This window comes from Palaemon carinicauda, chromosome 5 (assembly GCF_036898095.1).
Source record: "Palaemon carinicauda isolate YSFRI2023 chromosome 5, ASM3689809v2, whole genome shotgun sequence".
NCBI classification, from domain to species: Eukaryota; Metazoa; Arthropoda; class Malacostraca; order Decapoda; family Palaemonidae; genus Palaemon; species Palaemon carinicauda.
The window spans coordinates 81199909-81344087 of record NC_090729.1 but is presented as its reverse complement, the minus strand read 5'-3'; the positions used below and the strand labels follow the sequence as shown (position 1 = coordinate 81344087).

General features: G+C 44.3%; 1 protein-coding gene across 1 annotated transcript; it reads left to right on the top strand.

Moving 5' to 3' along the window:
- The first annotated feature begins 35010 nt into the window (after positions 1-35010).
- On the top strand, positions 35011-142727 carry LOC137640484 (hypoxia up-regulated protein 1-like). Its single transcript, XM_068373021.1, has 3 exons — positions 35011-35198; positions 118815-118942; positions 142442-142727. Exons 2-3 carry the CDS (start codon positions 118823-118825, stop codon positions 142709-142711), a joined length of 390 nt encoding a protein of 129 aa, XP_068229122.1. The 5' UTR covers positions 35011-35198; positions 118815-118822; the 3' UTR covers positions 142712-142727.
- The last annotated feature ends 1452 nt before the right edge of the window (positions 142728-144179 follow it).

The window sequence follows — 144179 nt, the reverse complement described above, 5'->3', positions numbered from 1 at the left end:
TATATACTCACTCATGCCTTGATAATATTCCTACTCGAATATTAACCTTTGTCCTGCCTCCGAGACCAGATTGATCTCTCCTCCAGGGAGAGTAGCAAATGTTATTTACTTACCTATGCTTGATAATATTCCTACCCGAACATTAACCTTTGTCTTGTCTCCGAGTCCAGCACAAACTCTCCGCAGGGTGAGTAGCTCTTCAATGATTACTTCGAGATGTTCCTATCGTCCACCAGGACTTCTCTGCCAGGGGGCCAGGAAGCTAGTTCTTCATAGAATCTCTGGTAAGGACATGTTCTATACCTCTATTCGAAGCCCTTGGCACTTGCATTAAAAAGGGGAAAAATTCCACGATACATTAATTCTTTGGTACACTTCCATCAGGACGTCATGGCTTGAGCCCAAAAAACAGATTTTGAGCGAAGCGAAAAATCTATTTTTGGGTGAGATAGCCATGACGTCCTGATGGACCCTCCCGTCTATTCTAGTTCAGCCTTTCAGGCCCCGCCCTGACCTTCTGTATCATGGAGATTAGCAGAAGCTGGGCTCAGGATGAGGACGGATGTGATGTCATTTAGCAATGGCGCCCGTTTGTTTACGTCTCGAGTACCAAAAGCAGCCACGGATGAGTGTAACTGTGGAACGGCTCCCCAGTTACTCAACCACCTTTCCATATCGAAGTGTTAACTCTATATGGGGTGCAGATAGCTATGTGGCGTGTTAATACATGCGTCCCCTGTTGATATACGATATCCTAGAGGGAAACCTTTAGGGTACTCGCACCAGAAGTTAGAATTCTGTGATAACCTTTAGTTTAATTCTCTGGGAATATCCACTGTAGTTAAATATACCCAAGGAAGCTACTGAAGGAACCTTCCATCAGGACGTCATGGCTTGAGCCCAAAAATATTGGTATTTCATTATAAGGTCACTCACTTCGTTTAGCGACAATAAAAAGATAAAGAAAAAATGGACCATGGAATGGCTGTTCTTTTTTATTAGACAGTGCCAGTTGTTAGTGTTAAAAGGAAGCTCCTAAAGATCGGAAGCGGAAGAAATAGTTGAAAGTTTTTTTAAGAAAATGTAAAATGAAAGGGGAAGTAAGGAGAAGTGGCGTAATGAATATAAATGAGAGTCAGGAAGACACAAACTATTAAAGATTGTTTTTTTGACAGAGGTAGTATAAAGTTATTTATTTGCATACATGGTATATTTTTAGAAGTAAATGTGATGGGTAATAGAAGAAACGTGTTGCTGATTTGGTCAGTGTTTTTCAACCATTTGATAATAATGACCCTCTTATATGAGCAATGGGAACAGGGATGTTTCCTTGCCTCCAAGTACTGGTCCTAAACCACCAGCAAGCAATAGGCAAGCATATATACAGACATACAAGAAATGTAAATATTAGCATGCCAGTGAGAGCCTGGATGATTGTAATTTTTTAAATAGTTAGAACATGATTGTTAAAAGAAGGACATATAAAAGGCTAATTATGTTTCACAACTGAGTGAAAATCTCAAAGGCTTCTGCCCCTCTTTTTACACCTGCCTTCGCTAATTTACTAGAAACTCAGTGAAATAATGAAGACGGGCTATAGCCTTACAAATTAAATTTAAAATTTACTCCTTCCTTGTCATTCAACATTTTCTCCCCTAAATAAAAAAAAAAAACTGAATTCATTCGGGTAAGAACAAATTGAATTTTAAACTAAATTAAGCAAGTAGATTCAATTCAAAATCTACAAAGAAAATTCACCTAGGGACACTGGGGACATAAGGATCAATCAGCACTATACCCCTAGCAGACAATCACAGTTGAATATTGACTACTCTTAAATGATAATAGGAAATTTTCTTTAACACTTTTTCTAAAGATTCCTCTCTTATTCAAGTTGGATTTTACTTTAACAGAATAAGTGATATCGAACAATACATTATTGTTTCCCATTTTATCAGTTTTGTTCGTTTCGCTACCTGATGCACTGAACTGGGCAACATAGTAACTTGCCCTTATTGAATATCAATCTCGCGTTAAGCATTGACATGAGTTAAAGGAACACTACTACCAACACAAAAGCCTCAAATCTTAGTCTGAGGAATTATCAATGCACTCTAGGATTGGAACTAAAAGTTATATGGGTTACAAAAACCCTGCATTGTTCCTTTCCTTCTGACAAGAAAGATGGGTGATGTTTAAGTGAATTGGTTGATGCTGTGCATCTTGAATTTTTCGTACTTTGGGAAAGGAATAGTGACAAAACAGCAAAATACTACCTTACCAAATAAGCAACATTTAGAAGTTTTTTTTTTTTATTTTTACATGAATCGATAAACAAATAAGAACCTGTGTTTGTATGTAAGCCATGTGGCAGACAACCAAAAGAATCCCATGATTTATCGTCTAGTTCTATGACCTACGCAAAGAAAGTATGAGCTACACTTGTTGTACGGGGTTGGCTTGTTCAGGAGTCCTATGGACATACTGAATCAGATGATTCTATTGTAGGGGTGGGTAAGAATGCACTGGAATTACAGTAATCACAATGAATTCTGTGTTTAATCTAAGACCAGACTAGGTCCTAGTGATTATTGCTATCACTAGCTAAAGCACATAACTATATAAAGATCACTGATATGATCCAGTTTTAAGAACCATGATAAAGCTATGGTGAAGATAACCCTTTTGTTGCTCAGGATAGACTAAACGCTACTGCATCTATCACCTCTATAGCTTCTTACAAATCTCAGAGTCCTCCTTCTTTCTTTATTAATAACTATGTGATCTATTTGATTTTTGAAATTGCCACATGGTGAAGTCTAGGTACATTTGTGAATGTCTTGTGCTGAAAAAGAGTGACTCTGATAACAAGATCGTTTGTTGAACAAAAACTTATAAAACGTGCTTCCTTTTCATTGGTAATTTCGCCAAGAACCTCAAAACCCATCACATTTTCTATACCTAGATTATTCCTTCCAACATTAGCATTAAGATCACCCATCACATCTCTCTCTGGGATCTCATCTATTACACACTGCAGTTCTTCATAGTATTCGTCTTTCCTTTCTTCAGGGGAATCATTTGTTGGTGTAAAGCAAACTATAATACAGTGATACCTCTGGATACGAAAGTTTCTGCTTACGAAAAATTCAGGATGCGAAAAGTAATTCGAAGATTTTTATGCCCCAGTATACGAATAAAATTTCAGGATACGAAAACCTTACGAGATCCCAACTCTTCGCTGAGAGTAATTTTTAAAGCGTGCGCCGCCAGACTTTGAACTTGGGTAGACTCACTTACAGCCTCCCACTCACCCATTGGTTATCTCCCTACTCAGACGCTAGCTGACGCCATAAGATCCTGCTTTTCTATTGGTCGGCAACTATCCCAGCTTGCTCACGCACGGGCGTTCATCTCTCTCTCTCTCTTTTCGTTCCGACCGCGGTATCGTTAACAGACATTGTGTGCTTTCGCTTGTTTGACGTAGTGTTAATATACAGTACATTCGTACGCCACGTGTTATCGTTATTAAACATTCGTTACTGTGCACTGTACTGTATTAGTGTTTACTATACATAGTACTGTATATAACGTACGTAGTGTATTATATTACGTATTACTGTAGCCATGGGTCCCAAGAATGTTGCCGAAGGAAAGAAGAAGAGGACGATGCTCTCGATGGAGACGAAACTTGAAATCGTAAAAAAGTACGAGTCTGGCATGCGTTTAAGTGCGATCGCCAAGGAGTATGGCCGGAATCCATCTACGATAGGCACCATCCTGAAGCAGAAGGCGGCCATCAAAGCAGCGACACCTTCTAAGGGCGTCACTATTTTCTCCAACAAGAGAACCCACGTGCATGACGAGATGGAGAGGCTGCTTCTTGTGTGGATCAAGGACAAAGAGATCTCAGGAGACACCATCACTGAGACTACAATTTGCCAGAAGGCCTCCGCCATTTTCGGTGATCTCGTGCGTTCTCAGGCCGAAGAAGGGGCAGGAGAAGGAACATCCCAGCAGGAACCCCCAGAGTTCAAGGCTTCTCGTGGGTGGTTCGAGAAATTCAAGAAAAGGACTGGCATTCATTCAGTGGTACGGCATGGGGAGGCAGCCAGCTCGGACACGAAGGCCGCCGAAGCCTTTGTTAAAATGTTCGACGAGTTGACTCTGCAGGAAGGCTACAGTTCGCAGCAAGTTTTCAATTGCGACGAAACTGGACTTTTTTGGAAGAAAATGCCTCGTCGGACGTTCATCACGGCGGAGGAGAAGAGGCTACCCGGACATAAGCCTATGAAGGACAGGCTTACCCTTGCTTTTTGTGCAAACGCCAGTGGGGACTGCAAGATAAAGCCCCTGCTGGTGTACCATTCAGAAAATCCCCGATCCTTCAAGCCCACAAAGTCATCAAGGAGAACCTTCCCGTGATGTGGAGGGCGAATGCTAAAGCCTGGGTAACGAGGCAACTTTTCATTGATTGGGTGAATGTTTGCTTCGGTCCGACTGTCCGAAAATATATGGAAGAAAAGCGCCTCCCTATGAAATGTCTGCTGGTGTTGGACAATGCTCCAGCTCACCCTCCTGGCCTCGAGGAATATCTTCTGGCCAAGTATTCCTTCATAAAGGTCCTATATCTACCGCCTAACACCACCCCTCTCCTCCAGCCCATGGACCAGCAAGTTATTTCAAATTTTAAAAAATTGTACACGAAGCATCTCTTCCAGAGATGTTTCCAAGTCACAGAGAGTACAAACCTCACTCTGCATGAATTTTGGAAAGATCACTTTAACATTGTGATATGCCTCAAACTCATCGATCTCGCTTGGCAGGATGTTTTGAGGCGTACCCTGAACTCATCTTGGAGGAAGCTGTGGCCTGATGCTGTCTCTGCACGAGACTTAGAGGGGTTCGGGAAGCCTGGAGGCGAAGCCGAGATCGTTGACGATCCTGAACCAATTCAGCAGTCTGAGGTGGCTGACATCGTACATCTTGGTACGTCCATGGGGCTGGAAGTTAGCGCGGAGGATATAGGTGAACTTATCGAGGAGCACCACGAGGAGCACCACGAGGAGTTGACGACGGACGAACTGAAGGAGTTGGAGACGATGCAAGTGAGTGATGTTCAAGAGCAGTTCTCTAGCGGTGATGAGGAGGATGTTACACCTTTGAAAACGGCAGACATCAAGGAAATTCTCGCATGTTTCCATAAAATGGCAGACTACGTCGAAAAAGAACATCCAAAAAAAGTTTATACCAACCGTGCGCTTCAACACTGCAATGACGTTTGCCTAAAGCATTTTAGAAATGTGTTGAAAAGTAGGCAGAAACAAGCTTCAATGGATAGTTTCTTATTAAAGAGGCCAGCGGTATTAGTAGGCCAAGACGAAGGTGAAAGTGAAGAAAAGAAACAGAAAAGAGGAAGGGATGAAGAATTAGAAGGTGAAAGTGAAGAAAAGAAACAGAAAAAAGAAAGTGATGAAGAAGTAGAAGAGATTTAGAAAATATGAAAAACGTAAAGTTATAAAAAAGCAAAAAAAAAATTCAATTTTAAGTTTTATGTTACCCTTAAGTGTTAAAGTAATTTTTTCTTTCATTTTATAGTTTTCCATACGTAATGTTAAGTGTTAATTATTTCTGCCATTTTTTTATTTCGTAAAGTTTAAGTGTTAATGTGTTAAGTGTGTAAATTACTGTACGTAGTCTGTCACTTGTTACGTTTTCTGCCTTATGCCATCCTCCTCTGCCGTGACTTCGCTATCGGACATCGTCTCAATCAAAAGGTAAGTTTCAACTTTTTTGTTACACTAATTAACTGTAACCTTTTTTTCAGAGTATCAATCCTTAATTTAGGTGTACGTACAGGTAACAATACACCTTCATTCACTGATCCAAATGCTTTACATACAGTACCGTGACTTTTATACAGTAGTAAAGAAAACAGACCGTTTTCTTAGGGCTTGGTGGGGATAACTAGGCTATAACTACATTTTTGAATAATCTCATAGTGGTTTCTGGAATGGATTAGGCTGTTTTTAACGGTTGGGTTAATTATTGAATGATAGAAATGGCTGCATTGTATGTTTATTACTACAGTTTAGCGTGTTTATGGAAGAAAAGGTGTCTTCTCGTAAGGCTTGGAACGGATTAGGCTATTTACATGTAAAACGCGACTCAGGATACGAAAAAATCAGGATACGAAACCGTATCCTGAACGGATTACTTTCGTATCCTGAGGCATCACTGTACTCATATTGCACTGCTTTGATTTAAACTTTGCAAGTAACAATCTACTATACTCAATTTTTTTTAATGAAGCGCATTTCCACTGAGTCGCAGCGGTGCCCTTTTAGCTCGGAAAAGTTTCCTGCCATCTGATTGGTTAGAATTGTCTTGTCCAACCAATCAGCAATCAGGACACTTTTCCGAGCTTAAAGGGCATCCCTGCGAGTCGGTGCAAATCTACCTCGCTAAAAAGAATTGACTATAGTTACAGTTCTCCTTTCCGTTAATGCCTTTTCTGCTCTTGGTGTCATCATTATTCATATCCCTTCTCTTCCAACTCTATTCTTTCTGAGTAGATATATATATTGCCTTGGTCTAAGTTTCTTTACCAATACCCTTACAATATGTTTCAGTTAGGGCCAAGATATCCAAACTATATTTCATAAATTCATTTTACACTTGCTCTAACATCCCAATCTGATTCATGGTTCTGACATACCAATTACCAATTTTCAATTTTTCTTTAGCATTTATAAACCGGAAGATTCTTAGCACTACGCTGGGACTGGGGGTCATTCTGTCATTTTCTCTTTCCATAGACTGAAAAATCCATAAAGGATTCATTGGCTAACTAAATTCATCAAAGGATAGCAAGTTCTTTGTGATGCATAGTGCCTATCTAACTAAGGCAAGTGACCCCTGCCGGTCCATACTGATTCCAGTAAGATCATCCAATAGGCCTCGAGGTTAGAAGCCGAAGAGACATCTTGTATATCCTCTTAAACGCAATCCGTCACCCTGCTGCCAGTGACTTCTTCGACATTGAAGGGGGCATTTCCTCCACACCCAAAGTTCTCGCTACTCCACCAGGCTGCTCATCCGCTTATACTTGTGTAACCGTTGCCAGAAATGCGTTGCTAAAGATATACCGCCTAGCACGGTAGAGATATGAATAATATTTACACTCGGGAATTCAAATGGAAGAGAAGTAGCAAGCTGGGATATATCCCAGATATAAGGGAGTAAGTTGGTCTTCTTGTTACATGGTAAGATGAAGACTGTAGATAACGGCAATTGCAATGCAAAACAAAAAACAACGGTCGTGTTAGTCATTTGCCATAAGGCCCGGCTCCTTATTGTCTATTGAGTAATTACTCTCTTATTTGACGTAATTGTAATTAATGCTTCTTATCGAAAATGCAGACAAGGTTGCAGACCATAATGATGAAAAAAGACCTCTACATTGGTTTCCGAAAGATCGATACCTTACAATGGCATCAAAGTTGGAGTAGTTCGGTAGGTTGAAACTACAGGTTGGCGGACGTGACAAGGGAGTAGGTCTAGTTATCTTCAAAGTGGCAGCGATTGCGTGTCCATATGAGCGGGATATCCATTGAGTCTGGGCTGAGACCGCTATCTGATGATGAGATTCACTGTAGGGTTTGTTGATTGTCTAGACTCATCTGGATATGGTTTCCAAGTTCTTAGGATTACTATGCTTAACAGTTTCATCTTAGTGCTACAAAGGCATATCTGACTCTCACAAAACACTTGATGTGAGACATAAAGAAACGGAGACCTTTGATCAATTTCATATTAGTCTAAAACTCAAAGGAACGTTTTATGACAGGCCTTATCACACCCACATCTACTATTGAGCCCGATCCTAGAAGCCAAATTAATAGATAACATCTTAAGCAATTTTCTTGGAGGAAAGTAATTAATTTTCAGATTTTCTATTACCTAAGTAAAGTGACTATCTATAAAATAAGGAGGGGCATAGAATGGATGAGACTTGATAACCAGAGAATTGGGAATTTTACAGTAAATGGGATGAAGTTTAGCTTTAGAGATATGAAGAACAGAAGAAGACCACTGTCTCAAATATCTCAGATATAGGAAATTTACAGTATCCTATATTCTTTGACGTAATACATTACTGTTTTCATTTCTTATGTCACCATCCTAACGTCAGTTATTTATCAAGTATATTCAACAACAAAAAATTAAGTTTGTTAGACTTTTTCGTAAAGTCCAACAGCAACTAACATTTTTATCAATTTTTACAGTGGTAAGTTGACCCTCTTTTAATGATAAACCATTAAATGATAAAGCACTGTTAATTAATACTCTCTCTCTCTCTCTCTCTCTCTCTCTCTCTCTCTCTCTCTCTCTCTCTCTCTCTCTCTCTCTCTCTCTCTCTCACGAAATGTCTAGTCCATATATATATATATATATATATATATATATATATATATATATATATATATATATATATATATATATATATATATATATATATAGCCTACTATACTATACTATACTATACTATAGAATACTACTTGTCAGTCACAAAAGTACACGTGACAAATATTTAATTGTAAAATGTACAGAAAACAGGAAAGTGAAAGACCAGGTACCAAGCGCTATCGTGTACAGTATTACGTCCACTTGTTCAGGGTACAAAGTGAAATAGATAATAATATAGAAAAAAAGAAACCTACCTAACAAAACTGAAATGAAAGCCACAAAACAAGCAAAACCTCATTAATAAGTGTAATGATTAGTAGTTGAAAATAAATAAAGAACTGTCGTTATATAATAAAATGCTAGTTATGTAACACTCATTGAACTAAATATTTACATTGCAATTCCTTATAATTTCATGAAAAAGATACGTGTCTAGTTTAAAAAGACCAGAGCTTAGATTTAAAATTTAGTTCACTAAACTATGTGATAAAAGCAGATTCAACGATATTTCTTTTATAAGGGTTTTTACAAAATCCAGTCTCCGACGAGTTCTCCTAGCCAATACTGTGGTTAAAATTATTCATGTGAACAAGCAGAGCACATTTTATGAATGATTTGGCATCTTAATGGTATTTTGACTTGGAAGCGTCACCTATCACAATTATTTGAGAGAAAAATTTATAATACTAGAGTAACTAGTGAACAATCACCATGAAAAGATATAATGATTCCGTATGTTCCTGCAGTTTCTTCTCCACGTAATGTAAAAGGTTTAGAAGAGGCAAATAACCCTATTGAGAACTCGAGTATCATTTGTAATCCCAATGTAGAAGTAGTAGGATCAGAGAACAGTAATTGTGATACTGGTGCCCTTGTAAGGAAATCTACCAGAATAAGTAAGAAACCTATGAGACTTATTAAACAAGTTAATTCTTTTTTTTTTGTGTGTGTGTGTGTGTGTGTGTGTGTGTGTGAAGTCTAATGTATTGAGAAACACTATACTCTAATTCTTCTGTGATGATCTGATTCTGCGGTGTTAAACCTTCTGGGAGCTGTTGTTACTCTGTCTGACTGTCTCCCGCCATCCACAAACTGTGACTCTAGCAGCAGCATGAAGCTGTATACTTATAATTGAGATACCAAAATAAAGCAAGTGAATTACCAACCTATCTTCTTGGATCCCAAGTATTGATAAACGAGGACGTTTCAGTTGCTATAGCCAGTAAAGATATAAAATAATCAAATAGCTATAGGGTCATATAAAAGAATTAGGGTTCTTTAGGCAGATGAGATATAAATGGGAAAAATCTATTTTAGGGTGAGATAGCCATGACGTCCTGATGGAAGGTTCCTTCAGTAGCTTCCTAGGGTATATTTAACTACAGTGGATATTCCCAGAGAATTAAACTAAAGGTTATCACAGAATTCTAACTTCTGGTGCGAGTACCCTAAAGGTTTCCCTCTAGGATATCGTATATCAACAGGGGACGCATGTATTAACACGCCACATAGCTATCTGCACCCCATATAGAGTTAACACTTCGATATAGAAAGGTGGCTGAGTAACTAAGGAGCCGTTCCAAAGTTACTCTCATCCGTGGCTACTTTTGGTACTCGAGACGTAAACAAACGGGCGCCATTGCTAAATGACGTCACGTCCGTCCTCATCCTTTCGCCTGTAGCTTCTACGCTAAGTCGGATTTTTCCCAAGTGACACTTTTATCTGCTTACATCGCCGTAATGTCGCAGCCTTCACCCTCGCCTTCCTCTGGAAAGTTGAGTACCAGGTCCTAGTATTGTTTAAATAAGCTCTGGCCGTAAAGTAACTTCTAATTTTCTTAAAATATCGTGCTTTGTGGCGGAGCTGTGCCGATACCGGACGCGCCATGACGGAGTTTATTGAAGATTTCGCTGGACAAATCTATCTGAAAGGCGTAGAGTAGTGGTCTAGTCAAGGCCGATTTGCAGGTGGAAATCGTATTGGCTGCTAAGCCTTGTCCATGAAGGTGAATAAAGAATAACATGCAAAAATCTATGGAGATTTCCGTAGGGTTTTTTGCCTTGACGAAGGATACCCACTTCTTCCAGGATGATTCATATTGGTAGACTTTGTTTTGTATTCCTCTAGGAAATCTAAACTTTTCTTCGAGATCCCAAACCTTTTCTTCACGACTAGGGAGAGAAAATCATGAGATGAAGGTCTTTGACTTTCTTTGATGAAGCGAAGACAGTCGACTTCTGCACCTGTTGGGAGAGAACTGGGCCCGGCAGGGGGATCAGCTTGGGCTGTAGCTCCAGGACTAGGGGAAACCAGTTGCTCCGAGGCCACTTGGGAGCCACTAGGGCTGCTGTCCCTTTGAAGGTTCTCAGTTTGGAGAGGACTTTCAGCAGAAGGTTGGGTGGAGGGAACAGGTAAATCTTGGACCATCTGTTCCAGTCCAGGGACATGGCGTCCACTGCTTCTGCTTTGGGGTCCTCGTAAGGGGCCACATATCGAGGAAGTTGCTTGTTGTCGCTCGTCGCGAAGAGATCGATCTGTAGTTCTGGGACTTGATGAGACATGAATGAAGGAGAATGATCTTGCGTCTAGAGACCATTCCGACTCTATGGGGCTTGTCCTTGATAGAGCATCCGCCGTCACATTGCGGAATCCTTGCAGGTGAACTGCAGATAAGTGCCACTTCTTCCTGTCCGCCAGGCGGAAGATGGGTAATAGCACCTGGTTTATGTGGGGCGATCTCGAGCCCTGACGATTGAGACATCTGACTACTACCAAGCTGTCCAAAGTCAGACGGATGTGTATCGAGGGACGCGGGGATAATTTCTTCAGGGTGAGAAGAACCGCCATGGCCTCCAAGATGTTGATGTGAAACGTCTTGAATAGGGGAGACCATGTTCCTTAAACCTGTCGTTGATGGGAGTGACCCCCCAACCCTCCAGAGAGGCGTCCGTGTGGATGTTGATCGATGGAGGTGGAGGATGAAGAGGGATGGATCTTTTCAAGTTCCTAGCTTCTGACCACGGTCTTAGAAGTGAGCGAAGCCTGTTCGGTAGGGGTCTCTTGAGATCTCTTCGAGCGATGGATGCATTTCGTCTCCAGACTCCTGAGGCATCCTTTAGCTGTGCTCGTAGCACTGGGTTTGTCACTGAGGCAAACTGTAGGGCGCCGAGTACTTGCTCCTGCTGTCATCTTGAAATCCGTTTGGATTTGAGAATTCTTTTGACAGACCTGGCTATTTCTTTCCTTTTCTTCAGCAGGATAGAAAGGCGGTGTGACTGAAGATTCCAATGGATTCCTAACCATTTGAACTTCTGAGCTGGAGCGAGGCGAGACTTCTTGATGTTTATCTTGAAACCCAGATGTTCCAGGAACTGGGTCACTTTGCTGCAAGCTCTCAAACATTCTTCAGGCGATGTCGACCAGACCAGCCAGTCGTCGAGGTAGGCCATCACTTGGACGCCCTGAAAGCGTAGCTGTTGGACGATTGTGTCTGCTAGCTTGGTGAAGATTCTCGGAGCCACGTTGAGCCCGAAGGGCATGGCTCTGAAGGCGTAGCTTCTTCGTTGGAGCCGGAATCCTAGGTAGGAGAAAGCGTGGTGGTTCATTGGGATGTGCTAGTAGGCATCCGCCAGGTCTATTGAGACCGTGTAGGCCTTGTGAGGCAGTAGGGCTCTTATTTGTTGAAGAGTCAGCATCTTGAATTTGTTGTTCGCGATGAACTTGTTGAGGGGGTACAAGTCGAGAATGACTCTGAGCTTGTCTGAGTCCTTCTTGGGAACACAAAACAGTCTTCCCTGGAACCTGGTGGACTTTACCCTCTTGATCACCTTCTTGTTTAAGAGTTCTAGGACATATTCTGACAAGACAGGGGTTGATGTCATGAAGAATTGGTTGAAGGTTGGAAGTGGTTGTGTCGCTAGCTCCCTTTCCTCCTCTGCCCCTGGAGGGACGGCGGGAGGAGTCTCTGCCGGAGCCTCTACCTCTGGGACGAAAGGTAGTGGATTGTCGTTCATAGGCAGGGGTGAAGACCGGTGATTGTGACACCACCGGCTGGGGGACCAACTGAAAGGTCTGTTGTGGCTGTGCAACCACTAGGGGAGTAGCGGGTGCCGGAAATTGGCATTTTGGTTGACGCTGCTGGGGCCTTCGTTTTGAAGATTTCCTCTTAGGCTGAGGGCCTTCGTCCTGAGAGGACTTTCTTTTGCAGGACATGCCCCACTTATTGAGAAGGTTCCGATTCTCAGAGGCGGCTTTGTCCACAATCTCTTTCACCAGAGCTGTCGGGAAGAGATGTTTGCCCCAGATGTTGGTGGAGATTAGTTTCCGGGGTTCATGTTTTACTGCCGCGTTGGCAAACACGAATTCTCTGCAGGCTCTTCGGGCCTTGATGAAGCTATATAAGTCCTTCATCTCGGTTACTAGGTGGGTCTTCGTGAGAACCATATACAAGTCTGGGACCCTAACGTCTCCAGCCATGACTTCCAGCTGAATTTGATGGGACAGGGAGGCAGCTACCCTCTCCTTGGTCTCCTGCTCCCGACGAAGAAGGTGGTAGTTCAGCTTTGGAAGATCTTCGTTAAACTGACCACCAGCCGCGTCAGGTTCCAGTTTCCCGACCCTGAAGGTAAACTGGATATCTTTCCAGAATCTGTCGTCGGGGGGAAGGCCAAGGGAGAGAGGCCTACACTCCTCCAGGGTAGGGCAGGGCTTTCCTTCCTCCACCGCCTTCATGACCGCATGAAAGGCCTTTTCCACAAAGGGAAAGTTCGCAGTAGAGGGAGCAAGAAAGGACGGGTGTTTCTTGCTCAACGCCGGAATCTTAGAGTTGGTAAAACCTCGGCTCTTAAGACATTCTGCCAGCATGGCCTGGGCTTTCGAGTGATCGAACACGATCACTTCTTTGGGTTCGGTTTCCTCCTTGGAGGCCGGTTCGGACCTGAGCCGGACGTAACAGTCCGGGTAAGCCTCAAAGCTGGGGAAGAATTCCACTTCTTCCAAGAGGATGGACCCAAGCTTGTCGTTAATGAAAATCTTGCCAGTTGTAATTGGCATATGCTCGGCGTACCTCCAGGGGTTAGACTCCGAGCAGGGGGGAAGGTCCTTAACCGAGATCTTCTTCGGTTGCTTCCAACCCATAAGATGACTTTTGAGCTCCTCTTGGTTCTTACGGAGCTTTTCGTCCATCAGTGCCACCAATACCCGGATGGCATCTTCGGTGGCGGGCAGCAGGGGTTGCGAGGCGGTGGAGGTAGAGGGGACTGGCTCCTCGACCACAACAGGGGTTACCGGAGGTGTTTGGGTGACCTCGCCCTCCGAATCAGGGAACTCCACCTGATCCTCTTCTTCCTCCAGATCCTCACCCATGAGGGTCCTCTCGGTGTTGTCGGACACTTCCGACATCTTCTCGACCTCGTCCAGATGACACTTTTGGAGTGTAGCCAAATGTCGGGTTCAACCACTAGTTGAACGCAGGGAATCTGATCCTGGGGAATCACAGAATTCGATAGTGCTTTTGGGAAAAGCAGGGCCCTCATCTTCTCATTGGGGAGATGAGGCCCGGTGGCGTTCTTTTGGAAACCGCGCACCCACTTGTGCAGTTTCTCTCGAGCGTTGTCCCTGGCCTCCGCGGACGTAGGGTTATCGAACGCCTCATCAAGAAAGCCTTTGCAGGTTGAACAGGGCTGCGGATCCCAGTACTTGAGATTACCCTTTTTTGCTGCACAGGGGGTGTGGGTCCGGCACGCCTTATGCCCGTAGAAGTCCGGGCGGCGAACTCCGCAGAAGGAGCTCTCACACTTCACGTTCTCTTCCTGTAAAAGAAAGAGACCATGAGTACATGGAAGACATAGTTATGGCTTACATTACTCTTAAGATTAAGATTGACTTATCTGTAAGATTGGTTATATGTGAGCTCAGGATATTTGAGTTAGAAAGGAAGTAGTAAGACACATACCTGTGAGTCCCGTCCAGCCGGTTACCATGACCTTTTCTGCAGTCAATTCCTTAGGACCTGAAGGTTCTAAAGGAGGGAAGAGCATCCTTATGGATGAGCCAAGCATAGGCTTCCTTATTAAGGAATTGTCTACAGAATGGAGAGGATCTAAAATCATTCAGAACCTAGGGAGAGAGAGGGGGGAAAATAGGATAAACCCCCTTTTATTTGGGTAGGTCCCGGCAAGAGACTGCACTGAGAAGCACAGAGTATGCTGGAAATATTGTACTGTACAACCGTACACCATAGCCACTGTTTTTAAGGTATAAAATACCAAAGAAAGAGCGGTCAGGCTATCCGACTGCATCAGATCGACTGCTGGCGCGGGGCCGGCAGCTGGGGGGGAAGGGGTGCTTGTCCATAAAAGCCGCTGGGGCGGCGCCGGCAGACCGGCGGAAAGCCGGAGGCCGGTCCGGCAGGGTGAATCCATCTGAGGCCATACACTGAGCAGCAGAGATAGGAGACACAGAGGAAGGCGATCGCCAGCACAGCGGCGGGTCACCGGCAGAACAGCGGCCTCCAGCAGCCGGCATGCTGTCGGCGCTGGTGAACTTTAGCTGGCTGCATAAGATGGAGGGGAGGGTTACCTGAGATGTCGGCGGTAGCGTCGGCAAGGGGCGGTGGCCCCCAGCAGCCGGCAGGCTGTCGCCCTAGGTAATCCTTAGATAGTAACATCCTATGAAGAAGGAAGGTCACCTGAGGTGTCGGCGGCTAGCGCCGGCAAGCGGAGGTAGCAGTGGACCGGCACCATGATAGGAGAGAGAAAGGTAAGGAGGGAAGTAAGGAAGGGTAATGCCCGATACCCGACCGACTTCCCCCCGGAAGGAGTGCTCTCATGATAGGAGGGGATACGCCTATCATCCGGCTGCAGGGAGCCGGCAGACGGCTGGATGCCTGTGGTAATCCAAGGGAGGATCAGAGGACACTCAAAGAGGGGATCTTCTGCCGGCACCACCCCATAGTTCGACTATGAGGGGGAAGTGTAGCAGAGCGGCCAACCAAGCAGAAGAGCACAGCCGAACCTACAACTCTCCCCAGGGGAAGAGTTGTACGACAGCGGACAGGAGTGTGAAGGCAAGCCAACACAAAGGGATAGAGGGGGGAGGGGGTTAGGGGTCTTTTGAGGGAGCAGAAGGGGACACAACCCTAATACTCCCAAGGGGTGGGGGGAATCTGTTAGGTGCTAGACTGCCCAGGCAAGAGAAAAATGCTCGTCAACCTAGGGGAGGTTAGCTCAGATCAGGTACAGCACTGGTGTACTGTCCTAAACTATAATAAAACAGAATCCCCCAAGGCCTAACCTAAACCAGGAGAACCTTCTCCTAGATTAGGGAGGGCTGGGAAAGACACATCACTAGGCTAAAGGGAGGAAGGGACGTGTCCCAACCAAGTGCAGTCTAGGGGGAAAGGCAGAGCCCTTCCACCTTCAGTCTCAGTCGATACCTTAAGGGAAAGGCGTTCCCCTAAGGTGGACTGGGATGAACGATAGGTACTCTGGGGTTTTGTCCGAGGTCCCTCCATATACTATGGTAGGGAAAAGGGAAGAACGATCTAGCCTAACCTACCCGAAAAACTATTCCGGGTAAGGGGGCTAAAATATAGTAGGTAACAAGGGCCCCAATGTTGGGTTAGGGGAGTGTGACATGGATGGACCAGGCACGGTCCCTTGTATGGTCCCTAGAAAGCGAAAGTACATGTGCAACACTGAATCTTGTATGTTTAACCCTGGATAGGTACGCTCCTTGGACACCCCTTTAAGGGTATACTCGGACGCGAACGACCCCGACGCCAAAAAAAATTCTTGAAAAATCAGTTTTTGCAGTAACCTCCTTTTTTCTTTTGCCAAAAAAAACTTCAATGAATGCTTAAAACAACTGTAAAGATAAATACTACTCATCTGCAGAAAAACTATTTATTATAAATATTTTAAAAAATTAAGTAGAAAAAAAAAGACCTGACATAAAAATTCATAAAAAAAAAGTTTATACATATATACACAAATCCTTTTAGGAATTGATTCTTGAATGTTTAGGACACATCTTGATGTATTTTGGATGAAGTCAGACCCATGGAGGTGAAGATCTGAAATGAGAAAAAAAGGGTAACTTTTTTTGGCCAAAAATATTTGTCCAAATTTCATGAATTTTTTCGGGTACCCAAATGAAATAGGAAGTGGCTAATTTTTTTAGGGAATAAACATATGTTATCCTAAAATAGAAATATGTAAAAAAATCTTCATTATTTTGTAAATTACATTTATATCAGGGGCCATATCTAAAGGTAATTTTTTGAGTACTTAGAAATTTCGTAAAAAAATACATATATTTAATATATAATATGATATTTATGCAGGTAAAAATATACCAAAATATCACAAATTCTATAGGGAACAAGAATATATATAGATAGGGCAACTTACGCTTCGGATATGTCCACAAAATGGCCGCCAACCACACTGACTCAGACTCCCTAATCTGCCACTTGAAATGTAGGAAGGGTATGTCAATTTCAAGGTGTTATTTACTAATCTAATTATTATTGGATATGCATAAAAATTGTATGGTGGGTTGCTGGATAATTGTCGATTATTTTACGACTATAAAATTAAAATTCTGACCCAAAAAAATTTTTTTGAAGGGAAATAAAATCGAAAAAAAAAATGTAAAATATAATATTTTAGCTAAAAAAATTTGATGATATTCAATCAAAAAAGAAGTAAAAAAAATTTTCCGACAAATAAACATCTAGAGGAATCATTACTCTGTGATAGTTCCTTAGTACGTAGTAATTTTGAAAGAATTGGGAAAAAACGAAAAAATGGCAATCACCGGAAAATCGAACACATACCTATATATACGCCATATCTGGCTAAAAAAAAGATAGGCATGGGTAGCCAGATCATCTAGAAACACTTTCCAACACTATAAAAATATAAGTTTTGCGACACTACTTGCCAATTCCTTACGGTAACATGACTAAGCAAAAAAATGCAAAACAAATAAAAAGGGGCACTCGCGGAAAAATGGCTAACATTCTAATATACGGCATTTCAGAAAAAAAAAATTTCAGCCACGTACTAGGCAAACCATCAAGGCACATTTTCCGACAAATAAACATCTAAATGAATCATTACTCTGTGATAGTTCCTTAGTACGTAGTAATTTTGAAAGAAATGGGAAAAAACGAAAAAATGGCAATCACAGGAAAATCGAACACATACCTATATATACGCCATATCTGGCTAAAAAAAAAAGATAGGCATGGGTAGCCAGATCATCTAGAAACACTTTCCAACACTATAAAATTATAAGTTTTGCGACACTACTTGCCAATTCCTTACGGTAACATGACTAAGCAAAAAAATGCAAAACAAATAAAAAGGGGCACTCGTGGAAAAATGGCCATTCTAATATACGACATTTCAGAAAAAAAATTTCAGCCACGTGCTAGGCAAACCATCAAGGCACATTTTCCGACAAATAAACATATAAATGAATCATTACTCTGTGATAGTTCCTTAGTACGTAGTAATTTTGAAAGAAATGGGAAAAAACGAAAAAATGGCAATCACAGGAAAATCGAACACATACTTATATATACGCCATATCTGGCTAAAAAAAAAATAGGCATGGGTAGCCAGATCATCTAGAAACACTTTCCAACACTATGAAAATATAAGTTTTGCGACACTACTTTCCAATTCCTTACGGTAACATGACTAAGCAAAAAAATGCAAAACAAATAAAAAGGGGCACTCGCGGAAAAATGCCCAACATTCTAATATACGGCATCTCAGATAAAAAAGACATGCACGTGTTAGCCCAACCATCAAGGCACACTTTCTAACACATAAACATGAAAAAAAAATCAATAATATACGGCAATTCCTTACTACGTAGTAAATTTTTACAAATATTGAAAAAAAAAACAGAAATTGGCAACCGCAGTTAAATACCCAATATACCAATAACTACGTCGTATCTGACAAAAACAAAATCACGCATGGGTAGCCAGATCATCTAGACACACTTTCCAACACTAAAAAAGAAAAAGTTTTACGACACTATTTGGCAATATCTTACGGAAAAATGACTTGGCAAAAAAATGAAAAAAAATGAAAAAGGGGCACTCGCGGTAAAATGCCCGACATTCTAATATACGGCATCTCAGATAAAAAAAAAGACATGCACGTGTTAGCCCAACCATCAAGGCACACTTTCTAACACATAAACATGAAAAAAAAATGAATAATATACGGCAATTCCTTACTACGTAGTAATTTTTACAAATATTGAAAAAAAAACAGAAATTGGTAACCGCAGTTAAATACCCAATATACCAATAACTACGTCGTATCTGACAAAAACAAAGTCACGCATGGGTAGCCAGATCATCTAGACACACTTTCCAACACTAAACAAGCAAAAGTTTTACGACACTATTTGGCAATATCTTACGGAAAAATGACTTGACAAAAAAACGAAAAAAAATGAAAAAGGGGCACTCGTGGTAAAATGGTCCTCGTGGTGATGAACGACATTTTAACTAAAAAAAAATTCATGCACATGGTAGCCAAACAATCCACCAAGACTTTCCACAACTGATAACCTATACAAGTTGCACCATTCTACGACAATTTCATAATACGTAATAACTTTGATAATTATGCAAATTACCTTAGAAGGGTAAACTCGGTCGCGCTCGACCCCGACACGTCTCAGAAATCGGGGAAGGAGTACAGCTACAGCAATGCACATCTGGACACTACTAGAGCGTGTAGGGGAGACACCTCCTGCAGGTCGATCACCAACAAATTCAGTCACGGGGGTGAGTCACGTGAGAAAAACCTGTTTTTTTTTTACGCTCGGGGTCGCGAACGACCCATCGTACCTATCCAGGGTTAAAATGCCTATATCTTTATTTACATTAACACTAGGAACACTTATTATATCATGCAGAAGGAAACATGAACACTGGGCTTCGGCCTAGGGTAGGCTAGTAGGCTAGCATGGGGTCGCCTAACTAAGAACACCAAAGAATACCATCGGCATAATATAACTAATTCCTAGCAATGAAGACTAAATAACTAATGATATTAATTAGTTATAAGACCGGGAAGGCTGTTCTGGCTAACTAAATAAAGCATGCGAGGCGAACACCGGCGTCATAAAATGGCGCCTCCGGTCAAGGCACAGCTCTGCCACAAAACACAAGATTTAAGGGTAAAAAATTGATACTTTATGGCCAGAGCTTATTTAAACAATACAAGAACCTGGTACTCAACTTTCCAGAAGAAGGCGAGGCCGAAGATTGCGACATGACGAAGGATGCAAGGGATAAAGCGAGATCACTGGGAAAAACCAACCATTGTAGAAAGCTACAGATGGAGGAACGAGGACGGACATGACGTCACACAGTATGGCGGACAGCTATGGCCGCCGTTTGTTTATGTTGCGAGTACCGTAACAGTAATGAAGGAGGATAACTTTGGAGCGGCTCCTCAGTTATCTCGCCACCTTTCCCCCTCGAAGCGTAAACGCTATGTGGGGTGCAGATAGCCATGTGGCATGTTAATGCATGTGTCCCCTGTTGATATACGATATCCTAGAGGGAAACCTTTAGGGTACTCGCGCCAGAAGTTAGAATTCTGTGAAACCTTTAGTTTAATTCTCTGGGAATATCTACCGTAGTCATATATACCCTAAGGAAGCTACTGAAGGAACCTTCCATCAGGACGACATGGCCATCTCCCCCAAAAATAGATTTTTCGCTTCGCTCAAAATCCGTTGTTTTCGCCAATTGCTTTTCCCAGTGTGGCTGCAGTCTGCCAGGCTTTTGGTGAGTTGGTGTCCATTTGAAGGTCGTCCCTCAGCTGTGTTGTCTCCCTACATTCTAGTAGATAGTGCAGGAGGGTCTGTTGTAGTATGATGTCACAATGTTCACAGGATCTTTGGTTGTTATCCAAAATCTTCCAGTTTGCCTTGTATCCCAACCTGAGCCTGTGTATGCATGCAGGGGGGCAAGCTCTAGCTCCATGGTCCATTTGTACCATGTGGCAGAGGGAGAGCCATTCCCTATCCACTTGTGTAGCTCCTTAATTAGATTGTCTTTGAGCTGTGGCTTTATTTTATTTCTAACTTGTTGCAGTGCAGGATGTATGTGTACCTGTACAATTTCTATATGCCTGGTGCTTTTGGCTAGTTCATCAGCCTTCTCGTTCCCTGGTATCCCACTGTGACTGGGAATCCAGTTGCGAGTTACAGGTCTGCCTCTTTCATAGTGCCGAAATAGTAGTGCTTTGATATCAGCTAGCAGGGCCTTGTTTTCTTTATTCTTTTCCTGTTTCAAGGCTTGCATTGAGGATCTTGAATCAGTATGTATGACTATTGGTCCTTCCTCAATTTTAATGGAGTATTGTAGTGCTTGCTTTATTGCAACAAGCTCTGTCTGCATGATAGAGGCATTATTGGATGTCCTCCAGCAAGCCGTGAGATTACTGGAAAATACTGCAGCTCCCGTTGTCTGGGTTCCAGGGTCTACAGTACTGTCAGTGTAATAGGTCTGCGCCCCTGCTGTTCCTCAAACCAGATTACTGCCTGGGCTGTATTCCTAAGTTCCTCCATTGTGCAGTCTTCCTTTGCCCTAGGAAGCTTAGTGTACCTGAAGGTTGCCACCCCTCTCTTCCACGGTGGGATGTGTTGTGCGCCCTGTTCTGAGTCTGGGCTTAGTAGCATAATTTCCTCAGCTAAGCCCAGGCTTTTTATGTTCTTGCCATGGTGCTTGCCATAGGAGCTTGGAGTTTGGACCTCAGGGTGCTTTGATAGTTCCTCTTGCACTCTCTTTTTTGCTATAGAGTCTCTGTCTGAAAGGAACATCTTTGCAATTGTGGAGGCATTTCCCTGTGCAATCCTGTCTTCTAGTGATGGCAGACCAGTTTCCATCCTCATGTTGAACAATCTTGTCCATATAAGGGCTCCTCACTTTAGCAAACTGGAGGAACTGGCATTTCTCAGCAGTTCACCTCAAAGGGGTTCACAATGTGACAATGGACGCCCTGTCGAGATTCAAGCCTCTGGAAACAGAATGGTCTCTGGAAACAATATCATTCGGTTTCATACTAGAGCAAATCCCAGAACTACAAATTGATCTCTTTATGAGGAGCTTCAACAAGATGCTTCCCGGTATATAACACCAAACTTGGATCCGGAAGCGATAGGGACGGATGCGACTGTCTCTGGATTAGAACCAGAAACCTCACATCTACCTATTTCCACCATTCAACCTCCTAATGGGAATTCCTGAACAAACTGCGGACTTTCAATGGAACAGTGGCTCTAATGACTCCCAAGTGGCCCTAGAGCAATTGGTATCATCTTGTTCTGGAACTCAAACCTCTCCAGGTCCCTCTACCATCTCCAGTGCTGTCCCAGGATGTTCAACAGAAGACTGTCTTCGCTTCTTCTTGAATAATGAAAACCCTTCAGCTCATGATTTTCTCGCCCTCGCGGCTCAAAGAAAGTTTGGAGTTGCAAAGGAAAGAATTGACTTCATAATAAAAGTATAGCTATAGGCTAATATATATAAAAGAATAATGGTGCTATAGGCAGATGTGATACAAAAGAATTATCTAGCTATAGGGTAATAGATATAAAAGAATAATATTGCTATAGGCAGATTAGATACAAAAAAATTATATAGCCATAAGGTAATTTATATAAAAGAATTATATTACTATAGGCAAAGGATATATAAAGAAAATATATGGCTATAGTCTAATAGATATAAAATAATTATGTTGGTATGGGCCGATGATATATGAAAGAATTACATAGCTCTAGTGTAATAGATATTAAAGAAATAAGCTATAACCCTAGTCGGAAAAGCAAGATGCTATAAGCACAAGGGCTCCAACAGGGAAAAATAGCCCAGTGAGGAAAGGAAATAACGAAATAAATAAATAATGAGAACAAATTAACAATAAATCACTCTAAAAACAGTAACAACGTAAAAGACAGATATGCCATATATAAACTATAAAAAGACTTATGTCAGCCTGTTCAACATAAAAACATTTGCTGCAACTTTGAACTTTTGAAGTTCTACTGATTCAACAGCCCAGATTAGGAAGATCATTCCACAACTTGGTCACAGCTGGAATAAAACTTCTAGAATACTGTGTAGTATTGACCCTCATGATGGAGGAGGCTTGGCTATTAGAATTAACTGCCTATTACGAACAGGATGGAATTGTCCAGGAAGACCTGAATGTAAAGGATGGTCAGAATTATGAAAATTCTTATGCAACATGCATAATGAACTAATTAAACGACGGTGCCAAAGATTAATATCTAGATCAGGAATAAGAAATTTAATAGACCGTAAGTTTCTGTCCAACAAATTAAGATGAGAATCAGCAGCCGAAGACCAGACAGGAGAACAATATTCAAAACAAGGTAGAATGAAAGAATTAAAACACTTCTTTAGAATAGATTGGTCACCGAAAATCTTGAAAGACTTTCTCAATAAGCCATTTTTTTGGGTAATTGAAGAAGATACAGATCTAATGTGTTTCTCAAAAGTAAATTTGCTGCCGAGAATCACACCTAAAATTTTAAGTCATACAAAGTTAAAGAAACATTATCAATACTGAGATCCAGATGTTGCGGAGCCACTGTCCTTGACCTACTTACAATCATACTTTGAGTTTTGTTAGGATCTAACTTCGTACCCCACAATTTGCACCATGCACTAATTTTAGCTAGATCTCTATTAAGGGATTCAGCAACTCGAGATCTACATTCAGGGATGGAACTGATGCAAAGAGAGTAGCATCATTTGCATATGCAACAAGCTTGTTTTCTAGGCCAAACCACATATCATGTGCATATAGTATGAAAAGTAATGGGTCAAGAACACTACCATGTGGAACACCGGATATCACATTCCTATACTCACTATGGTGCCCATCAACAACAACTTTTTTAGATCTATTACTTAAAAAAATCAATAACAACGCTAAGAAACGACCCACCAACTCCCAACTGTTTGAGTTTGCAAACAAGGACCTCATGATTAACACGGTCAAAGGCAGCACTAAAATCAAGGCCAATCATATAATAGATATAAAAGAATTAGGTTGCTATAGGCAGATGATAGATAGAAGAATTATATGGCTATATGCTAATAGATATAAATGAATAATGCTGCTATAGGCATATGATTTATATAAGTATTATATGTCTATAGGCTAATAGATATAAAATAATAATATTGCTATAATCAAATGAGATATAAAATAATTACGTAACTATATGGTAATAGATGTAAAAGAATTATGTTGTTATAGGTGTGGAGAATTTTTTAATGGTTGCGTTCTGAGTGGGAACTTAGTCCGGGAAAGTCTCCTTATAACAGTTACACAAAGTTCAACAGGGGAGGATAGGAGCACTTACTCTCGGGGCACAAACACCCTGCTAATACTTTACTGTCACAATTCACAAACCAACACTCTACATACAAAAGGGGGAAATTTTACTGTCCAGAGGCCTAAGCACTCCACACGATTTGAAATAATTTATGGCCTACTCTAGCTTTGTCAGGTCTATAGTCATTTCATTCTCAGGCTCTGTTCCGGCTCCGTCCCAGCTACCCCAATGAAATGCTGGACAGTTATTTTACGTTAATGTAATTAAGACAAAATCTAAAAATGGGAGCAGTGATGTAAAGTAGTTTAAAAGTTTAAAGATAAGGATCTTTACCTTCGAAGCAAATATATTAATGCAAAGTTCCTCGCTGTTACCACCTATAGACTTACTTAGGTTTTCTCTTTAAATATTGGGTACTTTGTCCCGTGAACAACTATTCATTTCACACATTAAAATAAATGAGGGAGCAAAAATACTAAGGAGGTTTGATTAACCTAATATTGATTTATTCACAAATTTACATTGAAACAAAACGGACATCTTAACAACACAAAAATGGAATAAAAAGAGATGCAATTCAAATAATGAAAATGATGGGTTAGACACGTGGTCTGCAACAATCAAAATCAAAATGGGGTCTGGCACGTGGCCCACGTGACCCAGAGACTATGCTAGTCTCAAACCAAAATGATAACGAAAAAATATTTACACACAATCCCACCGCACACAGTCCGAATAGTGTAATTAGCCAGGTACCCTATCAAGTTAAAATTAGTCTAAGCTAATAAAAAATGGGGGAAAACTAAATGGCCATTGATGTAGTACCTGCACTCCTTTGAAGTTTAGTCCTATGCCCGTGATAGCTGTTGACCTGGTTGTTGCACTAATTGGCACGCTGCACTCTTGCCTGGCTCACCCCAAGAATTCTCACTGTGGCTGCAACTAGGTACACCAGGGACCTCTTCTCAATCTCTCCGACCGGCAGCAACAGGACTCGTTGGTGAGACACGTTTTGGAAGAGAGAGTGGGGTGAGCCAGAATTGGCCGGGTTCAATGACCAGGCAGGTCAGCAGGCCAGGGCAGCTCCTCGTAGAATGCGGCCGACACTACGGTCGAAGAGATCACCTGGCTTCACCTTTCCAGACAGGTGAAGAGCTTGATGCGCATGGTAATCCATTGGGGGTGCCATATCGGGACTTAAGGACAGGGCAATATATTGTTGCAGGGAGTGCAGAGGAGGCAGGATTTTGTACTAAATACTTAGAGAAATCTTGCTGCTCTAAGGGAGGTTATATATACAATAATCCTACCTATTCTGGCTTGCTAAAAATTAATATTTAAAATGATTAATTAGCAATGGACTGGTACGATGGGCATACATCTTAAAATTAACAAACCTTAATTGGTATTGAGAAATATAAGATGCATTAATTCAGCAGTATTGGAATTTATATAAAAATGTAGTTTAGGAATTTTAATCTCAACCCATGTAGTTTAAGGAAAGAACCAACATACGCCGTGGTTACACTAAGGCCCTCTAACGTGCGTATCTACGCTGTGACGTCACGAGCATGGCGTGCGCCACTGTCAACAAGTTTAGGTTAGTCCTCCCTATATTTCGTTAAAGAAAACTAGATGTAGGAGAGAATTTTTAAGGGGTAGCTATAGTATTAGTAGAAGAGCTAAAAATACGATTAAAAGAAGAAGAGTGAAGAAAATTCTTCACACCCTGGGGATAAAGGGGAGGAAAAAGGGAGAGGGGTTAGTTCCGGCAAATGTGATTCAACTACTTGTTAGTATGAGCGAGATAAGGTTACTGGCTGAATGATGAGTGAAGTTGTTCTTCACATCATCGTCCAGCCAGTAACCTTATCTCGCTCATACTAACAAGTAGTTGAATCACATTTGCCGGAACTAACCCCTCTCCCTTTTTCCTCCCCTTTATCCCCAGGGTGTGAAGAATTTTCTTCACTCTTCTTCTTTTAATCGTATTTTTAGCTCTTCTACTAATACTATAGCTACCCCTTAAAAATTCTCTCCTACATCTAGTTTTCTTTAACGAAATATAGGGAGGACTAACCTAAACTTGTTGACAGTGGCGCACGCCATGCTCGTGACGTCACAGCGTAGATACGCACGTTAGAGGGCCTTAGTGTAACCACGGCGTATGTTGGTTCTTTCCTTAAACTACATGGGTTGAGATTAAAATTCCTAAACTACATTTTTATATAAATTCCAATACTGCTGAATTAATGCATCTTATATTTCTCAATACCAATTAAGGTTTGTTAATTTTAAGATGTATGCCCATCGTACCAGTCCATTGCTAATTAATCATTTTAAATATTAATTTTTAGCAAGCCAGAATAGGTAGGATTATTGTATATATAACCTCCCTTAGAGCAGCAAGATTTCTCTAAGTATTTAGTACAAAATCCTGCCTCCTCTGCACTCCCTGCAACAATATATTGCCCTGTCCTTAAGTCCCGATATGGCACCCCCAATGGATTACCATGCGCATCAAGCTCTTCACCTGTCTGGAAAGGTGAAGCCAGGTGATCTCTTCGACCGTAGTGTCGGCCGCATTCTACGAGGAGCTGCCCTGGCCTGCTGACCTGCCTGGTCATTGAACCCGGCCAATTCTGGCTCACCCCACTCTCTCTTCCAAAACGTGTCTCACCAACGAGTCCTGTTGCTGCCGGTCGGAGAGATTGAGAAGAGGTCCCTGGTGTACCTAGTTGCAGCCACAGTGAGAATTCTTGGGGTGAGCCAGGCAAGAGTGCAGCGTGCCAATTAGTGCAACAACCAGGTCAACAGCTATCACGGGCATAGGACTAAACTTCAAAGGAGTGCAGGTACTACATCAATGGCCATTTAGTTTTCCCCCATTTTTTATTAGCTTAGACTAATTTTAACTTGATAGGGTACCTGGCTAATTACACTATTCGGACTGTGTGCGGTGGGATTGTGTGTAAATATTTTTTCGTTATCATTTTGGTTTGAGACTAGCATAGTCTCTGGGTCACGTGGGCCACGTGCCAGACCCCATTTTGATTTTGATTGTTGCAGACCACGTGTCTAACCCATCATTTTCATTATTTGAATTGCATCTCTTTTTATTCCATTTTTGTGTTGTTAAGATGTCCGTTTTGTTTCAATGTAAATTTGTGAATAAATCAATATTAGGTTAATCAAACCTCCTTAGTATTTTTGCTCCCTCATTTATTTTAATGTGTGAAATGAATAGTTGTTCACGGGACAAAGTACCCAATATTTAAAGAGAAAACCTAAGTAAGTCTATAGGTGGTAACAGCGAGGAACTTTGCATTAATATATTTGCTTCGAAGGTAAAGATCCTTATCTTTAAACTTTTAAACTACTTTACATCACTGCTCCCATTTTTAGATTTTGTCTTAATTACATTAACGTAAAATAACTGTCCAGCATTTCATTGGGGTAGCTGGGACGGAGCCGGAACAGAGCCTGAGAATGAAATGACTATAGACCTGACAAAGCTAGAGTAGGCCATAAATTATTTCAAATCGTGTGGAGTGCTTAGGCCTCTGGACAGTAAAATTTCCCCCTTTTGTATGTAGAGTGTTGGTTTGTGAATTGTGACAGTAAAGTATTAGCAGGGTGTTTGTGCCCCGAGAGTAAGTGCTCCTATCCTCCCCTGTTGAACTTTGTGTAACTGTTATAAGGAGACTTTCCCGGACTAAGTTCCCACTCAGAACGCAACCATTAAAAAATTCTCCACACGAGACAAGTGACGGTCATGATGGGAGAAAAAGTTAAATGGACAAAAAACATATAAATCATGAAATTACTTTAAAAATTCAAAGTGACCGGGTCCAACAAAGCAGACGATGCCCAGGTCACGTGACGTTAAAGACTGCTAAAATGAATTATTTATGCGAGTGGCGATAATGAATAATTAAGTTACTTTAAAGTGAAACATATTAGAAAGCACATGGGCTTATGAATGCAAAGATTCAAGTTAAATGTTAAAATAACAGGTCGAGGCTGACACTGTTGTGACGATTTCACAATTACGGGTGCACTAAGGCGACCACTGAACTAATCAAAATGTAGATTGGCGCACAAGGCAGCGACTTTAAAGGGCACTCTCGTGGAGGCTAAACAAATATAAAATTTCCCTCACGTGGAGGTAAAACAAAAATATCCTCGCTAAAGGACAAAAACAATATTTCCTCGCTAAAGGAAATTAAATTAACTACACGCAGTAATTTACTTACGGTAGCAAACAATTACGAACCCTTAGTTTGGGCTGTAAACAAGATCCGCCATCTCGGAACAAACACGTGGAATGAAACGGACTTGGTGTTATTAAGTTTCTACGTTATTTTTAAGAACACTTAAAATTATGCTGCGCCAATTCGCTCTTTAGGACAAGGACACGTGCTAGGTATACGGGAACGTTAGTTAGAAAGGTTAAGGTTGGTTAGGGAAGGTAAACGACACAAAGGAAGGTAGACCAAGGTACAAAATGTTACAAATTAGATGCTTAGCTAGCAAAATTAGTTGACAGGACGAGTACACCGGCGCTCTAGCTGAGCAGTAAACACGGGCGTCTGAACAACAAAAAAAAACCTTAGTTCAAGTAGCTTAGAACTTTCTGGTTTAAGAGGATTCCGCCACACGTGGGTGAACGGATCAGAGATAAAGTGAAGTTCCTACGACAAATTCTAGTCTTTCTGTAGAGAACATTCAAGCAACAAAATAACCTGGTTACGTAGCTCTTTCCTTAAACACGTGGTCGATACACAAAGATCATGATGATTACAAATTTCTCTTCCCAATTAAAGTCTGGGCATTACATATTCGACAAACTGGCTGTGTGCGTGTGGGTAAGTGATATAGCGAGTTACTATATGCTTAATCAAGCTGATTAATTACGTTAATGCTTCACAAGTCAAAGGTAAAAGATCCGGTTCGAAGGACCACTCGTGTGGAGAATTTTTTAATGGTTGCGTTCTGAGTGGGAACTTAGTCCGGGAAAGTCTCCTTATAACAGTTACACAAAGTTCAACAGGGGAGGATAGGAGCACTTACTCTCGGGGCACAAACACCCTGCTAATACTTTACTGTCACAATTCACAAACCAACACTCTACATACAAAAGGGGGAAATTTTACTGTCCAGAGGCCTAAGCACTCCACACGATTTGAAATAATTTATGGCCTACTCTAGCTTTGTCAGGTCTATAGTCATTTCATTCTCAGGCTCTGTTCCGGCTCCGTCCCAGCTACCCCAATGAAATGCTGGACAGTTATTTTACGTTAATGTAATTAAGACAAAATCTAAAAATGGGAGCAGTGATGTAAAGTAGTTTAAAAGTTTAAAGATAAGGATCTTTACCTTCGAAGCAAATATATTAATGCAAAGTTCCTCGCTGTTACCACCTATAGACTTACTTAGGTTTTCTCTTTAAATATTGGGTACTTTGTCCCGTGAACAACTATTCATTTCACACATTAAAATAAATGAGGGAGCAAAAATACTAAGGAGGTTTGATTAACCTAATATTGATTTATTCACAAATTTACATTGAAACAAAACGGACATCTTAACAACACAAAAATGGAATAAAAAGAGATGCAATTCAAATAATGAAAATGATGGGTTAGACACGTGGTCTGCAACAATCAAAATCAAAATGGGGTCTGGCACGTGGCCCACGTGACCCAGAGACTATGCTAGTCTCAAACCAAAATGATAACGAAAAAATATTTACACACAATCCCACCGCACACAGTCCGAATAGTGTAATTAGCCAGGTACCCTATCAAGTTAAAATTAGTCTAAGCTAATAAAAAATGGGGGAAAACTAAATGGCCATTGATGTAGTACCTGCACTCCTTTGAAGTTTAGTCCTATGCCCGTGATAGCTGTTGACCTGGTTGTTGCACTAATTGGCACGCTGCACTCTTGCCTGGCTCACCCCAAGAATTCTCACTGTGGCTGCAACTAGGTACACCAGGGACCTCTTCTCAATCTCTCCGACCGGCAGCAACAGGACTCGTTGGTGAGACACGTTTTGGAAGAGAGAGTGGGGTGAGCCAGAATTGGCCGGGTTCAATGACCAGGCAGGTCAGCAGGCCAGGGCAGCTCCTCGTAGAATGCGGCCGACACTACGGTCGAAGAGATCACCTGGCTTCACCTTTCCAGACAGGTGAAGAGCTTGATGCGCATGGTAATCCATTGGGGGTGCCATATCGGGACTTAAGGACAGGGCAATATATTGTTGCAGGGAGTGCAGAGGAGGCAGGATTTTGTACTAAATACTTAGAGAAATCTTGCTGCTCTAAGGGAGGTTATATATACAATAATCCTACCTATTCTGGCTTGCTAAAAATTAATATTTAAAATGATTAATTAGCAATGGACTGGTACGATGGGCATACATCTTAAAATTAACAAACCTTAATTGGTATTGAGAAATATAAGATGCATTAATTCAGCAGTATTGGAATTTATATAAAAATGTAGTTTAGGAATTTTAATCTCAACCCATGTAGTTTAAGGAAAGAACCAACATACGCCGTGGTTACACTAAGGCCCTCTAACGTGCGTATCTACGCTGTGACGTCACGAGCATGGCGTGCGCCACTGTCAACAAGTTTAGGTTAGTCCTCCCTATATTTCGTTAAAGAAAACTAGATGTAGGAGAGAATTTTTAAGGGGTAGCTATAGTATTAGTAGAAGAGCTAAAAATACGATTAAAAGAAGAAGAGTGAAGAAAATTCTTCACAATAGGCAGATGAGATATAAAAGAATTATATAGCTATTAGCTAAAAGATATGAAAGAATTTTGTTGCTATAAGAATATGAGATATAAAGGAATTATATGGCGATAGGCTTATAGATATAAAAAATTTATATTACTAGAGGCAGATGAGATATAAAAGAATCATATAGCTATAGGCTAATAGATATAAAGGAATAACGTTCCTATAGGCAGATGAGATATAAAAGAACTACATGGTTATAGACTAATAGATATAAAAGAATAATGTTACCATGGGCAGATGAGGTGTAAAATAATTATATAGCTATAGGGTAATAGAACATCAGAAAAAGCAAGAGTCAGATTAGGAGGCTCGTGAAAAACTATGATTATTTATAATGTTAAGGAAAGTGAGCATGCCTCAGTGGAGGACCTAATTCAAGATGATGTTGTGTTTTTCAAACAGCTTTGCAATGGAGGCCTTGATTTAGAAGACATTGAGTTCAAGAAAGTTTTGAGAACTGGGGCTAAAACTATTAAAGATGGCACAGCAAGAAACAAACCACACCACTGAACATTGTTTTCAATCTTTTGGAAGAAAAGGAGGATTTCATGAGCTTGCTGTCTAAACTTAAAGATGTCGAGGAAAGGTTCAAACAGATAAGTGTGACAAACTATTGCTCTCTAGATGAGAGACAGAAAATCCAGGCCAAGGAAGCAGCAGAAATGACATCCAATAATGAATAGAAAAAAAAAAAAACTGGGTGTACAAGGTCCGAGTCCCCCATGGAATCTGCAGATAAAGAAATACAAAGCAATCAGCAAGGGGTATAAATAATCAGCTAAGTGAAAGTGTACAGTAACAATATAAAGTAAGCACATTACAATTGAAAAGCAGCATGCACAAACAGGGCAAATGCAAACACGAATAATAACAACAGCTCCAGATCGGGATCAACACAAGACACTATTCATATATACTACACTAATGAGGACTCTCTTTGCAACAAAATTGATGAACTAAGAATCATCGCCAGTACTACATGCCCACATGCCATAGCCATAAGTGAAGTGAAGCCAAAAACTTAACAGTACAGTGTTGAAAAAATAGAACTGAATTTCCACGGATATTGTCTGTTTGAAAATTTAAATCACACAGATGCCAGCCGTGGAGTATGCATCTATGTCCAAGAATAACTGAATCCTGCTGAATACACTCTACAAAATTACATTCCTGGAAACTTTGAGAAAGTGCTGTGGGTGCAGATTGAAACAGAGTCGAAGGGGAAAATGATAATTGGCAACATCTACCGAAGCCCTAACAGTACTCAGTGGAATAGTAACAGCCTGAATGAGTTATTCTGCAAGCTTGGAGATACTGTATAAGACTTACCAATTTGATTATTTTCGGTGATTTTAATTTTCCTGAAATTGGTTGGGCTAACAAAATATGTTTTGAAAATGAGAACCATGGGGCCTATAAGTTTATGGAAGCTGTGAAGGATTCCTTTCTTTATCAGCACTGCCCGCAGCCTACAAGATTCCAAATGTGCTGGATCTGGTGTTCACAAATGAGCAGGACATTGCCAATGAAGTTCGAATTGGCCTTCCTCTGGGGAAAAGTAATCACTGCTCACTCATGATTGAAATTGTTGCCAAAGCAAGCCAGCAAAAGGAAACCAGGCCGAGATCCAACTATTACAGAGCAGTTTATGACAGCATCAGATAAGCGCTGGTCTCTGATTGGAAGGAGCTTCATGAAGGTGATACGATTGAGGAGTGTTGGTCTTCTTTCTCAGAAAAGCTGACTGAAGTACGAAATCGCTACGTACGACGTAAGAGTGGGGTACCACATAGACGGAAACTGATCTGGATGAACAACTTGCACCGAAGAAAATAAAAACTAAGCCAAGATTCTCAGAAAACAAACAGGTAAAAAATACCTTGAGTATACAAAGGCAAGAAATCAGGCAAAGCGGGCATCACAAAAAGAAAAATGATTATTTGAAAACCAGATAACCAGAGAGGTGAAAATAAACTCCAAACCGTTCTGGGCATATGTGAACTCTCAACTGAAAACAAAGTCTGTTATACCAGATCTGGACAAAGATGGTCTCCGAACTCAGTCTGAGGAAGAGAAGGTAGAAACCTTGAACCTACAGTTTAAGAAGGTATTCATCAAGGAAGATACCTCACATATCCCAACACCTAAAATCCGTCTTTTTGATAGAGTACTACGGGACATCAAGGTGGATCCTAAATATGTATTAGAGAAGCTGAAATCACTGAAAACCAACAAAGCATCAGAACCAGCTGAGATACAACCCAAACTGTTGTCTGAAGCAAAGAATCAGTTAGCAGTGCCATTAGCAACCATTTTCGATAAATCACTCAGTGAAGGCCAGCTCCCAGCTGAATGGAAAAGAGCTCACGTATCTCCTATTTCAAGAAAGGCAGCAGACACCTACCACTAAACTATCGACCTGTCAGATTAACATCTGTAGTATGTAAAATCCTAGAGTCAATTTTCGGGACAAAATCATGTACCATATGGACAGAAACAATTTATTCACTAAAGATCGACATGGGTTCATGAGTAGCAGGTTCACTACCACTCAGCTACTAGAATAACTTGTAGAATGGACAACACTCCGTGAAGAAAAGGAGGAAGTTGGTGTGCTTTACTGTGACTTTCAGAAAGCTTTTGACTCAATTCCCCATTAACGGTTACTCGCAAGAGTCAAGAGCTATGGCATCAAAGGCAATGTATCATTCCTACTTGGTAGACAACAAAAAGTAGTGCTAAATGAGTCTAAGTCTTCTTGTGTAGACGCAACCAGCGGTATACCACAGGGCTCAGTCCTTGGGCCGCTCCTATTTGTGATCTTCAGAAATGACATCACAGAAGCTGTTACTTGCGGCATTAAAATTTATGCAGATAACACAAAGATTTATAGCAAGATTGACTCGGATACAGACCACCTTCAGTTCCAGCAAAACATAGACAATCTACTACAGTGGTTGCAGCAGTGGCAGTTCTTGTGTCACCCAGAAAAATGCCCCATACATCTCTGTAAGGGACAGGCACAAGAGCAGGAATATACAATGGGCACAACTCCTTTAGCAACCACTGATGTCGAAAAAGATCTAGGAGTACATATTGATTCTGGTTTGTGTTTCTAGACTCACAGCCTCAAAACTGCAGCTGCAGATAAAGTTAGTCGGCGTATGTCATCAGTCTTCCACGTATATGGACTGCAACATGTTCCAGTTTCTCTATAAGGGGTTGATTCACCCAAAGCTGGAATATGGTACTTCAGTGTGGTCCCCACGGTATATGGGGACATTGATACCATAGAAGCTGTGCAAAGGAGCGCGACAAAATTAGTTCCGGTTCAGCAGGACCTGTCCTATGAGGAGCGACTGAAGAAGCTGGAGCTTCCAATGCTGGTATTCCATAGACTAAAAGGAGATGCCATCAAAGTTTACAAGTATCTACATTGTAAGTACAAAGTGGACTGTGAGAAGTTGCTTCCCTTGAAAAAGGGCAGCAGAACCAGAGGACACTCCCTGTGTTCAGAGAAGCAACGACAGATGAAGAGTGCAGCAGGGTCAGTTCGATCACACTTCTCCCAGCGCGTGGTGAAGGCTTGGAACCAGTTACCGGAAGAAGTCATATCTGCATTCAAAGCCAGACTAGACAGACATTGGATAAGCCACCCACTCCCCTTTGACTACAAGGCCAGAGATGGTGTGTATTGAGTGACTGTAATCTCGGGTATATGGGCCTGTCGGCCTTTCTACCATATATTGTATTGTATTCTTATTCTGCGAGTGTTTTGATGGTCATGATCTAACAGTAGGCTAAGCGAACATATGTATTGTGAAATGTTAAATGCTCCCGAATGAACACCATAAAACAACCGTGGAGGTCCCGTAGAGAGTAAGGTTCCCCTGCTTTACAGGACCAGATTAAGCAGCCCTTAAAATAAAGCATATATTCATTCTTATGTATTTTGCACATCTCACTGCATAGCTGGTTTTTATTGTCAAATCCACCTTATCAACGAAGGACTTAGGAAACAAGAAAGTCTTCAGTTTCTTCTTGAACGAAGTATCTCTCATCATTTCACGAATTTGAATAGTTTTATTACCAACGGATTAATATTTGCATAGCCACAGTTTATGAATTCACAATTTCATTTCAGTTTTTAGTTTTCCGCTCTATAATACCTTTTTTCTATTTTCAATCACAACTTTCCTCTTACGAAGTTACGAGTACGTCCACGTTCTGCTATTCACTTCCATTAACCAAGTTTGAACTTATAGTCTCTAAAGGTAAACGAAGAAGAAGAAGCAGCGAGGAAATCCCTGGAAAATGTTGTGTGGCATAATAGCCGACCAATAGCGTCTCGCCACACCAAAATAACGTTTCAGTTGACGGATAACTCGCACACTGTCAAATTATTGTGGAACGTGGTCGACATCCTAACAGCCATTGCTTAAGGTCTTTAGGTGCCATTATTGCAAAGGATTAATCTCTTTTAAGCTATTATTGAAAAGGTATGTGTAATTGAAGATTTAATGGGGATAATTACTGGTAACGTTAGCCCACCAATAGTTTAAAGTGATTAAATACCGGTATTGTAGTATATAAACCCAGCACTGTACCGGTATGGATTTTAGCCCTTAAATAGACATATTTTTTTTTTCTTTTACATAGAGGCAGTAGCTTAAAGATGGTTTATGTACTCATCATAGTGGGGTTCAAAGCGCAAGAGAAAGTGTCGCATACTGGAAATACAATATAAATTTTCTTGTATAACTACGATGAGGAATCGCAAGAAAAAAAAAAAACATCTGCTAATGAATGAGCCAAAATATGGTAAAGCCCAACATATACACAATACTCGGCTCACTAAAAATACTTTTCGCATCAATTATCAATTATTACATTGGTGTATTTGTCCTATGACAGACCAGCTTAACTCCATTATTTTCAACCCTGTCGTAGTCTTGCAGAGAATAAAAACAGTAAAATTATAGAATAAAACCGGAAATATGTCTCTTAGAGAGAAAAAAAAAACTTCCTATAGTAAACAATGTGCTTTTAACAAATTTGGCCGTCATTTCCACTGCAAATAAGCCGTTCGCCCGTTGTGGTTCCCATTTTCCCGATGGAAACTGGTGGAAACCCGAGTCTTTGGGTGTGCAAAAACAGAAAAAAGTGGTTAATTAACACTTGGAGATTTTTTATAAGCCACAGAACCTAACAAACCCATCTAACCTAACCTAACCTAGTATTTCCTAGGTCACAGACCTAACCGGAGGCAAGCCCCCCCCCTCCCCCTCCCCCTCCCCCTCCCTGGATATCCTTTTGTAGGTTACAAACTAAAAGTAAATCACAAATAATTTCATATCTTATAATTGACACCTATGTCCTATTTTTTTTTTTTTTGCAATCTTTACAGTCGAGTTACAGTAGAAAATTTTGTTAGGTCTAAAGTACAGTAGAAAATGTGGTGGTTTATCCTAAGAGGTAACTTGTAATCACATTTGGGATACTTTAAACATTGAGGGATAACACAATGAGCTTTTAAAAAATTATTCACTACACTTCGAGTACCATAATACTGACCGTGGAACTTGGCTATAGCATCCTTATAACCATGATGACAGCCATTACACCTCATGTTGGGGCTCAATAACACTCAACTATAACTTGAAGTAACTACAAAGGAACTGGGGAGTCTTCCTAGGAAATCGTGGTATGTTGCAGAACTGCTTACATTACACTCAAGCATACAAATATGGTAAACGTTGTCATATGGTAGGGGGAAGGAAGGAAGAGGATCTACATACAAACGAACGAATAGGAGTAATTCCATTGGCAGAAAGAAAGTGGAAGGATGGCTAATGCTAAGGTTTGTGAAAGGGATTGAAGAGGTGAGAAATGATTTGTTAAAAAAATTACCGGAAGAAATGAAAGTAACAGATTGATGAAAGAGACTAGAAAATGTAGGAAAGTTATGGATGTAAATGATGGAACCTTTAAGAGAATAGGAAGGGAAGAGCTCAAGGCCAAGATTAGAGAAGTAGATAGTAAAGAGTGGAAGGATGACAATACACCAGATTAACTTATCGTGTATAGAGCTATAGGGCCAACTGCCTAAAACTAAATGATTGGAAAAGACACGCATTAGGAGGAAGGTTAGAATGTAAGCTGTGTGGAGCAGAGACAGAAGATCTCGTCCATTTCATTCGTTACTGCCCAGACCTCAGCGACGAGAGAAGGAAAATAAAAGTACATCAGCCGTACAAAGAGGAAAAGAAGATAATAGGAAACATTCTGTGTAAGGAAGAAAAAATAGAAAAAAGAAAAGTATATATATCTCAGATTATTATTATTATTATTATTTGCTAAGCTACAACCCTAGTTGGAATTGCAGGATGTTATAAGCTCAGGGGCTCCATTAGGGTAAATAGCTCAGTGAGGAAAGGAAATAAAGAAAAAAAAATATTCTAAGAAGAGCAACAACATTAAAATAAGTATCTCCTATATAAGCTATAAAAACTTTAACAAAACAAAAGAAAAGGAAATGAGGTAGAATAGTGTGCCGAGTGTACCCTCAAGCAAGATGTGGAGAAAATGAGAGAAGAAAATAAAATAACTAGAATAAAGAAGAAAACCTAGATGTCAATGGAAAGGTGAATCCCTCTGCCCAACAACTGAACTGAGTGCACAGGAAGTATAAAGTTGTTATTTCACAAGTTATGCACAAATGTACAAACTGGACCAGATACGTATGTTTTGTAAAATGTAAACAAAAGTGAAATAACTATTTCATGGGAGAGGATCCCCATATTTTGTGTACTTATTTGTGGATTTATTATGCATCCAAGAGAATGATGTATAAAAACAAGGTTAGTTTTATCATTATCGATTTGCCAGTAAATTTTCCCCACCCAAAATCCCCATTTCTCATTGGGTGGCCCCCTTTACTGTAGGATTTATTAGGGTATATCATTAAATATTTATTTGCAACGGAAATAAAGGTAATTTTTCAAGAAATTTGAGTTTTTCTATATAAAACCGCATCCCTTTATTAGTAAAGCTTTTTTCCGTGATTTAGTATAGTAATACCATAAAAACATTTCGGTGTTATAAAACCACGAATATGTACATAACTGAAAGATTAAGAATATTTTTTAAAATCACCAGACTTGCTCATTCCCTAGATACGATTATCTCTTTCCCATACTGCCTAGAATTTGCTTTCTATGATTATACTCTTTACCCTTCAAAGTGAGTTCTGGAGTCTTTGTAGTTCATTGGGACAAGCTTCAATTCAGTAAAATTGGTTGGAAAATCACTAAGAGTCTATTTTTGTTTACTGTATGCCATTCTATATGATATGAATTGGTAAATACTGTATATGAAATTTCAATTTTGAGCCAAATACTTGAACCATATATTTTTCCTACTCGGTATCTTGTGTTTCGTGCATTTCTGACCATGGTTATTTGGGCAAACCACCTGTTTGACTTTTAGGACCCCCTTATATAAAGACACTACAGTATGGGTGACCCTAGTTGGAAATCTTGGTTTGTTCTGTAACTGGAATACTAACCTACGCAATTTATGTAGGGGTATTACTCTCAGCGAAGCTGAAATGACGATCCATTAAAATTTAGTGAGGGTTAACTATCCATACCGCTATTAACGGGGGTAACTTGCTATTGCTCCCATTCATATACTGGTGATTTAGCTCACTTTATCGTTGGCTCGGATGGAGACCGGTTGTTACCGCTCTTCCTACTCGCTTATTTGGGACTGCCATTAATTTTTGTCTTTTAACTTACTTTTTTCTTATACTGTAATTATATATATATATATATATATATATATATATATATATATATATATATATATATATATATATATATATATATATATATATATATACAGTGATACCTCTGGATACGAAAGTTTCTGCTTACGAAAAGTGATTAGAAGATTTTTATGCCCCAGTATACGAATAAAATTTCAGGATACGAAAACCTTACGAGATTCCAACTCTTCGCTGAGAGTAATTTTTAAAGCGCGCGCCGCCAGACTTTGAACTTGGGTAGACTCACTTACAGCCTCCCGCTCACCCATTGGTTATCTCCCTACTCAGACGCTAGCTGACGCCATAAGATCCTGCTTTCCTATTGGTCGGCAACTATCCCAGCTTGCTCACGCACGGGCGTTCATCTCTCTCTCTCTCTTTTCGTTCCGACCGCGGTATCGTTAACAGACATTGTATGCTTTCGCTTGTTTGACGTAGTGTTAATATACAGTACATTCGTACGCCACGTGTTATCGTTATTAAACATTCGTTACTGTGCACTGTACTGTATTAGTGTTTACTATACATAGTAATGTATATAATGTACGTAGTGTATTATATTACGTTTTTCAATATTAATCTTACCCGATGATCATGTAGCTGCAACTCTGTTGCCCGACAGAAAAAACCTAAGGTCGGGATACGCCAGCGATCGCTATACAGGTGGGGGTGTACAACAACAGCGCCATCTGTCGAGTAGGTACTCAGGTACTTCTTGTCAACAAGAACCAATTTTTCCTCTGTCGTGCCACCGGCGAGACCTGCTTGGATGCGCTGTTGTTTCTGGAGTTGTTTTCGCGCTTTTTGGTGATGTATTCGCTCTAGATATTAGCTTTCGCTGTTCGGGAGTTATTATCATTGACTTATCAAGCTTTTTTGATTGGTTTTGGATTGGTTGTTGACGACTTTGATAGATTTTGGATTCCCCCCTTGGCTAATTCAAGAATTCGAGATGTCTGACCATTCTCGAGTCCCTAAGTACAGGCAGTGTAGCGCTAGGGACTGTTCTAGGCGTCTTCCGAAGGCCTCTATAGATCCTCACACCGTTTGTTCCAATTGTAGGGGTAAATCCTGTCAATTGGAAGATCGATGTGAGGAATGCGCAGGGCTTTCGGAATTCGATTTTAATGAATTCCTTAAGAATGCACGTAGGCTAGAGAAGGATAGGATCAGGAGGAGTTCGTCTCGCTCTTTTGATTTTTCCTCTCCCCATGCCCCTCAACCTATTCCTTCCCCTGTAGTGGTGACTCCCGACCCTGCTACTAGTGCTCAACCCTCAATGGCGGACATGATGCGTGCCATTCAGGCTCTTGGTGACAGAGTGGAGTCATTAGCTAATGACCGGAATCAACTTTTGGCCGATGTCAAAGAGTTGAAAGAGAAAAGTGCAGTGGGAAGTGTAGTGAGTGCAAGTGCGGTGAAAAGTGTCAGTGTCAGTGTTACGCATGAGGGTGCATCTGTTCGTGCCAGTCGTCCTCCCAGTCCGGGACCTCTTGCAAGCTCCCAAGCCCAGGGGAGAAGCAATGTCGAAGGACCAAAGGGTTCGACAGGCCTTGATCAGCGTACGGATGTACCCTCAGTGGTTGCGGACGTATCTTGCAGAGATCGTCCCATCCACAAACAGACGAGTGAGCCCATTCATTCCTCGTCTGTGGAAGAAGTTTCTAGGAAGAAACGTTGGACCAAGGTCTCACGACCTCTCAAGCGCAAGGTCCCTTCCGAGCGAGTCCAACGGCCCAGGTGTAGCCACTGGGTCAGTTCGGACTCGCCGCAGTCTTCCGAAGACTGCACACCTCCCAAGAGAGGTAGAGTGGTTCCGCAGCAGGCAATCACTCCGTCTGTTGCCGCACCAACCACGGTAGACCCTAAGTGGTCTATGCTGCAGACTATGCAGTCTCAGCTTGCTTCCTTCATGCAGGAGTATCGTGCTGAGAAGGTTGACACTGCACCTGTTAACCTACAACCTGCCACGGTTGTGCGCTCAGCAGATACTGCGGCTGCCTGCTCCCACACTCCACCTGTGAGAGCTTCACCACCGATGCGCAGTCGACCCTGCCAGACGCATGTTGACGTTAGCCGACATGCGGCACCCTCCGTTGACATGCGTGAGCTACCGCATCAGCAGTGGGCTGTCAAGCTGCCGTGTTTTGACGCAATGCGGCAGTCTCCGCAACCCACGGCAGTCCCTCCCACACACCAGCACTCCGCTTTTGTTGTTGCCAGCTCTCAGACTGACCAGCAGCGGCATGATGTTGGATCCAGTGCAGCTACGCATGCACCCGTGCTGCCGGATTCAGCCGTTCAGCTTTCTGCTCCACCTTTGCCACTTCCTCCTCAGCATTCGGATGAAGGAGTATCTGATGATGACGAAGCTGCGCATTTGGACGATCCGCACTCCGACATAGAAGAACCCAAGTCTACGCCTCCCTCCTTAGACTTTAGGAAAGTCCTTGCCCTGTTTAGGGAGTTGTATCCGCAACAGTTTGTGTCTGCAACCCCGCGCTCACCTCCCTCTGAGTTCGCTTTAGGCATGCAGTCAGCAGCTCCTGCCTTTACGAAACTCGTACTCGCGCGCTCATCCAAGAGAGCTTTGAGGGTACTGGGAGAGTGGTTGCAGTCCAAGAAGCAACTGGGGAAGACAGCCTTCATCTTTCCACCTACCAAGCTTGCTTCCAAATCTAGCGTCTGGTATGCCACGGGAGAGGAACCCGGCTTGGGAGTTCCTGCCTCTGCCCAGGGCGACTTCTCAAGTCTGGTTGACTCTCCCCGCAGGCTGGCTATGAGACGCTCCAAGATTTGCTGGTCCTTTTCTGACATGGACCATCTGTTGAAGGGAGTTTTTCGTGCTTTTGAGATCTTCAACTTCCTGGACTGGTGTTTGGGAGCGTTAAGCAGAAAGACCTCCCCTTCGGATAAGGACTCTGCCATGCTTATCATGTCTAGCATGGACAAAGCCATTCGGGATGGGTCTGGTGAGCTTGCGGCTTCGTACGTGTCCGGAGTGCTTAAGAAGAGAGATCACCTTTGCTCCTTCTTGTCTGCGGGGATCACACCATGCCAGAAGTCGGAGTTGATGTTTGCACCGCTTTCCAAGTGTCTCTTTCCGGAAGAGCTGATCAAGGGGATTGCTGCCTCGTTGATCCAGAAGGATACCCATGACCTGGTGGCGTCTTCCGCACGTAAAGTCACAGCTTTACCTTCCGTGCCTAGACCTAGGATGGACACACCAGCGTCTAGGTTCATCCCACCCTTTCGTGGCAGAACCTCCAGCAGAGGAGGTACCCGTGCCGACAGTCAACGTGGCAAAAAGAAGAAGGGTTCCAAGTCCTCAAAAGGCAGAATCTGACTGCCTACCTCTCCAGACAGCAGTGGGAGCCAGGCTCAAGAACTACTGGCAGGCTTGGGAGAGCAGAGGTGCAGACGCTCAGTCTGTGAAGTTGCTAAGAGAGGGTTACAGGATTCCGTTCTTGCGCAATCCCCCTCTAGCAACTACTCCCATCAACCTCTCTCCCAACTACAAGGAGGAGGACAAGAGGCTAGCTTTACAGCAAGAGGTGTCTCTCTTGCTACAAAAGGGAGCGGTAGTCATAGTCCGGGACCATCAATCCCCGGGCTTCTACAACCGTCTCTTCCTGGTAGCGAAGAAGACAGGAGGGTGGAGACCGGTGCTGGACGTCAGTGCTCTCAATGCTTTTGTCACCAAGCAGACGTTCACCATGGAGACGACGAAGTCGGTGCTAGCATCGGTCAGGAAGGAAGACTGGATGGTCTCGTTGGACCTAAAAGACGCGTACTTTCATGTCCCCGTCCATCCAGACTCCCAACCTTTCCTAAGGTTCGTCTTTGGAAAGGTCGTTTACCAGTTCCAAGCCCTGTGCTTTGGCCTAAGCACGGCACCTCTTGTGTTTACCAAACTGATGAGGAATATTGCCAAATTCCTTCATTTGGCAGACATCAGAGCCTCCCTCTATTTGGACGACTGGCTTTTAAGAGCTCCGTCAAGTCGTCGCTGTCTGGAGAATCTCAGATGGACTATGGATCTGACCAAGGAATTGGGTCTCCTGGTCAATATAGAGAAGTCCCAACTCGTCCCATCCCAAACCATTGTCTATCTAGGTATGGAGATTCAGAGTCGAGCTTTTCGGGCTTTTCCGTCGGCCCCCAGAATCAGTCAAGCCCAAGAATGCATCCAGAGCATGCTGAGAAGGAACCGATGTTCAGTCAGGCAGTGGATGAGTCTAACAGGGACGCTTTCATCGCTGGCCCAGTTCATCGCGTTAGGGAGACTCCACCTCCGCCCCCTTCAGTATCATCTAGCTGCTCACTGGAGAAAGGACATGACGCTAGAAGCGGTCTCAGTTCCTATATCCGAAGAGATGAAGTCTGCGCTGACGTGGTGGAAGAACAGCATTCTTCTCAAGGAAGGTCTACCATTGGCTGTTCAGACCCCCGACCACCTCCTCTTCTCGGACGCATCGGACACGGGCTGGGGTGCGACACTGGACGGACGGGAATGCTCGGGCACGTGGAATCCGGAGCAAAGAACACTTCACATCAACTGCAAGGAGCTATTGGCAGTTCATCTGGCCTTGAGAAACTTCAAGTCCCTCCTTCTAGGCAAGGTGGTGGAGGTGAACTCCGACAACACTACAGCCTTGGCGTACATCTCCAAGCAAGGAGGGACTCATTCGAGGAAGTTGTTCGAGATCGCAAGGGACCTCCTCACCTGGTCAAGAGATCGAAAGATATCGCTGGTAACAAGGTTCATTCAAGGCGACATGAATGTCATGGCAGACCGCCTCAGCCGGAAGGGTCAGGTCATCCCCACAGAGTGGACCCTTCACAAGAATGTTTGCAGCAGACTATGGGCCCTGTGGGGTCAGCCCACCATAGATCTGTTCGCTACCTCGATGACCAAGAGGCTCCCAAATTATTGCTCACCGATTCCGGACCCTGCAGCAGTTCACGTAGATGCCTTTCTTCTGGATTGGTCCCATCTAGACCTGTATGCGTTCCCTCCGTTCAAGATTGTCAACAAGGTACTGCAGAAGTTCGCCTCTCACGAAGGGACACGGTTGACGTTGGTTGCTCCCCTCTGGCCCGCGAGAGAATGGTTCACCGAGGTGCTGCAATGGCTAGTGGACGTTCCCAGGACTCTTCCTCTAAGAGTGGACCTTCTGCGTCAGCCGCACGTAAAGAAGGTACACCCAAGCCTCCACGCTCTTCGTCTGACTGCCTTCAGACTATCGAAAGACTCTCTAGAGCTAGAGGCTTTTCGAAGGAGGCAGCCAGAGCGATTGCCAGAGCAAGGAGGACATCCACTCTCAAGGTCTACCAGTCAAAATGGGAAGTCTTCCGAAGCTGGTGCAAGGCGAATTCAGTTTCCTCAACCAGTACCTCTGTAACGCAGATAGCTGACTTCCTTTTACATCTAAGGAATGTAAGATCCCTATCAGCTCCTACGATCAAAGGTTACAGAAGCATGTTGGCAGCAGTCTTCCGCCACAGAGGCTTAGATCTTTCCACCAACAAAGATCTACAGGACCTCCTTAAGTCTTTTGAGACCTCAAAGGAGCGTCGGTTAGCCACACCAGGTTGGAACCTAGACGTGGTTTTAAGGTTCCTGATGTCAGCAAGGTTCGAACCGCTTCAATCAGCCTCTTTTAAGGATCTCACATTAAAGACTCTTTTCCTCGTTTGCTTAACAACAGCTAAAAGAGTCAGTGAGATTCACGCCTTCAGCAGGAACATAGGTTTTACATCTGAAACGGCTACATGTTCCTTACAGCTTGGTTTTTTAGCTAAAAACGAGCTTCCTTCTCGTCCTTGGCCCAAGTCGTTCGAGATCCCAAGCCTGTCCAACTTGGTTGGTAACGAACAAGAGAGAGTACTATGCCCAGTAAGAGCTCTTAAGTACTATTTAAGACGTACAAAGCCATTACGAGGACAATCAGAAGCTTTATGGTGTTCTATTAAGAAACCTGCTTTACCGATGTCTAAGAACGCAGTTTCTTATTACATCAGGCTTTTGATTAGAGAGGCCCATTCTCATCTGAAGGAAGAAGACCGTGCTTTGCTGAAGGTAAGGACACATGAAGTTAGAGCTGTCGCTACTTCAGTGGCCTTCAAACAGAACCGTTCTCTGCAGAGTGTAATGGATGCAACCTATTGGAGAAGCAAGTCAGTGTTCGCATCATTTTACCTTAAAGATGTCCAGTCTCTTTACGAGAACTGCTACACCCTGGGACCATTCGTAGCAGCGAGTGCAGTAGTAGGTGAGGGCTCAACCACTACATTCCCATAATCCCATAACCTTTTTTAATCTTTCTCTTGAAATGCTTTTTATTGTTGTTTTTGGGTTGTACGGAAGGCTAAGAAGCCTTCCGCATCCTGGTTGATTTGGCGGGTGGTCAAATTCTTTCTTGAGAAGCGCCTAGATTAGAGGTTGTGATGAGGTCCTTTAGTATGGGTTGCAGCCCTTCATACTTCAGCACCTAGGAGTCGCTCAGCATCCTAAGAGGATCGCTAGGCTCAGTAAGGAAGACGTACTTAAAAAGGCAGAGTAATGGTTCAAGTCGACTTCCTTACCAGGTACTTATTTATTTTATGTTTGTTATTTTGAATAACTGCTAAAATGAAATACGGGATACTTAGCTTCTAATGTTAACATGTATGCTGGTCTCCACCCACCCCCCTGGGTGTGAATCAGCTACATGATCATCGGGTAAGATTAATATTGAAAAATGTTATTTTCCTTAGTAAAATAAATTTTTGAATATACTTACCCGATGATCATGAATTTAAGGACCCTCCCTTCCTCCCCATAGAGACCCAGTGGACCGAGGAGAAAATTGGTTCTTGTTGACAAGAAGTACCTGAGTACCTACTCGACAGATGGCGCTGTTGTTGTACACCCCCACCTGTATAGCGATCGCTGGCGTATCCCGACCTTAGGTTTTTTCTGTCGGGCAACAGAGTTGCAGCTACATGATCATCGGGTAAGTATATTCAAAAATTTATTTTACTAAGGAAAATAACATATTACTGTAGCCATGGGTCCCAAGAATGTTGCTGAAGGAAAGAAGAAGACGATGCTCTCGATGGAGACGAAACTTGAAATCGTAAAAAAGTACGAGTCTGGCATGCGTTTAAGTGCGATCGCCAAGGAGTATGGCCGGAATCCATCTACGATAGGCACCATCCTGAAGCAGAAGGCGGCCATCAAAGCAGCGACACCTTCTAAGGGCGTCACTATTTTCTCCAACAAGAGAACCCACGTGCATGACGAGATGGAGAGGCTGCTTCTTGTGTGGATCAAGGACAAAGAGATCTCAGGAGACACCATCACTGAGACTACAATTTGCCAGAAGGCCTCCGCCATTTTCGGTGATCTCGTGCGTTCTCAGGCCGAAGAAGGGGCAGGAGAAGGAACATCCCAGCAGGAACCCCCAGAGTTCAAGGCTTCTCGTGGGTGGTTCGAGAAATTCAATAAAAGGACTGGCATTCATTCAGTGGTACGGCATGGGGAGGCAGCCAGCTCGGACACGAAGGCCGCCGAAGCCTTTGTTAAAATGTTCGACGAGTTGACTCTGCAGGAAGGCTACAGTTCGCAGCAAGTTTTCAATTGCGACGAAACTGGACTTTTTTTGGAAGAAAATGCCTCGTCGGACGTTCATCACGGCGGAGGAGAAGAGGCTACCCGGACATAAGCCTATGAAGGACAGGCTTACCCTTGCTTTTTGTGCAAACGCCAGTGGGGACTGCAAGATAAAGCCCCTGCTGGTGTACCATTCAGAAAATCCCCGAGCCTTCAAAGCCCACAAAGTCATCAAGGAGAACCTTCCCCTGATGTGGAGGGCGAATGCTAAAGCCTGGGTAACGAGGCAACTTTTCATTGATTGGGTGAATGTCTGCTTCGGTCCGACTGTCCGAAAATATTTGGAAGAAAACCGCCTCCCTATGAAATGTCTGCTGGTGTTGGACAATGCTCCAGCTCACCCTCCTGGCCTCGAGGAATATCTTCTGGCCGAGTATTCCTTCATAAAGGTCCTATATCTACCGCCTAACACCACCCCTCTCCTCCAGCCCATGGACCAGCAAGTTATTTCAAATTGTAAAAAATTGTACACGAAGCATCTCTTCCAGAGATGTTTCCAAGTCACAGAGAGTACAAACCTCACTCTGCGTGAATTTTGGAAAGATCACTTTAACATTGTGATATGCCTCAAACTCACCGATCTCGCTTGGCAGGAAGTTTCGAGGCGTACCCTGAACTCATCTTGGAGGAAGCTGTGGCCTGATGCTGTCTCTGCACGAGACTTAGAGGGGTTCGGGAAGCCTGGAGGCGAAGCCGAGATCGTTGACGATCCTGAACCAATTCAGCAGTCTTAGGTGGCTGACATCGTACATCTTGGTACGTCCATGGGGCTGGAAGTTAGCGCGGAGGATATAGATGAACTTATCGAGGAGCACCACGAGGAGTTGACGACGGACGACCTGAAGGAGTTGGAGACGATGCAAGTGAGTGATGTTCAAGAGTAGTTCTCTAGCAGTGATGAGGAGGATGTTACACCTTTGAAAACGGCAGACATCAAGGAAATTCTCGCATGTTTCCATAAAATGGCAGACTACGTCGAAAAAGAACATCCAAAAAAAGTTTATACCAACCTTGCGCTTCAACACTGCAATGACGTTTGCCTAAAGCATTTTAGAAATGTGTTGAAAAGTAGGCAGAAACAAGCTTCAATGGATAGTTTCTTATTAAAGAGGCCAGCGGTATTAGTAGGCCAAGACGAAGGTGAAAGTGAAGAAAAGAAACAGAAAAGAGGAAGGGATGAAGAATTAGAAGGTGAAAGTGAAGAAAAGAAACAGAAAAAAGAAAGTGATGAAGAAGTAGAAGAGATTTAGAAAATATGAAAAACGTAAAGTTATAAAAAAGCAAAAAAAAAAATTCAATTTTAAGTTTTATGTTACCCTTAAGTGTTAAAGTAATTTTTTCTTTCATTTTATAGTTTTCCATACGTAATGTTAAGTGTTAATTATTTCTGCCATTTTTTTATTTCGTAAAGTTTAAGTGTTAATGTGTTAAGTGTGTAAATTACTGTACGTAGTCTGTCACTTGTTACGTTTTCTGCCTTATGCCATCCTCCTCTGCCGTGACTTCGCTATCGGACATCGTCTCAATCAAAAGGTAAGTTTCAACTTTTTTGTTACACTAATTAACTGTAACCTTTTTTTCAGAGTATCAATCCTTAATTTAGGTGTACGTACAGGTAACAATACACCTTCACTGATCCAAATGCTTTACATACAGTACCGTAACTTTTATACAGTAGTAAAGAAAACGGACCGTTTTCTTAGGGCTTGGGGGGGATAACTAGGCTATAACTACATTATCGAATAATCTCATAGTGGTTTCTGGAATGGATTAGGCTGTTTTTAACGGTTGGGTTAATTATTGAATGATAGAAATGGCTGCATTGCATGTTTATTACTACAGTTTAGCGTGTTTATGGAAGAAAAGGTGTCTTCTCGTAAGGCTTGGAACGGATTAGGCTATTTACATGTAAAACGCGACTCAGGATACGAAAAAATCAGGATACGAAACCATATCCTGAACGGATTACTTTCGTATCCTGAGGCATCACTGTATATATATATATATATATATATATATATATATATATATATATATACTGTATATGTATATGTATATCCCCCCTTGTCCATCGGTCTTCCCATTGGCGGATAACCTGCTGTTGACTCGGCTGCCACCACGGGAATCGTCGTCGTTTGGACCCTACTCGTTCAACTGTTGTCTTCGCCGTTCTCTCTTCCACGGGGAGCATATAGCTTACTGAGGGAAGTGAGTGTGGCCTTTCAGAGATTGACTTCGGTCGTTCTCTTCTCAAGGCCGTTCACCTTTCATGGGCTTTCGACAGTTTAATAATGGGGGGGAGCCCCTTTCCTGTTCGCGGGTTAGGTTGCGCTTCTGATTGTTTTTCTTAATCAAGTGAAATTATAATTGTTTGTAATTTAACTTTTCAGCTGCTTATGTTCCCATCGGAGGATCAGTGGTTCTTCCTATTAGTGAATATTTTTGGCAGATTTAAATAATTGTAATTCTTGTTTTATTACAGTTACCCTCCACTCTCCTCCTGTCGATGTCGACTGGAGAAGGGAGAGCGCAGTTTTTATTTTATGTTTGTTCCCTCTGTGGCCTCCCTTCCCGTTGCGGACTAGGTGTTCCTCACGATAGAGTTTTTTGTTACATGATTTATTTTATTTTTCCTCAGATAGCGATGCAGTTCTTCTCCGTTCGACTAAGACAGTCGTAGAAGCAGAGCTGTTCCGTTCATGCCTGGGGAATCTGCTATCACTTCAGGACCTCAGAGGGCATCATCCCTTCTCCTTAGAAGTACGGCCGTAGAAGCTCCTGATCAGCACTTCATCTTCGAGGAACTAGCTCTGGCTACGCTTCCTCAGGCAGCGTTCTTGGCAGATCATCTTAGATCGCTACCAGGAGGTTCGCCTCCAAGGGTTGGGCTACTTTCCCTTCCGAGGGAGAGTTTTTCTCCCCAGGTGTGGGGTTATTTCTCCCTTCCGAGGGAGAACTTCCCTGCATCATCTTCATCACTTCATCAACTCAGACTTCTGTTGCTGTCTTCGCATAGACTACGCTCCCCCCTTGCTGAATCTCTCTTCCTTCGGTGGCGGAGCATAGTCTTAGGCAAGTCTCTCCTGTGAAGTGATCACCTCTCTCTCGTTCGCGAGAGGGGCCACTCATAGAGACTCCTCTTCGGAGGATTGCTACTGCTGAAGGTCAGCTTGCTGATCCACCTGCCCTCAGGGGCATCATCCCTTCTCCTTAGACGTACGCCTTCACCTATGCCTGAAAACTTTAAATCAATCAATCAATCACCTCTGGTGAAGAGACGCCTCTTTAGTTCTTCAGCAACGCAACCTTCCCTGACAGAGGAGCCTCCTCTTCCATCGTCTTCAGCCCTGTTCCCAGACCTTCTCCTGACAGTGCTGCAGCTAGTCCTCGGACTTCGGTCCTGGACTCTTCTGTGGATCGTTCGCGATCTCCTGTTTCCTGTACAGCCTCTCAATGCCATACCTAATCACGCAGTTACGCGCCAACGCTCTTCAGTGCACCAGCGCTCACCAACATATCGTCAGCGCCAGCCTGCTCCTGCTCGCTTTCCAGAGCGCGGGCGCTCTCCAGCTCGTCAGTGCTCTACAAGGCTTTGACATTCGCTTGACTTACAGCCTTCCCCTGCTCATCCTCAGCGCCCTTAAATGCCCCAGCAATCTCCCCATCGCCGGCACTCCAGCGCAGCTTCGCCGTTCCTGGGAGCAGCGTTTGCCAGCTCGTCAGTGCTTACCAGTCTGCCTGTGCTCTCCAGCTCGAGCTTGTCAGCGCTAACGGGCATAGTAGCGCTCACCAAAACCACAGCGCGCTCCTGCGTAACCTCGTTCTTTGGCTCACCAACGCTCTCCTGGGCACTAGTGCCAGCGCTTATTTGTGCGCCAGTGCTCCACTGCGCATCAGCGCTCTCCAGCACCGAAGCTTGCACCAGCTCTTCAACAACCTCCGGCTTGCCAGCTCACCTGCATTCTCCAGTAGCTGCTCTCTAGCAACCTCCTGCGCATTAGCGATCTCCTGCATGCCCACGCTCTCCTGTGCATTCTAAGGAGACTGTGCAACACACTGCGTGCCCGCGCGCCAACACTCCAGTGCGCCTGTGCTCTCTTGCTCATTCTAGGGAGACTGTGCAACACCCTACACAGCACCTTAGTGCGCACCAAAACACTCTTGTGCACTTGCGCTCGCCAATGCGCCAGCACTCACCTGCGCACCAGCGCTCTTCTGCGCATTCACCGGAAACTGCGCACCATCATCTTTCTGTGCACCGCTCTAGTGCACGCCAGCGCTCTCCTGTGCATTCTATGGAAACTGTGCACCAGCATCATCCTGTGCACCTTTCTACTGCACGCCAGCGCTCTCTGGGTTGCCAAAGCTCCAGTACTCTCCTGCGCATTCGCGTGAGAGGCAAAAGACGTAAAGGAAAACTTTTTGACAGGTCACCATTGCCCCATTTCTCTCCCCGCAAACGCATTACAGCACGGCCGCCATGAAAAGGGGGAAGAAGCTTCACTGATGGGTTCAAGATCCCAAAGATTCCATCTTCCAAGGCGGATCAACTGCATCATCCATCGGTCGAGACTCCTCACTGGATACCCTTAGTCCCTTTCTCTTCAGAAGGTTTTTCTGATTGTACCACTGTCGGCAAACACGATCTGGATGTTGCAAACAACCTGTCACAGACTGCCAACCGCTGTTCACTAGGCCGCCGATCGCCGATTTCTAGCTTATCTTCCACCAATAAGTAATTATCAACTGACTGATGACTAGATCACCGTTTGCTGATTACTAGTTCACCGATCGCCAGGTCGCCAATTGCTAGCTCATCTTTCTCTGATCATTGACCTCCAGTCTCGGCAATTGCCAACGATCTCCAATTGCTAGCGTGCTAATTGCTAGTCGTTAACCAATCATCAGCTTGCTGATCACTAGATCGCTGATTGCCAGCTCCTCTATCTTTGATCATCGACCTCGGCTCGCTGATCTCTGACCAGCCAATCGTCAGCTTGCTAATCTCGAGCTCGCTGATCGCCAGTCCTCGATCGAGAGTTGATCGTCAATGGCTCACCGATATTAAACCATTCCGCTGTCTCTCAGGGCTCTCCAAGACAATCACCAACCTTCCTTGGCTGACTGACCAGACAGCCTTCATCTGCGCGTTCGTTACCATCTTCGGCTCACAGATCGCCGATTCACTGATTATCGGCAGTTTGCCGTTCACCTGCAGTTCATCACTCAGACTTAGTTGTTAACTTCTGCCCATGGTTCCCTAGATCATAAGGCAAACAACATACTTCTCGCTACTTGCCGTTCGCCATCACACCAATCCACTAAAGCGATCGGCAGGCAATTGACTGCCCCCATCAACGGCTTGTCGACAGGTGACTACTCACGAGCACCCTCCAACTGCACAGTAGACACAATACCCAGCCGTTAACCATTGATTAACATTCGCCAGACCGGTGCTTTTCTAAGGAATAGCATCAATCCTATCAAGGCGCATGGTGGGGTCAAGTGTTACCTTACCCACTTCTATCAGTTAAAGGAATTCCCTCCCAGGAAAGAATCCTTACACAGGGTATTGCGTCCCATCCTTTCCTCCATGAGTCAGGCCCCAGCGTCAACAATCTCCCATGCGAAAAGTTCTGCAAGGAGCTGTCCCTTTAGGTCGATATCCACACCATGTTGGAGGAGTTTGGACATGGGATAAGACCACAGGTCTCCATGTGCACGCTGGACCTAAAGGATGCATACTTCCAGGCCCAAACCATCTTTTAGGAAGTATCGGAGATTTAGTCTAGACATACAAGAAATACCAGCTATGGAAGAGGAGTAATTTTTAACAGAGACCTATATGATTTTAGCGAGGATGAAATATTAGATATGTGCCCACAAGAAATATGGAAGGTTCAAAAGATTCCCACAACCACTATGATTATTTTCACTTTTGAAGTCTGTGATGTACCCTCTCATATATACATTGAAAATGAGAGAATACCAGTTTGCCTGTATAAACAGAAGCCATTGCAGTGCTTCAATTGTTTCAAATTTGGTCTTCCATGTAAGGTATGCAAAAATGTTAAGATCTGTGACAATTGTTCTGATCCTGAGCATGGACCCTGCACTAATATTGCAAGGTGCACTAATTGTAGCCAGGATCATAAGCCAACCAACAGGAAATGTGCTCAATATCAAACAGAACAAAAACCAAGAATTATGCCAAGGCCTTAAAATCTAAGGATGCAGAACATCCAGAAAAAATGGCAACAGCAGTTAGATCTGGTAATGTAAAGCATCTCGGTTCTGAATCACCACGTAAGGCTATTACCAAGCCTTGTAATTTAGATTTGGTGTCTCTTCAAAAAGGCACCACCTCCTTCCACTAGGTCTGCCATACCACGAATGAACAGACCAAAGCTCTCATCTCGGGCAGCATCATTGCCAGATCCAGGGGAGGAATCTTGTGCTAGAGAGCTAGTGGATGTACCGGTCATGACGGAGGTACATAATCCTCATAGCTCTCCATCTTTCAGTTGAAAAATACAAAAATTCCCATAGCAAATAAGTACTGTACGATATTCTTTCTGAAAAAGATGATGAACTTCGAAAAAATTTAAATATATCAAAAATTAATGTCGAGGTGCACCATACCCCTCGGCAAATAAATAAGAAGGCTGCTAAGAAAAACCTTAAACCAAGCTTAGCAAGACCTACTTTTCCAAAGAGTGTCAGAGACTCCTATCAATTCAAAAAATTCTGATAGGAAGACTTCCAAGGAATCTTCCTTAAAGTAAACTTATTTTTTCCTCAATTTTACAGTGGAACTGTCAAGGTCTGAGGGCTAAATATGAAGAACTTAGGCTCTTCATTCATGATCACTCCCCCTATGATTATATGTCTACAGGAGAGCAAACTTGATGATAATACTCCTTGTCCTTGTGAATATATCAGCTACAGGATGCCATATGATCAACGAGTAGGGAGCCATGGAGGAAGTTTTATATACGATTGTTGAGATGTTCCCCAAATATCTTTATCTATTCGTACACCTCTGCAGGCAAAGGTTGTACAGATTGATACAGGAAGAAAATACCCAATTTGTTCTCTACTTGCCCCCAAATAACATCTCATATGATGATTTATTAGAGGTGATTAACTCCCTCAACCTTTTCTCTCACGTGAAGATATGAACGGTAGACATCCTTCATGGGGCTATGTTCTAGCAAACACAAGGGGCAATATTATTTCATCATTTGTTGAAAATTAAGATGTGTGACTCATTAATACCTGTACAAGAGAGCCCATTCACTCATGTTCAGACAGGTACCCTATTATTCATTGACCTTTCAGTTGCAAGTGCTAACTGCCTTCTTGATTTTGAATGGAGAACGTTAGATGATTGGCATACTAGTGATCTTGCTCCAATTATTATAGATACAAACAATGGTCCTCCCTTGCAGAGATCGCCACGATGGAACCTTGACAAGGCGGACTGGAATAAATGTCGGGAACTAAGTGAAATTGAAGGGAGTGCAGAACAATTTGAAAGTGTAGATGATGCCATAGACTTCTGAATGGAACTTTACATACTGCAGGAGTTAATTCAATTCCAAAAGCCACAGGGTTTTTCAAATGACGGCCAGTCCCCTGGTGTTTCTCACAACTAACTGCCTTGCACAGAGCCACAAGAAAATCTTTGACTCGATTTCGTAGGCATCATACAGAGAACTTGATAAAATATAAGAAATATAGAGCCCAGTTCCGTCGTGCAATGAAAGAAGCTAGGCACCAGTCTTGAGTATCTATGGTTTCCTCCGTTAACATTAGAACACCGCCATCTGCTGTATGGAGAAAAATGAAAAAGATTGCCGGCAAATTTAGCTAAACCCATCATGATTGTTGTAGGGGAACGGTCAGTATGTGACTGAAGCAAATGATGTTAGTAATGCCCTGGCTGATCATTTTTCAAATGTATCATGCAAGTGTGTAGAAGCTCCTGGTCACCAGTATAGGAGCATTGAAGAAAAGAAAATTTTAAATTTTGCAACAGGAAAGGAAGAGTCTTATAATTCTCCTTTTACTGAAAGATAATTTGATTTCGCACTTGCTAATTGTAACGATATAGCCGCTGGAATTCCATATGCAATGATTAAACATGTAACCTTTTAATACAAATTACAGTATTTATTTTAAGCATTATTAATAGAATATGGCATGATCATAGTTATCCAAGTGTTTGGGAACTAGCCATTATTTTAGCCTTTTTAAAACCCGGTAAGGACAAGTTTTTAGTAACAAACTATCGACCAATTGCATTGACATGTTGTTTATGTAAGATCATGAAGAGGATCAATGCAAGACTGATGTGTTTCTGGAAAAGAAGAGTATTTTATCACCTATCCAGTGTGGATTTAGAAAATGCACTCAACATTTCGTGTGTTGAGAGAGAAATAGATATCTGTTTGAGGCTCGAGCTGAGGATGGCAGGTTCATCCTTGCCAAGATTCTTGGACATGATGTGTCCTACCATGCTAGTGCTATTTTTACTTTATTTCAAAGGCAGGTCTTCTGAAAGATATTTAACTTTTAAAAGAACAACTTTGCTTTTGTGGTTTTAATTGAATATTCTTTTAATTTTTCATTTACAGTAAATGATATCGGTGTCAATGACCTTAGATGTCAGGATGCCAGGAAACCTCAAATAAATCAATCAATCAATCCTAGCCCTACAGCAGTCCCATCATTTTCTGATGGGTCACTCGGTTGTAATTTAGAGCGACAACAACACGGTAGTGGTTTACGTAAAACAAACAATGTGGTACTTTTTTTGTCAGCACCTTTGCCATATAGCATGGCAATGCTAAGATAGGAAAAAGATGACTTTGTAATCTTATCAGTTTGCTGCATTCCGGACAGAAGGTATGTGCTCGCTTACATATGCGCAGAACTATTCAGTGGCCTTCTACTGATCTTTGAAGCATCCAGTAGCCAACAAAGTCCTGACTTTCTGGGTTTCCCAGGAGAGATAGTATGGCTGTCTGTACTTCTTTTCCTTTTGCCCCTTTTGGGGTGAAGCAGTCGCTTCATTATGTGCTGGATCAGACATTAGATGCAGTCGAGCCTCATGACCGAATAAGTGTTACTGTATTTACAAACAAGTTCTGTATTTGAGGTTTGTTCCGTAACCGAAATACAAACCACGCTATTTACATAGGGTTTACTTTCGGCGTAGGTGAAATTGACGAGCCATTAGATTTTAACGAGGGTTTACTACCCCCGCGCTAGTTAGCAGGGGTAGGGGAGGGGTAGCAAGCTACCCCTCCCCCCTCACACACCGGTGAAATGTCTCACTTCACTTTGGACTCGGACGATGTACAGACGTGCCTGTCTTCGTCCTGGCTTGGCAGCCATTATATGTTTTGTCTTTACCTAATCACTTACTTTTCTTATGCTCTATATATATATATATGTAAACATATTTTTAGGTTTATGTATATATTTGAGTATAGAAATCAGTAAGTTTCCTTTTCAGAGTTCATGCTTGTGTGTGTAGTGTACGATATCTCCATGGAGCCCGCGGCAGTTAGGCCACCACGGTGTAGTTTCATGGGTCGCGATCGAGTTTGACTACGGTCTCTCTCTCTCTCTCTCTTGAGGTCGTTCACCCTTTACTACGTTTTACCTTTACTACGTCCTGGGTAGCTTCCTTCCCGTGTCGGGTGGGGTTGCTACGCCGTACATTTTATCTCAATTAGTTTATGAATCTAATTGTATTTGTTAACTTTTCAGCTTTTTGTAGAACGCTTCCTTTCGTGGTTTTCGTCTTTCTTTAGTGAACATTCATATTTGAATTACATAATTATAATTGTTATAATTCTGTGTTTGTTACAGCTCTCCTTCCGTGAGTGTAAGTAGATTTGAGGGCACGTGCCTGTTGTGTAATTCTTGTGTTCTTTTCCCTCGGGATTCCTCTTCGGAGTCTTCCCGGGGGAATGAATGTTAACTAATTACTTTTGTTTTTTATTATTTCACGGTTTACGATCTAGTTTCGTTTGTATAATGTGACAACGAAGCGAGCTGTCTTGTGGGGCCTGGGGAGTCTGCTGTTGCTGCCTCCCCTATAGATCTTTGTCAGGGGTGTGTCTCCTTCTCCTGGAAGTACTCCCGTGACGACTGACAGCTCTTCAGTTCATCTTAGAACTCTCAGGAGGCTCGCCTCCTTGGGTGGGTAACTTCCCTTCCGAGGGGAGGTTCCCTGTCCAGGCTTGAGTTTTTCCCTTCGGGGGAACTCCTCTTACCTTATTTTTGTTCCTGGTCCTCCGGCGGTTATGCTCTTGGTGCTGAGCGACTGTTTTTGTAACCTTGCTCAAGGGGCTGAGTGGTTGCAAGCTCGGACCATGGAATTCGTGCGACTATGCGCTTGGTGCTGAGCGGTCGCACCTGCAGCTACGCTCAAGGGGCTGAGCAACTGCTGGAGCCCCTCTTCGGAGGATTGCTCATTTTAGGTCACTTGCTGACCCGTCTCTTCTACGAAGTGTTCGTCTTTCGTTCGCGAGGGAGGACACTCATAGAGACTCCTCTTCGGAGGACTCTTCTGCTGTTGTTGCTGAAGGCTCAGTCCCCTTCGGGGGGCTTCCGAGCCCTACGGTCTCTCCTGCGAGTGCTTCTCCCCTGGGGGGGAGTTCACCACAGAGACCTTTTCGGAGGACTCCGTCTGCTGTTGTTGCTGAAGGCTCAGTCCCCTTAGGGGGGCTTCCGAGCCCCACGGTCTCTCCCCCGAGTGCTTCTCCCCCGAGGGGGAGTGCACCACAGAGACTCCTCTTCGGAGGCCTCCGTCTGCTGTTGTTGCTGAAGGCTCTGTCCCCTTCGGGGGGCAGTTGAGCCCTACAGTCTCTCCTGCGAATGCTTCTCCCCCCGGGGGGGGAGTTCACCACAGTGACTCCTCTTCGGAGGACTCCTCCTGCTGTTGTTGCTGAGGGCTCAGTTTCCCTTCGGGGACAGCTGATGCCTACAGTCTCTCCTGCCAGTGACTCTTCCCCTCGGGGGAGTTCACGATCAGAGACTCCTCTTCGGAGGTCGGAGAGTGTTGCGCCTGTCCGAGGTCGTCTTCATCTTTATTCAACGTTCTCCGCAGAGGACCCTCCTCGACGAGTACCGACCGTTGCAGCTGCTCTACTCCTGCCAGACCTTCTAGTCTTCACCTCCGTTCCTGGACGCAGATGCGCAGTGGGCGCCAACACATCCCGTTTACAACGGGCACCGGTCCCTTCGGTGCTAAGGGGCTTATTCCACAGTGTTGGTAAGTCCCTTAAGTGCCAGTTGTTCCGTAACCGAAATACAAACCACGCTATTTAAATTGGGTTTACTTTTCGGCGTAGCTGAAATGACGAGCCAATAGTTTTTAACGAGGGTTAACTACCCCCGTGCTAGTTAGCGGGGGTAGGGGAAGGGGTAGCTTGCTACCCCTCCCCCCCCACACACCGGTGATTTGCTCCACGTCACTTTTGGGTCCGGCGATGAACAGACGTGTCTGTCTATCGTCCTCGTTGACAGCCTTAATCTTTTTTTGCTTTTTCTTCCAGTTTGTGTGTGTGCGTTTGAAGTTGGCCTCACCCTTAGTTGTTCACCATGCGCAAGTGCCCTGGTATTGCCGGTCGCCCTTGCGGTACATTCATGTCTGCGGTGGACACAGATCCTCACACCCTTTGCCCGCAGTGTCAAGGCTGACGTTGTGACAGAGAGAATACTTGTAGTGAGTGCAGGGAGTGGTCTGCCTCCCAGTGGGAGAGGTTTGGCCGCCAGCGTAAGAAGAAGTCCAAGAGAGACCGTTCTCCTTCTGGGGTTGCCTTGAAGGAGGAAGGCTCTCGGGACTCTTCTTTCGCCGCCCAAACCTCCTCCGAAGCTCCCACTCGTTCGGCTCCTAAGGAGAGACCGCCGAGTGGGAGCGCAGGCCCTAGTTCTGTTTCCCGACCTTGGGTTGAGGGAGAGGGCGTCGCCTCCCATAGCGGGGCGGCTCCCCCTCCTCCTCCGGGGGAGGTTGTTGCTAATGACTCCTTGTCTCATGATGATCTTTTTCAGATTTGGGCTTCCTTGGGGCTTAAAGGCCTGCCCTCCAGGGAAGCCCTGATTGACCTTGTCCAGTTGGGGGCCGCTGTTAAGCAGTCGCCGGTGATAGCAGAGGTAGATCCTCTGTCTATCGTCGTCGACGTCGTGGTGGCAGAGGCTTCCGACGGGTCGGGTCAATCCTCTGTGGTTCCTGTTGTGGATGATGGGTGCTGAAGGCTCTCCTCCCCCTTCCGTACATCCTTTGAAGGGGGAAGGGAGTCCCGCGGGCTCTTCTGCTACCAAGCCTCCCTCTCGGGGGAGTGCCTTGACTGAGACTCCCCTTCGGAGGACTGATGGTCCTGACGATCTTCCTCGTGGCCGCCTTTGCCGTAAGGCTCACCGTCCGCTGCGCAGCAAGGGCCTCCCGTCTCCCTATAAGGGTGCTAAGAGGCACATTTTTTAATCTTCTCCTCCTTCCTCCGAGGGGGACTCTCCTCGCCGTAAGCAGCCTGCAGCTCCAGCTTCCTTAGACCTCTCTGGGGATCGGTCTCCTACGCCTTCCAGACCTTCAGCTTCTGGTGCAGACGTCCAGCAGCCTGACCTCGTCAGCCGACGGGCAATGGTCCCTTTGGGGCAAAGGGTTACTTCCCACGGTGTGGGTTCTTCCCTTGCGTGTCAGGGTTCCCCTGCGCGCCCTCCTGCAGTGTTAGCGCACAGGCGCTCCCCTGCTCGTCAGCGTTCTCCAGATCGCCAGCGTTCTCCCGTTCGCCAGCGCTCTCCTGATGATCGTCGCCCCTCTTCTCGCCAGCGCTCTTCTGAGGACATCGTTCATCCTGTTGTTCCTGTTGAGCGCCCAGTGCGCCATTGTTCCCCCTGAGCGCCCTAGATCTCCTGCCCGTCAGAGCGCACCTGCGCTCCCAGTTCCTGACTCGCGCCCTGTGCGCCCACGCTCGCCTGCTCTACCTAGAACTTCGGTTCAGGTTGTGACCAAGGACTCTTCTCCTCGCCCTCGCGATCCTGCTCGTCAGCCTGTTCCAGCGCAGCAACGCTCGCGATCTCCTGCGCATAATTCCAAAGTGCCTGTACGCCCACGCGCCTCCTGTTCCTGAGCCCGTTCGTGAGCGTTCGCCTTTGCGCACCGCGCCGGCAGCACCCTCACAGGATTCCACGCGTTGCTCGCCAGCGATCACCAGCACGCCAGCGATCAGACGCATCAACATTCGCCTGCTCGTTAGCGATCTCCTGCGCGTCAACGGTCCCCAGCGCGTCAGCGATCACCTGAACATCGGCGATCTCCAGACCGCCCGCGTGACCTATCGCCTGCGCGCAAGCGCTCTCCGACGCACCGTCGCCCAGAGGATCTGGAGAGACATGGGTCGCCTTCTGTCAGCTCGCCCACGCGCGGTCGTTTGCCTACGCGGTCTACGCGCCAGCGTTCACCAACGCGCCACCGATCGCCTGCTCGCCATCGCGCTCCCATGCGCTACAGGTCTCCTGGTCAACATCGTCAGCGGTCATCGGAGCGATCTCGTTCGCCAACGCGGTCCCTCGCCAATGCGCCCACTCGCCCGCGCGACTTGTCATGAGGCGGATCTGTAAAGATTACTTGCGGTTTTGGCGGACTTATTTCCGAATGATTTTCAGCAGGCTGTTCCTTGGAGCCCGCCCTCGCAGTTTATGAAGGGTAGACCCCAGAAGTCTTCCTCCTTCAAGAAGAGTTTTAGCCAGATCGGTGAAGAGGGCTTTTTCGATGTTGAACAACTGGATTTTGAAGAAAAGGAACAGGGAAGGACAACCTTTTCCTTCCCCCCAACGAGATTGGCTTCTAGATCTAGCGTGTGGTACGAGACTGGGGAGGCTCTCCGCTTGGGAGTTCCTGCCTCTTCCCAAGGGGACTTCTGCAGACTCGTAGACGCCTCGTGTAGAACAGCCATGTCTAAGGCTAAAGTTATGTGGTCCACATCAGAAAATGACCACTTGCTGAAAGGCGTCTTCAGGACAATTGGAGTCTTCAGCTTGATGGACTGGACTTTCCGAGTCCTCGCAGATGTTACGGATGAGAAGAGCGAGATGCAAATGCACCTTTTTGCCTGTCTCGATAAGGCTGTGAGGGACGGGACAGTTGAACTCACAGCCCTTTTCACAGCAGGTATTATTAAGAAAAGAACTTTGCTGTTTCTGTCCTGTCATCAGGAGTGACTCTCGCTCCCTTGATCGAATACCTCTTCCCTTCAGAGCTAGTGAAGGACTTAGCGGCAGCTCTTGCGCACAAGCAACGCAAGATCTAATTACAAGGACTGCAAGGAAAGTTCTTCTGGCAAACGTTTAAGGCAGGAAGGAGAAGGAAGCTCCTCCCACACGTCAGCCCTTTCGTGGGAGAGCCCTTTTGAAAGGAAGCCAGAGAATGGCTGCTCAAGGGCAACCTCGTAAAACCCCAAACAGCAACCGAAACCCAAAAAGTGAACTCAACAACCTTCAGACACAAGTGGGAGCCAGATTATCCCACTTCTGGCAAGAGTGGAGCCAAAGGGTAGCGGACGATTGGACAGTCTAAGTATTGAAGGAAGGATAAAAATCCTCTTCCTAAGGAAGCCCCCTCTTTCGCCAGAGTCGTTAAAGTTGACAACTACATACTCGGGTAGCAAAGCAGCAGCTCTTCAAGAGCAGGTAAACCAGATGCTGTCAAAAGCAGCATTAGAAGTGGTAGAGGACCCCTCGTCAGAGGGATTTTACAACAGACTATTTCTGGTACCCAAGAACTCGGGGGATTGGAGAGCCGTTCTGGATGTAAGTCCACTGAACAAGCACGTGAGCAAAGTCAAGTTTGCTTTGGAGACTTCTACGTCAGTCCTATGAGGCACCAGGCAAGGAGACTGGATGGTGTTGATAGACCTGCAGGACACGTATTTTCACGTCCCAATTCACCCGAACTACAGGAAATAGCTGAAATTTGTACTTCACGCAACAACTTTTCAGTTCAGAGCACTTTGTTTTGGACTAAGCACGACCCGTTTTCACACCAGTGGTATCGAATGTGGCTCTCTGGGTACGTCTGGAAGGGGTACGAATATCGATGTACCTGGACGATTGGCTAATCAGAGCCAGGTTGCAAGAAAAGTGTCTGGAGGATCTACAAGTGACTGCATCTACGTCCACTTCAGTTCCATCTGTCAAGTTATTGGACAAGAGACCAAGACCTAGAGACGTGGATTCCGATCCCTCTGGGAATCAGGAATCAGTTGAGTTGGTAGGACTACCCCAACAAGCTACTAGAAGGCTTCGAACTTCATCAGAAGGGCGAGATCTCGGGTCTATGGGAAGACCATCAGAAGAAATGGCACATGAATGTGAAGGAATTGGTGACCATTCATCTAGCGCTAATACACTTCCAAGAGGAGGTCCAAACAAGTTAGTACAGGTCAATGCAGACAACACCACAGCGTTGGCCTACATCAGGTAACAGGGAGGCACTCATTCGGATTCCCTTTACGAGGCAGCAAAGATCTCCTGCTGTGGGCAAAAGCGAACAATATAACTGATAACCCGCTTCATAGAGGGAGAGAAGAATGTCAGAGCGGATCTTCTCATCAGAGAAAGACAGGTTCTCACGACAGAATGGACCCTACATCACGGGGTGTGCAGCAGGCTTTGGAATCTGTGGGGAGAACCGTCAATAGACCTCTTTGCAACGCAGAGATTAAGAGGTTACCTGTTTACTGCTCTCCAGTCCCAGACCAGGAAGCAGTGGCAGTGGACACCTTCCTCATGGAGTGGGAAGGACTAGACACGTACGCCTTTCCCACAATTCAGGATCCTAGACAGTGTCTTGAAGAAGTTCAGGGAGTCGAGCAACGCCCGCATGGCCATGATAGCTCTGGTTTGGCCCATGAGACCCTGGATCACAAAAGTGATGGAGTGGCTAGTAGACACCCTCAGATCGTTACCTTGTCGGAACGATCTACCCAGACAGCCACACATAGAGGGATACCATCAAAATCTCCTCGCTCTCAATCTAACTGCTTTTCGACTATCGAAAGACTGGCAAGAGCGAAGGGCTTTTCGAGAGAAGCTGCAAGAGCAATCGCGAGAGCGAGGAAAACATCCACAATCAAGGTGTACCAATCTAAGTGGGACGTGTTCAGAGAATGGTGCAGAATTAACATTTCCTCTTCCAGTACCCCTCTAACTCAACTGGCAGATTTTTTGTTGCATTTAAGAACACAAGAGAAACTAGCAGTATCAACCATCAAGGGATACCGCAGCATGCTAGCCTCCGTCTTCTGTCACAGACATATTGACGTGTCAGGAGACAGGGATCTTTTGGACCTCATAAGATCCTTTGAGACCGTTCGAGGAAGGACAACCCAACCCCCTCTTGGAATTTGGATGTAGTCCTGATGTTTTTAACCTCGAGGAGGTTTGAACCTCTCGACAAGGCTTCATGGAAGGCTCTTACTAAGAAGACCCTATTCCTGGTTGCGTTGGCGACAGCCAAGAGAATAGGAGAATTGCAAACCATTAGCAAAAAGGTGGGCTTCTATGGAGAGAATGCAGTCTGCTCTCTGCAACTAGGTTTTCTCGCCAAGAACGAGAATCCTTCGCAACCATGGCCCAGATCCTTTACCATTCCAGGGTTATCTGTTTTAGTAGGACGGGAAAAGGAGAGAGGCCTTTGTCCAGTGAGAGCCCTAAAATTTTATCTGCAGAGGACCTAAAACCTGAGAGGACAGGCAGATAACCTCTGGTGCTCAGTAAAGAAGCCTTCGTTACCCTTATCAAAGAATGCGCTGGCATTCTTTATAAAGGATTTTATAAGGGAAGCTCTCCAGAACTGTGACGAGAAAAGCTTTCCAATCCTCAAAGTCAAACCACATGAAGTAAGAGCTGTGGCGACTTCGATGGCTTATAGACACAACAAATCTATGAAATCAATTTTAGAAGTGACATTCTAGCGAAGCAAGTCAATCTTCGCAGATTGTTACCTTAAAGAGGTACAGACCCAATATGAGGATTGTTGTTCCCTGGGTCCGTATGTTGCCTCTGGCATCGTAGCTGGAGAGGTACTACTGCCTCTAACCTATAACCTTTTATTTTGTACCCTTGCTTTTTCTTGAACTTAATATCACAGGTTGTTTGTGAAGGTTGTTGCAACCTTCCACAGTCTGGGATGCAAGTCTAAGTTAGGTTTTTATAGTGTGTCATGGCTATGCCAGGATAGCAAGGGTGGTGGTCTAGTCATGTTAAGGTCAAGGACCGTGTGACAGCCCCACAGAGACTTTCTACAGCCCCCTGGGTGGATCGCTGGGTCTCTCAAGGAATGCAGGCAATGTTTTTAGTGGGTCAGGTGGTCAGCTCATTGTCCATGGCTATGCCAGGATAGCAAGGGTGGTGGTCTAGTCATGTTAAGGTCAAGGACCGTGTGGCAGCCCCACAGAGACTTTTACGGCCCCCTGGGTGGATCGCTGGGTCTCTCAAGGAATGCAGGCAAATGAGGCAGGATAACTATGAAGCCAGCTTCCTTATCAGGTAGGAACCAGATTATTGGTACAGCTAATTTGTAGCGATTAATAATTATACGAATTCCCGACGGGGTTGCGGTTTTCTAACCCAGCACCAATGGTGTCAATCAGCTATATATATGTAACTACCAGGGAAGTTACATATTTAAAAAAGGTTTGTTCCGTAACTGGAATACAAACCACGCTATTTATTAGGGGTTATACTTTCGGCGGAGCTGAAAAGACAGACCATTAAAATTTAGCGAGGATTAACTACCCACACCGCTAGTTAGCGGGGATAGGGGGTGGGGTAGCTTGCTACCGCTCCCGTTCACACACATGTGATTTAGTCACTTTACTTTTGGCTCGGATTGAGAGCAGTTGTTTCCTCTCTCCCTCCTCGCCTATTTTGGACTGTCATTAATTTTTGTCTTTTAACTTACTCTTTCTTATACTTGTATATTTATGAAAACATTCTTAATGTTTATGTATATATATGTGTATAGAAATGTGATAAGTTTCCTTTTCAGTGTTTGTGCTGTGTGTGTGATACATATACGACAACGACACTTGCGTACATTAGCAAGGCCAGCACAGTTCCACTTTGTGGGGAACGACCTCTCCCTCTCTGGTCCATCGGTCTTCCCGTCGGCATATAACCGTTAACTCGGCCGCTGCAGGGGAATCGTCATCGCCTGGACCCTCTTCATTCAACTATTGTCTTCGCCTTTCCTTTTTTCCTACGGGAAACATGGATTTCCTAGTAAAGGGAATGTGGCCTTTCAAAGATTGACTACAGTCTTTCTCTTCTCGAAGTCGTTCGCCTTTACAACAACAGTGTACTATTGGGGAAGCTCCTTTCCCGTGCGCGGTTTAGGTTGCTCTTCCGATTGTTTGTCTCAATTATTTTTAGTGAAAATGTAATTGTATTTTAACTTTTCAGCTTTCTCCGTGGGGAACACTTTAAGTAAATATTCTGTGCTGATTTAAATAATTGTAATTCTGTTTTATTACAGTTTCTCCGCTCCCCCCTTCTCTCGTGGATGTAGACTGGGGAAGGAAGGGCGCAATACTTAATTTCATGCTGTTCCCTCGTGGTTCCTCTTCGGAGTCCCTCCCTGGGGAATTTAAATAATTAATTTTTTGTCAGCGCAATACAGTGATACCTCTGGATACGAAAGTTTCTGCTTACGAAAAATTCAGGATACGAAAAGCGATACAAAGATTTTTATGCCCCAGTATACGAAAAAATTTTCAGGATACGAAAAGTTTACGAGATCCCGACTCGTCGCCGAGAGTACAGTACCTTTTTTTTCAGGGTATCAACTATTAATTTAGGTGTACAGGTAACAATACACCTTCACTGATCCAAATGCTTTACATACAGTATCGTAACTTTTATACAGTAGTAAAGAAAATGGACCGTTTTCTTAGGGCTTGGAGGGGATAACTAGGCTATAACTACATTATTGAATAATCTCATGGTGGTTTCTGGAATGGATTAGGCTGTTTTTAACGGTTGAGTTAATTATTGAATGATAGAAATGGCTGCATTGCATGTTTATTACTACAGTTTAGCGTGTTTATGAAAGAAAAGGTGACTTATTGTAAGGCTTGGAACGGATTAGGCTATTTACATGTAAAACGCGACTCAGGATACGAAAAAATCAGGATATGAAACCGTATCCTGAGGCATCACTGTACTTATTTTATGTTGTTCCCTCGGGGTTCCTCTTCGGAGTTCCTCCCTAGGGAATTTCTGTTAAATAATTTTATTTTTTCCCAGTTAACTATGCAGTTTTTCTTCGTTCGACTAAGAGTTCCAACGGAGCAGAGCTGTTCTGTTCATGCTCTTCCTTCAGGGGCAGAGCACAGTTTTGGCAAGTCTCTTCTATGATGTGTTCACCTCTCTCGTTCGCGAGAGAGGCCACTCATAGAGACTCCTCTTCAGAGGATCGCTACTGTTAAAGGTCAGCTTGCTGATCCACTGGCCCTCAATGGGCGTCATCATGGGCATCTTCTTGTCTCTTCTATGAAGTGTTCACCTCTCTCGTTCGCGAGAGAGGCCACTCATAGAGACTCCTCTTTGGAGGATCGCTACTGTTAAAGGTCAGCTTGCTGATCCCACCGGCCCTCATTGGCGTCATCACGGGTGTCTTCAAGTCTCTTCTACGAAATATTCACCTCTCTCGTTCGCGAGAGAGGCCACTCATAGAGACACCTCTTTGGAGGATCAAATAGACCTACCAGCGCAGCAGACCTACCGCTCTACCAGCGCAGCAGACCTACCGCTCTACCAGCGCAACCTTGCGCTGCATCGTAGTCCGTTGGACTTCGGTCCTGGACTCTAACACGGACCTTTTACGGTTCCCCATCGGTGGAGGCTTGCCCTTCCAAATGGCACATCCCAGCTCCTGATCGTTCTGCCAGCTGACCTACCAATCTACCAGCGCAACCTTGCGCTTCAACGTAGTCCTTTGGACTTTGGTCCTGGACTCTAATGCGGACCTTTTTACGGTCCCCATCGGTGGATGCTCGCCCTTCTAAAGGGCACATCCCAGTTCCTGATCGTCCTGCCAGCCGACCTGCCAAACCTATTAGCGCTACCTTCGCGCGCACGCCAACGGTCTCCCGTGCGCGCACGCGCCCACGGTCTCCCGCGCGCGCCCACGCCCACGGTCTTCCGCGCGCGCCCACGCCCACGGTCTTCCGCGCGCGCCGATGATCTTCCGCGTGTGGGGGGCCGACGATCTTCCAGGCGGGGGGGGGGGGGGCGGCCACGATCTTCCGCACGCGCGCCAATGATTATCCGCGCACGCGCTAATGGTCTTTTGCACGTGCGCACCAATAGCCTTCCGCGCGCGCCGGGGGCCGATTGTCTCTCGCGCGAGCGTCAATGGTCTTCCGCCCACGCGCGCGCCGGGGGCCGATTGTCTCTCGCGCGCGCGTCAATGGTCTTCCGCCCGCGCGCCAACAATCTTGATCGCCCGCGCGCAGGCGGCGATGATCTCCCGCGCACGCGCCGATGATTTTACGCGCACGGGCTCCTATGGTCTCCTGCGCGCCCCAACGATCTTCCACACGCGGGCGTCTATGGTCTACCTAGCGTGCGCCAACAGTCTTGCACGCACGTGCGCTCCAACAGTCTTGCACACGCGCGTGCGCTCCAACAGTCTTGCACACGCGCGCGCGCCGACGATCTTCAGCATGCGGGCGCCTATGGTCTTGCGCGCGCCACATTAGTCTTGTGCGCACACGCGCCATTAGTCTTGCACGTGCCAATAGTCTTGCGCGTGCCAACAGTCTTGCGCGTGCCAACAGTCTTGCACGCTCTCCAACACTCTTGCACGCGGTCCAACAGTCTTCCGCGCGCGCAAGCGCCGACGCTCTTTCGCGCGCACGCTCCAACAATCTATCGTGCGCGCGTTGATGGCCTTCCGTGCGTGCCCGCGCCAACGGTATTCCACGTGTGGGCACCAAAGGTCCCCCACGCAAGCACCCATTGGCCTTCTGCACGCATGCACGACAATACTTTTGCGCTCCAATAATCTTGCGCGCCGACGGTCTTCTGTGCCTGGGCGCTGATGGTCCGCACGAGCGCGCCAGCAATCTCCACGTACTACTCGCGCCAATGCACCCACCCTTGCGCAACCATTGTCACGCTTCAGTGCATTCTAGGGAGAATGCAGAAAACTACACAGTCCCTTACTGCGCGCCAGCGCTCTTCCGCATTTTCCTGCGCCCTCCTGCGCAGTTACGGTCTCAAATCCAATGCGCCAGCTCTTGCAAAAGAGTCAGGGCTCGCAGATCCAATGCACCAGCTCTTGTCTAAGAGCAGGCATTTTCCTGCTCTCCAGACAGAAATTGAGCACCAGCATCATCCTGTGTGCCATCGCAATAGGCAGAAAAAAGGAATAAAACTTTTTGGACAGGTCACCATTGCTCAATTCTTCCCCAAAGACACAAACATTGCCACTGGGGAAGAGGAATAAGGCTTCACAGAAGGATTCAAGATCGCGAAGATTCCATCCTACAAGGGGAATCGAAACTGGGAATCCTTGGTCCCTGTCTCTTCTGAAGTTTCTTTTTTCCTTGACAGACCACCATCAGCAAACGGGAAAGCATCAACAGTCTGATCTCTAGATCACTATTTGCTGATGGCTAGTTCACAGTTTACTGATCGCTAGGTCGCAGATCACCAGATCGCCAATTGCTAGCTAAATGCTGATCTTTGACCCGTAGTCCTTCCAATGACTAACGCTCTCCAATTTCTAGCGTTTCCAATCACCGATTGCTAGTCAATAACCAGTCATCAGCTTGCTGATCACTAGATCATCGATGGGCAGCTCATCTTTCTTCGATTATTGAACTCAGCTCGCTGATCTCTGATCAGCCCATCCTTCAGCTTGCTGATCTCTGATCAGCCCATCCTTCAGCTTGCTGATTTCTGATCAGCCCATCCTTCAGCTTGCCGATTTCTGATCAGCCCATCCTTCAGCTTGCTGATCTCTGATCAGCCCATCCTTCAGCTTGCTGATCTCTGATCAGCCCATCCTTCAGCTTGCTGATCTCTGATCAGCCCATCCTTCAGCTTGCTCATCTCTGACCAACCAGGGGGGACCGTAATCAACTTGCTGATCTCTAACTCACCATCGGCTCACTGACCACCGATTCATCGGTCATCAGCAATTTGCCAGCAGTTAGTGACTCGAACTTACTAGTCACCCGCTTCCTGTAGTTCGTAGATCAGAAGGTATACAACATACTTCTCGCTACTGGCCATTCGCCAGCACACTAAAGTGATCGGCAAATGTTCGACAACCCTCATCAATGGCTTGCTGACAGGGAACTACTTGCGAGCACTTCCTAACTGCACAGTAACCACGATACCCAACGGTTAACCATTGATTAACATTCACCAGATTGATTCTATTCTAAGGAATAGCATCAATCCCATCAGGGCGCATGGTAAGGCTAAGCGTTGCCTTCCTTCTGTTATTTAAAGAAATTCTCTCTCGGAGAAGAATTCTCACACTAGGTATCGCGCCTGATCCTTTACGAAACGAGTCAAGACTCCAGCTTCGACAATCTTCCATGCAAAAGGATCTGGAAGGAGCTGTCCCTTTGGGTCGATGTCCACACCATGTTGGAGTTCGAACAAGGGCTAAGACCTCAGGTCTTCATTAGCACACTGGACCTAAAGGACACTTACTCCCAGGTCCAAACCATCCATCTAGGAAGGTGGGAAGATTCAGTCTAGACAAACAAGAAACACAAGTTTAAGGCACTGTGCTTCGGTCTTTCCACTACACCCATCCTGGTCTCACAGGATTGGCTTCCGTCTCCTCTGTCTCGGGACAACTGACTGACCTTAGCAGACTCAGTGGCAACCTTGCATTAACACTGGAACTTCTGAAGTCTTTTTACCAAGATCCAGTGATCAGGGTAAACCTACGGAAATCTTCCCTACTTCCCTCCCAGGAGACTTGTGTATCTGGGAATGATTCTTGACACCAATCTCCACAAAACCTTCTCTAAACGAGAACGACTCCTATTCCAAGAGACTTGAGACGGAAAAAGAAGTGAGGAGGGACCATAGTGCTGCACCACACGACCTCAGCTCTGGACAGAGTCGGAAAGTACCTTCACTTGAATCTCTTAAGAGATGAAGGCCAACTTTCCGGTCCTTCGGCAGCCCCACCCTCTTAATGAGAGAATGCCTTGATGAAGTCATAAAGCTTCAGCATGGCATTTCATTCTCGTGCTGAAACTTGGTGACGGGCAAGAGGGCTCTCGAACTTGGGGAAATTGCTCCCCCAGTTCGAATCTAAATTTCTCTCCCTTTCCTCTATTCCTTCTGCTCAATATTTCTTCGACCTTCTCCTAATTTTATCAACTTTCTTTTGTGTTGCTGTCCTAACTCTATGAGTATTATTTCTCTTAAGTTATATATATGTAGATGTATGCATTTATATATATATATATTTATATATATTTATTTATTTTATTTTTTCATTTAGTTATTTATCTATATTTTTATTTTATTTAAATGGCGTGGATATTTCCGCATTGTTATTACTGCCTGCTTAGATGAATGGGTGAAGGGATCACGGTTGGGAGGTATTTGCAATCAAAGCTATATATGAGAGTATTGGATGATCTCAGCCATCCCAAAGATGGTTTAGACCTTTATGGCGGAACTACTATCAAGGGTTTGGTCATCGGAATCCAGGGGGATTCAATCCTTGAGGTGGGACTCTTGGCTTTTGGCCGGAAGCCCATCATTACGGATATGGGGAGGATGATTCCATATATCCTTGGTCTCAGTCCTAACAGGCGGGTTTAGCTTACACCTGTGCCTCTATATCTGTTTTGATGCTATCCTTCGGGTAGGGTATGGAGTGGACAATCTGGGAAGTAGCCTATACTCTCATTGTGCCGATAGTGGAGAATGCAAATTTCCTTTCCAACGCATGATGCTTTCTTAAAATTCTCAAGCAGGTAAACCAACAAAAAACAAAGAAAATCCCACCCTTAACTATGGACCCTTCAAATACTGACTCCCCATCCCCTGGATTTGCTGACTTCCCCCCGGCACTGTTGACGACCTCTGATAATGTGATAAGGGAAAGTTCTGTTGATGACCTCGGAACGGGAAAGGACCATTCTACCGATATTTAAAAATCGAGTAATTTGGGTAACACGAGGAAACTTCGAATCCTTCAAATTTCAATAGAGACAAATTATGATGATCTATACAAAGCATTTGAATGCTATGGATGCATAAAAGAAATAAGGATGAAACGTGAAGCTGAAACATGGGAGTCATGGATATCTTACAGTAATGACGAAGCATTTAGTGCAATAAGTAACTTGAATACTATTAAAATTAATAACTTGAATGTTGCGGCTGCTCTTTGTGATAAGGTACCAAAAGATTTGGATGTGTATAGGCCTGCCGATTGGTTGGAAAAAGACGCAGATATAGTTATGCCTTCCCAGAGAAACCAAACCCACCGATGTGGCTTATAGCTGAATCAAAGGGGGTTACAAGGAATTATTTTAAAATATGCAAATTAATTCAGAAGAAAGTAGGAACTATTGCACCAGGCGATATATCTCGTTTTGGAAAAAATAGTTTCCTTATCCATGCCAAATCCAGTACACAGTCTGTAATATTGTTCAGTATGAAAATAAGTAATGATGACATTAAGTTAGATGTCAAACCCCACCTAAATTTTAGCTACGGAAGGGGGGTAGTTTTTAACAGAGATCTATATGAATTTACAGAGGAGGAGATGCTGGCCATGTGTCCGCTAAATGTATGAAAAGTTCACAAAGTCCCAGGTACATCAATGATAATCCTTATGTTCCAGGATGCTGATGTACCTTTTCATATTATTATTGAGAACGAAAGGATTAAAGTAAGACCATTCAAGGAGAAGCCACTGCAATGCTTTAATTGTTTTAAGTTTGGGCACCCGTCTAAAGTTTGCAAAAATGAGATGTGTGGTATTTGCTCCAAATCTTACCATGGAGAGTGTGCACTTGGAGCCAGGTTTTTAAATTGCAGCTCGAATCACAAATCCACAGACAAGAGCTGCGAGCTATATAAGTTGGAGGAAGCTGCCCTCAACAAATCAAACTTAGAACATATAGGTGTGACCCATGCCAAAAGATTATTAAATAAATCAAATACATATGCTAAGGCATTAAAATCAAACCAACATAGTACTGCCAATAGCTCAAAAAAAGTATACCATCTGATAAAATGTCAAATACTGTAAGGAGGTAGCCATATTACCTCCTGAGGTTTTACCATGGTGTATTAACACTAGGGCATTGCCCATTGCTGTACAGCCTTCATCCCCCATTACAAAAAATAGTACAAACCTCTCTCAGGCCATGTCCTTACCTGATCTGATGGAGGTTCCACTTAAGACCAACTTACCTGATGCATCTGTAGTGGGAAAGGTGCAAAAACCTCAAATCCCACCATCTATTAATCGTAAAAGAGAGAAACCTCCATCTCTCTCTCCACCCTCCATTAGATTTTATGTTTTGTCTGTTGATGTTTCTAATGAACCAGAAGATAAACTAAATAAATCAGAAATTCAAGTTGAGGTCCACCATCCACCTCAACAAATAAATCAAAAGGATGCAAAGAAAAACACAAACGTAAAACCCAACATAACAAGACCACCTCTGAAGAAATCTACAGGTAATAATCTTCGATTAAAAACTGCTAATGGGAAGACCTCATCCAAGATCTTCCAGAAATAATCCATAGTTTTCTCCTCCATTTTGCAATGGAACTGTCAGGGTTTGAGGGCGAAATATGTGACTGAAGAAAATGAAGTTAGCAATACCCTGGCTGACCAGTTTTCAAATGTATCGTGCAAGAGTGTAGCAGCTCCTGGTCACCAGTACAGGAGCATTGAAGAAAAGAAAATTTTAAATTTTGCAACAGGAAGAGAAGAATCGTATAATTCTCCTTTTACTGAAAGAGAACTTGATTCCGCACTCGCTACTTGCAACGATACAGCCCCTGGACCCGATGGAATTCCATATGCAATGGTTAAACATGTATTTGTTCCGTAACCGAAATACAAACCACGCTATTTACCAAGGGTATTACTTTTAGCGCAGCTGAAATGACGAGCCAATAGTTTTTAACGAGGGTTAATTACCCCAGCGCTAGTTAGCGGTGGGTGGGGAAGGGTAGCTTGCTACCCCTCCCCCCTCCACACACCGGTGACTTGCTTCACTTCACTTTTGGCTCGGCGGTGATCAGACGTGTCTGCTCATTGCCTTCGTGACAGCCTTTAATTTTCTGCTTTTTCTTTTCAGCGTGTGTGTTGGTTGGAAGTTGACCTTCAGTTTTTTTCTTTACTATGCGTACATGCCCTGGAGTTGCCGGCCGTCCTTGTGGGACTTTCATGTCGGACGTTAATACGGATCCACACACCCTCTGCCCTCAATGTCGGGGCCGACGGTGTGACCAGGATAACGTGCCGTGAGTGCAGGGAGTGGTCTGCCTCCCAGTGGGAGAGGTTTGGTCGTCGGCGTAAGAAGAAGTCCAAGAGAGACCGTTCTCCTCCGGGGTTAGCCTTGAAGGAGGAAGGTTCTCGGGACTCTAATTCCGCCGCCCAAACCTCCTCCGAAGCTCCCCCTCGGCCGCCTCCTAAGGAGAGTCGTCCGAGTGGGAGCGCAGGCCCTTGTTCTGTTTCCCTACCTTCGGTGGGGGGAGAGGACGTCGCCTCCCATAGCGAGGCGGTTCCCCCTCCTCCTCCGGGGGAGGTTATTGGTAATGATAATGCCTTATCCAGTGATGATCTTTTACAGATTTGGTTGTCCCTGGGGCTTAAGGGCTTGCCCTCCAGGGTCGCTCTTATTGACCTTGTCTCGTTGGGGGCCGCTGTTAAGCAGTCGCCGGTGGTAGCAGAGGTAGACCCTCTGTCTATTGTCGACGTCGTGGTGACAGAGGCCTCCGACGAGGCTGGGCCTTCCGCCGCAGGTGCTGTTGCTGGTGATGGTGCTCAAGGCTCTCCTCCTCCTTCCGTACATCCTTCGAAGGGGGAAGTGAGTCCTTCGGTCTCGACTGCTGCTCAGCTTCCTTCTGAGGGAAGTGTTTTGACGGAGACTCCCCTTCGGAGGACCGATGGTCCCGACGATCTCCCCCGAGGCCGCCTCCGCCGTAAGGCTCACCGCCCTCTACACCACAAGGGCCTCCCTTCCCCTTACAGGGGGACTAAGAGACGCCTTTTTGGGTCTTCGTCCTCCGGGGGGGACTCTCCTCGTCAGCCTCAACCTATTGCTCCGCCCTCCTTGAACCTCTCTGCAGACCGCTCACCATCTCCTGCCGGATCTTCGCCTTCTGGAGAACTCGTCACCCGACGGGCAACGGTCCCTTCGGGGCTAAGGGATTCTTCCCTTACGCGAGCAGTGCTAGCGCACAAGCGCTCTCCTGCTCGCCAGCGCTCTCCTGCTCGCCAGCGCTCACCTGTTCGCCAGCGATCTCCTGCTCGTCGGCTCTCTCCTGATGTTCGCCCCCCTCGCCAGCGCTCTCCTGCTCGTCAGCTCTCTTCCGAGCATCAGCGCTCATTTGAGGACCATCGCCCTGCGGTCTCTGACCACCCTTTAGTTCCTGCTGAACTCCCTGCTCACCATCTGCCTGGTCCTGTGGCTACGCAACATCGTGCTGCGCGTGTGTCAGAAACACATGTTCGCCAACGCGCCAGCGATCTTCCCGTTCCTGCTCGTGAACGCGCCGCACCACCTGTCCTCTCACAGGACACGCGTCGACCTTCTGCTCGCCAGCGATCACCAGCTCGCCAGCGATCACCTACGCGCCATCGCTCGCCATTGCACGATCGCCCTCCTGCGCATGCTGCTCGCCATCGCACGACCCTGCACGATCGCCCACTTACGCATGCTGCTCCTCATCGCACAACCCTGAACGATCGCCCTCCTGCGGATGCTGATCACCATCGCACCCCATCACGCGATCATTCACCTGCGCATGCTGCTCGCCATCGCACAACCCTGAACGATCGCCCGCTTATGCATGCTGCTCCTCATCGCACAACCCTGAACGATCGCCCTCCTGCGGATGCTGATCACCATCGCACCCTATCACGCGATCATTCACCTGTGCATGCTGCTTGCCATCGTTTACCATTACGCGGTCATTCACCTGCGCATGCTGCTCATCATCGCACACCAGTGCGTCGACATACCACATCGCGCCATCGCCAACTTGAGCGACTGCACTCACCAGCTCGTCATCGATCGCCTGTGGATCTACAGCGCCAGCGATCTTCCTCACCTACGCGGCAGCACGATCCCTCGCCGTCGCGCCAACGCTTGCGTTCGTCGCCTCGGACACGTGTTCATTTACCTGCCCACCCTCGCGCCCACTCGCCTGCGCGCCCGCGCGATCGCTCGCCTGCGCGCCCGCGCACCCGCGCGATCGCTCGCCAGCGCGCCCGCGCGATCGCTCGCCAGCGCGCCCGCGCGATCGCTCGCCTGCGCGCCCACGCGACCGCTCGCCTGTGCGCCCGCGCGATCGCTCGCCCGCACTCCCGTGCAACCATTCGCCCTCGCGCGACCATCCGCCCTCGCGCGACCATCCGCCCTCGCGCGACCATCCGCCCTCGCGCGACCATCCGCCCTCGCGCGACCATCCGCCCTCGCGCGACCATCCGCCCTCGCGCGACCATCCGCCCTCGCGCGACCATCCGCCCTCGCGCGACCATCCGCCCTCGCGCGACCATCCGCCCTCGCGCGACCATCCGCCCTCGCGCGACCATCCGCCCTCGCGCGACCATCCGCCCTCGCGCGACCATCCGCCCTCGCGCGACCATCCGCCCTCGCGCGACCATCCGCCCTCGCGCGACCATCCGCCCTCGCGCGACCATCCGCCCTCGCGCGACCATCCGCCCTCGCGCGACCATCCGCCCTCGCGCGACCATCCGCCCTCGCGCGACCATCCGCCCTCGCGCGACCATCCGCCCTCGCGCGACCATCCGCCCTCGCGCGACCATCCGCCCTCGCGCGACCATCCGCCCTCGCGCGACCATCCGCCCTCGCGCGACCATCCGCCCTCGCGCGACCATCCGCCCTCGCGCGACCATCGTTCGCGGCGAATTCCACAGCCGGTGGTAGCAGCAGGGACGCGTGCTCCTAGACGGCACTCGGGATCACCTCCATCCAAGCACAGGTTGGTAGTGCAGGACGAAGACAGGTCAGTACAGCATTCTTCCCCACCTTCTTTTCAGGCAGGTACCGTCGTGTCCACTCCTAAGGATCGCCCGATCCCTTTCTCTTTAGCGAGGATTTCGGACTCTGTGTCCTTGGAGCAGCAGACTTGGTTTGGTCCGCTGGCACGGGCGTTAGTGAGGGTTATGAAACCAGCACTCTCCGGCCAGGGTGACAAACCAGCGGCTGTCTCTCCTATGCTGAAGAGAAAGAGAGGAGTGGACTTCGTGGTGACTTCCCCTAGGGCGAAGTTGGTTCCCAAGAGGTCGGTCTCGAAGGTCCCTTCTCCTGCACGAGTGTACTCTCCTCCCGTGGACGAGGCCTTTCCGTCCTCAGGTGAGTCCAGTGGGGCGGTAGTCTTCCCCTCGGCACCAGGGGGGGAGACTTCGCTACAGGCAGGAGAATCATCTCGTGAGGAAGGGGCCCCTCGAACCTCGTTGTTGGGATCCTGTATCCCTCCCAGGAGGGAACCCAAGGATTCCAAGACCGTCCCTAAATCCTCTGCAAGGATTCGTCAGGAACCCACGACTACCCAGGGGAATGTCCACGTATCACCCCAGGAAGAGATTCCTGGGGCAGGAGACTTAGCTGCCAGCCCGCAGGGAGGAGAACAGCAAGAGTCCGAACATGCCTTCTGGCAGGTCCTAAGCCTGATAAGGACACTTAACAGACTTACGGATCCAGTCATCGCCCCCCGTGAAGGCAAAGACATGATTCTGGATGAAGTGTTTGACGTTCGGAAGGCCCCTAAGACCAGTGCAGCTCTGCCCTGGTCTCGAGGGCTGAAGAGTGCCAGAGCTAGGGCCAACGCTCAGCTTGCACTTCTTGCCTCCTCCAGTCGTTCCACTGCCGGGAACAAGCTTATCCCTCCTCCTCGCCTTCAGCAGAGGAGGTATTTCGAGATCCTGGGTGAGCACAACCTCGGTCTTCCTCTCCATCACTCTGTGGAGGAGCTGGCGAAGGGAGTTCCTCTGGAGAAACTCTCTGCCCGGCAGGTGTCGTTCTCGGCGGCAGAGATCCTTAACCACGAGAAGGTCGCTAAGTGTGCCATGCAGGCCACTTCGTGGCTGGACTTCTGGCTAGGATCTCTGGGCATCCTATTGCGATCGGAGGACTTGTCCAAGGAGACCAATAGGAAGGCCCTAGAGACCTTCTTGCTCTCGGGCACCCGCTCCATCGAGTTTTTGGCGCACCAGGTTACCACCCTGTGGGCCAACTCGGTGTTGAAGCGTCGCGATGCTGTGTCCGAGAGATTCCATCCGAAGGTCCCCGCCGTAGATGTGTGTAGGCTCCGACATGCTTCCCTTCTGGGGGAGAGCCTGTTTGAGCCTCAAGACTTGGAGCGAACGGCTGAGAGGTGGAGGAAATCCAGCACGGACTCCCTCCTCCACAGGGCCCTTACAACTCGGCCCTATAAGCCTCCAGCCCTGCCACAACAGCAGCAACAGCCTCGTAAGGCTCCCAAACAGGCACCGGCAGCTAAGAAAGTGGTGTCTAAGCCCCAGCCCTTTCCAGCCAAGGTCAAGAGGGGCGGTAATTCCTCCAGGGGAGGCAAGACTCCTAGGGGTGGCGGCCGCGGCCGCAAGCCCTAGGGGTGGCAGTCCCCCTTCGTGTCCACCTGTGGGGGGATGCCTTCAGCGTTGCGTCCGCAGGTGGCAGCAACACGGGGCCGATGCTTGGACGGTCTCAGTGATCGGCCAAGGTTATCGCGTCCCGTTCACGTCATCTCAACCTCCCCTGACAGCGAATCCAGTGTCGTTGAGCTCCTATGCCATGGGATCGGCAAAGGGGCTGGCCCTTCAGGCCGAAGTCGAGACCATGTTCGAGAAGGGTGCTCTCCAGGAGGTCGTGGACGGCTCCCCAGGCTTTTTCAGTCGACTCTTTCTTGTAAAGAAAGCTACTGGAGGCTGGAGACCCGTCATCGATCTCTCAGCTCTGAACAGGTTTGTCAAACAAATCCGGTTCAGCATGGAGACAGCGGACACGGTCAGACTTGCGGTGAGACCACAAGACTTCATGTGTACACTGGATCTAAAGGACGCGTACTTCCAGATCCCAATCCATCCGTCTTCCAGGAAGTACCTGAGATTCTGCCTAGACAACAAGATCTACCAGTTCAAGGTGCTGTGTTTCGGTCTCTCCACAGCTCCTCAGGTGTTCACCAGAGTGTTCACCCTGATTTCATCTTGGGTGCACAGGAACGGCATTCGTCTCCTTCGTTACCTAGACGATTGGCTGATCCTAGCAGACTCGGAGTCGACCCTTCTTCGGCACCGAGACAGGCTTCTGGATCTTTGTCAGGATCTGGGGATCGTGGTAAACCTCTAGAAGTCCTCTCTGCAGCCGTCCCAACGACTGGTTTATCTAGGCATGCTAATAGACACCAATCTCCACAAAGCCTTTCCATCAGACGACCGGATAGCAAGGCTGAGGAGGGTGGCGGAGCCTTTCCTCAGGCGAAAAGAACTCCCCGCCCAATCGTGGTTGCGTCTCTTAGGCCACCTATCCTCCCTGGCCCGTCTGGTTCCAAACAGCCGCCTCAGGATGAGATCCCTTTAATGGCGGCTCAAGTCCCGGTGGAATCAAGGATCCGATTCCCCGGACATTCTGATCCCAATGGGGTCTCTGGAACAGACGGACTTGCGGTGGTGGCTGGCCGACGAGAACCTGCGGAAGGGAGTGAGTCTTCTCGTCCTCCCTCCGGAATTGACTCTGTTTTTGGACGCGTCAAAAGAAGGGTGGGGGCCGCACGTTCTGAACCAGAGGGCCTCAGGCCTTTGGTCAGAATCAGAAAAGTGCCTACACATCAACCTGCTAGAATTGAAGGCCGTCTTTCTGGCTCTTCAGCAGTTCCAACGGTCCCTGGCGGGTCACTCCGTGGTGGTGATGAGCGACAACACCACGGTAGTGGCTTATATCAACAAGCAGGGAGGCACTTTTTCGCAACAGCTATCCCATCTTGCAGTAGAGACTCTGAGGTGGACCGAAACCCACTCGATAACACTATCAGCTCGCTTCATTCCTGGCAAGAGGAATGTGCTCGCCGACAGTCTGAGCAGGGCTTCGCAGATAGTGAGTACCGAGTGGTCTTTGGATCCTCAGATAGCCAACAAAGTCCTGACTTTGTGGGGTTCCCCGACGGTGGACTTGTTCGCGACAGCCTTGAACTTCAAGCTGCCCCTGTACTGTTCACCAGTCCCGGACCCCAAGGCACTCTGGCAAGATGCTTTCCAGCAACGGTGGGACAACATCGACGTGTACGCCTTCCCACCATTCTGTCTGATGAGAAGGGTGCTCAACAGGACCAGACTATCGGTCAACTGTTCCATGACTCTAGTAGCTCCGCTATGGCATCACGCGGAATTGTTTCCGGACCTTCTGCAACTCCTGACGGAACTCCCAAGGGAGCTTCCTCCACGACACGAGCTTCTCAGACAATCCCACTCCGGTGTCCCTCACAGGGCCGTAGCCTCGCTTCGGCTTCACGCCTGGAGACTATCCAGCGTCTCCTCGCGGAGAGAGGCTTTTCGCAACAGGTTGCGGAGAGAATGTCTCGGCACCTGCGAAGGTCCTCTGAGGGAGTCTACCAAGCGAAGTGGAGAGTTTTGTGGTTGGTGTCGTGGAAGGGGTCTCTCTCCACTCGATGCCACTATTCCAGCAATAGCGGACTTCCTTGTGTATCTGCGAGAAGAAATGCGCCTTTCTGTCTCGGCGGTGAAAGGCTATCGCTTAGCCTTAAGCTTGGCCTTCAGATTGAAGGGCGTGGATATTTCTTCGTCGCTAGAACTCTCTTTACTCATACGTAGCTATGAGCTTACCTGCCCCCAGTCGGAAGTGAGACCCCCTCCTTGGAACGTGGTTCGAGTCCTCAGGTCTCTCAAGAGTCCTCCCTTCGAGCCATTACGCCAGGCCTCCGATCGCCACCTGTCTTGGAAGACGGCTTTCCTACTCGCCTTGGCCTCGGCCAAGCGAGTTAGTGAACTTCATGGTCTCTCGTACGACATCGCCCATTCAAGGGGATGGGGGGAGGTAACGTTCAGGTTCGTCCCTGAGTTTGTGGCCAAGACTCAGAATCCTGGAGTGCCAGATCCTCGGTTCGACTCTTTCAGGATCGCGAGTCTCCGTTCTGTAACAAACGACCCAGACCAGCTGCTACTATGCCCAGTGAGGTGTCTGAGGTACTACTTGAAGAGAACGGCTGCAGTCCGTCTGCATGTGCGAGCTTTGTTTGTGAGCACAGGCAGGACAAAGAGGAGGGTCACCAGGACCACCATCTCAGCTTGGATTCGAAGGGTTATCCACCATGCCCTGAATCCTGACCCTCCTCCGTCACGTCGCCCTCGGGCCCACGATGTCAGGGGTATTGCTACATCCCTGGCCTTCAAGAGAAACTTCTCTGTGACGCAGGTACTTCCAGCTGGGGTCTGGAAGCGTCAAACGACCTTCACAGCCCACTACCTGCAAGACGTGACCCACAGGAGCCTCGATACGTTCTCTATCGGCCCTGTGGTGGCTGCACAACAGCTGGTCTAACCTCAGGCTCCTTTTTGGACAAGTAGCAGTAGGTTGAGGGCGTAGTTACCCGGTCTTAGTCTGCGTGAATGAAAGAGTATGTCTGACCCTTACTTCTTTCTTCATTCTCCCCTCTCTTGGGGAAGCAGCATCCTGGTCCTCGCATAGCTGACCTCGACCTCTGCAGGTAACCCATGCTTCTTTGTGCTCCTAGTATTAAGCTTAATACTGTTGCGTCTCCCATACCCTGACGAGGTGGTATGGGGAACGTCCTATCCTAGAATTCCTATCTGAAGGTCTCAAGGTCAACTTCATAGGACGAGTCACACTCTCCTCCTCACACTGCTTATGTAGGCCACTCGTTCCTAGCGATGCTAGGAACCTGTGAGGTACAGGGGCTCCCTCTCTCTAGTGCTGCTCACTGAGGGATCGAGCCCCCGGGCAAGCCGAAGTCAGTAAGGCTGGGGACTTTCCACCCTTCCTATGGGGTAAGTCACCCTTTGTAAATAGCGTGGTTTGTATTTCGGTTACGGAACAAATGACAAATTCGAAGATAATTTGTATTTTTCCTAACCATACAAACCTTAGCTATTTACACATATGTGCCCGCCATCCCTGACCCCCAAGTCAAGTCCTACCTCTAAGTGAAGTGAAGCAAGTCACCGGTGTGTGGAGGGGGGAGGGGTAGCAAGCTACCCTTCCCCACCCCCTGCTAACTAGCGAGGGGGTAATTAACCCTCGTTAAAAACTATTGGCTCGTCATTTCAGCTGCGCTAAAAGTAATACCCTTTGTAAATAGCTAAGGTTTGTATGGTTAGGAAAAATACAAATTATCTTCGAATTTGTCATATTTTAATACAAAGTTATTTATTTTAAGTATTATTAATAGAATAGGGCATGATCATAGTTACCCAAGTGTTTGGGAACTAGCCATTATTTTAGCCTTTTTAAAACCCGGTAAGGACAAGTTTTTAGCAGCAAACTATCGACCTATTGCATTGACTTCTTGTTTATGTAAAATCATGGAGAAGATGGTCATGCAAGGTTGATGTGGTACCTTGAAAAGAAGGGTATTTTATTACTGATTCAATGTGGATTCAGAAAAATGCACCCAACAACTGATGTGTTAAGTCCTCTATTTGTGAAGCCTTTGCTTCCAATCAGCACCATGTGACATTTTTTTTTTTTACCTTGAAAAGGCATATGATACCACATGGAGATATGGTATACTCAAAACAATTCATGAACTAGGATTAAAAGGAGAACTACCACTATTTATTCAGTCATTTCTTTCGCATAGAGTTTTTCAAGTGAGAGTGGGGGAAACTCTATCAGAGAGTAAGTGTCAGGAAGAAAGAGTTTCTCAGGGGAGTGTGCTGAGTATAACCCTATTTGCACTAGCAATTAATGGGATATCCTCAGTCATTCCCCAAGATGTTTTCTCAATATTATTTGTGGATGATCTCTCAATATCATTTGCTGGAACTAGAATGGCAATGGTTGAGAGAAAAATACAACTCTCTATTGACAAAATTATCCAGTGGGCTGACATGAATGGATTTAAGTTCTCAACAAGTAAAACTATCATTGTCCGTTTTTGTCGTATCCGGGGAGTACATCCAGACCCAGATATATACATTAAATGTCAACGGATACCATGTGCAAGTGAAGCTAAATTTTTAGGTTTGATATTTGATTGTAGGCTTACATGGGTTTCTCACTTAAAAGCATTAAAAGCTAAATGTCTTGAGGCTCTGAATAGCTTAAAAGTATTGTCCCATACATCATGGGGGCCAGACGGCAAGACTATTTTAAAATTATACAAGGCCTTGATTTTTTCCAAAATTAGTTATGGATGTGAAATATACTCTTCAGCCACCCCAAGACGGTTGAAAATATTAGACTCAATACATCATGCTGGTATTAGATTGTCTACAGGAGCATTTAGAACCTCGCCTATCCCAAGTCTCCTTGTTGATGCTGGAGAGTTACCTCTAGACCTTTACCGAATGTCTTCTATTATTCGGTATTGGTTTAGATTGCAAAGACTCCCTAACTCTTTAGCCTTTCAGACTGCAAGCCTTGTAAAACACATCATACTTTGAATTGCACCCAAAATCTCCTCAACCTTATGGCTTTCGGGTGAAACGATTATTAAACAGTCGGGATATAATTAGAAGTAAGGTACTTCCATTCAGGGTATCATCAATGCCTCCATGGAAATTATCAGAGATATCTTTTTGTAAATACTTTATTGGAGTTAAGAAGAATATGACTGACCTAGAAGCCAGGTCTCTTTTTATGGAACATGTTGAACATAAAGGATCGACTTTTATATATACTGATGGCTTCAAATCTGATGCTGGCATTGGATTTGGGTACATAGTAATGATTTTAATAGTAGAGGTGCACTTCCTCTAACAGCTTCCATATTTACTGTTGAACTGTATGGCATATTAACTGCTATTGAGAAAATAGCATTGGAGAAGGAGGGTAATTTTACAATTTTTAGTGATGCAAGGAGTGTCCTTCAAGCTTTAGAAGTTTTTAATTCTAGCAACCCTCTAGTTTTAAAGATTTTAGAATGGCTTTTTATTATTGAACGGAGAGGTATAACAGTTATATTTTGTTGGGTTCCAGCATATGTAGGAGTGTCTGGGAATGAGAAGGCAGATTCACTGGCAACGAATGCTGCATCCGAGTTGCTGCCAAGAAGATATCCCATTCCGTGTAATGATTTTCTACCTAACATCAAGAAATTGCTTTGTAATAAATGGCAACAGCACTGGGATAGTCTAGATGGCAATAAAATGAGAGAAGTAACAAATGCCATATCTCCTTGGAGGTATAACATGATGCCCCAAAAATGGGAGACTTCTCTTTGTCGTCTCCATATTGGTCACACTCGGTTGACACACAAGTTTTTGCTGAAGGGCCAACACCAACCGTATTGTGAAGACTGTTTAGTACCTCTAATAGTGAGGCATTTGTTGACCAAATGCCCCAATCATAATAACTTGAGGAATAGATATTTGTTTGAGGCTCGAGGTGAGGGTGGCAGGTTCATCCTTGCCAAGATTCTTGGACATGATGTGTCCAACTATGCAAGTGGCATTTTTAGATTTATTTCAGAAGCAGGTCTTCTGAAAACTATCTAACTTTTATAATGACATTCAACTTTTATGGTTTTAATTGAATATTCATTATTTTTTTTGTATATATAAACTAAATGATATCAGCGTCAATGACCTTAGATGTCAGGATGCTTGAAAACCTTAAATTAATCAATCAGTCAATCAGCAGCCTCATCGGTTCCTAACAGACCACTCAGTGATGTGATGGACGACACCACACACCACATAAAGGCTCACATCGACAAGCAAGAAGGAACTTGCTCGTAGCCTCTTCCCATGTAACAGTATAAACACTAAGATGGGCCAAAGTCCGTTCGGTACCACTATCAGCCCGCTTCATTCCAGACTGGAAGAACGTGCTCGCCGACAATCGTGCACAGCATAACAGACAAGGTACTGTATACCGAATGGACTTAGGATCGCCATGTAGCCAACAAAGTCCCGACTTCACGAGATCCTCCAACTAGGGATATGTTCGCAACGCTCCTGAATCTCAGGCTGCCGTTGCTCACCAGCCCTAGACCCCAAGGCTCTCTGGCAAGCTGCAAGAGCTCAAGGTGGTACAGGTTTTATTATTCACAAATCTGTAAAATTTGAAACAATCCCACTCAATACACCACTACAGGCATGTGCAGTTAGAACTCATATCGGGAAAAAAATTACTTTATGCTCGGTATATATTGAACCATCCTTAGAACTTTTCCTCTTAGATCATGCTGGTAATCCAAGAAGGCTTAGACTTTCTGACCTCCAAGACTTGATCAATCAGCTTCCTGCCCCTTTTATTTTAATGGGTGATTTTAATGCAAAGCATACTTTATGGGGTGGAAATGTGTGCGATAGATGGGGTAATCTTGTTGAAGAATTAATCGACAACAATGATGTAATTCTAATGAATGATGGTTCTCCAACTAGGTATGATGTATTCCACAACTCTACATCAGCCATTGATTTGTCAATCTGTTCCTCATCCATTCGATTGGACTACCTTTGGTCAGTAAATGAACACCTACATGGTAGTGACCATTGGCCAATAATGTTAAATTATGTCCATAATCTTCCTTCTCAGTGTCCACCAAAATGGAAGATAGATGAGGCAGACTGGGCAGCTTATGAAAACTGTTCACACACAGATAAAGAATATGATGAATTTACATCTCCAGTGCATGCCTATCAACATCTTGAAAATATTATTGATGATAATGCTAGCAAGTTTATACCTAAAACATGCGGTTTACCTCATCGCTCTGTAGTTCCTTGGTGGAGTAAAGAATGTGCCAACGCAAGAAAAGTGACCCGAACTTGCTTCAGAAGATACTTGAGGACAAACTATTTAGCAGATAGAATAGCATATCTCAGAGCCTGTGCCAAACAAAAAAGAATTTTTAAAAAAGCAAAGAGAGCATCTTGGAAGAAATATATATCTAATATTAATACCAAAACTCCTTCAAAGGAAATATGGGACAAGATTAGAAAACTTCAAGGTAAATTCATCCCTAAGCCTCTACCAATATTAAGGGAAAATAATAGATATATATCTGACCCCAAAGATGTAGCAGAGGTTCTTGCTAAGCACTTTGCTCATGTATCAAGTGCTGACAACTATTCCCCAGCATTTCAACAAATTAGAGCATCAACATCTGTTGTTCCTCCTGCTTCTTCAAATACTGAAGCTTTTAACCTGCCTTTTAGTATGGAGGAGATGCAAAATGCTATCTCCAGCTCTTCTTTAACTGCCCCAGGTGAGGATGGCATCCGGTATGAAATGATATCACATCTTCCAGTGGATACCAAGGAATTTTTATTAGAAACCTTTAATGGTCTATGGGCTTCCCATACATCTCCTGATTCCTGGCATACTTCAATTGTAATTCCAGGCCACAAGTCTGGTAAAGACCCAGAACTGCCATCTAGTTATAGGCCCATATCCTTGACCAGTTGCATATGCAAACTATTTGAGAGAATGATCAACAACAGACTTGTGTGGTATCTAGAATCAAAAAATCTTTTATCTAACAGACAGTTTGGTTTTAGGAAGAACCGAAGTACTCTAGACCCTTTGCTGATGTTATCAAGGGAAATTTCAAATGCTTTTTCTAACCAAAACCAGGTGGTGGGTGTCTTTTTTGACCTCGAAAAGGCATATGACACCACCTGGAGGGGTGGTATTTTAAAGCAATTGGCCTCGTGGGGTATAGGAGGACATATGTTCTCTTTTATTGAAGAATTTTTATCAAACCGCTCCATTAAAGTGAGAGTAGGGTCAGAACTATCTTCATCCTACATGCAAGAAGAAGGTGTCCCCCAAGGCAGCGTATTGAGTGTGACCTTGTTTGCTGTTGCAATTAATAGTCTCATTAGTCACATACCTCCTGGCATACAAGGATCACTATTTGTCGATGACTTTGCAATTTATTGTAGTGGATCATCTGCACTACAAGCATGCCAAAATCTTCAAATTGCAATAAATGGTGCTTCCGCATGGGCAAATTCTCGCGGATTCATATTTTCTCCTCAGAAGACCAAAGCCATTCGCTTTACTCGTACTCGTAAAAGGGAAGAGATCCCCACCCTTTTCTTAAATGATTGTATTTTGCCATATGAGGATAGTGTCAAGTTTCTTGGAGTCATTTTCGACAAGAAAATGACATTTGGTCCCCATATAAATGACCTATCTATCAGGGTTAAGAAGTCACTGAACATTCTGAAAGTGATATCGCATTTTGATTGGGGTGCTGATAGAACAACTTTGCTTAGAATTTATACATCTTTGTGTCTGAGCAAGTTAGACTATGCATGCCAAATATATGGGTCAGCTACAAAGACTTTACTTGGAAAACTTGATATTGTTCACAATGCTGGGCTTCGCATCTGCACAGGTGCTTACAGAACATCTCCCATTGACAGTCTCTATGTTGATTCTGGCATACCTCCCCTTTCAATTCGCAGAGAGGAGTTGAGTTTGAGGTTTTTAGCTAGGTCCCTTGCTGTGAGAAACAATCCTAACTGTAAATATGTTAGGGTGCCTTTAGATCGGGCTCCTAACAGATGTAGAGTGCCTAAGCCTTTGGAAGTACAGCTGAAAAATGATGCTAGAGAAGTAGGCTTGTTAACAGCACAGATAGCAGAGGTAGGATATCCCAAGTCTCCTCCTTGGTGTAATCCACCTGTTAAAGTATGTTTTACGGCAGGAGGGAAAAATACCTTACCTAGTAGGGTAATAAAAAGTGAGTTTTTAAATCATGCTGCTCAACATCATGGGAAACATGTTTTTACAGATGGCTCCAAATCGGCTGCAGGAGTTGGAAGTGCAGCTGTGGTGGGGGATATTGTTATTAGAAGGAAACTCCCACACTCTTGTTCAATTTTTACTGCTGAGCTGTACGCAATAATTCTCGCAGTCCAACATATTTTTAAAAATGGCAACCAAAATAGTTTTTATACAATTTTTACGGATTCCAATACCAAAATAGTTTTTATACAATTTTTACGGATTCCAATAGTGTTTTACTCTCATTAAAACAAATTATGCCAGGCCATCATCTAGTACAAGAGGTGCAGGACTGGTTAGTACTTCTGCAATCTAGGAAGAGTATCAGTGTTCACTTCTGTTGGGTCCCTGCCCATGTTGGGGTGGATGGGAATGAACAAGTTGATAAGGCAGCAAAGGAAGCTTCAGGGCTAAGTAATCCATCCCCCTTGAGTATTCCTTACAAAGATCTTAAAAGTGAGATTCATCTTTACTGTAAAAATAAGTGGCAAGCTCGATGGTCTGAACTGACCACCAATACAAAATTGAAACAAATCCACCCATTGGTGGATAAATGGTCATGTTGTAATTCTACAAGTAGAAGGGATACCATTATTTTAACTAGGCTGCGTATTGGCCATACACATGCAACGCACAATTATTTAATGAAGAGTGGGGAAGGGAGACAGGCCCCTCTTTGTAATACCTGTCAAGTGACAATGGATGTTAAACATATTTTAGTCGATTGTCCTGTTTTTAATCTCCAGAGGAGGACACATTTACTCCAGGACAAACCTTTAAGAGATATACTGGGGGAAAACTGTAATACCCTGAACTTGAGAAAATTTATACAAAGTATTGGGTTATATTACGAGCTATAATTTATTTTATTAATTTATTTATTTATTTTACCTTTTTAATCCCTATTTATTTCACATCTAGATTTTATTGTATGAAAGTGTTACGATTTGTATTAAAGGTTAAAAGGATACTAAATGGTGTGAGTGTACAGATATGATTGAATGATTTTCGTTATATAGCGCTGAATGGCCTTTGATGCCCCAGTGCTTGGCTTAATGCCTAAATCCCATATTCAATTCAATTCAACCAAGGCTCTCTGGCAACAACGGTGGGTACAACAATGACGTTTACGTCTCGTCCCTGTTTTACTGGAGAAGGGCACTCAACAAGGCTAGAACATTGGTCAACCTCTCAAGGACTCTCCTAGCTCCTCTATGGCATTATGCAGAACAGTTTCCAAACCTTTTGCAGCTCCTGATAGTCTCTCCAAGAGAACCCTCTCCACATCACAAACAACCCACTTTGACACCTACCACAAGCTATAGCTTTGCCATGACTTTACGCCTGAAGACTACCCAGTACCTCTTTGCGAAAAGGTTGTCTAGATACCTGAGGAATTCCTCAGCATCAGTCTACCAGGCAGTATAAAGTCTAGTGTGGTTGGTGTCATGTGAAAGTGTCTCTCTCCACTCGATACCTCGATTCCAGCAATAGCGGAATCCTCGAGTATATACAAGAGGAAAGGACCCCCTATTCAGTTCCGACAGGTAAAGATGATCTCTCAACTTTGATCCTTCACCTTCAAACTGAAAGAAAGGGACACCCTCTCATCGATAGACTTTTCCTAACTCATACGGACTTACAACTTGCCTTTCCCATGTCGGAATTGAGACCTTCCTCTCAGGAGAGGGTTCAAATCTCCGATCCTTAAAGGTACCTCCTTATGTTCCACTTCACCAGGCAAAAAAGTTTCTCCTGATTTAAGAACACAATGTTCCTACACACTCGGACAGCAACCATACGAGTCAAGGAACTTCATGGTCTCTCTTTCGACATCGCCCACTATTGAGAAGGGTGAAAGACAATGTTCAGTTTCATTCCTGAGTATGTCGCCAGACAAAGTCTCCAGAGGTGACGGATCCTACACAAGTCTCAACTCTGTAACGGACGATCCAGATCATACATTACTGTACCCAGGGTAAGGTATGAGACTTTACCTAAATAAAACGGCAACAGCCTGCCCGGGTCCCTACTCTTGTCATCAGCACTGGGAGAGACTAGAGGAGGATCACCAAAACATCATCTCGACATGACGACTCACAGTGTCAGGGACATAACTATGCCCCTGGTCCTTCTTAGCAGATTACTCCTGTGATGCAGGTTTTACAAGAAAAGATGTGAATGCTCCAGGTGACTTTCACAACCTTTTTCCTGCAAGACGTGACCCACAGGAACTCAATACGATCTCTATCGGTCCGGTGGTGGCTGCGCAACTGCTGGTTTTATACCTCAAGCTCCTTATTGGATAAGTAGCAGAAGGTTGAGGGCACTGTTACCCGGTTTTAGTCTGCGTGAATGAAAAGATTTGACTGGCTCTTATTCTTTTCTTGATCCTACCCTCTCGTGGGGAAAGCAGCATCCTGGGTTCTCTGCATCAGCTGACCTCAAACCACTGCAGGTAAACCATGCTCCCTAGTGTACCTAGTATTAAGCTAATACTGTTGCGTCCCCATACCCTGGCGAGGTGGTATTGGGAAGTCTTGGTTATATCAGGTTTTTCCTACATAGACTCGGAATAACTTTACCTAGACAGTCACACTTCTGCACGTCTCAACACACAGCTTGCGTAGGCCGCGGACCTTGCGTAGCAAGGTTTAGCGAAGGCAGGGACTCCTTATTTTTGAGTACTAGCATACTCAGATAAGGAGCCCCTTGGCAAAGCCAAAAGCCAGATTGGCAGGGACGTCCACCTTTACTAATGGGTGAGTCACCCTTAATAAAGAGCGTGGTTTGTATTCCAGTTACGGAACAAATGACAAATTCGTAGGTAATTTGTATTTTTCCTAACTATACAAACCTTAGCTATTTATACAAACTTGCCTGCCATCCCTATCCCCCTTGAAGTCCTACCTCCAAGCAAAGTGACTAAATCACAGGTGTGTGAACGGGAGTGGTAGCAAGCTACCCTCCCCTACCCCCGCTAACTAGCGGTCTGGGTAGTTAACCTTCGCTAAATTTTAATGGCTTGTCATTTTAGCTCCCCCGAAAGTATAACCCCTAATAGATAGCTAAGGTTTGTATAGTTAGGAAAAATTATCTATGAATTTGTCATATTTTCATTTTAAAATATACTTACCTGGTAGTTACATATATAAAAGGTCCCTCCCTCCTCCCCTCTGAAAACAGGGGCATGGAATTTCTAAGGACAAATGGGAATGGTTCCAGGTACCTGGTTAGAGGGTGCACAGGTATGATCACCTGGCCACCTGTCGGCGATTGCCGTGAAGTTTGAATTTCTGCCGTGCACGCGACGAATCGGCGGAATTAATCTATATATATATGTAACTACCAGGTAAGTATATTTAAAAATTTATTTTGAAATGAAAATAACCATTTTCCATTCCCTCAACATGGTCAAACCACCTCAACACATTCATATCCACTCTAGCTGCTAACTCATTTCTTACACCCGATCTCACCCTCACTACTTCGTTCCTAACCCTATCTGCTCAAGATATACCAGCCATACTCCTTAGACACTTCATCTCAAACACATTCAATTTCTGTCTCTCCGTCACTTTCATTCCCACAACTCCGATCCATACATCACAGTTGGTACAGTCACTTTCTCATACAGAACTCGCTTTACATTCATGCCCAACCCTCTATTTTTTACTACTCCCTTAACTGCCCCCAACACTTAGCATCCTTCATTCACTCTCTGACGTACATCTGCTTCCACTCCACTATTTTAAACATAAGACTTACCTGGTAGTTATACAGTACATATAGCTTACATCTCTACGTCACGGCAGAAATTTCAAAACTCGCGCCAATCGCCGATTGGATAGCCAGGTGTAACACCTGTGTGCCCTAGTGAGGTACCTTGGAACTATTCCATTTACCCTCATATCTTCCCTGCCTGCTCATGCGGCATCATCGTTGGATTTTTCACTCGCCATAACCTGTATAATTGCAGTCATCTTGGTGATGTACAATTTACTATTGGCTTTCGCTGGTTTGGTTTTATTTTAAGTGAGAGTAGTGTTGGGTTATGATCAATATGTTCATAACTTGAAAGGGTTAGGATTAGGAATTTTTTCCACCTACTGAAAAAATAACGAACCTACTTTTTCAATATTAAACTTAGCCGGTGATCATATAAGCTGCAACTCTGTTGCTCGACAGAAAAACCTACGGTCAAAATACGCCAGCGATCGCTATGCAGGTGGGGGTGTACATCAACAGCGCCATCTGTCGAGCAGGTACTTAGTACTCCAAGTAAACAAAGAACCAATTTTCTCTCTGTCGGGCTACCGGCAAGACCTACTAATACGCTGTTACTAACTGGATTTGTTTTCACAACTATTTGGTGAAGTACACTATTCTAGTTTTGAGCTTTCGCTATGCAGGTGTTTTATCTTCATCTCAAAACTTGAACTCGTTTTGGATAGATTTAATTAGGGTGACAAAGAGAGTATGGACTCTCTTTCACTTTTAAATGGCCGACCCTTCCCTTAGACGGAAGTGTGTTTAGGTTTTTAGTAATTTTGCTTAACACATTATAGATCTATATATTTTATATCTCTCCGCCTTTATTAGGCCTCTTCGATTAACTTTCCATTTATTATAAACATATAAAGATAATTTTTATGTTTTGTTTATATGCGACCTTTCCTGATAGTAGGCGGTCCTAACTTGGAACCAAAGTTAATCAACGTTGAGCCCGTTATATCGTATTTAGCCTTTAAAGAATTTAAAACTTTTTAAATTTAATGTTTTATGAAAGAATTTCTTTGATAGTCTTCGTACTGTTTTCAAAGATGAACTAACGTTTAGTTTTTTATGCTACGCAGTTGTTGACGTTCAGGACGTTCAACATGCGCTCTATCGTTACGATAGAGAGAGAGTGTATCACGGTTTCACTTTGCAGTAAGAGTAAATCGATTCTGACGTTTTGTTCATTCTTTCTTAGCTTAAATGTTTTAAATTCTAATTTAAAGGAACTTTTTATTTGGAAAACCTTTCAGTTTTTTCCTTTAGTCAAATAACATGTTTTTTTGACGATATATAATTGGGCTCTTCTCTTAGGTGCGAAATCAATAGAGAAAGAGAGAGAGAGATAGAGACGGAGGGAGAGAGAGGAGAGAAAACGTTCCGTTCAAGCGGGTAACGTTTTTCTCGTGTTACTCTCGTCCCTAGTCGCTGTACGGGGAAGAAGGTAAAACGTTTCTAGGGTTTTATTCTTGTCCCCAGGCCATGTGCGGTGAGAGATTGTAAACGTAGTTTATTTGAACTAGTGTTTAGTCTCTTTCCCAGCCACTGATTTTTTTTATCTTTATATATGTTTTCTGTTTTTTGCTAGTATTAATGAGCTGCATTATACGACTGATTTCGCAATTACTACCTTTCAATGAGGGTAGAATTGCGTGTTTCAGGTAGAAATCAGTAAAAGTTTCGATTTCAGTGAAATAAGTGCAAAACAGAAAATCGAAGTGATAAAGTGATATGCGCAAAGTGTTACAGTGTTGCGTCCGAGGGTTCGTCTGTTCGTGCCTGTCGTTCACCTAGTCCGGGACCTCTTGCAAGCTCCCAAGCCCAGGGGAGAAGTAATGTCGAACGACTTATGGGTTCGTCAGGCCTTGATCAACGAACAGACGTTTCCCTCCGTGGTTTCGGGCGTATCTACCCAAGATCGCCCCACCCACACAAAGACGAGAGAGCCCATTTATTTCTCGTCTGCGGAAGAGGTTTCTCGTAAGAAACCATGGACCAAGGTCTCGCAGCTTATTAAGCGCAAGTCGGTCCCTTCCGCGCAAGTCCAACGGCCCAGTTGTAGCCACTGGGTCAGTTCGGACTCGCTGCAGTCTTCCGACGACTGCTCACCTCCTAAGAGAGGCAAAGCGGTACCGCATCAGGCAGTCACACCGTCTGTTGCCGCACCTGCTCCTGTAGACCCTAAGTGGTCTTTGCTGCAGACCATGCAGTCTCAGTTAACGTCATTGATGCGGGACTTTCGTGCGGAGAAGGTTGACACTGTACCAACCTCTAGCCTACAACCAACACGGTTGTGCGTCCTGTGGACGCTGAGGCGACCTTCTGCCGCACTCCAGCTGAGAGTGTCCCGCCACCCATGCGTTCCAGTGTACCCTGCCAGCCGCATGTTGACGTTCAGTAACGCACGGAACCTTCCGTTGACGTTCGCGAGGTACAACAACAGTCTAAGTTGTTTTGTTTTGACGCGGTGCGTCAACCTCTGCATTCTAGAGTTGTTTTGACTGCTCAGTATAGACAGTCAAAGCAGTCTCGAGTGAACACTGTATGTCCTCACGCACCTGTTGTGGTTGACAGTTCAGTTGTTGACAGTTCACAGACTGTCAAGCAGTTACATGACGTTGCCTTCTGGTCTGCTACTAATGCACCAGTGAGAGACTCACTGAGATAACCTAGCTTTTATCGGACAAGGTTCCTGTAGATGAGAAAGTGCTGTTCTCCCTCCTACTGATATTCCCTTGAGGACTCTGTCATTTGGAGAGGAGCCTTAAGCTGCTTAGCCTCCTATGGACTTTAATTAAATCATGATGATTTTTTAAGGATCTTCGTCCGGATCTTGTAACTGCTGCTCCTCGTTTGCCTAAACGTCAGAACTTACACTAGGCCTAGCTACTTCGAAGCCGTTGTTTTTAAGCTAGTGCTCTCTCGCTCTCCTAGAGAGCGTTACGTTGGCTAGGCGACTGGTTTTTGCACCAGGAGGAGTTTTAGGGATACAGCCTTTGATTTCCCTTCTTTTAAACTGGCTTATAGAGCGAGAGTCTGATAGGACACGAGAGAAGTTCTCGGCTTGGGAGTTCATGCCTCTGCCCAGATAGACTTCTCAATTCTGGTAGACTCACCCTGGCGCCTAGCCAGGAGACGCTCCAAGTTGTTTACAGGTCAACTTCTCAACTTTTGTCGAGCCTTTGAAGTTTTGCTGTACTATTATGTCACACATAATAAGGCTTTCAGGGATGGTAAATGGTTCCGCCTCAGTCGCTAACCCCGTCTGTTGCCACACCTGCTCCCGTAGACCCTAAATGGGCTTTGCTGCAAGACATGCAGTCCAAGCTTGCGTCCTTGATAGAGGACTTAAATGCGGAGAAGAACCTTCTGGCCAACAACCTTCCAACCGGTTGGTTGTGCGCCCTGTTGACGCTGAGGTAACCTACTCGCGTCTGCCAGTTGAGGTGGTTCCTCCTGGCCAACAACCTTCCAACCGGTCGGTTGTGCGCCCTGTTGACGCTGAAGTAACCTACTCGCGTCTGCCAGTTGAGGTGGTTCCTCCACCGATGCGACCCAGTGTGGGTTGCCAGTCACACGTTGACGTTAAGCGACGCTCGGAGGTGGTTGTTGACGTTCAGGACGTTCAACAACCAGCAGAGGTGACTTGTTGTGACGCAGTGCGTCAACCTCAGCAACCCGGTAGGGTGTTGACTGCACAACCCAGACAGTCTAGACAGTTTCGGGTTGACGCTGTACTTCCTCGCGCACCCATGGTTGTTGACAGTTCACAGACTGTGCAGCAGTTCCATGATATTGCGTCCGGCTCCGTCACGCATCCACCAGTGCGACCGGATTCAGCGAGTCAGACGTTGCCCACTCCGTTGCCGTTTCCTCATCAGTTTCGGATGAGGAACCCTCTGATTAGGACGTTGCTGAACAAGACGATCAGCCCCCAGCCCTGCTATCCATCCAGAAGATGCTGAAGAAGGAACGCTGCCCAGTCAGGCTGTGGATGAGTCTGGTAGGGACACTGTCATCCGTGGATCAATTTGTGTCACTAGGAAGACTACACCTCCGTCCTCTTCTATACCATCTAGCTTTTCACTGGAAAAAGGACAAGACGCTAGAAGCTGTCTCGATCCCGGTTTCCGGAAAGATAAAGTCTTGTCTGACTTGGTGAAAGGACTATATCAACCTTAGAGAGGGTCTTCCCCTGACTGTTCAGACTCCCAACCACGTTCTCTTCTCGGACGCATCGGACGTAGGCTGGGGTGCGACATTAGACGGTAGGGAATGCTCGGGATTATGGAACTCGAGTCAAAGGACAATGCATTTCAACTGCAAGGAGCTACTGGCAGTACGTCTGACCTGGAAAAGCTTCAGGTCTCTCCTTCAAGGCAAAGTGGTGGAGGTGAACTCGGACAACACCACGGCTTTGGCGTACATCTCCAAGCAAGGAGGGACCTACTCTCTGACATTGTACGAGATCGCAAGGGACCTCCTCACCTGGTCAAAAGGTCTAGACATATCACTAGTAACGAGGTTCATCCAAGGCAACTTGAATGTCATGGCAGATTGTCTCAGTCGGAAGGGACAAATAATTCCAACAGAATGGACCCTCCACAAGGATGTATGCAAGAGACTTTGGGCCACCTGGGGCCAGCCAACCATAGATCTCTTCGCAACCTCGATGACCAAGAGGCTCCCAATATTTTGCTCACCAATCCCGGACCCAGCAGCAGTTCATATAGATGCCTTTCTACTAGATTGGTCACATCTAGATCTATATGCATTCCCTCCGTTCAAGATTGTCAACAAGGTACTGCAGAAGTTCGCCTCTCACGAAGGGACACGGTTGACGCTAGTTGCTTCCCTCTGGCCCGCGAGAGAATGGTTCACCGAGGTACTTCGATGGCTAGTAGACGTTCCCAGAACACTTCCCCTAAGGGTGGACCTTCTACGTCAGCCACGCGTAAAGAAGGTACACCAAGGCCTCCACGCTCTTCGTCTGACTACCTTCAGACTATCGAAAGACTCTCGAGAGCTAGAGGCTTTTCGAAGGAGGCAGCCAGAGCGATTGCTAGAGCAAGGAGAACATCCACCCTTAGAGTCTACCAATCGAAGTGGGAAATCTTCCGAAACTGGTGCAAGTCAGTATCCGTATCCTCGACCAGTACCTCTGTAACTCAAATAGCTGACTTCCTCTTATATCTGAGGAAAGAACGATCTCTTTCAGCTCCCACTATCAAGGGTTACAGAAGCATGTTGGCATCAGTCTTCCGTCACAGAGGCTTAGATCTTTCCAACAATAAAGATCTACAGGACCTCCTTAAGTCTTTTGAGACCACGAAGGAGCGTCGTTTGGTTACACCTGGTTGGAATTTAGACGTGGTACTAAGATTCCTTATGTCAGACAGGTTCGAACCGCTACAATCAGCCTCCCTGAAAGATCTCACCTTAAAGACACTTTTCCTGGTATGCTTAGCCACAGCTAAAAGAGTCAGTGAGATTCATGCCTTCAGCAAGAACATCGGATTCTCATCCGAAACGGCTACATGTTCTACAACTTGGTTTTCTAGCCAAACTCGAGCTGCCTTCTCGGCCTTGGCCAATATCGTTCGATATTCCAAACTTATCGTATGGTTGGAAATGAACTAGAAAGAGTCTTATGTCCTGTAAGAGCTCCTAAGTTCTATTTAAAAACCTTTACGAGGCCCGTCTGAAGCTTTATGGTGTTCAGTTAAGAATCCATCTTTGCCTATGTCAAAGAATGCTTTATCCTATTTTATCAGACTGTTAATACGAGAAGCTCATTCCCATCTGAATGAGGAAGACCAAGCTTTGCTGAAGGTAAGGACACACGAAGTTAGAGCTGTCGCAACTTCCGTGGCCTTTAAACAAAATAGATCTCTGCAAAGTATAATCGACGCAACCTATTGGAAAAGCAAATCAATGTTCGCGTCTTTTTATCTTAAGAATGTCCAGTCTCTTTACGAGAACTGCTACACTCTGGGACCATTCGTAGCAACGAGTGCAGTAGTGGGTGAGGGCTCAACCACTACAATTCCCTAATTCCATAACCTTTTTAATCTTTCTCTTGAAATGTTTTATTATTGTTTTTGGGTTGTCCGGAAGGCTAAGAAGCCTTTCGCATCCTACTTGATTTGGCGGGTGGTCAAAGTCATTTCTTGAGAAGCGCCTAGATTAGAGGTTTTGATGAGGTCCTGTTGTATGGGTTGCAACCCTTGATACTTCAGATCCTAGGGGTCGCTCAGCATCCTAAGAGGATCGCGAGGCTCCGTAAGGAAGACGTACTTAAAAAGGCAGAGTAATTGTTCAAGTCGACTTCCTTACCAGGTACTTATTTATTTTATGTTTGTTATTTTGAATAACTGCTAAAATGAAATACAAAATACTTAGCTCATAATAATGTAAACATGTAATGCTGGTCTCTACCCACCCCCCTGGGTGTGAATCAGCTTATATGATCACCAGCTAAGTTTAATATTGAAAAATGTTATTTTTATTAATAAAATAAATTTTTGAACATACTTACCCGGTGATCATATATTAAAGGACCCTCCCTTCCTCCCCAATAGAGACCCAGTGGACCGAGGAGAAAATTGGTTCTTTGTTTACTTGGAGTACTAAGTACCTGCTCGACAGATGGCGCTGTTGATGTACACCCCCACCTGCATAGCGATCGCTGGCGTATTTTGACCGTAGGTTTTTCTGTTGAGCAACAGAGTTGCAGCTTATATGATCACCGGGTAAGTATATTCAAAAATTTATTTTATTAATAAAAATAACATTTTAAAAACAATGGCGGCAGGTAAGCACTCCACCACCCTATAACGTCACAATCATATGACGTAATCTACATTTTTAAATATTAAACTTAGCCATATATATAGCTTACGTCTCCGACGGTCGACAGATTCCAAAAACTTGCGAGCGATCGCCATGATGGCTGCCGGGTGTGCCCACCAGCGCCGATTATCGGCCAGATACCGCATATACTTCTCCAGGAGTTCAGTTCTTCTCTGTCGGTGGTAGTGACAGCATTGGTTCCGCTCGCGCTTAACCTCAAGTTTCTACTGATTGGTGAAGTACTTGTTCATGGTTTTATGGCTTTCGCCGTGTTGGATTATTCTCAAGCAATACGATCTTCAAAAGAAATTCTTTTGAAAGGAGAGAAAAATTTTTTACCCTTGCTTTTTTTTAATCTCTCTCTGGATTTTCCATAGAGAAAAGATGGCCGACCCTTCCCTCAGTGTACGGAAGTGTGTTAAAGGCTTTTAGTAATTATTTTATCACTATAAATTATTGTTGATATCTATAGATTTACTTCTATATATTTTATATCTCACCCGCCTTTATTAGGCCTCTTCGATTCTCTTTCCATTTATACTAAACACCGTGATAAATTTTATATTTTTGTTTATAAGCGACCTATGCCTATTCTTTGTAGGCGGTACTGACTTGGAAAACGAAGTTAAACAACGTTGAGCCCATTCAACTTTTATATTTTATATTTGTTTAGATTGATGAGATGAATATTTTTAGAAAATATTTTAAGAAATTTATTCTTTGAATAGTCTTCGTGCTGTTTTCAAAGATGAACTAACGTTTGGTTTATTTATGCTACGCAGTTTGCACTCTATCGTTCCGATAGAGAAAGAGAGAATCACGGTTTCACTTTGCAGAAAGAGTTAATCGATTTTGACGTTTTGTTCATTCTTCTTACAAACTGAAGTTTTTTAAATACTGATTTAAAGGAACATGTTAATTTTCAATTTCTTAGTCCTTTAAGTATTTTCCTTTAGTCAAATAACCTTTTATTGACGAATAGTTAGTGAGCCATTCTCTTGTGAGTGACAAGAGAGAGAGAGAGAGAGAGAGAGAGAGAGAGAGAGAGAGAGAGAGAGAGAGAGAGAGAGAGAGAGAGAGAACGATCCAAATCTTTATTCTCGTCCCAAGTCTCTACAAGGAGTTTGGGAGTGAGTAACGTTGTTCTTCTCGATTCAGATATTTACTCTCGTCCCAAGTCTCTGTACGGGGAGAGAGAGAGAGAGGATAAAACGTTCTAGTTTTCATTCTCATCCCTAGGGACTGTTCGGTGAGAGATTGAAAACGTAGTCCTTAGCGATGTAGTTTTTAAGTCTCCTCCCAAGTCACTGATCTTTTTAACTTTATATATTTCCATTTTATTCATATATATGTATATGTTTATTAATTTTTGCATGTGTGATTCATTTTGTACCAATGAGCTTACATTATACGACATATTTCGCAATTCTAACCTTTTGATTTAAGGGAGAATTGCGTGCTTCAGGTAGAAATCGGCTTTATTCATGTCTAATGTGAAATTATTAAAAAATGCGAGTGTCAGTGAAGAAAGTGCGAAAAACATGTTCAGTGTTGCTGAGGGTTCGTCTGTTCGTGTTTGTCGCTTGCCTAGTCCGAGACCTCTTTCAGGCTCCCCTGCCCCAGGGAGAAGGAATGTCGTAGGACCTAAGGGAGTGAGAGGTGTAAACCAACGAACAGACGTTCCCTCAAAGGTATCAGACGTTGCTCTTCAAGCACGTCCTTACCATAAGACAGGAGAGACGAAGTTCTCCTCGTCTTCCGATGATTCGTCTCTTAAAAAACCTTGGCGTAAGGTTTTGAGACCGTTGAAACGTAAATTAGTTCCTTCAGAACAAGATCAACGTCCTAGCTGCAGTCATTGTGAGAGTCCCGTTCATAGCGATGACGTTCATGTACAGACGTTTCCGACGTCACGATCTATTCCGAGTATGGTTGATCTGAAGTTAAGTGTTTTGCAAGATATGCTGTTAAAGCTTTCTTCTTTAATGAAAGCTTACGATCCTGTTCCTGTGCGAAAGGATCCTTTGCTTGTTGTATGTCACGGTTCTGGAATACGTGATTCAGGTCTTCAACCTTCTAAACGAGTTTTGTTACGTCATGCTGACGTTATCCCTAGTGTCAGCTTTGCTGTTAAACGAGATGCGAAGCATAAATCTCGATGTAACTTCGATCGTCAGTCAGTTAAGTCGAGTCATAACTTTGATCAGCAGTCACTGCAGTTCCGCCGAGACTTTGAACGTCAGCCACCGCTGTCACAACATGACGTTGAGCTGCAGACACCACAGACACGACGTGACGTTGAGCGGCAGACACCGTAGACACGACGTGACGTCGAGTGTCAGTCACCGAAGTCACGATATAGCATCAAACAGCAGTCACCGCTGTTACTATGTGACGTTGAACGTCAGTCACTTCAGTCACGACGTGTAGCAGAATAACATTCTCTGCAGTCACAACCTGACATCGACCCTCCAACTTTAACTTCTGTTCATATACAAGTTGATGTAGCCTGTCAGGCTTTTCCTTCACGTCATTCTGAATATAAATCTCCTTCTCGCAAGACTTTAGATTTATCAGATGATGTGCCTTCTGAAGAAGAAGTTGATGACCCCCTTTCAACTAATGTACCTTTGGGGATTCATTCAGAAGAGGAGGAACCTAGGGTTGTCCAACAATCCCTGGTTTAAAAAAAAAAAAAAAATTATGATTTTCTTTAGGAAAATTTTTCCTACTCATTTTGTAACAGCTGCTCCACGTTCTCCGCCGTCTAAGTTTACTCTTGGCATGACTTTCTTCGACTCTTACATATACGAAGTCAGTTCTCTCTCGTTCTTCCAAGAGAGCCATGCGCTTACTGGGAGACTGGTTGGAATCCAGGAGAAGTTTAGGAAAGTCTGCTTTTGCTTTTCCTCCTTCTAAATTAGCTTCTCGCTCGAGCGTCTGGTGTGACACAGGAGAAGTTCTCGGCTTGGGAGTACCTGCCTCTGCCCAGGGAGACATCTCAAGCCTAGTGGACTCTCCTCGTCGTCTAGCCATAAGACACTCCAAGATTTTATGGTCTTCTCCAGAGCTAGACCATCTCCTGAAAGGAGTTTTTCGAGCGTTTGAAGTATTTAATTTTTTGGATTGGTCCCTGGGAGCCTTAAGTAAGAAGGTCTCTCCAGCAGACAATGTATTGCTGTACAAATTATGTCATGCATGAACAAGGCCATAAGGGATGCCTCCAATGAACTGGCAGCCACGTTCACTGCAGGAGTACTTAAGATGTAAGTGCACTCAATGTGTTCATTGTCAAGACAAAAGTTCATGATGAAGACTACCAAATCTGTCTTGGCAGCAATAAGGGAAGGCGACTGGATGGTCTCTCTCGACCTTCAGGATGCATACTTCCGCATCCCGATTCATCCAAACTTCCAACAATATCTGAGGTTTGTGGACGGGAAAGTAGTGTACCAATTTCGAGCACTGTGCTTCGGCCTCAGTCCTGCTCCTCTTGTTTTTACAAGGCTCATGCAAAATGTAGCAAGCTTTCTAAATTTTTCAGGGATCAGAGCCTCCCTTTATTTTGACGACTGGCTAATCAGGGCGTCATCATTAAATCGCTGTCTGGAGAACCTCAAATGGACATTAGACCTAACCAAGGAGCTAGGTCTCATAGTGAACGTAGAGAAGTCGTAACTTACTCCATCCCAGACTATTCTTTATTTGGGGATGGAGATAGTGTCGAATTTTTCAGGCCTTTTTGTCTCCCACAAGAATGGAACAAGCTCTGTTAAAAGTCCGTCACTTGCAAGAGAAAAACAGTTGCTCTGTAAGAGTGAACGAGCCTCGTTGGAACTCTTTCATCGCTGGAGCAGTTTATCTCTCTGGGAAGACTCAGCCTTTGCCCTCTCCAATTTCACCTAAACCATTGGAACAAGGAGAAGGGCTTAGAGAGTATCTCTATCCCAATCTCCAACTCAGTCAAGACATGTCTGACTTGGTGGGACAGCAACGTCAGACTTCGAGAAGGTCTTTCTCTTGCGATCAAGAACCCAAACCATGTGTTGTATTCAGATGCATCGGATTTGGGTTGGGGAGCGCCACTGGACAGTCTGGAATGCTCGGGTCTTTGGTCCACGGATCAGAAGAAACTCCATTTAAGGCAAGAAACATCTCTCTTTTGACGAGATTCGTGCAAGGAGAAATGAATGTCTTAGCGGACTGCCTCAGCAGAAGAGGACAAGTCATCTCCATGAAGTGGACGTTGCACAAGACTGTGTGCGAGAAGCTATGGATGACATGGGGTCAACCCACCATAGATCTATTTGCGACTTCACTGACAAAGAGGCTCCCAACTTACTGCTCTCCAGTTCCAGATCCAGAGGCAGCCCACATAGACGCTTTCCTGCTGGACTGGTCTCACCTAGACATCTATGCCTTCCCACCATTCAAGATCCTAGACAAGGTTCTTCAGAAGTTCGCTTCTCACGAAGGGACCAGGTTGACGTTGGTTGCTCCCCTCTTGCCGTCGAGAGAATGGTTCACAGAGGTTCTTCTATGGCCGGTGGACATTCCAAGAAGTTTACCATTACGGATGGATCTCCTGCGTCAGCCTCTTGTAAAAAGATTTCATCAAAGTCTCCTCGCGCTTTGTCTAACTGCCTTCATTCTATCGAAAGACTCTAGAGCGCGTGGGTTTTCGGAGGCAGCTAGAGCGATCGCAAGAGCTAGAAGGTCCTCTACCATCAGGATCTACCAATCCAAATGGGAGGTATTTAGAGACTGGTGCAAGTCCTCAATACCACTGTAGCACAGATTGCAGACTTTCTACTTTATCTTAGAAATGATTGCATCCTTTCTGCCTCAACTATTAAAGGCTACAGAAGCATTTTAGCTTCAGTTTTTAGACATAGAAATTTAGATCCGTCTGATAATAAAGATCTTCTAGACCTTCTCAAGTCTTTTTGAGACTTCCAAGGAGCGTCAGATCACTACTCCTGCTTGGTATTTGGACGTGGTCCTTTAGTTCCTTATGTCTGAAAGGTTTGAGCTGTTGAATTCAACATCACTCAAAGATCTTACACTCAAAACTCTCTTTTTAGTGAGCATGGCTACCGCAAAGAGTTAGTGAAGTATATGCCTTCAGCATAAATATCGGCTTCTGCTCTAATAAAGCAGTATGCTCGCTTCAACTTGGTTTTTTAGCCAAAAGAGAAAGGCCATCTCGTCCATGGCCTAAGTCGTTTGAACTTCCCAGTCTATCTGAAATTGTTGGGAATGAAATTGAAAGAGTCCTGTGACCTGTAAGAGCTCTTAAATTTTATTTAAATAGAACCAAAACGCTGCGAGGCAATTCAGAGGCTTTATGGTGTTCGGTTAAAAAAGACCACCTTACCGATGTCAAAAAATGCGTTGTCATATTTTATTAGACTTTTAGTTAGAGAGGCGCACTCTCATTTAAGTGATAATGAAGTTAGAGCGGTGGCAACTTCAGTAGCGTTCAAACAAAATAGATCCCTTAGAAGCATTATGGACGCAACCTTTTGGAGGAGTAAATCTGTGTTCGCTTCACATTATTTTAAAAATGTCCAGACTCTTTATGAGGACTGCTACATGTTGAGACCATTCGTAGCAGCGAGTGCAGTAGTGGGTGAAGGTTCTACCACTACATTCCCTTAATCCCAATATCCTTTTTCTTCTCTTGAAACTTTTAATTTTTTGGGTTGTACTGTACATGGAGACTAAGAAGTCTCCCGCAATCTTTTAATTTGGCGGGTGGTCAAACTTGTTTCTTGAGAGCGCCCAGATCAAGGGTATTGATGAGGTCCTGTTATAGGGGTGTTCACCCTGATTATAACAGCTCCTAGAAGTCTTTCAGCATCCTGGGAAGATCGCTGGGCTTCGTAAGGATAGCGGACTAATGAGTCAGAGTATTCATCAGAGTCAGCTTCTTATCAGGTACCTATACTTAAGTTTGTTTTTTGAATATTTGTCAAAAACTCTTGAGCATATATGCCTTTATTGTTTTAATACTCGTCTCTACCCTCCACCATGGGTGTGAATCAGCTATATATATATTCACCGACTAAGTTTAATATTTAAAAATGATATTTTCAATTTAAAATAAATTTTTGAATATACTTACCCGGTGAATATATATATATAATTAAAGGCCCTCCCTTCCTCCCCGATAGAGACCCTACGGAATGAGAAGAACTGAACTCCTGGAGAAGTATATGCGGTATCTGGCCGACAGTCGGCGCTGGTGGGCACACCCGGCAGCCATCATGGCGATTGCTCACGAGTTTTTGGAATCTGTCGACCGTCGGAGACGTAAGCTATATATATATTCACCGGGTAAGTATATTCAAAGATCTATTTTAAATTGAAAATATCGTAATTACTACGTTATCCCTGCGTGTCGTAAGAGGCGACTAAAAGGGACGGGACGAGGGGGCTAGGAACCTCCTCTCCTGTATCTACATCCTGTGAGACATCGACAAAGAGATGGAGCTGGGGGGAGAGTGACTGCTCCCCGTACTCTAGTTTTGGGGTGTTTGAATGTGCGTGGATGTAGTACAATAGAGAAGATGTGAAATTGGAAGTATGTTTAGGAATAGAAGGATGGATGTATTGGCCTTGTGTGAGACGAAGATAAAAGGAAAGGGTGAAGTGATGTTTAGTGAAATGTCTGGTAGAGTGTCTGGGATTGAAAGGGGAAGAGCGAGAGAGGGTGTGGCTTTATCGCTGAGTGAATGGATGACAGGTAAAGTAGTGGAATGGAAGGAGATATCATCTAGGTTAATGTGGGTAAGGGTTAGGTTTGGGTAGGGAATGTTGGGCGTTTGTCAGTGCGTATGGGCCAGGTAGTGAGAAAGGTGAAGAAGAGCGGAATGAGTTCTGGAATGAATTAAGTAGGTGTGTAGAAGGAATTATGTAGTTGTCATGGGTGACTTAAATGCTAGAGTGGGCGCTGGAGAGGTAGAAGGTGTCATTGGGAAGTATGACATACCAGGTGAAAATGAGTGGTGAGAGACTGGTAGATGTGTGTGTTGAGCAAGAGATGGTGATAAGTAATAGCTTTTTCAAAAAGAAAGATAAAAACAAGTATACATGGGTAAGAGTGGTAAATGGAAGTGGTAGAAAGGGCATTAATGGATTATGTGTTGATAACTAAAAGAATGTTTGGAAGATTGAAAGACGTGCACGTGTTTAGGGGTATGGCTAACTGTATGTCTGATCATTTTTTGGTGGAAGGAAAATTAGTTGTAGCAAAAGAATGGGGGAATAGAGTAGGTGGATGTAAAAGGGAGGTAGTGAGGGTTGAAGAGCTAATAAAACCGGGGGTAAAAAGTAAATATCAGGAAAGGTTGAAAATGATATATGGCGAAGTGAAATTAAGAGAAACTAGCAATTTAGAGGAGGAGTGGAAATTAGTAAAAGAAAATTTTGTTGGGATTGCAAGTGATGTGTGTGGAAAGAAGGTTGTTGGAGGCAGCATGAGGAAGGGCAGTGAATGGTGGAATGAAGGAGTGGAGGTAAAAGTGGAAGAGAAAAAGAGGGCTTTTGAAGAATGGCTGCAGAGTAATAGTATAGAGAAGTATGAAAAATGTGGAAGTAAAGCGCAAGGTACGTGAGGCAAAGAGGGCAGCTGACCTGAGGTGGGGTCAGGGATTGGGTCATTCATATGAAGAGAATAAGAAGTTTTGGAAAGAAGTGAAGAGAGTAAGGAAGGCTGGCTCAAGAATTGAAGAGACAGTGAAAGATGGAAATGGAAGGTTGTTAAAAGGAGAGGAGGCAAGGAAAAGATGGGCAGAATATTTTGAAAGTTTACTGTATGTTGAGGATAATAGGGAGGCAGATATAATTACTGTTGCAGGTGTTGAGGTGCCAGTGATGGGAGATGAGAATGAGAGAGAGATTACAATAGAGGAAGTGAGGAGAGCACTAGATGAAACGAGAGTAGGAAAAGCATCTGGTATGGATGGTGTGAGAGCTGAGATGTTGAAGGAGGGGGGTGTGACTGTACTTGAATGGTTGGTGAGATTGTTTAATATGTGTTTTGTGTTGTCAATGGTACCAGTAGATTGGGTTTGTGCGTGTATTGTACCACTATATAAGGGTAAGGGAGATGTGCATGAGTGTTGTAATTCAAGAGGTATTAGTTTGTTGAGTGTAGTTGGAAAAGTGTATGGTAGAGTAATGATTAATAGGATCAAGGATAAAACAGAGAATGCAATCTTAGAAATACAGGGTGGTTTTAGAAGAGGTAAGGGTTGTATGAATAAGATTTTTACAGTTAGGCAGATATGCGAGAAATATTTAGCAAAAGGTAAGGAGGTGTATGTTGCGTTTATGGATCTGGAGAAAGCATATGATAGAGTTGATAGGGAAGCAATGTGGAATGTGATGAGGTTATATGGAGTTGGTGGAAGGTTGTTGCAAGCAGGGAAAAGTTTCTACAAAGGTACTAAAGCATGTGTAAGGATAGGAAATGAAGTGAGTGATTGGTTTCCGGTGAGAGTGGGGCTGAGACAGGGATGTGTGATGTCGCCGTGGTTGTTTAACTTGTATGTTGATGGAGTGGTGAGAGAGGTGAATGCTCGAGTGCTTGGACGAGGATTAAAACTGGTAGACGAGAATGACCATGAATGGGAAGTAAATCAGTTTTTGTTTGCGGATGATACTGTACTGCTTGCAGACACAGAAGAGAAGCTTGGACGATTAGTGACAGAATTTGGAAGAGTGTGTGAGAGAAGGAAGTTGAGAGTTAATGTGGGTAAGAGTAAGGTTATGAGATGTACGAGAAGGGAAGGTGGTGCAAGGTTGAATGTCATGTTGAATGGAGAGTTACTCGAGGAGGTGGATCAGTTTAAGTACTTGGGGTCTGTTGTTGCAGCAAATGGTGGAGTGGAAGCAGATGTACATCAGAGAGTGAATGAAGGTTGCAAAGTGTTGGGGGCAGTTAAGGAAGTAGTAAAAAATAGAGGGTTGGGCATGAATGTAAAGAGAGTTCTATATGAGAAAGTGATTGTACCAACTGTGATATATGGATCGGAGTTGTGGGGAATGAAAGTGATGGAGAGACAGAAATTGAATGTGTTTGAGGTGAAGTGTCAAGGAGTATGGCTGGTGTATCTCGAGTAGATAGGGTTAGGAACGAAGTGGTGAGGGTGAGAACGCGTGTAAGAAATGAGTTAGCAGCTAGAGTGGATATGAATGTGTTGAGGTGGTTTGGCCATGTTGAGAGAATGGAAAATGGCTGTCCTGCTAAAGGTGGTGATGAATGCAAGAGTTGATGGGAGAAGTACGAGAGGAAGGCCAAGGTTTGGGTGGATGGATGGAGTAAAGGAAGCTCTATGTGATAGGAGGATAGATGTGAGCGAGGCAAGAGAGCGTGCTAGAAATAGGAATGAATGGCGAGTGATTGTGACGCAGTTCCGGTAGGCCCTGCTGCTGCCTCCGATGCCTTAGATGACCGCGAAGGTAGCAGCAGTAGGGGATTCAGCATTATGAAGCTTCATCTGTGGTGGATAATGTGGGAGGGTGGGCTGTGACACCCTAGCAGTACCAGCTGAACTCGGTTGAGTCCCTTGTTAGGCTGGGAGGAACGTAGAGAGTAGAGGTCCCCTTTTTGTTTTTGTTTCTTTGTTGATGTCGGCTACCCCCCAAAATTGGGGGAAGTGCCTTGGTATATGTATGTATGTACTACTTAGTATGACTTGCATTTTCAATTCTTTTCCGATGCAGTGAATGGAAGTAAAACACTTCTTACAAACTAAAAAATAGTCAAGTTTTTATATAAAAGGAATATATTATTTTTAAGAATATATTTTTCCTATTAGTGTTCTTTATTTAGATAATCATCGATCTATTTTCGGAGTTTAAATAAACTAGCGTACAGTTAAAGTTACGCTCTGCAGTTCTCTGTCAATCGATACGGTATCCTATTTACTTTAAATTGTTATTTTTGAAAAGTATAATTCTACTTAAAGACCAAAGCATTTAAGTTCTTATAATATAAAAGGAATATATAGTTTTTCTTAAGAATATATTTGTCTTATTAGTATACTTTATTTAAAGAATCATTGATCTATTTTTCAGAGTTCAAATAAAACTAGTGTACAGTTAAAAGTTACGCTACGCAGTTCTCATCCAATCGATACAGTATCACAAATTACTTTGTATCGTTATTTATGAAAAGTAAAATTCTACATAACAACCAAAGTATTTAAGTTCTTAAAATACAAAAGGAATATATAATTTTAAAAAATATATTTGTCCTATTAGTATACTTTATTTAGAGAATCATTGATCTATTTTCAAGTTCAAATAAAACTAGCGTACAGTTAAAGTTACTCTATCTTCTCAGACAATCGATAGTCTCACAAATTGTTTTCGATATTGGGATTTCTAATATTAATCAAAGAACCTATTGAATTCTCATTCAAGCCCTTGGCGGATTAATATCTCTCACAGCAGGCAGGTCTAATTAATGTTTTACTTTTGATGTACAGTACTTTCTTTTTACAAGGTAAAAGGCTTATATGTCTTTCCTTTGGTCTTATGAGAAAGAATATTAAAAAGTGCAATTTTCAGTGCTAATTAGTGCAGTGAAAGGTGCGTCTGCTCGAACCTATCATTATCCTAGCGTTAGACCTCTTCCAAGCTCCCCAACCCCTGGGAGAAGGAATGTCGATCGGCGAAAGGAAACGAGAGGCGTTACCGCCTGAGCAGGCGTCCCCTCGAGTATTCCTGTTGTCGCTCCCCAGGACGCTCGCCCTCGCCGTTGGTAAGGCGAGATAAAAGTGTTATCTTCACCGTCGGTTGACTCAGCTCACAGACAGAACTGGCATCTTACATATTTCACTTCCTTCTAAACAAATAGCTAGCGTTAAGGAATGGACTACATCACGCCAAGCGTTGAGTAGCTGGAAGTCATGACACGTAACACCGAGCGTGACGTCATTGGACGACAAGCTTGACGTCATCGAGCTTCCAGTGTGACGTCATTGAGCTTCCTGTAGGACGTCGAAGGTCCAGCACTACTAACGAGGCTGTAAGAGATTGACACGATGTTTGGAACCGAGTGCAACTTCTTTGTCTCTCTTGTTGGATGATTGAATGTTCTAGACGCGAACGTCATAGTTCCGAGCGTCTGAATCGCGAGCGCCATTGTTCTGAGAGTCACGTGGCGCCGAATGTCAAGCAGTTAAACAGGACGTCGAGGGTCAAGCAGTTACGTGACGTCGAGCGTCTAGCAGTTACTTGACGTCGAGCATCAAGCAGTTACGTGACGTCGAGCGTCTAGCAGTTACTTGACGTCGAGCATCAAGCAGTTACGTGACGTCGAGCGTCTAAATCGCGAGCGTGTAAACCGCGAACGTCATTGTTCCGAGAGTCACGTGGCGCCGAGTGTCAAGCAGTTGCATGACGTCTAGTGTCCAGCCAGCAGTTGGACTTAACGCAAGCAGTTAGACGCGACGTCGGGCATCAGGACTCGGATGTCGTTATTACACCAGTCGAGCCGAACGTCGAGATCGTGAACCTCTTAGTTCCGATCGTAATGACCGCGAGCGTCTAGCGTTGGAACATGGTTATACCAGGCGATATAACTGAAAATACATAACAACCAAAGTATTTTTCTTAAAATACAAAAGTAATATATTATTTTTAAGAATATATTTGTCCTATTAGTATACTTTATTTAGAGAATCATTGATCTATTTTCCCATTTCAAATAAAACTAGCGTACAGTTAAAGTTACGCTACGTTGTTCTCAGACAATCGATACAGTCTCTCAAATTGTTTTCGATATTGGGATTTCTAATATTAATCAAAGAACCTATTGAATTCTCATTCAAGCCCTTGGCGGATTAATATCTCTCACAGCGGGCAGGTCTAATTAATATTTTACTTTTAATGTACTTTCTTTTTACAAGGTAAAAGGCTTATATGTCTTTCCTTTGGTCTTATGAGAAAGAATATTAAAAAGTGCAATTTTCAGTGCTAATTAGTGCAGTAAAGGGTGCGTCTGCTCGAACCTATCGTTATCCTAGCCTTGGCCCTCTTCCAAGCTCCCCAACCCCTGGGAGAAGGAATGTCGATCGGCGAAAGGAAACGAGATGAGTTAGGGCTCAAGCAGACGTCCCCTCGAGCATTCCTGTTGTCGTTCCCCAGGACGCTCGCCCTCGCAGTTGGTAAGGCGAGATAAAAGTGTTATCTTCACCGTCGGTTGACTCAGCTCACAGACAGAACTGGCATCTTACATATTTCACTTCCTTCTAAACAAATAGCTAGCGTTAAGGAATGGACTACATCACGCCAAGCGTTGAGTAGCTGGAAGTCATGACACGTAACACCGAGCGTGACGTCATCGGACTTCCAGCAGGAAGTCATTGGACGACAAGCTTGACCTCATCGAGCTTCCAGTGTGACGTCATTGAGCTTCCTGTAGAACGTCGAGCTTCCAGCACTACTAATGAGGCTGTAAGAGATTGACACGATGTTTGGAACCGAGTGCAACTTCTTTGTCTCTCTTGTTGGATGAGCGAATGTTCTAGATGCGAACGTCATAGTTCCGAGCGTCTGAATTGCGAGCGCCATTGTTCTGAGAGTCACGTGGCGCCGAATGTCAAGCAGTTAGACAGGACGTCGAGCGTCAAGCAGTTACGTGACGTCAAGCGTCAAGCAGTTACTTGACGTCGAGCGTCAAGCAGTTACTTGACGTCGAGCATCAAGCAGTTACGTGACGTCGAGCGTCTAGCAGTTGGAAGTGACGCCGAGTTTCAAGCATAGTTCCGAGCATCTAAATCGCGAGCGTTTAGTCGCGAGCGTCTAAACCGCGAATGTCATTGCTCTGAGAGTCACGTGTCGCCAAGTGTCAAGCAGTTGCATGACGTCTAGCGTCCAGCAGTTGGACTAAACGCAAGCAGTTAGACGCGACGTCGGGCATCAGGACTCGGATGCCGTTATTACACCAGTCGAGCCGAACGTCGAGATCGTGAACCTCTTAGTTCCGATCGTAATGACCGCGAGCGTCTAGCGTTGGAACATGGTTATACCAGGCGATATAACTGAAAATACATAACAACCAAAGTATTTTTCTTAAAATACAAAAGGAATATATTATTTTTAAGAATATATTTGTCCTATTAGTATACTTTATTTAGAGAATCATTGATCTATTTTCACATTTCAAATAAAACTAGCGTACAGTTAAAGTTACGCTACGTTGTTCTCAGACAATCGATACAGTCTCTCAAATTGTTTTCGATATTGGGATTTCTAATATTAATCAAAGAACCTATTGAATTCTCATTCAAGCCCTTGGCGGATTAATATCTCTCACAGCAGGCAGGTCTAATTAATGTTTTACTTTTAATGTACTTTCTTTTTACAAGGTAAAAGGCTTATATGTCTTTCCTTTGGTCTTATGAGAAAGAATATTAAAAAGTGCAATTTTCAGTGCTAATTAGTGCAGTGAAGGGTGCGTCTGCTCGAACCTATCATTATCCTAGCCTTAGACCTCTTCCAAGCTCCCCAACCCCTGGGAGAAGGAATGTCGATCGGCGAAAGGAAACGAGAGGCGTTACCGCCTGAGCAGGCGTCTCCTTGAGTATTCCTGTTGTCGCTCCCCAGGACGCTCGCCCTCGCCGTTGGTAAGGCGAGATAAAAGTGTTATCTTCACCGTCGGTTGACTCAGCTCACAGACAGAACTGGCATCTTACATATTTCACTTCCTTCTAAACAAATAGCTAGCGTTAAGGAATGGACTACATCACGCCAAGCGTTGAGTAGCTGGAAGTCATGACACGTAACACCGAGCGTGACGTCATCGGACTTCCAGCAGGAAGTCATTGGATGACAAGCTTGACGTCATCGAGCTTCCAGTGTGACGTCATTAAGCTTCCTGTAGAACGTCGAGGTTCCTGTAGGACGTCGAGCGTCCAACAGAACGTCGAAGGTCCAGCACTACTAACGAGGCTGTAAGATTTTGGCACGATGTTTGGAACCGAGTGCAACTTCTTTGTCTCTCTTGTTGGATGAGCGAATGTTCTAGACGCGAACGTCATAGTTCAGAGCGTCTGAATCGCGAGCGCCATTGTACTGAGAGTCACGTGGCGCCGAATGTCAAGCAGTTAAACAGGACGTCGAGCGTTAAGCAGTTACGGGACGTCGAGCGTCAAGCAGTTAGGTGACGTCGAGCGTCAAGCAGTTACGTGACGTCGAGCGTCAAGCAGTTATTTGACGTCGAGCGTCAAGCAGTTATTTGACGTCGAGCGTCAAGCAGTTATTTGACGTCGAGCGTCAAGCAGTTACGTGACGTCGAGCATCAAGCAGTTACGTGACGTCGAGCGTCTAGCAGTTGGAAGTGACGCCGAGTTTCAAGCATAGTTCCGAGCGTTTAGTCGCGAGCGTCTAAACCGCGAATGTCATTGTTCCGAGTGTCAAGCAGTTGCATGACGTCTAGCATCCAGCAGTTGGACTTAACGCAAGCAGTTAGACGCGACGTCGGGCATCAGGACTCGGATGTCGTTATTACACCAGTCGAGCCGAACGTCGAGATCGCGAACCTCTTAGTTCCGATCGTAATGACCGCGAGCGTCTAGCATTGGAACATAGTTATACCAGGCGATATAACTGAAAATATACATAGAAAAAATATTAACTGGAAGAATTATTTTCATACACCAAATCTTGGTGTCTAATTGAGGGTGAGAAATAAACCCCGAAAAGTAAGTAATGATCTTGGACCCATTGAGGCCAGAATTACTGGACCTTAAGGAGTTAACTCCTATGAAACAAGTTTCTACCTCAGTTAGAGACTTGTAGGAAGAAGGGATCGACGCTCTCCTTTCCATTATTTATCTTTTCGAGGAATTCTCGTAGGAGAAGATCCCAAGTTCCTTCATCCTTCAGTTGACTTATAGAAACTCATGAGTTTTTTCTGAAGAGTTTCCGAATTATTTTGTGCCTGCTGCTCCTCGTCCCGCCTTCAAAGTTTTCGCTAAGGAAGGCGTCGAAGGAGTCTATGTTTACTAAGACTGTGCTGCTGTCTTGATCATCTAATATTACTGGATACAATCCAAGTATTCCAGGATAAAAAGGGTGGAGGTCTAGCCACGTTAAGGTTGAGAACCTTGTGGCAGCCCCACAGAGACTTTTACAGCCCCCTGGGTGGATCGCTGAGTCTCTCAAGGAATGCAGGTAAATGAGACATAAAATCCTATGAAAACAACTTCATTATCAGGTATGCCAGGATAGCAAGGGTGGAGGTCTAGCCATGTTAAGGTCGAGGACCTTGTGGCAGCCCCACAGAGACTTTTACAGCCCCCTGGGTGGATCTCTGAGTCTCTCAAGGAATGCAGGTAAATGAGGTATATAAAACCTATGAAACCAGCTTCCTTATCAGGTATGCCAGGTTAGCAAGGGTGGAGGTCTAGCCACGTTAAGGTCGAGGACCTTGTGGCAGTCCCACAGAGACTTTTACAGCCCCCTGACTGGATCGCTGAGTCTCTTATGGAATGCAGGCAATGAGGCAGGATAAGTCAGAAGTCAGGTATGCACCCCCTTTTTTCTTTCTCTCTTCTCCCTCAAGAGTTGGTCAAAGACACAGGTTTTGGTGTAATAATCAGCAAGAAAGTTTCTGCATACTTTTTCTCTAAACTGCACAGACAACAGTAGTAGCCTGACTTAACTACTTCTGGCGAGCCTGGGAGAGGAGAGGAGCAGACCTTTGGTCCGTGCTATTTCTAAAGGATGGATGCGAAATCTTTTTCCTAGTGAAACCTCCTTTATTAAGTTACTCCGATAGACCTCTCTGCCCAATTCAGAGAGGAGCCAAAGAGACAGACTATGCAACATCAAATGTCTCTCTTATGGGAGAGGGAGGCTATTGTCTGGTCCTGGATGTAACTGCTCTCAACGCCTTCGTTCAGAAGTCAAAGTTCTCCATGGAGACATCAAAATCAGTCCCTACAGCAGTAGGAAAGGTCCACTGGATGGTCTCTTTAGACCTCCAGGATGCTTACTTCCACATCCTCATCCTTCCGAACTTCAAGCAATTCCTGAAGGTTCGTGTATAGGAGGAAGTTGTCCAGTTTTGGGGCTCTTTGTCTTTTTCTCCCTAAAACCGGGGAGAAGTAATGTCGAACGTTCTAACCATAGACCTCTTCCAAAGAAGGTCGACCTTAGACCTCTTCCAAGCTTCCCAACCCCCTGGGAGAAGGAATATCGAACGACAAAAAGAAACCAGAGGCTTTAGCTCCTGAGCAGGCGCCTCCTCAAGCATACCTTTTGATGCTTCCCAGGGCGCTCACCTTTATCATAGGAAAGGTAAGGGAAAAGTTTTTTCGTCATCTTCGGATAACGCAGCGCCCAGGTGAAGCTGGCGTAAAGCTTCCAGACCTCTGAAGAGGAAGGTGGACACAGTCAATCAGTATCCTATCATGACACCGCAAGCTTCTGGTTGTAGGCTGTAGAGCAGTCCTGAGCGTTTTTTCATTCTACCGAAGAAAGCTCTACTGCCAAGCGTCCTTTAAGGACGTCAGCGACTGTCAAGAAATGTCCAACTCGCCCAGTTGCAGGACAGTTGTCTGAGCCTGGCTTGACCTAGGTTCATGCTCCTCCTCCTCCATCAGTCTGGTTCTCGTCCTCTGGACGCTCTGCGCCCTCTTTAAACGGCGTATAAAGCGAGCTTGTGGTAGATGTGACGTTTCCTGTACCACAACAAGTGGACCCTAATTTTAATATGCTGCAAGATATACAACAGAAACTCTCTTCGCTCGTGCAAGTTTATCAGCCTGCGGACAACAAGAGAGTAGCAGGCCTGGACCCTGAGCGTCAGGTAACTTCACACCTGGACGCCAAGCGTCGTAACGCTTTTAGTCGAGAGGTTCTTGACGACGAACGTCTTTACAACTCCATTGTTAAATGGCGTGTTTCAGCCGCTTTAACCAAAGGAGTCAAGCAGCCAGACGTAATGTCAAGCGTCCAGCAGGACGTGACGTTGAACGTCCAGCAAGACGCGACGTCGAACGTCCAGCGAGACGCGACGTCGAACGTCCAGCGAGACGCGACGTCGAACGTCCAGCGAGACGCGACGTCGAACGTCCAGCGAGACGCGACGTCAAGACGTCGAGCGTCCAGCGAGACGCGACGTCGAACAGCTCGTGACATGGACGTGTACGCTTTCCACCGTTCAAATTCATTACTAAGTAATGCAAAAAGTTTGGGTCACACAAAGGGACCAGATTGACACGTGGTCCTCTTTTGGCCCTCAAGAGAGTGGTTTGCAGAGGTTCTGGAATGGATGGTAAACACTCTTAAGAAGCTTTTCATTAAGAGTAGTTCTACTCAAACAACCCCACTTGGAAAGATGCCATCAACAATCTCCAAGCTCTTCATCTAACTGTCTTCAGTTTATCGGAAAACTCTCAAGAGCTAGAGGTTTTTTCGAAGGAAGCCGCTGGGGCTATTGCTAGAGTAAGAAGGATGTGTACCGTCTAGGTTTACCAATCCAAGTGGAAGTTTTTTAGAGTGGTGCAGAGTCAACTCTGTTTCCTCATCCAGTACCTCTATAACTCAGATTGCCGACTTTCTCTTTTATCTTCGAAGGAAATGTAATTTTTTCATCTTCTACCATTAAGGGATACATGAGTATGTAAGCAACAATATTCAGGCCAACACTTGGACCTTTCTAATGTTAAAGACCTACAGGAACTTCTCAAATCGTTTGAAACATCAAAGCAATAGTTCCAGGATTCTCCAGCTTGGAATCTGGATTTAGTCCTGAAGTTCATTAAGAGTGACAGGTTTGACCCCTTGCTTTTAGCTTCATTCAAGGACCTCACGATGAAAAGACTATTTTTGCTCAGTCTGGCGACAGCTAAAAGGGTCAGTGGGATTCATGTTTTTATTTAAAACGTTGTTTTTATCTAGACATAAAGCTATCGGCTCATTGCAGTTAGGTTTTCTCGCCAAGAATAAACGCTCTTTTCAACCTTGGCCCATGGCTTTTGAGTTTCCGAACCTTTCGGATGTGGTTGGTGAGGAGCTGGAGAAGGGTCCTGTGTCCAGTAAGAGCCCTGAAGTTCTTCCTGGACTGAACGCAAAAGTTGCGAGGCAAGACAGAAGCTCTTTGGTGCTCGGTCTAGAAGCCCTTGTTACAGAGGTCGAAGAATGCACTTTCATTCTTCATCAGGCTCTTAATAAGAGAAACTCATGCATATTGCAGTAAGGCAGACCGCAAGAGTTTTTAAGTCAGACGCATGAGGTTAAAACTCTAGCAACTTTGGTGGCCTTCAGGCAAAATAAATCGTTGCAGAGTATTATGGACACAACCTTTTGGAGGAGTAAATCTTTATTCGCTTCACATTATTTTATACGTGTTCAGACTCTTTATGAGGACTGCTTCACTCTGGTCCCATTCGTAGCAACGAGTGCAGTAGTGGGGGAAGGATCCACCACTACATTCCCATAATCCTAATACCCTTTTCTTCTCTTGGAAATTTTATATTTTTATGGTCGTTTGTGGAGATTACGACAGTCTCCCACAATCATTGATTTTAGTCAGGTGGTCAATTTGTTCCTTGAGAGCTCCCGGAACAAGGGTATTGGAAGAGGTTCTGTCACATAGAGGTTTTTAGACCGGTTTGACTTCTCCTAGAGGTCTTCAGCCCCCTGGGTGGATCGCTGGATCTCATAAGGAAAGCGGGCATAATGAAAGAATTCATTGAAGTCAGCTTCCTTATCAGGTACGAACACTTAAGTTTGTTTATTAACTCTTAAGTAAAATTCCAACTATATTGGCTGTCTCTAACCCTCCACCAAAGGTGTTAATCAGCTATATATATAACTACCAGGTAAGGCTTATGTTTAAAAATGTTATTTTCATTATAAAATAAGTTTTTGAACATACTTACGTGGTAGTTATATATAATTGAATTCCCACCCTCCCCTCTAGAGACTAGAGGCATGGAAAATATGAGGGTACATGGAATAGTTCCAAGGTACCTCACTAGGGCGCACAGGTGTTACACCTGGCTATCCAATCGGCGATTGGTGCGAGTTTTGAAATTTCTGCTGTGACGTCAGACGACGTAAGCTATATACTGTATATAACTACTAGGTAAGTATGTTCAAAAACTTATTTTATAATGAAAATAACATTTTGCTGCAATAACAGACCCCAAGTATTTAAACTGATCCATCTCCTCTAACTCTCCATTCAACATGTCATTCAACCTCGCACCACCTTCCCTTCTCGTACATCTCATAACCTTACTCTTACCCACATTAACTCTCAACTTCCTTCTCTCACACACCCTTCCAAATTCTGTCACTAATCGGCCAATCTTCTCTTCTGTGTCTGCAACCAGTACAGTATCATTCGCAAACAACAACCGATTTATCTCCCATTCATGGTCATTCTTGTCTACCAGTTTCAATTCTCGTCCAAGCACTCGAGCATTCACCTCTCTCATCACTCCATCAAAATACAAGTTAAACAACCATGGCGACAACACACATCTCTGGCTCAGCCCCACTCTCACCGAAAACCAATCTCTCACTTTATTTCCTATCCTAACACCTGATTTACTACCTTTGTAGAAACTTTTCACTGCTTGCAACAACCTTCCACCAACTCCATATAACCTCATCACATTCTACATTGCTTCCCTATCAACTCTATCATATGCTTTCTCCAGATCCATAAACGCAACATACACCACCTTACCTTTTGCTGAATATTTCTAGCATATCTTCCTAACTGTAAAAATCTGATTCATACAACCCTTACCTCTTCTAAAACCACCCTGTATTTCTAAGATTGCATTTTCTGTTTTATCCTTAATCCTACTAATCAGTACTCTACCATACACTTTTCCAACTACACTCGACAAACTAATACCTCTTGAATTACAACACTCATGCACATCTCCCTTACCCTTATATAGTTGTACAATACATGCACAAACCCAATCTACTGGTACCATTGACAACACAAAACACATATTAAACAATCTCACCAACCATTCAAGCACAGTCGCACCCCCTTCCTTCAACATCTCAGCTCTCACACCATCCATACCAGATGCTTTTCCTACTCTCGTTTCATCTAGTGCTCTCCTCACTTCCTCTATTGTAATCTCTCTCTCATTCTCATCTCCCATCACCGGCACCTCAACACCTGCAACAGCAATTATATCTGCCTCCCTGTTATCCTCAAAATTCAGTAAACTTTCAAAATATTCCGCCCACCTTTTCCTTGCCTCCTCTCCTTTTAACAACCTTCCATTTCCATCTTTCACTGTCTCTTCAATTCTTGAACCAGCCTTTCTTATTCTCTTCACTTTTCCAAAACTTTTTCATATTCTCTTCATGAATGACCCAATCCCTGACCCCACCTCAGGTCAGCTGCCCTCTATGCCTCACTTAACTTGTGCTTTACTTCCTTATTTTTCTCTCTATATCTTTCATACTTCTCTACACTATTACTCTGCAGCCATTCTTCAAAAGCCCTCTTTTTCTCTTCCACTTTTACCTTCACTCCAGCATTCACTGCCCTTCCTCATGCTGCCTCCAACAAGCTCTTTTTCCACACACATCACTTGCAATCCCAATAAAATTTTCTTTTACTAACTTCCACTCCTCTAAATTACCAGTTTCTGTTACTTTCACTTTGTCATATGCCATTTTCAACCTTTCTTGATATTTACTTCTTACCCCGGTTTTATTAGCTCTTCAACCCTCACTAGCTCCCTTTTACATCTACCTACTCTATTCCCCCACTCTTTTGCTACAACTAATTTTCCTTCCACCAAAAAATGATCAGACATACAGTTAGCCATACCCCTAAACACGTGCACGTCTTTCAATCTTCCAAACATTCTTTTAGTTATCAACACATAATCCATTAATGCCCTTTCTACCACTTCCATTTACCACTCTTACCCATGTATACTTGTTTTTATCTTTCTTTTCGAAAAAGCTATTACTTATCACCATCTCTTGCTCAACACACACATCTACCAGTCTCTCACCACTCATTTTCACCTGGTATGCCATACTTCCCAATGACACCTTCTACCTCTCCAGCACCCACTCTAGCATTTAAGTCACCCATGACAACTACATAATTCCTTCAACCCAGTCCTTCTACACACCTACTTAATTCATTCCAGAACTCATTCTGCTCTTCTTCACTTTTCTCACAATACGCCCAACATTCCCAACCCAACCTAACCCTTACCCACATTAACCTAGATGATACTTTACCTGTCATCCATTCACTCAGCAATAAAGCCACACCCTCTCTCGCTCTTCCCCTTTCTATTCCAGATACTCTACCAGACATTTCACCAAACATTACTTCACCTTTCCCTTTTATCTTTGTCTCGCAGAAGGCCAATATATCCATCCTTCTATTCCTAAACATACTTTCAATCTCACATCTTTTACTCTATCGTACTACATCCACGCACATTCAAACACCCCGAAAATAGAGTGCGGGGAGCAGTCACTCTCCCCCCAGCTCCACCTCTTTGATGTCTCAGGATTATAATACAGGAGAGGGGGTTCCCAGCCCCCTCGTCCCGTCCCTTTTAGTCGCCTCTTACGACATGCAGGGATATGTTGGCGCTATTCTAATTCTAATTGTTTTTTCGCCCCCGCGGCCACAGGTTTATATGGTTAGGAAAAATACAAATTTATTTAAAAATTTGTGATTATTTTCAATAGATTTATTTACACACAATATATTTAGGGATAATGTTTAATGAAGTAATTTTTTTTTTTATTTCAGGATTGGCAATGAGTGGGACAGCTTTAAAGAATGTTTTTCTTCTACTAGCCATAGTAGGGGGTAGTTTTGGAGTGACTATAATGAGCATAGATTTTGGATCTGAGTGGATGAAGATTGCTGTCGTTGCTGTAAGTTATATATACTGTGCTGTATGTGTTGGTAGATAGTGTAAAATTAAATGTGGTCTTACATGAGTATTTGACTATACTGTATGGTATATTAAGATGGATTTGTTCCAATACAAAAAAATAAAACCTTTCATCCTTGAATTATGAAATACAGTACTTCAATGTGGAAGCTAAATAGCCAGCAATACGTAATATTGCAAAACTTTTTTGTTCCGTCACTATATACAAACCCTTTTGCTGTTTACAGTAGAGATATTTTTCGGCGACAGCTGAAACCAGCCAGAAGACTTTTAAGCGAGGTGTAACTACTCTCAGCTTGATAGCATTGCTTAGACTTGCTACCCCACTCACAATCGCGCTAATAACAATACGTCTTTTTGGCCTCAGGCCATATCGTCCTGATGGAAGGTTCCTTTAAGTAGCTTCCTAGGGTATATTTGAGTACAGTGATATTCCCAGAGAATTTAACTTAAGGTCTCCCGAATTCTAACTCCTGGTGCGAATATCCTTAAAGATTTCTTTTAGGATACCGCATAATATCAGGGGACTTATTCTTGACACACCACATAGAAATCTGCACCCCGCATAGCGTTTACATTTTCGAAGGGAAAAGTGGCAAAATAAAAGAGGAACCGTTATAAAGTTCCCTTCCTCCGTTACTGTTTGAGTACCCAGATGGCGCTATAATCGCTGCCATCTTTATTCCTTTTTCTGTAGCGGTCTAGGTCGGTTTTCCCAGTGCTCTCTCGTTATTAGGATTTATTATGCAATCTCCAGCCTCTTTTGCCTCTGGAAAGTTGAGTATTTGATTCTTATGCTGTATAAATTTAGCTCTGGCGGTAAAGTAAAAAATTGAATTTAATTACTGTAATCTGATTTTTTGGCAGAGCTATTGCCTAGACCGGAGGCGTCTTTGGCGCTGTCGTTCGTAATGCATGAGTTATTTAGTTAGCCAGAACGACTTTCCCGGTAAAATAGCTTAAATAAATATAATTAGCTGTTTAGTCTTCATTGCTAGGAATTAATTATATTATGCCGATAGTATTCGTTTTAGTTTCGGCGAATTACGTAGCCGATCTTGTTGACGCTAGGCTTCGTAGACTAGGCGCTATGCAGTAGTTTACTCTCTTGCATGATATAATAAGTGTTCTTGGTGTTATTAAAATTAAAATGAAGATAATAGGCAATTTATACATGTAAGATATATGGATTTCATATAAAATTTCCTCTTCTAAGATAGTATACGAGAGAGCTTCGATGAGTTAAGTAGTCGATCTCACTGTCGCTAGGCTAGTAGCCTAGGGGCTTTAGTATACTTTCATACAATCTCCCCAGTTACCCTCATATATAGGGTACTGTAATCCCTCCTTCCCTCTGAGTGTAGCCTATGGCTACAATCCTGACTGATCTTGTCTCGAATTGTCATTCAGGCTAGACTAGGCTAGGGTTTTTCTGCCCCTTCACCTAGCTACTGAAGGTGAGCTTTGGGTTTCGGTCAGAACCTCAGAGTACAGTGATACCTCGGTACTCGACCATAATCCGTTCGAGATCCGTGTTCGACCTCCGATTTGTTCGAGTACCGAATTTTTTTTCCCCATAAGAAATAATGGTATATATTCTATTCCGTTCCCAAGCACTCGAACAGGCCCAAAATATTAATAAAACGTGTACCTAAACAACAATAATTATCTAAATGTGTATGAAATTGGTCAGAAAATCCTATAAAACAATTTTAAACCATTTACTGTACTAAAATAAAACAATTTTAAACCATTTTCTGTACTGTAGTGAACATACCTTTGAGCAGCGGTTCGATGGCATACAGGGATGGATGTGGAGAGGATGGAAGGGGGAGGTTACTGCTTGGAAGGAGAGTCCCCTTCCATGATGTGGCGGGGTAGTTCTCCTTCAGGAGTTGTTTCTCTCTCCAATGAAAGGGTGGGCAGATCTATTTCAGGGGTTTCTTCTCTTCTTTGTCTCTTCTTTGGAGGAGAAACAGGCTTTGATGTAGCAGCTTTCTTTTCTTTTGTGAAAAACTGGTCTATTGTTAATTGTTTCTTCCTCCTCTGCAGTATTCTTCGAAAATGATACATGACACTATCATTAAACATATGCACTGCCCGGTTTGCTACTGCAATTTCTGGGTGGTATTTTTCAGCAAAAGCCTGCACATCTGCCCACTTGGAACAAATTTCATTGATGAGAGAACTTGGAACATCCTCCCTTACCTCATCCTCTTCTGAAGATTCCTGCTCCACAATCAGATCCTGCTGCTGTTGTTGTTGCAGGTGCAACAATTCCTCCACAGTCAACTCGGTAGAATGGCTTTCTACAAGCTCATCAATATCATCCTTGTCGACCTCAAGCCCCAAACTCCTGCCCATGACAACAATTTCCTCAACGACATCAGTGTCATCAGAAATTACAGGGGTAGCAGTGCTTGGACCCGCCTCTGGTTGGAAACCTTCAAACTCCCTCTCTGTGACACATGATGGCCACAGCTTACGCCAGGCAGAGTTCAATGTCCTATAGGTCACACCTCGCCAAGCTTGGTCAATCATGTTAACAGAGTTGAGGATGCTGAAGTGTTCCTTCCAGAATTCCTTTAGGGTCAACTTCGTGTCACTGGTCACTTCAAAACACTTTCTGAAAAGGGCCTTGGTATAGAGTTTTTTGAAGTTTGAAATGACCTGTTGGTCCATGGGCTGGAGTATGGGAGTAGTATTGGGGGGCAAGAATTTGATTTTGATAAAGCTGTATTCTTCTTTCAAGTCATCCTCGAGACCTGGAGGATGTGCAGGAGCATTGTCCATAACCAGAAGACATTTCATTGGCAAGCTCTTTTCAATGAGGTAAGCCTTAACCTGGGGGGCAAACACTTCGTTTATCCACTCAGTAAAGAATTGTCTTGTGACCCAAGATTTAGTGTTCGAGCGCCACATAACTGGTAGTGCACTTTTACAAATATTATTTCGTTTGAACACCCGGGGGTTGTCCGAGTGGTACACTAACAAGGGTTTGATCTTGCAATCGCCACTTGCATTTGCACACAGCAACAATGTTAGCCTATCTTTCATTGGCTTGTGACCTGGCATCTTCGTCTCGTCCTTGGTAATGTACGTATTGGCTGGCATTTTCTTCCAAAATAACCCAGTCTCATCACAATTAAAGACTTGTTGTGCGATCAAATTTTGTTCATTTATGTACCGATCGAATTCCCCCACGTATTTATCGGCTGCAATTTGATCCGAACTAGCTGCCTCCCCATGCCTAGTAACACGATGAATACCTGTTCTATTACGAAACTTTTCAAACCAACCCCTGCTCGCTTTAAATGTAAATGAATCACTTTCACTGGTACTCGGACTTTTCTTCACTAATTCTTCATAGATATGCAACGCTTTTTCACAAATGAACGCTTCACTAACACTTTCCCCGGCCAACTGTTTTTCTTTAATAAATATTAAAAGCAACTTTTCCATCTCCTCAATCACTTGTGGCCTTTGCTTAGTTACCGCCGTAACTCCCGTTGCAACATTCGCCTTCTTAATCATTTCTTTATGCTTTAAAAACGTAGAAATGGTCGACTTCGCCATTCCGTATTCTACCGCTAAATCGGACACTCGTACACCATTCTCATATTTCGCTATAATTTCCTTCTTCAACTCGATCGTTGTTCGCACTGTTTTCCTCTTCTCCTTCCCCTTAACACTCATTACTTTCTTGGGACTCATTATGAAAGCTAAAAAAGCAATTAAAAGCACTGAAAATCACTAAATCACAACGAATGCTGATCGCGCGTTGTCTGAGTGACGCTCTCGAGAGAACTGATGCTTCCCGAACAAGCGAGAGTGGCCGAGATGGCGCGATCATCACAAAGCCCATGCGGTCGTCACGTGTTCGGCTGGTCGAGTACCGAATTTTTGGTCGAGCACCGCAGCAAAAATTTCTCGAAAATTTTGGTCGAACTCCGAATTGTTCGAGTATAGAGTCGTTCGACTACCGAGGTATCACTGTACTTGTCATATGCCGGCAACTGGTTGACATGGTGAATGTACTCCCCTGTTAGGCTTTGTTTGTTGGCATAGGAGGCTTTGCCTCCCTAGACTGCACTTGAAGGGGTCATGTGATCCCCCTTGGCTTTGCCTCCCTAGACTGCACTTGAAGGGGTCATGTGATCCCCCTTCTCCCTGTGGTTTAGTCGACTAGTCCTGTGCTTGCAGACCCTAGGCTGAAGAATAAAGATTATTCTGCTGCCTAGGATGGCGCCGGCATGGGAACTCTGTTTCTCTATATTTAGGGGTTGGCTAGATGATGCCGGCCCCCTTACTGTATTGGCAGACCCTAGGCTGGGGATCGATTTCTCTGGCTGCCTAGGATGGCGCCGATACTGAAACAGAGCTTCCTCAAGGTGTGGTAGGGCCGACATGCTGCCGGCTCCTCTCACACCTTATACAGGACCCTTTCCCCTCCCCATTCTGTCCTTTGGTGATGGCCTAGCCATCACATCCCTGTGGCCGTTGTTCTACAATCGCGCCGATTGCCGGCAGGGTATAGGACCGGCTTGGGCTTCTGCTTGTATGGCCTAGTTGTAAAGCTTCCCTATCGGACATGGGCTCCGGGATAGCTATGGCGGCAGGTCTAGCTGCCGGCAGAAGACCCACTTACTTTAGAGTGTTCTTCAGTCCTCCCTTGGGCTGCCATTCACATCCTATGCCGGCAGGGACTGGCGACGGAGGTGGATGGGTGGAAGCTTGATTATCTTATATTCTCCTCTTCCATTAGAATCCTCATTCTGGAGGAAGGAAGTGAGACAGTGCTCTTACATCACCCTTCACTCCTTGCTTTCTCTCTCACTATTAACTAATGCTGCCAGGTATTAACCTAACTGCGGCTGCCGGCCACTAACCTTGCCGGCAAGATGCGGGCTAGACTTGTGGACCGACAGCCATTGATTCTCTGTCACATCTGACTTAGCCGGCAACAGCTGGCCAAGTCTGGTATACCGGCCACTACCCTGTCACATTGAATGCTGCCTGGGATAGTGTGCCGACAGCCGGTGACCCGCCGGCATCCGGCAAGCCGCCGGCAGTCTGGGGGCGGGTCACCGGCCATAAAAATTATCAATATTGTGTCAGTTGAATCGTGCCTTAGGTACTAGCCTTGCCGGCTACGTGCCGGCGGAAACTACGGTATATGTATATACAGTAGCCAGTATATCTGTAGTATAGAGCGTACTGCAGACATAAAACTATGGTATAAAAGTATACAGTAGTTAAATTTTCCAACATACTCTGTGTGTCCAGGTGCAGTCTATTGTTGAGACCTCACAGGATTGGGAAAGGAATTCCCCTCCTATATACTGATAAATGATCAGTTGTTAATGACCCTCATTATTAATCCTTTTGGAAGTGAGTGTTAGTTACACTTTTCTATCCTTATAGGCTAGACTCTTCCACCAGGCCTCCTGAGGAGGATAACCCTAGGGTTAATTTTGAGGGAGGTCACAGCAATTGGCTGGGCGGGAAACACACGTATGTGTCTTTCCGAGTTCATTTCTAGCTTACCTATCCTAAGCTATATGCAATAAAATAAAATGGAAAATATTATAATATTTATTAGTTTATCTAGTGAGATAGACTACCTTATACTCATTTTATTTTCCTCTCTTTACAGGAGGACCATGTGAAGTGCGGCAGCGTCTTCTGCAACGTGCGTAGCAGGGACTTCTGCAGCCACCTGGAGTGTAGGACACACTCCCGTTGTTCCATCACTAAGGGACCTCGCAGATACCGGGACACCCAGGTGTGTACTGTGTGCAAAGACTTGGTGTGTGAGGCTTTTGAGAATCTCAAGACAGCGGAGTCAAGGGATGCAGCTCGGAACAAGCTGCGAAGATGGGTTCGTGGCTTCCAGAAGAATGCCACGGGGCCTTACCTCCCTAGTGAGCGTATGAGGGCCTGTCTATTCCCCAATGCATCTGCGGATGTGGTTATTCCTCAGCCTCACCCTGAGATCCCTTGCCTCCAGATAGCTGTGGATTCGGATGTCTCGGATGCGATGAAGGACATCCATCTAGATGAGAGGATGTCAGAGGACACCGAAAAGGAACTTCTGGCGGAAGATCGAGATGAGGAGTTAATGTTGGCTCCAGAGACGGAAGAGGATGAAGTTGAGCTGTTTTGTCGGTTCCTACCCCAGAACCGGTGCCCGCTACGTCCTCCGCTCCTCAACCTGAAAAGTCGGATGACACCCTGTCTGCCATCAAAGCTATGATGGAGATGTTTGAGAACAAGAGCGAACAAAGAGAAGCTGCGCTAAGGAAGGAGATACTTCTGCTTGCAGCGAACCGTGGGTCTCAGAGGAGACTCAACGTAAAGGATCTTCCCTCGTGCTCCGAGGTAAACCCGTGGAGGCATGCCGAGTACATGCCAATTACGAACGGTAAGATCTTTATTTCAGAGAAGCTGGGAGCTGTCCTTATCGAGGACGTTGACTTCTGGCCCAGCTTTGAGTCCTATCCAGACTGCTTCATTTGTCTAAGGGCGGAACTTGTATCCGAGGAGGAGACAGAGCCTAAGGAGGTCATAGTGCTTGACCATACGAAGGCTCAGGCTTTGCTAGCCAGCAATTTGAAGGACAAGGGCTTCACCAATTCCAAGGTGCTGGCCCTGAGCAAGAAACATCCTTCTTTTCTTGCTCCAGCAACTATGGCCTTCCCCTTTGCGGAAAAAGGGTTTAAGGCGGTGATTAAGGCAGTGGAAGCTGGGAAACCTTGCCCTACACTGGAGGAGTGTAGACCCCTTTCCCTAGCCTTGCCAATGGATCACAAGGACTGGAAGGATATTCAGCTTACCTTCTCAGTCGGGAAGTTGGAGGCTGATATCGCTGGACTTCAGTTTAGCAAAAACCTCCCAAGTTGTCTTGAGTTTCTCCTGCGTAGGGAACAGGATACAAAGGAGAGGCTTGCTGCCTCTCTGTCCGTCCAGGTGACCCTGGAGGCAATGGCCAGTGAACAGAGATCCCCGGTTATGTTCATGGTCATAGCCAAAAGACACTTGGCAACCCTAATGAAAGACTTCTATAGCTTTGTTAGGGCAAGAAGGGCTTGTAGGGAGTTCATGTTTGCTTCGGCTGCGGTCAAATACGAACCCAGGAAGTTGATATCTTCCAATATCTGGGGAAAAGACCTATTCCCAAACGAATTGGTCAAAGAAATAGTCAATAAGGCCGCCACGGAGAATAGAAATCTCCAGAAGTGGGGCATGTCGGCTAAGAGGAAGTCTTCTCCAGATGAGGGTCCCCAACCGAAGAGGAAGACAAAGAGGCCAAGAGTGCCATCTCGCCCTGCTAGACAACAACAACAACTTCCCATGACTGCAGTGCCACAGTTAGTGGCACAGCCCCAACCCACCTACCAGATGGTACCCCAGCAGGTGGTGACTCAGTCACCAGCCTTTACTCCCGCCTATGAGAGGCAGACCACCACCTTTCGCCCAAAAGGTAGGGGGTCAGGTAGAGATTCCTCTAGACGTCCCTCGATAGGGGAGCACGTGGTCAAGGAGGCAAGCCCTCCGGAAGCCAGAAGCAATGAGATGCTTCCGGTAGGAGGAAGACTCCGACTCTCCCGGGATCGTTGGACCTTTGATCCCTGGGCCAACAGCTTAATCAAGAACGGACTAGATTGGAGCTGGAAGACAGCCCCATCATTTCCTCAATTCTTCCAACACTCCACCCCCGTTCTGGAAGAATACACCCGGGAGCTCTTGAGCAAACGGGTGATAAGGAGGGCAAAGTCCATCAAATTCCAAGGAAGGCTGTTTTGTGTTCCCAAGAAGGACTCGGACAAACTCGGAGTCATTCTGGATTTGTCGCCACTCAATAAGTTTATCGAGAACGACAAGTTCAAGATGCTGACCCTTCAACACATAAGGGCCCTGTTGCCCAAAAGAGCATACACAGTCTCCATAGACATGGCAGATGCCTATTGGCACATTCCGATCAATCGCCAACTCTCCTCCTACCTAGGATTCAGGCTACAAAAAAAGTACGCTTTGAGAGCCATGCCCTTCAGACTAAACATAGCCCCAAGGATCTTCACGAAGCTTGCAGAAGCAGTCGTTCAACAACTACGCCTACAAGGGGTCCAGGTGGTATCCTATCTGGTGTGGGTAGCATCCGAGATGAAATGCATGCAAGCATCCAAGAAAGTGATCCAGTTCCTGGAACATCTATGATTCAAGATCAACACCAAAAAGTCTTGATTTTCTCCAGCTCAGAAGTTTCAGTGGCTAGGCATACATTGGGACTTAGTCACATCGCCTCTCCATTCCATTAAAGAAGAGGAGAGAGATAGCGGGATTTGTCAAGAGACTTCTAAAATCCAACAGGATTTCAAGACGCCAACAGGAGAGAGTGTTGGGCTCCCTTCAGTTTGCATCAGTGACAGACCCTGTGCTAAGAGCACAGTTAAAAGATGCATCAGGAGTCTGGAGAAGATACTCATTAAACGCTCTAAGAGATCTAAGAAGACCAATACCGAGTCGACTACCATTAATTCTCAAGCCATGGTCAGAGGCCAGGAACTTCAAGAGGTCAACACCTCTGCAGCCGCCTCCACCCTCAGTCATCATTCACACGGATGCATCATCGGAAGGATGGGGAGATCACTCTCATCAACGGAAAGTTCAAGGAACTTGGTCCTCTCTATTCAAGACCTTCCATATCAACATTTTGGAGGCCATGGCAGTCTTCCTCACACTGAAGAGATTATCCCCTCGCCCTTCAGTCCATATAAGACTGATTCTAGACAACGAGGTGGTAATGAGATGTCGGAACCGTCAAGGCTCGAGATCACCTCAACTCGACCAAGTGATGTTGGCCATCTTCCGTTTAGCGGAAAAGAAGAGATGGCACTTATCAGTAGTTCACCTTCAAGGGTTACGCAACGTGACAGCGGACGCTCTATCCAGGATAGCTCCGAGAAAGTCAGAATGGTCCCTAGACGCAAGATCATTCTCCTCCATCTTATATCAAGTCCCGGAACTGCAGATCGACCTCTTCGCGACAACAAGAAACTTCCTCGATACGTGGCCCCATACGAGGACCCTCTAGCTGAAGCAGTGGACGCCATGTCCCTCGACTGGAACAAATGGACCAGGATTTATCTGTTCCCTCCATCCAACCTGCTGATGAAGGTCCTCAACAAGCTGAGATCTGGTTCCCGTTAATATTGGAATTACAGCCGAGGCTGATTCCCCTGCCAGACCCAGTTCTGTCTCAACAAGTACAGAAGTTGACTGTCTTCGCTTCTTTACAGAAAACTCAAGACCTTCATCTCATGATTTTCTCTCCCTAGTAGTAAAGAAAAGGTTTGGGATCTCAAAAGAGAGTATAGAATTCTTAGAGGAATATAAGTCAAAATCTACCAGAAGGCAATACACAGTAATATCTTAATTGTATAAAATATTGCCTGAGCTTCAATAAAACTTTACCAGGAAGGTTATATCATGCATGAAGTGTGAAGGTGCCTAGGCTCGGAAGCCTGGCACTCGTGAGGCTCGATCATAATAGCCAAAACCACGACTACAATGACGTAATATAAAAATCCCTAGCTAAGAAAACTAAATAGCTAAAGTTAATAAAGCGATAATGCCGGGAATATCGTTCTTGCTAGCTAAATGAACAAAAGAACGATCGTGTCCATTACGCCATCCGGCTGGCAACAGCTCTTGTTACGTTAATCACGATCTCAATCGACAAGCAAAACTGGCAAGAGCTTACATTTACACAATTCAAAGATATTGCTTAACTTTCCAGATGCTGATGAAGCGGGGGAATCCATCACAACGATGAAAAAGCTTTCAAAATAGCGAGATAACTCAGGAAAAACACCGGTCACCGAAGCTACGAACGAAAGAAATGGCTTAGGTGGCGCCTCGCGGTGGCGATTGGGCGAACTATTACAGTACATTAGGAGAATCGAGTGTTTACCTTTTTAACGACTATTTTCTTGCCACTTTTCCCTCTCGAAGTGAAAATCGCTATTTGGGGTGTAAATAGCTGTGAGATGTGTCAAGATACGTCCTTACGTGATATCCCTTTGTGAATTTTAAGGGATACTCGCTCCAGGAGTTAGAATTCTGGATACCTTAGGTAAATTCTCTGGGATATATCACTGTAGTCACATATAACATAGGAAGCTACTTATGAAGGAACTTCCATCAGGACGACATGGCTCTTTCACCCAAAAATAGATTTTTCACTTCACTCAAAATCCGTTTATTTTCCTAGTCCAGCTGGCTTCATGCTAGATGGACCGTACTGTCATATGCTACTATGAAGGCAGCATAATGACTAGACTACAATACATGATGTACAGTAGCCAGTAAATTGCAATATAGACTTACTGCAATTAGAAAACTACAGTACCATTATACAGCAGTATTTTCTGACATACCTTGGGTACCCTTGTATGAGCATTCCGCTGGTACCGCTCATATATTGAATGAATAGTTTTCTTCAATATTCTGATCGAGAATCAGTCATCCTGACCCCACAGTATTAACATTATTTTGGGACAGTGATTTGATACTTCTCTACCCCTAGGGTTAAGAGCCCTTCTACTTGGAGTTACTCAATAGAGAAATCTCCAGGTAGTTAATACTGAGGGAAGGTAACAGCATTTGCTCACAGGGGTACACAAGTATGTATCTCCTACTATCCCTTTATAGCTTACTATCCTAAGCTACTCTATTGTAAAGGACATTTGCATGAAAAGGTTGCTATAAGGTTAAGGCACTGATGAAAATCCAGATACACTAATGCTCTGGTATGCTTCCATCAGCACGACATGGCTTGAGCCCAAAAAACGGATTTTGAGCGAAGCGAAAAATCTATTTTTGGGTGAGATGGCCATGTCGTCCTGATGGACCCACTCATCTCTTCTAAAAAGAAAAGATCTTCACAGTATCCCCCCCGTGGTACTGTATCTGTAACACCATGCTCAATGCTACAAAGAATGTCCGCCATCGTGGGAATGGCGCTGTTATCATACTCAATAGTAGTACGAGAACGGGGTAACCTTGATACGGCTCCCTTTTATTTTGCCACACCTCCTCGAAGCGTAAACGCTATTAGGGGTGCAGATTGCTATGAGGCGTGTCAAGAATACGTCCCTGATATTATGCGATATCCTTGAGAGAAAATTTAAGGATATTTGCGTCAGGAGTTAGAATTCTGGATACCTAAAGGTAAAATTCTCTGGGAATATCACTGTAGTACATATATCCCTTAGGAAGCTACTTTAAGGGGAACTTCCATTAGGACGACATGGCTATCTCACCCAAAAATAGATTTTTCGCTTCGCTCAAAATCCGTTTTTAAGCAGCTGGTTCTCCTCGTGGTGATCGTGAGCCTTCGGGCTCTCTTCATGTTGATCCCGCGGGTTCTCATGACATTAGGAGTCCTTCGGGCCTCCGTCGCGCAGGACTTCACACGCCTTAGAACCTTTGAGTTTCAGTTACGCTGAGCCTTCGGGCTCTCGTTACGCTGATCCTTCGGGCTCTCGTGCCTTTAGTCACGCTGACACTTCGGTGTCCCGTGACAGGGAAACTTCAGTTTCCCATTGCTCTGACCCTTCGATGTCTCGCAATACGACCTTTAGGTGTTCATGCGATCACGCTGGGCCTTCTGGTTCTTGTGAAACAAGTCAGCAAGACTTTTACTCTTATGATAGAGCGTCTTTGGACTCTCGTCGTGCGGAGTGTTCGCGCGCGAGCAACCAACACTGCACGCGTGACCATTGTCATCAAGAGTGTTACTTTAATAACAGATATTCTTTGGACTCTTGTCGCGCGAAGTGTTCCCATGCGCGACCATCTCATTGCGCGCAACCAAAACTATGCGCATGACAATCGTCATCAAGAGTTTAACTCTTATGACAAAAAGTTTTCGAACTCTCATCGTGCGAAGTGTTGGCGCGTGTGCGTGACCATCTCGATGAGCGTGGCCAACTTTATGCGCGTGACCATCGTCATCAAGAGTTTTACTCGTATGACAGAGAGTCTTCCGACTCTCGTCGCGCGAAATGTTTGTGCGCGCGACCATCGTTATCAAGAGTTTCACTCATATGACAGTCTTCAGACTCTCGTTGTACGCACGACCAACGCTACGAGCGTAACCTTTGTCATTAAGAATTTTACTTTTATGACAGAGAGTCTTCCGACTCTCGTCACGCAAGTGTTCCCACGCCTGTGACCAACTCTACGTGTGCGACCATAGTCGTCAAGAGTTTTACTCTTATGACAAAAAGTCTTCCGAATCTCGTCGCGCAAGTGCTCGCGCGCAATTAGCACTACGCGCGTGACCAACTCTACGCTCACGACCATCATCATAGAGTTTTAATCAAGTGTTCGTGTGTGCAATTATCGCTATGCGCGTATACAACTCTACGTGTGCGACCATCGTCATCAAGAGTTTTACTCTTATGACAGAGAGTACAGTGGAAGCTTTACATACGATTGTTCCAACATCCGACATAAAATTTGATTGAATTCTCGTCTCGACACCCGACGTCATGCTCCAACATCCGTCGTAGACCATACGCGTAGAATTTTCTAGAAGCTTCGGTTGTAGTTTCTTGTTTACACCGGTAGACAGCAGCACGTCGGAGGGACGCTAGTGAACGTCTCGTCGGTCAGTTCTCTGTTCTCGTGTGCATCACGTGGTTGTACCCTATTCGGTCCGTTATAAACAGTGCTTATCTTCCTTTCTTCAGGTTTCATCTATTATTTTACGTATAATCATGGGTCCTGAGAAGCTTAATTTCGGTACAGGTATTAGTAGTGGTGAGAAAAGGAAGAAGGCAATGCTTTCATTAGAATTGAAGCAAGAAATTGTAGAAAAACACGAGCGCGGTGTCCGTGTGAGTGATCTGGCTAAACAATATGGCCGGAATATGTCTACAATCTTGACGATCATCAAGCAGAAGGCAGCCATTAAAGCAGTCAAACCATCGAAGGGGATCACCATTATTTCAAAACGTTGCAGCCCTACCCTGGAAGAGATGGAACGCCATTTGTTAATATGGATAAAGGACAAAGAGATTGTTGGCGAAACGATCATTTGCGAGAAGGCCAGCGCTATATATTGTGACTTGAAGGCGGCGGGCTCTGGGCGTGATGAGGGGAGAGTTCAACTGATCCTACGACGGAGGAATTCAAGGCGTGTCGCGGTTGGTTCGAGAAATTTAAGAGACGGAGAGGGATTCATTCAGTTGTTCGTCACGGAGAGGCTTCAAGTTCGGACACCAAGGCTGCTAACGATTTTGTTAAGAAGTTTGAAAAGATCGTGGAGGATGAAGGCTACGTAGAGCAGCAAATTTTCAATTGTGATGAAACCGGTCTGGTTTAGAAAAAAGATGCCTAGTTGAACGTACATCACCGCCGAAGAGAAGAAAATGCCTGGACATAAGTCTATGAAGGATCGGTTGACTCTCCCTATGTGCCAATGCCAGCGGGGACTGCAAAATCAAGCAGTTCTTGGTTTATCATTTTGAAAACCCTGGGGTATTTAAGGCACATAAAGTCAATAAGGACATGCTGCATGGTCTGTCATTCTAATTCTAAGGCTTGGGTTACTAGGCACATCTTTGTTGAATGGGTAAACCAAGTTTTCGGCCCTGCGGTCAAGAAGTACCTTCAGGAGAGGAATTTGCCTTTAAAGTGCTTGCTTTGCTTGGATAATGCTCCCGCTCACCCCCAGGACTCGAAGATGATATCATCAACCGGTTCAAGTTTATCAGAGTGCTGTATCTTCCACCGAACACCACCCCTATCCTCCAGCCCATGGACCAGCAAGTCATCTCATAATTTTAAGAAGCTCTTCACCATGCACTTATTTAAGCAGTGCTTTAATGTCACACAATGCACCAACTTCACTTTGCGTGAATTTTGGAGGAGCCATTTCAATATCGTGCACTGCTTGAAGATCATAGATCAGGCTTGGGAAGGGAGTAACTCGTCGGACACTGAATTCAGCTTGGAAGAAGCTTTGGCCTGATGCTGTTTCTCCCAGAGATTTTGAAGGTTTTGGTCCCGAACCTGAATCTGTGCTTGCCGTAGAGGAAGACGTAGAAGAGATTGTATCCCTTGGCAAGTCCATGGGTCTTGAGGTCGATGAAGAAGACATCACCGAACTCATCGAGGAGCATCATGAAGAGCTCTCCGAGGAAATCAAGGAGCTGCATGCTATGCAGAATGATAGAGTTCCAAGCGCAGTTGAGTGAGTCGGAGGAGGTAGAGCACATCTTAAGTTCGGCTGCAATAAAAGAGATGTTAGCACATCAACAACACGTTGTTGACTTCATTAATAAGTATCACTCTCAGAAACTTCAGGTTTGCCATGTAGTTTTGCAATTCCATGATGTCTGCTTAACCTATTTCAGAAAAATTCTGAAAAGCCGTACCAAGCAACTTTCTCTCTATAGTTTCTTTAAAAAAATCTATGAAGCGGTTTAGTAATCGTGATGAAGAGAAAAAAAGTTAAGCAAAGAAAACTAAGATTAAAGTGAGTGAAAGTGATGAAAATTAAAAATCAAAAAGATAAAAAGAAAATTTAAAAAAATATGAAATATAAAAATTAAATAGAAATAAATGAGCTAAGTTAGGTTAAAGTTCACGTAATGTAAGTTAGAGTAAGTTACGGTACGTTATTGCAGTCACCATCTCTACCTCCTTGCCGACCATCCGTCTCCTCCTGCGTAGCAAAGCCTATACCTTCATTGGCCTGTCTCTAAGGTAAAGGGACAATAAAAACCCCTTTTTTATTAATTTCTTTAATTATTCTTTTTTACATCTATTATATAATGCAATTGTATTATTGCTATGTTTAATTATGTGTAGTACGTTATTAAGGAGTTATCATAGGTTTTTGGGCTGTAGAACGAATTATACAAATTACAGTGTATTCTTATGGGAATATTCGCTCCAGCATGCGATCTAGGTCCCGGAACGAATTAAGATCGTATGTAGAGGTTCCTCTGTACTCGAACTCTCGTTGCGCGGAGTGTTCACGCTTGCACGACCCCAACTCTACGCGCGCGATCAGCGCTATGTTGAAACCTCAGGGTTGTGCAGCCTACTTAATTTTTTCAATCGCCTCAGAGACAGCAGTCACCCACGCGACAACGCTCAGACCCTATCCTTAAGGGTAGGCCTGTGCCGCTCTTGCCTGCCAGGAACCCTCCCATAGGTAAGAAGGTTCAGAAACCTGCCGAGGTTCTAAAACCCTGAGGGTTTTCGTCTCCCTTCATGTAACTATGACTTAGTCCCTTTGGGTTCTGCTCTTGTGATCCCCGGTGGGTTCACGCAACACGATTCCTGAAGATTCCATCAGGAATCAGCGATAGAGTTCCTGCGGGTTCTCGGCACAACATCCATTAAAGTCGTGAGAAAGGAATTCACAAAATAGATTTTGAACCCCTAGGTTCTCGTCGTGCCGAATCTCTCGGTTCCCGCGATCCAGAGTTTTTTCTGAAAACTCCATGGTTGACCTTCCCCCCTCCCTATGGGATGGGTCTTCCAAAAGCGTGACTTAATACGTCACTCTACACTCCCAGCTGATTAATATGTCAGCTAGGCTGGTCTCGCCAGCACCGATCCTTTCGTTTTTGAACGAACCACCGTCATCTTCCCTCCACCCTCCCACTCCGAGTGGTTGGGTTAGCAGACGGAAATTAGCGGGGAATGAAAATTTCTTTAAATTCCAGTTCAATTCCACTGGCAGGCCTTGCCTGAATTATGTAGTTTTCTCGCTAGCGAGAAAGCATTCAATGGCAACTCCTTCGGGTAAGTGGTCGATGGCAATTATGTCTGGTCTTGTTGAAGCAAACTCCCGCATACGAGACTTCACCCTTTTCGGGAGAGACTCATTCCTGAGAAGTTTTACAGAACTTCAACGGGTGTTGTTAAAATTCATAAAGGCTGTAAGCCTTACCAGAGCATGCGCTCTATCCAAGACAAAACCGTGAGTTTATTGTAATGGACTCCGGTTCTACCGTTTGATTGAGTCAGCCGCTTTCGTCATTGTACCTCGGGTACGACGACTTACCGTTTTACACGATAGACTTCTGAGACTTTCTATTCTACCCTTACAGGGTTATTGTCTTAAACAAAGTCCCAAAGAAGCAGTGTTAGCTTACGTTTTAGAACGAGAGCAACATCATGGTCAGCTCTTTATTATGTTTACGAACGTTTCAAACTCCCCCACAGGGAACCAAACATCATTGTCTATTTATGAACGCTGGTTAGCTCCTCCCATAAAGAGGAGGGGCAAACCAAAGGAGAAATGATCGCTTTTATAACGGTATATTTTCTTTGAGAACACGTGCGCTCTCATTCAAAAAATGATTACAGCTAGTCAACGAACAAATATTTCTTGGGCAACAATGTTCCCGTAACCGGATTCGTTGCGTAACACGATCTTCCAAGCAGCCACATGCTAACACTTTCCTAAGCCGTAGCTTTGCTTCGACTTAACGCCTGGGATGGTCCTACACCACCTCTCTCAGAGAGGCATTTCGCAACGAGTTGTGGAAAAGATGTCTAGGCACCTCAGACACTTTTCAGTGTCGGTCTTCCAGGCAAAATGTTCGGTCCTTTGTGACTGATGTCGTGGAAGGGGATTCTCCCCCATCGATGCCTTTACTTTTACAAAGTTTGAGATAACTTGTCAACCGTTGGATCTCAACCTCCTGGGAACGCGGTTCGGGTCCTCCAGTCCCTGAAGGTCCCTCTCTACAAACCTTCATGCCAGGCAGCAGATCGCTTCCTTACATGGAAGACAGCCCTTTCTACTCACTTGGGCTTTGACCAAGAGTGTTAGTGTGTTGTATGATCCATCTTTTGATGTCTCCTACTCTAGTAGACGGGGAGAAGTAATCCTCAGCGGCGTACCAGAGTTGATTGCCAAGATTCAAAATCTAAGTGTGCTGTACCCTAGGTGCAGCCCATTTCGGATAAAGAATCTTCTTTCGGTGACCGAAGACCCATCAAATAGGGTTTTACCCATTGAGGAGTCTGTGGTGTTACCTTAAAATAACGACACCAGCTTGCCTCCGTGTGTCGTCACTGTTGACCAGCACAGGGAATGTCAAGAGGAGGATCACAAGGATTTCCTTCCCCTCTTGGATCAGAAGGCTATTGAGGTTGCTCTCAATCTAGACCCTCCTCCATCCTAAGACCCAGAGCTCATAACGTCAGTGGCGTTGCTACTTCCGTGGCGTTCAAGAAACTACTCTGTGGCGCAGATACTTTAAGTGGACATGTAGAAGCATGAATCTACCTTCACGGCCCACTACAGTGATCCCTCGCTACTTCGCGGTTCGACCATCGCGGATTCACCACTTCGCGGATTTTTTTTCATAACGCATGTATATACATATATCGCGGATTTTCCGGAAATTTCGAAAATACCACGATGTGACCGATGGTGCGAGATTGGAGAAAGTAAGGAAAATTGAATCATGATTGATTTTCAATATAAATGAAACTGAGGAGCAACAAAGATATCATTTGTTAGAGAGATAGAGAGAGGTAAGGAATGGGAGGTAGTGAAAAGTAGCCCACACAGAGAGAGAGAGAGAGAGAGAGAGAGAGAGAGAGAGAGAGAGAGAGAGAGAGAGAGAGTGTGTGTTGTTTTAAATGTAATAAACAAAAAAATTTGATAGGTTATAACACATTGGTGCTTATGTAATATCAACTGTATAGACGGTTTGAATAAGTCTAGAATAAAATGATGTTTCCCAAAAAATAGTGGTTTGCTGATGAAATCGGATGCGGTATTTTTAGCTACGATTGAAATGGATGTAGACTCGGCATAATTTTTTTCGTTTCGTATTTAATTGACACTAATAAAACTAATTTTAGTTTCTTCATCTATATGTAAGTATTGTATAACACGAGAGAGAGAGAGAGAGAGAGAGAGAGAGTGAGTGAGTGAGTGAGTGAGTGTGTGTGTGTTGTTTTAAATATAATAAGAGAGAGAGAGAGAGAGAGTGTGTGTGTGTTGTTTTAAATGTAACAAACAAAAAAAATTGATAGATTATAACACATTGGTGCTTATGTAATATCAACTGTATAGACGGTTTGAATAAGTTAAGAAATGGTATAAACGATACTTTGTTAGTGTATTCGTACGCTCTCAAGAGCGGCAGCTAGACGTCAGCTGATCTGATCACACCCAAAAGTAAAACAAAAAGAAGTCAACAATACTCGATTTTTAAAACACACCCGAAATTTAAAAACAAAAGTACACGCTTTCTTAATGTGCAATTAACTATTTAAAGAGTAGCAATTTTCTAGAATAAAATGATGTTTCCCAAAAAATAGTGGTTTGCTGATGAAATCGGATGCCGTATTTTTAGCAACGATTGAAATGGATGTAAACTCGGCATAATTTTTTCGTTTCGTATTTAATTGACCCTAAGAAAACTAATTTTAGTTTCTTCATCTATATGTAAGTATTGTATAACACGAGAGAGAGAGAGAGAGAGAGAGAGAGAGAGAGAGAGAGAGAGAGAGAGAGAGAGAGAATCGGCTGTTGTAATCGAATGCCGTGTTTTTGTTTCGTGAGAATTTCATCGCCACGACTAACAACAACATACTGTACTGAACTTTACAGTATTATACAGACTACTGTAATATGATAAAGTAAAATAATTGTAATAACCTATTTTATATGAAATGGGGCTATTTTTTTGTTTAAAATTTACATTTACGTATGTAAAACAACTCTCTCTCTCTCTCTCTCTCTCTCTCTCTCTCTCTCTCTCTCTCTCTCTCTCTCTCTCTCTCTCTCTCTCTCTCTCTCTCTCTCGTAAATTGTTTTCCTGCTTTGCTACGTATGTATGATTTTATATAGATACGGTAAATAATATTTGTAATAACATATTTTCTAAAAGCTTTTACTGTAATATCATTATTTATCACTTTCATCATGCGCGTTAAATGCCTTCGTTTGTTTATTACGATCGAAGATGAAGCGTACTTTATGACGCCGCCCATAAAGAAAAACATTTCATTTGGAAGTCCTAAGAAAAATTAAGTAAAACATTGGTAATAACAAAATCAACATACTGTATAATCAATATAATTGATGCAAAAACTAACCTATAGATATATGTGTACACTAAATGAGTTTGTTTCTTCATTATGATCAGAGATAAACGTACTGTAAACAAAACATTGGTTGCCATTTTTTATCGTGCTTTTTAGCGTGTTTAGGAAACGCATGATATAAAATCGCCTTTAATATTTGTGCCTGTTTTAGTTTAGGGTACTGTAGTACATGCATTAAGTGTTCTGTACATTAAAGGGTAGTTTGTTAACAGTACTACGTACAAGGGTAGGTTTTAAAAGTCTGAATATACATGTTAGATAAATACGTAAATATGGTGTCACTACTTCGCGAATTTTCACCTATCGCGGTCGGGTCTGGAACCTATCTACCGCGATAAACGAGGGCTCACTGTACCTGCAAAGACGTAACCCACAGGAACATGGAGACCTTTTCCATCGGTCCTGTGGTGGTCACACAACAAATGGTTTAAACATCTCAGGCTCCTTGATGGACAAGTATCTGAGGGTTGAGGGCTGAGGTTAATTGGATTAGTCTGGGGTGAATTGAGTAAGAATGACTGGCTCCTTTCCTCCTTTCACCTTCTCCCCTCTGGGGAAAATAGCTCCGCAAGCCTCAGCATAGCTGACCTCACCTCGCTGCAAGTAAGACTCATTTCCCTTGTGTCTCCCTAGTATAGAATAATACTTTTTTACGTCCCCAATACTTTTTTGAGGGAGGGTATTGGGTAAGTCTTAAGAGGAATACTCGAGTTCCTATGTTAAAGACAAGCCACACTGTTAGTTCCACTCACACACAAGCTTCTACAGGCCGCTATCAGTGCATTACTTTATATCGGCACTTGATTTTAGCGAGGGTAGGGTCCCTTCTTCTATCGATCACAGATCGAAATAGAGAGGACCCTTGGTCGTGACCAAGGCCAGTTGGTGAGGACTGCCTCCCTCCTAAGAGTAAGTCAGCCCTATAAATAGTGGAGGGTTTGTATTTAAGCTGGAACAAATAAATTTGTAAATAATTTGTATTTTCCCTAGTATACAAACCTGGAGCTACAGTATTTTATACAAATTTGCCCGCCACCCTGTCCCTCGAGAAGTCCTGCCATAAAGCAAAGTGGTTACTTGGCCGAGAGATGTTAGTGAGTGGGGTAGCCAGTCTACCCCACCCCCCACCCGCTAACAAGCGGATGGGGTAGTTATCCCTCACTAAAATTATCATGGCCAAAAGTATACCCCTGTAAATAGCTCCTGGTTTGTGTACTAGGAAAAATAAAAATTACTTTATTTCCCGTGTGATATGACGCTACAAGTGGTAAGACGCACCCTTAAATTAGCAAGGGAGTTTTAGAAAAAAAAAAAAAAAAAAATGATTTTAAAAACTTTTTAGCAGAAATCCATTGTGAGCGACTATAGTGTGATTATTGTCTGGCACAGTAACTTTTCTTATTATGGATGTATTATGAAATGTTCAAGTTAATATTTATTAGCTACATTCCGATTATCCCAATTCTATTGCATATTCTTATAAGAACCAACTAAACCAGTCGTAGTTTCCACCAAAACTACACGTTTACTCATAGTGCTTGGTGTTTCAAGTGTTGTTTACACGAAAGCAGCGATGCCAATGGTTCTTTATAAAATTTTGGTTAAGATGTAAAATTCTAGTGATAGTCCCAAAATTCCTCATATACCCCATAAATACTCACACAAAATGTTGTTATTGATTATAGAAATCTATAAATTCTTTTAGGTGAAATACTTTCTGGGTCTAGCTACTTTTCTGCTAACTTGGTAATACTGCACTCAACTAACAGAAGTTTTTTGCCAAGGACATATTCAGCAACTGTCAGTTTGTATTATTTCGGAACTCAGGCAACAAAGAAATTATCAATATACTGTGTTGTTTTATTACAAAATAACAAAATATGAGAAAATAGATATATACTGAATAAACAACAAAGTCATAGTGTCGTCTGCTTGGAGACGACTAGTTGGCATGTTTACTTGTGGAAGGGGTTACCGAGTCATCAGCTGATTACCAAAATAAACAAATAATTTGCTACTGTACTTCATTAAATGAAGTGCAATATAAAAATGAATGAATTTATATTATATGAATGATAATTGTAGGTTTATATTCTATCTCTCGTGACTTTCAGTGCTTGTAAGTCAATAGTTTGGTGTTTGAGGTGTGTCAAACTCCCTTTTACAACTTTTTCTTAGTGTTAAGACGCAGGGTGATTTGGGGGGGCATTTATCGTGAAAAAAGGTGCGTCTTATGACACGGGAAATACGGTACTTAAAAATTTATTATATTGCAGTAGGTATGGCTTAGAATTAATTCCATGACCATTACTATGTACAGGATGGGTAGATTTGAATGTAAAGGATGGTCAAAATTATGAAAAAGTCTTATGCAACATTCATAAAGAGCTAACTGAATGACGGTGCCAGACACTAATATTTAAATTAGGAATAAGAAATTTAATAGACCGCAAGTTTGTGTCCAATAAATTAAGAAGTCGACAGCAGAAGGCCAGACAGGAGAACAATGCTCAAAACAGGGTTTCTTGATAAGCCATTTTGTTTTTTTAGATCAAGAAGAAACAGACCAGATGTGTTTCTTAAAATTAAGTTGGCAATCAAGAATCGCACCTAAAGTTTTAAAGGAGTCGTATAGAGTTCAGGAAACCTTATCAATACAGAGATCTGGATGTGGAGGAGCCACTGTCCTCGACCTACTTAAAATCATACTTTTTAGTACCTTTAGGGTTCAACTTCATGCGCCACAATTTGCACCATGCGCTAATTTTAATTAGATCTCTATTAAGGGATTCAACAACTCCAGATATACATTCAGAGAGGGAATTGACACAAAGATATTAGCATCATCTGCATATTCAACAAGCTTGTTTTCTAGACAAAACCTCATATGTTTATACAGTATAAAAAGTAATGAGCCAAGAACACTACCTTTAGGAACATGTATCACATTCCTGTATTGTAGTCACTATGGTGCCCATCAACAACTACTCTGCAATCTAATATTAGAAAATTTAATAATGATTATAAGAAAAGTCCCATCCTTTAAAATCAAAACTTGAACCCTTTTCATTGGGTTCTTGAGGTGGCTGCTCATTAGTTGAGTAACTCCCAGCTCCCTTACAGAAGTATGCAACTCCATCTAAGGTAATGTGTTAGGGGAAAGTCTGAAGAAATCTAAAATAACTGGCTCTTCCTTACATCTCATGATGGAATGCAGTAGCCACAACAGCTACATGCTGGTTGGATATCTGTTACAGACGAGTTACACAATGGCGCACCTTTCATACAGACGACTACTGCCAAGGAGCAAGTTCCCCCATCATTCTTGCTAGTGGGAGGATGGGTTGGTGTTTTGCAAAAGTGATTTCTCTGGATGTGCCTCTCTTTACCATGGTTTGCACATGTCATTTCCCACTTTGCATCATTCATCCTGAAGTACAGTATTAGATATTGTACAAAAATAAAATCCACATTACACCATTTTACGTCTCATGTCATATAATAAAGAAGTGCTGTACTGTACATTACTTCACATGGAAGTCAGTTAGTGTAGGTATCTGATTTTATAAAATGATAGAAGGTTGTAAATCCTTTTTCATGCTTAGTAAATGTATAGGGAACCTATGCCACTTTTAAATCTGACTTGCATAGAAAATAAGACTTGCATAGTCTCTTAGAACCAATTAACAATGTAGGGTGGGATAATACTCTGAACTTCCTTTTATGCCAGTACTTGCCAAGGCCCTAACAGCTTCTTTTACTCTATGTTTAGCTGTTAGGAGGTTGTTGAAGTCACCTTCCTTGTTCTTGTACAGTACAAGGAATGATGACACTTCTAGGGAAGGTAAAGAACTTAGTTTGATTGTAGGGGAATGCCAACGACCAAGGAATGAGTGTTCTGATCAAAGTAAGAAGGTTTGTATCTGTCTGGGAACAGATATGAAAATTTGGAAGTAATTTGTGTTTTTCTTCGCTATGATTCCTTCAAGTTACGCTTCCCCTTAAACATCCCACTCATTCCTTTGTCCAAAGTTGCTAGACTCAAGCAGGTATGCAAATTCCCCCCTCACACCTGTGCCATTAGGTACCATTAATTTCTTGTTAACAATTCAATGGCCATTCCAGCTCAGAATGAAATAGTCTATTTAAAGGACTTTAGGGTTTCTAGAGCCAGGAAAATAATTTTAAAAAATTTGATGATTTTTTTCAACTTGTCATAACTGGTAATACTGTAGTTTCATTATATAATTTTTTTATTTTTTGTGTTCCCTTTTACCAGGCTTTGCTACTAATCTTTTGTTACCGTTTTTTTTTTTTCCAGCCAGGAGTACCAATGGAAATTGCACTTAATAAGGAATCTAAAAGAAAGACCCCTGCTGCTATTTCATTTCGTGATGGTGAACGTACCTTTAGTGAAGATGCGCTGACAAGCGGAGTACGACATCCTCCTGGTAGTTTCATATACCTTTTAGATCTTTTGGGAAAAAAGATTGATAATCCCATTGTTGAACTTTACAAGAGGAGATTTCCTTATTTTAAGATTGAAGCTGATCCTGACAGAGGATCTGTACTATTCCGATATGATGAGTAAGTATTTCCATCTTTTGAAGATGTTGCACATGTAAGATAAGAAAAGTTTTACCTTATAATAGATGATTAGGAATGATAGATAATTACATTAATACCAGATTTTAAAACACACTAATTATTTTTTGTTCATGTTCAATTTAGAATGTTCAAGTGATTTGCTGGGAGTTTCCTAGTAACAATGGCTGAAGTATGAGTTTCTGGAAGCATTTTATTTATTTATTTATTTTTCATTTAAAGGACACTTTCTGAAGGACCTTGAAAGGTTTTGTGTCATCTTATATGATAATAAGCTAACCATAAATGTAGGATACGACAGAAGCTTTTTCCTGGCTGTACCCCAGTTGGAATCCACTAGGAGCTTTGAATTCACTTGGCTATGTTCTCAAAGATCTCTACTTAAGTTTATTTGTTCCTACATAAATACAAAACCTAGTGTTCTTTAAGATAGGGATATGTTTTCAATGGAGCTGGAACAGCCATTGAATCGTTAACAAGGTAGATATTTATTCACAAGTTGTGCAGTGAGAACCCCCATCCACCAGCCCATCATTAAATGGCCACTTTAGGCTCTGGCTGCAACCAGTACAGACATAATGTTAGCCTCTTCCTTATAATGACATACATTGTACATCAAGAGGTACGAAATACAAGGGTGAAGGACGTACCAGAGAAATTTACAAATATAAACCCATTGGAAGTTGAAGTTGGTAGTTTATTTTATCAAAGTTTACAGCACATTGTTATATATCACAACTAAGGGATATTTTATTAGAAATAGCTCCTCCTCTAGATATTACCCCCTCCTATTTTTTTTCATGAACCAACCAACTAAGACTTAGTGTTGGAGACTCCAAACGTCAGAATAATTATAAAAATGCTGATTTTTATTCCTGATTTTATATTTATATACATTATATATATATATATATATATATATATATATATATATATATATATATATATATATATATACACACATATACCAAAGGCACTTCCCCCAATTTTTGGGGGTAGCCGACATCAACAAATGAAACAAAACAAGAAAGGGGACTTCTACTCTCTACGTTCCTCCAGCCTAACCAGGGACTCAACCGAGTTCAGCTGGTACTGCTAGGGGGCCACAGCCCAACCTCCCACATTATCCACCACAGATGAAGCTTCATAATGCTGAATCCCCTACTGCTGCTACCTCCGCGGTCATCTAAGGCACCGGAGGAGGCAGCAGGGTCTACCGGAACTGCGTCACAATCGCTCGCCATTCATTCATATTTCTAGCACGCTCTCTTGCCTCTCTCACATCTATCCTCCTATCACCCAGAGCTTTCTTCACACCATCCATCCACCCAAACCTTGGCCTTCCTCTTGTACTTCTCCCATCAACTCTTGCATTCATCACCTTCTTTAGCAGACATCCATTTTCCATTCTCTCAACATGGCCAAACCACCTCAACACATTCATATCCACTCTA

Coding starts and splice junctions, on each gene's coding strand:
- LOC137640484 (XM_068373021.1), top strand. CDS start 118,823: ATGAGTGGGACAGCTTTAAAGAATGTTTTTCTTCTACTAGCCATAGTA. Junction 118,943..142,441: donor TGAAGATTGCTGTCGTTGCT/GTAAGTTATATA, acceptor TTTTTTTTCCAG/CCAGGAGTACCAATGGAAAT.